We start from the raw sequence: 113,775 nt of genomic DNA, 5'->3' as shown, positions 1-113,775 counted from the left end.
TTGCCCCCAAGGAAACTTCTTTACACCTCCCTGAACACTGACCGGACCATCCCTTAAGAGCCCTCTGTTGCCATGAAATCGTGGGGTCATGAATGGTTAACCAGGGAAGTCCCAACACCACAGGATACGCAGGAGAATCAAAAAGATAGAGGCTAATCCTCTCCTCATGACCCCCCTGCGTCCTCATCAGAAGTGGGGTGGTGACCTCCCTGATTATGCCTGACCCTAACGGGCGACTATCTAATGCGTGCACAGGGAAAGGTTTATCAACAGACACAGTAGGAATCCCTAAACTACGAGCATACTGGCGATCAATAAAATTCCCAGCCGCGCCTGAATCTACTAGCGCCTTATGCTGGGAATGGGGGGAAACTTCTGGAAAAACAATATCTATACACAAATTAGCAACATGAGGCTCTGGGTGAGTCGGGTGCCTACTCACCTGAGACGGTCGACCAATGCTCTGCCTGCTGCCTCGACCTCCTGAGGACCCTCCCCAGCACCGACCAGCGGTGTGTCCTCTGCGGCCACAGTTGGTGCAGGGGACGGTCCCTCTCCCAGTCTCCCTAACCGCAGCACCTCCGAGCTCCATGGGGGTAGACTCGGAGGTGCTGGTGGATGGAATGGACATCCCCCAATCAGAACGTCCGCGGGCTGCCAACAGGTTATCCAACCTGATGGACATGTCCACCAGTTGGTCCAGGGTGAGATCGGTGTCCCTGCAGGCCAGCTCCCGACGGACGTCCTCCCTTAAGCTGCAGCGATAATGGTAGATCAGGGCCCTCTCATTCCATCCCGCGCTGGCTGCTAAAGTTCTGAATTCCAGCGCAAACTCCTGCGCGCTCCTCATCTCCTGTCGTAGGTGGAACAGACGTTCACCCGCCGCTCTCCCCTCTGGTGGATGATCGAATACCGGGTGAAATCCTCGTAGCGGACAGTACTTGCGTCTATTCCTCCCCACTCGGCGTTGGCCCATTCCAGCGCCTTCCCCAATAGACAGGAGATGAGGGCGGACACGCTCTCGTATCCCGAGGGCGCCAGGTGAATGGTGGCCAGGTAAAGCTCGACCTGGAGGAGAAATCCCTGGCACCCGGCAGGTGTTCCGTCATATGTCCTCGGGAGCAAGAGCCGAATCCCACTGGACCCAGATGGCGAAGCGGTGACCAGTGTTGTAGGTGGGTGAGTGGTTGGAGATGGTGACGGGATACCACCTCTCTCCCATCGTTCCATTGTCTGGAATACTCGTTCCATGGTGACCCCGAGAGTCTGAATCATTCATTCCTGACGTTGGACTCGTTCCTCCATCGTCTCGGTTACTCCGGCTGCTCCTGCTGACTCCATAGTGGTGCGTGTTTCTGTCACGAATGTCGGTGGAATGCGGTAGGCCAGAGTCAAGCGCAGGACACAGAATGAGATGAAGAACCACTTTACTGAGTAGTAAAGAAATACAAGCAAAACCCTCCAAAACAACAAAGGAGGAGCAAAACCCGCTCACAAAATGACACTCGTACAATCAAATAAACACGCACACCAAACAGTGGACGTGAACAGGTTAAATAGGAAGACAAACTACCATAATGGGGAACAGGTGTGCAACAACAGACAACAATCAAATGAACATAGAAACATCTAACATAGAGCGGCAGCAGCTAGTACTCCGGTGACGACGAACGCCGAAGCCTGCCCGAGCCAGAAGGAAGGGCAGTCTCGGCAGAATCCGTGACAACTGGTCCAAGAGAAGATTTCAGTTTGAGTTTCTATGGTTATCCTCCTTGCTGTTATTTTCTTCACTCCATCTGATCTTGCTGTCCATAATCCTCCTAGAAAATCTGCCACGCTCAACTCTTAAAAGGATATGCGTCTTTACGTGAGGTATCCCAGGAGTAGTCAAACCAGTTAGACTGCTGATAAATCTAAAGAAATACCATTATATGCCTTTGCTGTCTACTATTATGTTGTTTACTTTGCGTCCCAGTCCTACCATTTTCTCTGTGGCGACTATGAGGCAGTGGGCCTCAAAAACACATTGGAGAGGTGGACAAATGTGTGGCAAAAACACTGCTGGAGTTTCCACAGTGAAACATTACGTATATGAGCCAACCAGCGGAGTTTGTGTTTGATATTGTGGAATGAACGCTTTTCTGTGAGTGCGTGGTGAATTTGAGTTGGAAGCAAGAGGGGTGGAGGACTTGGGGGGAGGGAATAGAAAATAAATAATCACTCAAGCAGAGTTTTGAATTTGAGTTGACCGTAGCTTTGCCAATTGTAAATATGCAAAAAAAAACATGGAGCGTTTGTTATGATCTTAGTGATTCTCCCTGCTGCCTCTCTGAGGGGTTTTTCTATAATGGGCTATCGTGTCTGAGCCATGTGGTTCTAACCTGCACCACTGGCCCCGCCCTCTACAGTCATAACACCTGCTAACAAAGTGTCCTGTTCCCCACAGACCCATTAGGAGTGTGTGTGTGTGTGTGTGTAGCCTGGTCTCATAGACGAGACGTAACATAGTAAACGGAAATATGGTACACTCAAATTAGTGTGATAGCCTATGTTGCGTTTGGTGGTGACATAAGACAGAAGGTTACTTAAGGCAAAAACTAAAGGAGGGTGGTTGGTCAGGGTGGATGGGTGGGTATATAACGCAAACGTCTAGCAACCCCAAGGTTGCGTGTTTTGAATTAGCAACTACTTACTACTTGTTAGCTATTTTGCAAATACTTAGTAGAGTATGTTAGCTAACCCTTACCTAAACACTTTAACCTAACTCCTAACCCTAACCTTAACCCTAACACCTAACCCAGCTAACGTTAGCCACCTAGCGAACGTTAGCATTAGCCACCTAGCTAACTTTAGCCACAACAAATTGGAATTTGTAACATATCGTATGTATTGCAAATTCGTAACATATTGTACGAATTACAATTCATAACATATCATACGAATTGTAATTCGTAACATATCATACAAAATAGATAATAGACATCCACAAATGAATACATACCATACAAAACATAACATATCATACTAAATGGAGGGAGACTGTGTGCTTCACATAACTGCCCTACAGACCAACAGACAGACGGGGTGACACACGTGCAATGTCCACCTGGTACAAAACAGGGGTTCTTATGTCTCCAAATCACCAAATCAAACCAAAGGGCATGGCCCATTTCTATACTGCTCCCCCAGGATGAAGACCCCAACCTGGTGGCAGGCCAGGGAGATAGGAAGAGGGAGAGAAGAGAGTGTGGCTAGCCAGGGGGAGAGCAGTGGGGGGAGAGGGAGGCAGGGAGAGACGAGGGAGGTGGGACACAGGTCCCTGCATGTGAGGGGAAAGAAAGAGGATGTGACTAAAGGCTTGCCTCAACGTTCTGATATGAATCACGTTGTAATGAAAGCTTTCTGTTACACAAGAGTGGGATGATGTCCAGTTAAATATTCCCTAATTATCCCCATCCTTCAGCTAAATTTATAATGCCAGAGTGTAGCAGCCAGATAAAGAAAACTATGGGTTAGGGAGGAAGGAAGGACCATCTACCCTCACCACATTCCTAATCTTAACCACCCTCCAGACATCTTGCCATGGTAGAGCAGAGTGCCAGACGGCCCTCAGGTGTACAGGTGAACTGGGTTGCCCTTAGATCTGGGACCAGGCTAAACTGTGTTGGCCTGCTGTGGGGGGAAAGGGGTGAATGGCAGCTGGGATTCCCAGACCTGTTTGGACTAAAGCAAGCAGACAGCGTGGTATGGTGCATTCGCTGAGCCTAAGACCAGAGCTTACATGTACACTTAATATGCAGGTGGATAGGATGCTACCTAACTGGTGATAAATCCAAGAGATATTGGACTTGGTGTCTGGGGAGAGTTTAATCATATGGTGATTTAATGATAGTTATATCAGCTATGAAGTAAACACTGAGTGGCCATCGTTACTTCTACAAAAAGGGGACCAGACAACAGACGCATAAAGATGTCTAATAAAAACCAGTGTTTTGATAAATAACTGCAGACAAACAACTATTACAGACAGACAATAAAACACTGACAGGAAAAAACTAACTGTGTTGATTTCCCCTGATACTGTGTTATATTTACTCTCTGTCCCAAAACACATGGTGTCACACCAGCTACCCCCCAGACCCGTCCCCATCCCCCCCAGACCCATGTCCCCTCCACCCTCTGCTAGTTGACAGTATAAATATCTAACTCGCAGTGTGTTCTAACTCAGAGACCAACAGACACTGACCAGAAACCAGAGAGTGAGAAGATGCAGAACAATAACCCAGACAAAAAGAAATGAAAGCAAAGTGAGAAATAAAGAGACTGAGCAAGGAATCCAACAGCAAGGAATCCACATTCTGAATGGTTCCATCCCAGATCCAATCTGAAACCCAGGTGACCCATCCACCCGTCCTTCAGAAGGTGGCTCCCGGTAGCCTTGTGTCTGTCCTGCCTGGTGCTGTCTACCCATGGCCAGGACAGAGCCTCCCTGCGACGCTCAAATGACAACACCGGGCGCTGCCAGTACACCTTCACAGTGGACAACCCTGCCGAGGCCAGCTGCCCTGGGGCCAGAGGAGGACCTGAGATGGAGGGGGTCGTCTCGTCTCACACTACTGGAGGCCCTGGTCAGCAGGCTGCTGGGAGGCGAGGGAGCCGGGGTAGAGGGGCCACGGCTGGGGGTGACAAGGCCATCCAGGAGGTGTACTCCCAGGCCATGGGAGAGAAGAGCCCGCTGCATGAGGACAAGGAGCAGCTGAACAGGCAGGTGCAGGAACTCCAGAGGAGGGTGGATGAGCTGAGTGTGGAGGCTGAGACACTGAGACAGACACCCTGCCACCAGTCCCAGGCCGCTGGAGCAGGACTGCCACTGCACAAGCTCAACCAGAGCCCAGCCAGTGGTGGGTTGCTACTGTCAACATCACAACTGAACCCCTGAACTGTGTGATGATGCATGATTATATGTGTGACTTAGGAACTGTGGATGGCGAGTGTTTGTTTAATTGATCGGGACGAAATCAAAGTGTTGTAATGTAAACTGGGTGGAGTACAAGTCAGGTTTCTGTTAGCTGTGCTTGGTTGCATTAGCGGAATGGTATTAACGACACAGAAGCTCCTTTTACAGCCCTGTCACTCATGCATGTTACATGTCAGTTTAAGTGTCTGTTATCCTATTGGGGACCGTGCCGTGCTGCAGGTTAAATGACTGTGGCACCTAATAAGAGGCTTTCATGTTATCAGCGTGTCATCTTTGAATGTGTTTAGGTTTATCGATACTGTATGTTTTGAGTTTATGACTTCAGCCACCAGATCAAACATTAAATAAAACTATTTTTTATCTCCCTCCCTCTCCCTGTCTCTCTCTCTATCCCCCTCTGTCAGACCCTGGCTATGCCGCCTATCAGGAGATGAAGGCCGAGGTGACCGAGGTCCATGCATCAGTCTCATTCAAGAAGCTGGGCAGAACCACACAGGTATGACCTTCCTGACTCCCACTCATATCTATCTATCTCCCCCTGGTGGCTTCTTAGAGTCACTATACACCAGAGCATATGAGCGGAGTGGAGCGTGAGCGGACGGATTTTGAACAGAGCGCAGAGCGGCATTTTTAAAAGGACGGAGCGTCGCCCTATGTCCCGCTCCAATTTCGCTCGCTCACACCAAGAGTCTGAAGCATGCTCAAGCCTGACCCAGAATCCATCTGTTTAATTTAATTTGTGTCGTCCAAGAATTTGTATTTTATAGAGCGAGGAGCAGCAGCAGCAACAAGAGAAAAGCGTTGAGGAATTCAAAAGTTTATTCACTGCAGGCAAAGGCCCAACCATAACAAGGGAGAGAAAAAGAGAGCTGGATGTAGCATTTTAAAAAATGATTTTCATGGACTATGAACCGCTGAGTAAAGGAGAACGCGAAGGGATGCAACACTTCGCCAGCGCAGCTCAACCGGGCTACACCCCCCCAAGAAACTATGATAAATCAGTACTTTACTTTGTCAAATTTACATCTGAGATGCCCCATTCACATGCTTCAGCTGGCGATCAAAAACGCCGTTAACGAGCACGACAACATTAATAGGCTGTTAGTGAAAGTCGGGCACCTGGTGAAAAGTGTACGCAAGAGCACAGAGGAAACCGACCAATTAGGTGTCCGCCCCACAAATGCCTGCGCCATTTGATGGAGCAGCCAGCTGCGGATGATTCAGTCGTTCATCCGGTTGTTCCAAAAAGACCCGTTATGGCAAAACAAACTCAAGTCTAATGTTTCTAACATCACCCTGAATCAAGTACCGCAGCTGACGCACCTTGTCCGTGTGCTGACACCACTAGCAGACCTCACAGACAAAATGCAGAAGGAGCTGGGGAACCTGGGGATGATCCTCCCTGCTGTCACATAAATCAAATCCCTGCTCACCGATTACACTCACGCTGCACTTCCAATGGGCATCGCTGCTTTTGCAGAAACATTGGCAAACAACGTGTCAATTCGCTATGGAATATACTATACTGATTAACATCTCATTTTAGCGTCAGTGTTAGATCCCCGTTTCAAGACAGAATGGATAATCCGAGATGAGTCTGTATGCAACAAATTCGGGGAGATAAATTAAGGCTGTGGTTTAAGCTAAAAGTGAAATACATGCAGATTTCGTTCCTTTTTTGGAGTGAGCGGGGGCGATTTGAGTGGAGCGCGATGCAAACTGCGTTGAGCGCTGAGCGATAATGAGCGGACTGGCCTGATGTGGCTTTGAGCGGGGGGAGCGGAGGGGTGAACAACTCCGTGAGCGAGGAGCTGAGATTCTCACCGCTCCACTCCGCTCATATGCTCTGCTATACACCAAACTATATAGATGCATGTCACCTCTCACAATCCAAATTCTTTTCAGAGATTATCATAAAGATATGGATAGCTTTGTGACATTTACTGTATATTTCACATAGCACAATTTCCAATGTGTAGAAGTTTGAATTGAATGTAACTAACCTCTATCTGTTTGTCCAGGCTGTGGTGAGCTGGTGTCTGTAGGAGAGCCTGTCCTGCACCGGAAGGCTGACAGCATCACAGGGAAGTACGGGGTGTGGCTGCAGGACCCTGAGCCCATGGCCCCCCATACGGCAACAAGACGCTGTGGCGCATCGACACGGTGGGCAAGGACGTCCGCCAGCTGTTTGCATACGAGGACATGGAGCAGTTCGCCAAGGGCTTCCCATGAAGGTTCTGGTGCTGCCGGTGCCCATGGAGAGCACAGGGGCCACCCTGTACCGCGACTCCCTCTACTGCGCTACGACCTGGCCTCCGAGAGCCTGGCGGCCCGTCTGGAGCTCCCCCACGCCAGCTTACACGGCCAGCACACCTACTCTTGGGGTGGCTACACAGACATCGACCTGGCGGTGGACGAGCAGGGCCTGTGGGCCATCTATAGCACCAGCTCATGTTTCAGAGGACGCATGAATCGACCTTCGCCTCTCCCGAGCCCGTTGGGGAGTTACAGGGATGAGACAAGATTGCAATTGGGGAGAAAAAGGGGGTAAAATACAACAACAAAAAGGTACTGTATTGTCTATGTTAATTCTCTACTAAAGTTGTATCTTCACTGTTGTGTATTATATGTGCTCCAATTACCATTGTCATTTTATCTCTCAATAACATTTTAATGATAGAGATCCCTAAAAAGTTGATCAGTCTGCATTTGTTTTGTTCAATAAATTACAGTGGGACAATTTGCACAGAATATCATTCATGACCACACATACACAAATTGGAGGATATAACTGCATGTTAAAAACCTCCAAAGAAAAAGTGTCATGTTTTTTTTGTCCCTTGTGTATTTCCATTTGCTGTATTTCCGTTTACTGAATCAATTTAATTAATTCCAAAGCCTTGAGATACACATTAAACTACAGAATTAGCCACAGTACATGAATTGCAGAGCATTTTCAACAGAGACTTTGTAGGTTTGTTTTTAACCTGTCATGTGGTGCCATCTGCTGGCCATCAGTTGACTTGTCTAGTATCAGATCAAGGAGTTGTACAACAACATTACAGCTATGTAACCTGGAATCTGCACTGAGACATATTCAGTGTGTATTCCAGGTTAACAGCTACACTACATGGGCAAAAGTATGTGAACATCTCATTCCAAAATCATTGTCATTAATATGTAGTTGGTCCCCCTTTGATGCTTTAACAGCCTCCAATCTTCTGGGAAGGCTTTCCACTAGATGTTGCAACATTGCTGTGGGGACTTGCTTCCATTCAGCCACAGGAGCATTAGTGAGGTCGGGCACTGATGTTGGGCGATTAGGCCTGGCTCGCAGTCAGCGTTCCAATTCATCCCAAAGGTGTTCGATGGGGTTGAGGTCAGGGCTCTGTGCAGGCCAGTTCTTCCACACCGATCTAGACAAACCATTTCTGTATGGACCTCACTTTGTGCATGGGGGCATTGTCATGCTGAAACAGGAAAGTGCCTTCCCCAAACTGTTGCCACAAAGTTGGAAGCACAGAATCGTCTACAATGTCATTGTATGCTGTAGCGTTAAGATTTCCCTTCTGGAACTAAGGAGCCCGAACCATGAAAAACAGCCCCAGACCATTATTCCTCCTCCACCAAAATGTACAGTTGGCACTATGCAATGGGGCAGGTAGCGTTCTCCTGGCAACCACCAAACCCAGATTCGTCCGTCGGACTGCCAGATGGTGAAGCGTGATTCATCACTCCAGAGAACACGTTTCCACTGCTCTAGAGTCCAATGGCGGAAGCTTTACACCACTCCAACCGACGCTTGGCATTGCGCATGGTGTTCTTTAGGCTTGTGTGCGGCTGCTCGGCCATGGAAACACATTTCATGAAGCTCCCGACGAACAGTTCTTGTGCTGACGTTGCCTCCAGAGGCAGTTTGGAACTCGTAGTGAGTGTTGCAACCGAGGACAGACGATTTTCTTTCATTCTCACAGGCTCACCCACAGGATTTCACTTCCTGTCCAACAATAAGATAAAGAAATAAACTATGTGGTTTGATACTTCCCTAAGTTTTATTCTTTTTTTAGTGTGAAGGTGATAGGTTAGCAACGTCTGTCACGCCTTCCCAGTAGAACATGTGACACACAAAACAATATCATCAATTCTGATCCACCCATCAAAAAAATCTATTTTCAAACTATAATAGCTCTGGGAGCTATGTAAAGTAAAAATAAATATACCCATCCATTGAGTCAGTGCATAAATGCCATAGTGCATATTAGAACTATTAGGCTGGGCCTTTTCATCAACTGTTACTGTATGACACTTGGTAATTGGTAGAATAGAATGAAATACTGTAAATGCATTGCATACCCCTCAAAAAGATAAACAGAGAAACATTTTCCAAATTGTGTTGACAATTACATTTTCATATGCTATTCTAGCTCATTCTAAAACAGAATACAACCATTCTCTTGGCCAGTTGTGCTTTTGCTAAGGCAATACAAATATGCATTTCCCACATAGAGCATAAGAAACCAAACTGATGCCCAGCACTGTCCATTATCTTAATGAACGTAATTGCGCATAGGCTACTCATCTACATAGTGCAAAGTGTGCAGACGGACCACTGAGGGACATTATGCAGGACTAGAGAGGAACCATCTGTCGTGTACTGATATGACGTCACCATGTCAGTAAGAATGCTGGGTTCTTGATGCACCGACAGTCATGGAGTAAACCGGGCTATCCTAAAATAGGACAAAAGTAAGTCAAATCAAATCACATCAAATGTTATTTGTCACATGCGCTGAATACAACCAGTGTAGACTTTACCGTGAAACGCATTTCACAAAAATGCAGAGTAAAAACAAAACGTTTTTTTTTTTAATGGGGGAAAAATGAAATAGTAACAGAATAAAATAATACTAACGAGGCTATATACAAGGAGTACCGGTACCAAGTCAATGTACAGGGGTACAAGGTAGTTGAGGTAATTTAGGTAATATGTACAGTACCGGTCAAAACTTTACACATACTCATTCAAGGGTTTTTCTTTATTTTTACTATTTTCTACATTGTAGAATAATAGTGAAGATATCAAAACTATGAAATAACACACATGTAGTAACCAAAAAAGTGTTAAACAAATGAAAATATATTTTATATTTGAGATTCTTCAAAGTAGCCACCCTTTGCCTTGATGACAGCTTTGCACACTCTTGGCATTCTCTCAACCAGCTTCATAAGGTAGTCACCTGGAATGCTTTTCCAACAAATGATAGTCCCACTAAGCGCCACCCAGATGGGATGGCGTATCGCTGCAGAATGCTGTGGTAGCCCTGCTGGTTAAGTGTGCCTTGAATTCTAAATAAATCACAGACAGTGTCACCAGCAAAGCACCCCCACACCATCACACCTCCTCCTCCATGCTTCATGGTGGGAACCACACATGCAGGGATCATCCGTTCATCTACTCTGCGTCTCACAAAGACACAGCGGTTGGAACCAAAAATCTCAAATTTGGACTCATCAGACCAAAGGACAGATTTCCACCAGTCTAATGTCCATTGCTCATGTTTCTTGGCTCATCTTCTGATTGGTGTCCTTTAGTAGTGGTTTCTTTGCAGCAATTCAACCATGAAGGCCTGATTCACACAGTCTCCTCTGAACAATTGATGTTGAGATGTGTCTGTTACTTGAACTCTGTGAAGCATTTATTTGGGCTGCAATCTGAGGTGCAGTTAATTGCCGATTTCTGAGGCTGGTAACTCGAATGAACTTATCCTCTGCAGCAGCGCTAACTCTGGGTCTTCCTTTCCTGTGGCGGTCCTCATGAGAGCCAGTTTCATCACCAACCCTTACACCCTCTCTGTAGCTGGGGTATCCATGACTACACCCGTCTGCACCACAGAGCTGGGCCGAGCCGCCAAACTCAGCTGTGAATTTAGCAGGAGCAACATAAAGATGATCACCCTGTCCATCGACAATCTGGAGGACCACCGTGGCTGGACCAAGGTTTAGGCTGCTTCCCAAATGGCACCCTATTCTCTTTATAGAGCACTACTTTTGATCAGGGCCCATGGAATAGGGTACCATTTGGGACACACCCATAGTTTTGAGTGCCTATACCAATGACCAGTGCATTTAGTAATAGAGGGCTGTTCTGTGAACCTGTAAGACATCCTGGCCTACAATAATGAGGAAGGAGTCTGGCTGTGCATTCCTCTTCCCCATCATAGCAGACAGTCACAGGAAGCTGGCAGTGGCCCTGGGCATGCTGGACCCTGATGAGAAGGACAAGGACGGCATGCCCCTTACTGTCACTGTGTGAGTGTCAAAACACACACACGCATGCATGCATGCATACACACCTACAGGCACACACACACTCTCTCTCAGACAGCCTTTCTCTCTCTCTTTCTTTCTTCCTGCCAGTCTCTCTCCACTGTTCCTCAGTTTCCGTTATGACTCATTGGCCCACCATGAGATCATCCTGCTCTTTCTTGTGCTCTATTTCCCATAAACGTTACTTATTCATGCTGATGCAAGCAGCCCCTCTTCACTGGCTAATATGAGTTAGCTACCCCTCCCACCCAGGCCCCACCACCCTGTCTCGCAAAAACACACACTACCTCAGCCCCTTGCTGGATACGATGACGTAATCTTCTTATATGTATCAGTGAGGGTGATATCACCACTATAGACAATCAGTTAACATTAGCATTCATCACTGCAACTATTTGTATTGTTCTCCAAATACTTGGAACCCATTGTCAGAGCGATATCAATTGGCATTGAGTCCAACATAAATTGGAATGCCACGTACAGTGCATTTAGAAAGTATTCAGACCCCTTCCCTTTTTCCACATTTTGTTACGTTACAGCCTTTTTATAAAATGTATTAAATATGTTTTTTACTCATCAATCTACACACAATGCCCCATAATGACAAAGAGAAAACAGGTTTTTAGAAATGTTGAAAACAAAAACAGAAAAATCTTATTTACATAAGTATTCAGACCCTTTGCTTTGAGACTCAAAATTGAGCTCAGGTGCATCCTGTTTCCATTGATCATCCTTGAGATGTTTCTACAACTTGATTGGAGTCCACCTGTGGTAAATTCAATTGATAGGACATGATTTGGAAAGGCACACACCTGTCTATGTAAGGTCCCACCAGTTGACAGTGCATGTCAGAGCAAAAACCAAGCCATGAGGTCGAAGGAATTGTCCGTAGAGCTCAGACAGAGGATTGTGTTGAGGCACAGATCTGGGGAAGGGTACCAAAACATTTCTGCAGCATTGAAGGTCCCCAAGAACACAGTGGCCTACATCATTCTTAAATGGAAGAAGTTTGGAACCACCGAGACTCTTCCTAGAGCTGGCCAAACTGAGCAATCGGGGGAGAAGGCCCTTGGTCAGGGAGGTGACCAAGAACCCGATGGTCACTCTGGCAGAGCTTCGGTGTTCCTCTGTGGAGATGGGAGAACCTTCCAGAAGGACAACCATCTCTGCAGCACTTTATGGTAGAGTGGCCAGACGGAAGCCACTCCTCAGTAAAAGGCAAGATTCTCTGGTCTGATGAAACCAAGATTGAACTCTTTGGCCTGAATGCCAAGCGTCACGTCTGGAGGAAACCTGGCAGCATCATGCTGTGGGGATGTTTTTCAGCGGCAGGGACTGGGAGACTAGTCAGGATCGAGGTAAAGATGAACGGAGCAAAGTACAGAGAGATCCTTGATGAAAACATCCTCCAGAGCGCTCAGGACCTCAGACTGGAGCAAAGGTTCATCTTCCAACAGGACAACAACCCTAAGCACACAGCCAAGACAACGCAGGAGCGGCTTCAGGACAAGTCTCTGAATGTCCTTGAGTGGCCCAGCCAGAGCCCGGACCTGAACCCGATCGTACATCTCTGGAGAGACCTTAAAATAACTGTGCAGCGACGCTCCCCATCCAACCTGACAGAGCTTGAGAGGATCTGCATAGAATGGGGGAAACTCCACAAATACAGGTGTGCCAAGGTTGTAGCGTCATACCCAAGAAGACTTGAGGCTGTAATCGCTGCCAAAGGTGCTTCAACAAAGTACTGAGTAAAGGGTCTGAATACTTATGTAAATGTTATATTTCCGTTTTTTATTTTTAATACATTTTCAAAAATGTGTTTTTGCTTTGTCATTATGGAATATTGTGTGTAGATTGATGAGGGGAAAAAACAATTTAATCAATTTTAGAATAAGGCTGAAACGTAACAAAATTTAGAAAAAGTCAAGGGGTCTGAATACTTTCCGAATGCACTGTGTGTGTGAGAGAGATACAGAGATCAAAGAGAGGGTGTGAGTAGTCGTGAGATAGGGATTCACTATAGCAAGTAGCCCTAGGTGTGAAAAAGTGACAGAATATCAAATTCTTATACAATAATAATCATTAAAAATATATATTTCAAGATGGCTTTATTATTGCTTTTCACAGGTCTTTCTTTTCTGTCAGTGCCTCTTCAACTATTATCAGTGTGCTGTCGATGGTACACTAGGCCTTATTATATTTTCAGGCCAGGACTGCAATACTGGAATATTGCATTCATTTCATGCATCTTCCCCACTCAGTCATTTCCCAAATCCCATTTGAGTATAGAGCCTTTTCTCCCCTGACACTTCTATAGGGGTATTGGGTATCTGGGTCTCAGAAAAGGTTGATACAGTACATTATCTGTTATCCAGCTGATTTCCGGAGTCAACTAGTTTGAGTGTCTGAAATCATATCAGTATCAACAGCGTACCTGATATCCCATTCAGTCTAATCAAGCCTCAGTGTTAGTATTACAGTCTGCTATTTCAGGATGCTGGAACCAAGTCTTTCTTTTAAGCACTTCTTACTTCTCAGTCAGTCGTTCATAAGGGCCGTGTACTCCCTCTGGTGGAAATGGAGCGGCATAAACACAGAGTGCTTCTTCCTGTAAAATCGAAGAGAGAGAGAACAGAGTTCCTCCCGTCAGATACTTCAACATTCTAACAGTATTCGAACAACATTACAAGCTGACCTGATAGAGAATACACTTTCATAAACCAGTAGTGATAAATGTTTCCCATATTCAGGTTAATACATCATCGTATCTCAGCACAAGCCTCCAGCCCAGCCTGTAAACGTTTGACCAATGAAACCCAACACTGATGCAGGACAGTATCTCTCCTCACCTCCGGAGCTCGTGGTCCACCTGAACAACTTTCCCCACTTTGATCATTTTCTTCAACGCCTCCTAAAACATGCATTAATAAATCAAACACTGCTCAATAAATCATACACATTCAGTTTTAATCTGGAGAGGTTGAGGTAGGGAACAGCCCATGACCTGGTTTGAAAAGGAAAGGCCCATGGTCTGTGTTGGTTGTGACAAACAGTATGTAGGCAGCCGCAGTAGAATGCTTCTTTCCTGGCCTCATCATTGTCGTTGTACATTAATGCCACGCTTCACTGTCCTGTCATCCCTAGTCTGCCGTCCCTAGCTCAAATCCTCAGACAGCAGCAACTGCATGTGCAGTTATGACTCAAAATGAGGGGGCAGGTGCGACCTAGTTCAAACAATAGCGCATATTCTTATTTTTAGCACATCTGGCTTACGGGGTGGTCCCCTCCCAGGGGTCAGAGGTATGCTGCTGAATGCCCCAAGGTCCTCTCTTTATATAAATATCTATTTCCATGTCATCTCACCAGACTTTATACGAGTCTCCTCCCTGAGACACAGCAAGGGAATCTGAGCATTTCTCACTTTATATTTTCTATCCAGTAGATGGTAATATGGACAGGACAGGGGTGAAGTGCTGCCGGAGCGCGAAGGAGTGGCACTCCCTCACTTTTTTCAATTTGAGAATACACTGCGCTGGAAAATAAATTATATATTTAATTACCACTAAAATACCATGAAAAACGATAGAATGACAAACCAAATAAATATGTATAGCAGCCTAGAGGTAGGTAAATTGTGGTTTATTCCCTGTCTTCTCACTGGCGGTGGGGAGAATGATGAAGAACTATAGGCTACGTGTGTGCACTGTGGAAGCCCGTCGGACACTTGACCACTTTGGGCAATCAGAACTGTTGAAAAAAAAACATATAAATTCACAGTGTGTCTGCCTTGATGTTCATAAAACTCCACCGACCCCTCTCTACTCTTGTGCAGTGGAACCCAGAACGATATGTGACCACTTGGTTACGGCGACACCGTTCTGCCGAGGACACCCAAACCAGAGTGGCCACCGCAAAGACCAAGGAGTCTGACTCTCTCTGGAAGTTGCTGTAGCCTTGCTTGGAAAATGTTGCCTACACTGGTTATAGGTTGAGATGCAGGGCCCGTTCTAGCTTGGTATGTCAGGGTGGGCAATTGGACATGTGGATTGGGCCAAGTTGGAAGTCTTGCCGGACGTGGAGGCTGGAGGCCAGCAGGTCCAGGGGAGCCCCCGGGTCTTTAGCCATGGAGGACAGGTGTCTGTTCAGGTAATTGTAGACATGCTCCCCACTGCAGGGAAATATATAATATATATATATATATATATATTGTATTACACTCCTCTACGTATGTATTTGGACAGTGATACTAACATTTAAAATTTGTCTCTATAGTCACGCATTTTGGATTTCAGATCAAATGTTTCATATGAGGAGACAGTACAGAATGTCCCCTTTTAGTTTAGGGTATTTTCATAGATATCTTAAAGCACTTTATAGATCTAGTCCCCCCATTTGAAGATGTCATAATGATTTGGACAAATTTCAGTTATATGGCTCTATTTGAACAAACGCAATGGTAAATCTAAGCGCTGGGGGTAGCATTATAGGTTCAGGGGTGTGTCAGAAATATTTTTGCTATTTTCACAACCGGAATTATGGGCGCAGTAGCTGGCGGTGGCACAAAAGGGCTGGGTTTTGATGAATAAACAAGTTGTGGGTGTGTCGAGGCTTGGCACCTCACTGGCCAATCAGAACGTGTTCCATGGCTAAATATGTGGTTGCTTCAAGTTGTGTATTTAGGGTATTTTATGTATTGCGTTGTCATCAACCAATTTGAATGTTAATCCGTTATAGCCGAGTTCGTTAAATAGCCTGCCCCATATTTGCTAAATACTGGTATGTTGAACATGTTTGCAGTCCACATTGTTCTATTTGCATTACTTAAATATGGAAATACATTGTTAAATATAGGCTATAACATTCACACTGATATAGGGGCTTACTGTAAATCAGAGTCTGGATATGGACATGCCAAACCTAGTCAATAAGCAAGGTTAGGCTATTGATAAGGTCTTCAAAGACAGTGTATAATTCTAATCAAATTTGAATAAAAACTAAACAACAACTTGTTTTAAATAGGCTGTCTAAATACAGTTACAGGTACCATAATTGCTCCCCGTTGGCATAAAATACAGACAAGGCAAATTAAGATTAAGGAGGGTTTTACACACATCCAAACTTTTCACAGGAGCTGGATAAAGATCCAATATAAAGAGAAAGGGGGGATGTCCACTCACCATTTTACTGCTCGCAAATGTCATGTTTTATAAACATAATGGAACCGTCTTACAGATCATTTTTGCACTTCTCCAGGAATAGCAGATGAAATTGCATTGCATTCGAGCCATGTACGTTCTCACCACAAACCCATGGACGGTGAATCTTCCTAATAAGTTTATTTCTAAATAGGATCAGGTAAGAAGCATGATATTACAAATCACTTCTCTCATTCCTTGGCACTGGCACCGTGTGCACACGTAGGCCTGAATGTCTTTACCCATAACATTTGCATGTCTATTCAAAATACTAGGCTCCTGTCAATTGTATCGTTGCCTATGCGCGAGGCAGATTCTCAAAACAATCGGCAGTTGATATGGCATTATAGGAGGACTGAATAGTTTGGACGGGAGCGTGTCTTTGGTAATCGGACGAGGAGCGCTCTAAGAATATGGGGATGGGTAGCCTACTAGTACAAGCTAAATGAAATATGCAGGTATGTGAATAATGAAAATGCATGAGGACAAAAACCTCCAAAATATTTCTAAGCACTCTCAGTAGACCATTTAAAACCCCTTTATTCATATGCTACTTGGCTAATGGCCAGCATAAAAAGACGCACATATGCGATGCTGCTAAACCAGTATTTATTAAGGGGTGGGTAGGCTATGCTTGGTTTTTAATTAAATTCAACGAAATGGGGGGAAACCAATCTTTTTTGTTTCTAAATATGAGATTCACTGGCACTGTATGTCATGGCTGGATAGGCTGCGCTTCTGCTCCCAAAATCCATGCCATTATATCAACCGTGTTACTGTTAAGACCTGCTTTTTGTGGGTCTTAAAACTTCCCATTAGCACTGCATGAAATTGTCACTTTTGGCAATGTAAAAAACAAAAAGGGACAATCTGCAGATGCTACATCAATTTTTGGACTTATAAATGTATCATATGAACCCATTGATTCTTGAAGAATATAACTCATAAATGCTTCATGAGCTTAGTTCAACTGTCGTACCCCATCAGAACCCAAAATATAATCTTGTTTTACTCCATTGTTTGTAAACAAAGTAAATGTAAACAAACACCATATAGCCTCAAAACATGGTTAAAACTATAATTTTGATATCATGGATGATCAGTCCTTGAATCCGTAGCTCTGTATGTATTTGAGAGTGGTTACATTTCTCCAGCCCCATTCCTCATCGTTTTACCGAAACAGGGGTGGGGAGTGAGCTTTGTTATTGTTTCAACTGCTGATTACTGCTTTAAGGACACACCTAAAATATTTTCACCCCTTCCACCTCAGGGCAAACGAGCTGGTGTTAGACAGGTAAATTGCTTAACCTGGTGTTAGGGCTGGAAAATGCCAGGGCGCAAGTTTTTAGATGACGAAATTGCAAACTAACGTGCGTTTGACACCTCAATGCCAGTCGAAAATAGAGCCCATAGTGTAGTCAAGAGTTTAGTATTTGGTCACATATTCCTTGCACACAGCACACAGTGACTACGTCAAGCTTGTGACTCTGCAAACTTGTTGGATGCATTTACAGCTTGTTTTGGTTGTGTTTCGGATTATGTTTTGTCCAATAGGAAGTGAATGGTGAATAATGTATTGTCATTTTGGAGTCACTTTTATTGTAAGTAAGAATAGATGTTTGTGAACACTTCTACATGAATGTGGATGCTACCATGATTATGGATAATCATGAATGAATCGTGAATGATGAGTAAGAAAGTAAGAGGGACAAAGTCATCCCCCCCAAAAAAACACTAATCTTCCCCATTATTGGTGATGAGAGATTAGCATGCTTTGATGTAGCCTCTGTAACTTTCTCACTCCTCATTATTCATGGTTCATTCATGATTTTTCTTAATCATGGCATTATCAGGATTGACTTAGAAGCATTCAGAAACATCTTATATACTCACTTTGATACTCATTCACCATTCAGTTCCTATTGGGAAAAACATTACCCAAAACAAACTTCACATGCATCCAATGAGTTTGTAGAGTCACAAGCTTGATGTTGTCATTGTGCTAGGAATATGGGACCAAATACTACACTTTTTACTACTACACTATAAGTGAAATTTGTCCAAATACTTATGACATCTTCAAATGGGGGGACTAGATCTATAAAGTGCTTCCATTTCTAAATGGTAAAGTAGATGTGTGAAAATACCCTAAAATAAAAGGTGACATTCTGTCACCTCATATGAAACATTTGATCTCAAATCCAAAATGCTGGAGTATAGAGCCAAATGTAACATTTTAGCATCACTGTCCAAATACATATGTACGGGAGTGTATGTTGTTGATTGTCAATTATTTGTGTAGCATGGTGCTTTTTCATTAGCAATCTATTTGTAAAGTGTATCAAGTAATTCAGCTTCTTAGCTGCTAATGGAACCATGCAATGCCTCTGATCATTAATAAATCAAAATGTATCTCGTAACAGAAGACACATGTGGACAGACATTGTTTTCAAGTAAAAATGTTTACCAGCTAGAAAACCTGGTTTTCCCATTGCCTAAGGTAGAAAACCTGGTTTTCCCATTGCCTAAGGGGTTTGTTGGAACTAGGACAGATGATGACAGGTAGCCCCGTGCTCTTACTAGGTTAGTGGGTTCAGGCGCCTGCAGGCACCAGGCCACAGAGTACATATGACTTAAAGGAAAACTCCACCAAAAAAAAACTATATATTTTTTTTTTTTTTTTTAATTATAACCTCAGGAGTACAAATTTGCTTAACAAGTCATATAATAAGTTGCATGGACTCACTCTGTGTGCAATAATAGCATTTAACATAATTTTTGAATGACTACCACATCTCTGTACCCCACACATACAATTATCTGTAAGGTCCCTCAGTCGAGCAGTGAATTTCAAACACAGATTCAACCACAAAGACCAGGGAGGTTTTCCAATGCCTCACAAAGAAGGGCACCTATTGGTAGATGGGTAAAAATAAAAAACACAGACATTGAATATCCCTTTGAGCATGGTGAAGTTATTAATTACACTTTGGATGGTGTATCAATACACCCAGTCACTACAAAGATACAGGCATCCTTCCTAACTCAGTTGCTGGAGAGGAAGGACGTCAATGGTGACTTTAAAACAGTTAGACTTTATTGGTTGTGATAAGGAGAAAACTGGGGATGGATCAACAACATTGTAGTTACTCCACAATACAAAACTAAATGGAGGGTGGCAGGTAGCCTAGTGGTTAAAAGCGTTGCGCCAGTAATCGAAAGGTCGCTGGTTCGAATCCTTGAGCCGGCTAGGTGAAAATATGTCGTTGTGCTCTTGAGCAAGGCACTTAACCCTAATTGCTCCTGTAAGTAGCTCTGGATAAGCACGTCTGCTAAATGACAAAAATGTAAAAAATGTAAGTGACAGAGTGAAAAGAAAGAAGCCTGTACAGAATAAAAATATTCCAAAACATGCATCCTGTTTGCAGTAAAGCAAAACTGCAAAATATTTGTCAAAGAAGTTAACTTTATGTCCTGAATACAAAATGTTATGTTTGAGGAAAATCCATCACAACACATCACTGAGTACCACTTAATTTCAAGCATGGTGGTGGCTGCATCATGTTATGGGTACGCTATCTCATCAGCAATGACTAGGGAGTTTTTTTTAGGATAAAAAAAAAAACAATATAGCTAAGCACAGGCAAAATCCTAGAGGAAAACCTGGTTGTCTGCTTTCCAACAGACACTGGGAGACAAATTCACCTTTCAGCAGGACAATAATCTAAAACACAAGGCCAAATATACACTGGAGTTGCTTACCAAGATGATATTGATGAAAATAACTGTCTAGCAATGATCAACAACCAACAACCAAGCTTGAAGAATTTTTAAAAGAATAAATGTGCAAATATTGTACGATCCAGGTGTGCAAAGCTCTTAAGAGCCTTACCCAGATAAGACTCACAGCTGGAATTCGCTGCCAAAGGTGATTCTAACATTGACTTAGGGGTGTGAATAAATTAGATATTTCTGTATTTCATTTTCAATACAATTGCAAACATTAATAAAAACATGTTTTCACTTCATCATTATGGGGTATTGTGTGTAGATGGATGAGAAAAATAATCAATTGAATCCATTTTGAATTCAGGCTGTAACACAACAAAATATGGAATAAGTCAAAGGGTATGAATACTTTCTGAAGGCACTGTAACTTTCAAAATACAGAAATACAGCCGGTATGATACATTTTGCATCATATGATTCTGTGTTTTGCATCATATCAGCAGTATTTCTGCATTTTGAAAGTTATATGTCTTGAAAACTTGACTGCTGACATGCAAAACATAAAAAGGGACTATATCAACAATGGACTAATGAAACAAATACCAAAAGATAGTTTTGGGGTGGAATTGTCCTTCAACTCACATATCTGGACAGATTATATGTGGTTCATGTGAAATGTGTATTGTGGCTAGGGCTGTTGCGGTGACCGTATTACCGCCACACCGGCGGTCACGAGTCATGAAGGCAGTCAAATTCCACGTGACCGTTTAGTCACGGTAATTAGGCTTCTCCAAGCTCTGATGCTGCTGATGGTCATTCATAGCCTACCAAACTTGCTAACTGCCTGGTACTCAGCACTATTGTCCCTCTAATCACTCTGACATCAATGCAAATGTCTTTGAAAATCTAATCAAACACTTCATGAGAGCCCATGAGCTCATGTTGCGCAACATTTCAATAGGCTATGCAATTGCGTGAGAAAACAGAGTGATGGCCTCTATTAAAATGAGGAGGATCCCATCAGCTTTCTATAGGCTAGGCCTTCTATATTTAATTCTCAACTTTCATAATATTAAGCACATTGCTTATATTTACAACAGGAGTATAGCCTACCTGGCTGGCATGAAAATAAACCACAGGGAAAAGTGTCCTCCATTCGCTATTTAAGTGCATAGATGACATGTATTTTTTCCCGCTGACCCTGTTTCGATACAGGTGCATGATAATGGACCATTCTAAATCAAAACAAATTTCACACATATATTATTTAGTATATGTAAAGTCAAGATTAAATGAAGAATAGTCTGATGGGTGACAATATTTGCCTAACACTTGTGAATTATATATTATCACTTGTGAATGATGCCCAGCATAAGAAACAATACCTTTTTTTTGCTACTTTTTCTAATCATAGTCGCACTTCTCATGTAGCCTAGCCCATAGGCCTATATGTTTTAATAAGGTTTGTATCACAACTAAAGTGGCCAAATAACTTCTTAAAATTAAGCACATTCATCCGCTTTACAACAGGTGTAGAGCCTAACTGGCATACATAAGCAACACGTGAGTTTCAAGTTTGGGGAAGATAATTTTCACCATAAAAATGCACCTTTATAATAAAAGCATTACATGCATAATTGCATTTGCGGTCACTTTTGATAATGGTGTTTTCCACTAATGGAACATTCGCGCTTATAGCCTACTACCATGTGCGCATTGCTGCGCTTTTAATGTGAAGAAATAGCCTAATAGTTTATCAACATTTTAAGCTAAACGTTCTCATCTGTTGCGTCAGCTACAATGCGTAAAAAAGTTTTTTTGATGCTAGTGGTTGTATTAATTTGGGATCTATCGCATCCCACAACTGTCCCAGACTATGTTTGGAATATTTCTTTCTCACACAGAATAGGTCGACCTTTGTACTATGGGGGATAGTAGATTGACATAGGCTAGTGCTTTTGCTGTTCGTTAGGCCTACTCATCTTGTTGGCTGACGAAAAGTAAATGTGGACAGTTCTTCCAATATCTTCAATATGCACCTCCGAATCGGATAAGGACGCGCGCAGTTGCGTCCCCGATGTGTCTGTCTTCACTTGTAGCCTGTGAGAAAGACCCGATCACATGATGGAGCGCGCAGCACTCAGGGAGAAGGGCACAACGGCCGCAAACGGTATGGATTTTAGGGTGCATTACGGCCACACAAAGGGGATGCCGCCGTGAAATTGATGAGTGACTGATGTGACTGATGTACTGCGCAAAAAACAATGCCGAGTTCATGCCTTTCAAGCAACTTTTTTCAAATCATCATTAGTCGCATCATGCAGCCTTACTTTAAAAATCAAAACATATAGCCCAAAGTTTGTAGAACAACTACATTTACATTAATTACTCTAAATTAAGCATATAGGAATACCTATTTCTTTGTTAACCGCTCAACACAGAATAGCCGCATGTGCGCATTCAAATTGTTTGGAGAAAATATCCTTTCTATTTTATTCAGCTTTGTTCAATTGTATTCTTCATACTATAAAATAATGCCACGGAATTCTAAGCAAATCTTGTCTGCTAAATGAACTAGTATAGCCCACAGCCATTTGGCATAGCCAGATCAGGACATAACATAAGGACAACTAAGAGTATGCTATTCTGTTCTTCTGAAATAAACACACTTTTCTTCATATCATGCTTCTTTAGACCTGACATGGATTTATTAGACTTTTTAAAATGTAGATGTTCCAAAGGTCTGCATCAGCGGCCTGTAGGCTATGTGTGGAAGCCAGGAGATGCTAAATGTGTTTATGTTAATTAACGGTCAATTTCCGTGAGACCGACAGTTATTTGCTTGACAATCACTGGCTGACGAAATTTTGTGACCCCCACATCCCTAATTGTGACTATTCCATGTGAAAGGTATGTTGTTGTTTTGATGGATATGACTTTGCTGTAAATAGCTGACTTTTTCACAGCCTGCTCCTGCAGCTTGGGGTAGGCTGCATGACCTTTCACCACATGGTCAATCTGAGGTAGGAGAAAAAAAATGAAAGTGTATGGTTTTGTGGATCTGGGTTGAGCAACCCTAGTCATCAAGGCTTATTCAGTGTATAATGAATATGTAGCTGATTACTTCAGGTCACAATTAAAGTCACAACTATAGGGATTTATTTCTCTCTAAACAGGAGACTGGCACACCAGGTGTGTGGGTTCTCAGGCCAATCAGTGACATGAATTGATCAATTAACTACCAGGTATAGAGAAAAAAAACAGCAAAACAGCAGCTCTGCAGGACCAAGGGCCTGTAGTTGAATAGGCCTGGTCTAGCAGGACCCAGGGGGAGCTGAACTGACCAGTCTTCCAGTAGCACTCTGTCCACCCTCGTTGAGCCACAGGTCAGGCACCATGGCGGACAGGTAGGGTCCCCACACCCCCGGGACAAACAGGGGCCCCTGACTGATTTGAAACACCCGGGGACAGAAGAACACATAGGGGAAGCACTGAGCTATGTGCTTCAACATAGCTTGTACAGGCCCCCTAAACAACACAGTATTTTGTTGATTTTTAAATCAACTCTTTTGGTTTTGATAATATTGAGTTTTTATTGCATATATCTTGTGTTTTTGAGCCACAGATTTACAGATTGACTGACATGTTAACACTTATTGGCTTGGCTAACTAGCTGGCTAATATTTTTGTTTGAAAAATGCATCTGGACACAGTACTAGCTTTTTTGTTTCACCTGTCTGCCAATTCCTGATCTTCTGAGAACATAATTTGAGGAGTGCTGAGGCAGAGGGCTGGTAGTGAGGACAACTGTCTACTATTCTGAACTTTGTGTGGTGAGCATTCTGGCGCCCAGAGCTGCTGAGGAATCACCCAAGTGGGTGCTACACAGAGTGGACGAGGAGAAGTCCAGTGGCTAGAAGAGTCAGGCTGGTTCCCAGACGTGCCCTCTACAAGATTATTAACAGACTCCATCACCATCATCTACCATCCTGACCAGCTCTCTCCGCTCAAGCCATGTACTGACCCTCTCCATCTTCAGAGGATGCAGCTTTCAAAGACTTGGCCTGTATTTGTTGACCTGTCATGATATATTGCTTCTTTGTTTTTTGCTCTTGAAGTGCTTTGATATTCTATGAAAAGCGCTATAAAAATGTTCTGTAAGTCGCTTTGTATCAAATCTGCTAAGTGCCACATAAGATGAATGGAGGTAAGTACAGAGAGACCCTTGATGAAAACCTGCTCCAGAGCACTCAAGACCTCAGACTGCGGCGAAGGTTCACCTTCCAACAGGACAACGACCCTAAGCACACAGCCAAGACAATGCAGGAATGGCTTCGGGACAAGTCTCTGAAAGTCCTTGAGTGGCCCAGCCAGAGCCCAGACTTGAACCTGATCGAACATCTCTGGAGAGACCTGAAAATAGCTGTGCAGCGACGCTCCCCATCCAACCTGACAGAGCTTGAGAGGATCTGCAGAGAATAATGGGCGATGTCTATTTGCATTTTTACATTTTAGTCATTTAGCAGACACTCTTATCCAGAGCGACTTACAGTTAGTGAGTGCATACATTTTCATACTGGCCCCCCGTGGGAAACGAACCCACAACCCTGGCGTTGCAAGCGCCATGCTCTACCAACTGAGCTACAGGGGACTATATTTTTCAACTGTGCTGTGATGTTCCACAAAAGTTCTGAACCTTTCTATTCTCATAGTTTCTACAGATTGTAAATGAAAGAAACATTTTTGCTAAGAGTATTATTATATTATTGATCGATTGACTATGACCTTTCAGATCACCCAGGCACTTTGTTAGGATTTTTGTGGGATTGGAAAAAAATGCCTGGAACGCCAATTTATGTTATTAACCGGTTCCCATGCTTTTAAAATAACAATTATATTCCGGAACAGTACAGATCAATTTTGTTTCCAGTTCAGGTTCTGTTACTCAAATAATGTAGTTATGTTCCTGTTTTTGGTTCTGTTCCCTGAACCAGTTTCAATCCTTGGTCACAAACCACAGTTGGGTCACCTGCTACTTGTCCTCCCTTCCACTGGCATACTGTTATGTTCAGCTGAAAACTGTTTTCTTTCTCTTCCTGTCGTCTGGAGGTCAAAGCAAGAGTGTTAAAACAGTCTGAGTCTTGACAACCCCTCCCTCCCTATTTTCCAGTCTGTCTCTCTGCCTTTTTCTCTCACTCTCCAGTTAATGTCACCTCTCCATGACACCTACCCATGATACCCCCTCTCTTCCATTTACTGTAACCAACATCCTCACCCATTTATCACTGACCAACACCGGACGTCCATGGACGTTGAAAAGTAGTTACAATTTGGTCCGTTCACCCTGGCCTTGATGTTAAGGTCCACATATGGACCGGACCAAATCTGAACCTACCATAGACGTATGTTTCACAAGTTTGGATAGCACAGTACAGTGAGTAGAGCACAGTAGAGTACAGTCCAATACAATACAGTGGTACAGTAAAGAAAAGTACAGTGTAGTACAGTAGAGTATATTGTACTGTACAGAACTATACTCTACAGTCGTGTACTCTACTGCACTGTACTGAATTCTACTCTGCTCTATTGTACTGCACTGTACACTACTGTGATGTCCAAACTTGTGAAACATATCCATAATTATGCATTTCTGTGTAGTACAGATCAAGGACCCATGATGTAATTTTGTTACCATAATTTCGTTACCGGGTGTAAATCCACTTTACTTACTGTAGTTCAATAACCCCAAAATAAAAAATAATAAAACTCAAGGTGCCATGTCATAGCCGACACCCCATTCTTTCTGCAGACATCTTTGAATCTTAATTCGGAGCAGATATTTAAGATTTGTGGGAAAACTTGGTCGCATAAAAACCTGAGGGAGATTTTACCGTAATTATGTTACCAAAGTTTGCATCTGCACAGTTTTTCCACTAAATTCGTTTTTGTAAATTTTCAGAGGAAATTGTTAAAAGTAGTCATTGTGCATAGAGTTGCATGGTTTGTTAAACTTTGAAATCAATGATTTTTGTTTGGCATATATTTTAAAGTGAAAAAACTGAGTCAAAGTGTAATTGCATTACGGTGGAATTGCCCTACACTGTCTGGTCAAAATACACACACACACTCGCACGCACGCACCCACACCCTCATTTAGACACACATACAGAGTATACCTTCCCCAATAATCAACCAAACCCACTGCCAAAACCCCTCCTACCCCTCTCTCCTCCTGTTCTATAGCTCACCTGGCCAGAGAACCTGTGGCCTTCCAGGACAGGAAGTCAAGAAGGTCCAGAAAGTGAGTGGCATCCCTCCAGCAGGTCTCTCTCAAGTTCTGACCAAAGAATTAAGGGTAGGAGGAAATTACATTAAAACTTCAGGGCAATAAACAAACAGTACTTAGGCCAATAAAACTGTCTGTTGACTTATAATGGGTGACCTCAGACCGCTTTCAGCCAGAGCAGCTTGGGAGGCTGCATCTCTGGTGACATCACCCCTCCAACCCTGCGGCTGGTGCTGGTGATGTGTCCATCCACATCACCACGTTCCTCTCAGCCTCACCTACACACAGGGCAACAGAGAAGAGACATTTTGACCAAGACTTTCAAGTTGAAACAATGCACTCAATAAAACTGCATGAGCATTCAACAGGGTTACATCTACTTTTCACCACTCTCTCACTCACCATCCTGGTTGACGGCTACAGGGTGGAAGTTCTGATCCAGGACCACAATAGAACAGGTGGCATCAAAACCCACCCCTCAGACCTGGCTCATCTGCATTCCCTGGGTCACCCTCTGTCACAGGAATATGGTGTTGGTAACATGTTGTTTATGCTTACGTTTTGTATTGCTGCTGAATATAAGGAGAACATTTAGCAAAACGGCAATAAGTATTCATAAAGGCCTTGGAGTTAAGAGTCATACTAATCTACACCAATAATGACAGAAATTCCTAGAGAATGCATCACTTTGCAGAGCACTTTAGTCATACCTACACAGTCTCAAGTAGGCCTAACACTAGTCTGATTAATCATACCTACCAGCTCTCTAAAAAGTAAGGTAACCAGCTAAAGTACAAACCGCACAGACAACCTGTACAGTATGTTCAAATTTAATTATATTCAACATTCTGGGTTATATGGAACATTTACACGATTTTGCACACAAATGTCTCAGGCTGTATATACCAATTAATTGAGTATTACAATCTGATTAATCAGACTATCCTAACACCTACCCTGACTGTGCTACAGCACTTAGACCAGATGTCAGTGGATGACTGGACATAATGGTCTGAGTGAGGCTCCCAGATGGTGACAGGCTCCTCTGCAGTAGTTTTCATCTGGCCCTCCCTGTTGACCAGAGCAGCTCTCACTCTGGCTGTCCCCACGTCCACCCCCACATAGTACGACTCTCCTGGGCCTGACCCAACCATGAACAACACCTGCAGGAGAGAGAGAAATCATTAACAAGAGATCATTAGCAAGAGATCACTGGTGAAGAAGGTTACTATGGTATGTCTGGATCTGTTTTTTATAGGTTAAAACATACAAACATATGTAGAGACTCATTCGCAATGGAATCATGTTGCTTTCCCGTTGATAGAGTGTAAAAATACAAAAACTATTGCACTGTGGTGAGTGATCAAATTTTCTGTATGGAATTTCAACCATTATTTCAGTCTCCGTTCAGTCTGCAACATTTGACAATGTATTGTGCAAAACGCGACTCGCTAAACATTTAATTTAAACAGGGACAACACAACGGGAGACTTTAACAACTTTTTTGAAACATTACCTTAAGTCGAAGACCACCATTTATGTTGATAACTTCCACGAAAACATATTGATTTCCAACCGAACGCATTAGCGACCAAAAAGGGTAAGCCGTTGTGGTCTCGCATACCAAGGGTTGTGTGTATTCATTCAGCCGATTCTGTTGCGAAACGTTTTTTAAATGGAAGCAAAAGAAACGAAACGGGGAGAGACTTACCTGTATTTGTCCAATAGAAACTCTCGTTTTAGTTACACCCCAGCCCAGAGATGTTTCTCTTTGATTTGGTCAGCTTCGTCAACAGTGAGTCTACTACACTGGAAGCTCATTATCCTACAGACACAAATTTGAAATTACATTAGCCCACTAAATCAGCGTGACAATGTTAGTTTAATTGTCCCCAACGATGAAATCGGGGAGGGGTCTGTGGATATTGTCTCCGGCCGTCGTTCCGTTCGTTTGTACATTCATTCATTCATACGTTAGTCACACGCGATATCTCAGACAGCACTTGTCCGATTTTGACGAAACGTGCGTGAATGATGCGTCTTGCCATAGATATCCGGCTTTTACAAAATTACACTGATTGGCCAGATCGTGGCGATATGACAAGAGATTGAAAATGCAAACTTTGAAAGGTAATGCCCCTCACCCCGTTTGACCTAAAGTCTTGAAATTCAGTACATAGCTCCCTCTTCTCACAAGGAACACATTTGCCTCAGGGACCCATAAGGTCCGCCATGATACATATTTTTGAATTTTGTGGAAAACACATAAAACGCTACTCTTCTGGCACCAAATGACTGATCTGCACAATACTTGATATGTGTCATCTATGCACAAAGGTCTCTCAACACAATATTTTCCAGACTAGTACCTAAAACAACATGGCCACAGTTGACCAATAAACACTCACGTGGGCGTGGTCTGGCACATAAATGCATATGAATCCATCAAGGATATTCATATTGTAACACAATTTGGTACACATGTTGCAAACACTGTCAAGACTCAATGTGTCTTAATCTGTTTGACTAAGAGTGCTGAAATTTGGCATACATGCTCAGGGACAAGAGTCTAGCTAGCCCACATGATATCTCAGACACCACTGGACCGATTTTGACAAAACGTGGGTGAATGAAGCGTCTTGCCATAGAGATCCCTCATTTACAAAAGTACACTGATTGGCCCAAGGGGGACACTGCATAATTCGTGGGGGACAACATGTTTACTGTTGCCTTGTTTTAAAGTGAGGATGTCAGGAAACCTTTCATCTATATGTATAAAAAATGCTCTGCCAAGATTATACCTTCAAATGGTATTGACCTCAATTGAAAAAAAGGCACACACTTCTTAGAAATAGGTGATAACATAGATCAGTCAAGGTCATTAGAGTCTAACACAGATTGTTTTTAAAACATTCAGTCAAAATTGGAAGACAATCCTACTGACCCTGCCAAGACTACAAGGGTGAATACAGTATCTTACTATTGTGTTATTTTCATAGAAAGTATAAACACTTAAAGCCCAGGGGAAACAGGGAAGCAGTTAGCAGGCTGTGTTTGGGCCATACATGAATAGAGGGGAGAGAGAATAGAGGAGGGAGAGGATGGAGGAAAACATAGCAGAAGGACAGGAAAAAACAGATGGTCGTTAACAAACACTGTAGACATGTTTAACATACACATGAGTGAGTGAGTGGGTAATCTAACTTTCCTCTATTTATGATCAACAAATGCAAAGGGCACTCTCCACATTTTGGTCAGAGCAGAGCACAGACAGGAAGAGTGTGTTTTCATGGTCTAAGGGTCCATCAATTTCCAACAAAGGACAGCTTGTGGCAGCTGGGCCTGGGTATAAACTCTTCATTGCGCCTCATGTCCACCAGATGCATCAAACTCTTTGCGTTCCGGGGGAAGTCATTAATTGTCAATGGAGCAGTCCGCAACGCTATGTTGGGGGTGCCGCAATAGGCTGTGGTGCATTCTGTGTACCGCATGCATTCAATATTTTCAACTCGTGTGTTGCTTTACGGTGGTACAAACTGAAGTACAGTCACAGACTCCAACTAGCTAGCGTTTAGCTACTGTAGTTGAAAAGCAAAGCACATGTGCGTCAAGTACGGAAGATGTGGGCTAGACATCCGGCAAAACAAAACGCATATGCATCTGGTGGACATTGGGCAATAGAGACCTCCATGCAGTGGAAGCAGCTGGCTGAGCCAGGGGGAAGAAGGTGGTGTTATCTAGAGATTACCCATCAGGCCATTGGACAGGAAGCAGGGACAGAGGAACAGGAAGTATGGCCAGGTCAGCTGTAGGCTGATGGGAAAATTCCCAGCTACAGTAATAAATACAGGTGTGTGCTGGGGGATATGTGTAAACCTCTTTTATCTTCTGCAAAGAGACCGCTGAGAGACCAGTCTCAAGTCCTACTAGCTCCATACAGAGAATGCAGGTGTGTGTTTGTTTTTCTTTTTTGGCTTGTGTGTGTTTGGTCTGTCCCTGTGACTGTGTGCATGATTGTGGTATTGGAACGTTGTTGTTTAATCTATTTGTTGTTAGTATCATTATTGTGACAGGAGGAACAGACATTCCCAAATATTCCAATCTGGAATTCCAACTGAAGGTGTCAATACCTCCAAATGGTGGTTGTTGCTCTTCTGTCAAGGCAACCTGAAGACAAGCTTGTCATCTCAGGGTTGACCTCAATCGACACTCACCCTGTCTGTGGCCTGTGGCCGAGGCCTGTTCACTTATTTATAGTCACGGTTGAATAGAATGTGTTGAATAATGCAAGGAGAGAGCAGACATAGTTAGAGCTCACGGCAAGGACAGAGCACAGAGACAATACCAGAGCTATCAGTCTGAGAGTTTGCTTGAGACTGAGGAGCAACACTGAGGCCCATTGAACTCTAATGGAACTGGAAGGAGTTTCTCCACAAATTGCACACTACAGTCAGATCATAAGACATATTTCCATCTATTCAGGGAAATAATGAAAAATCTAGTTAGAGAGTTGGCCCCAGTTTACATTCAGTAATGCTAATACCTAGGATATGAATTTGCTTGGTAGTACCTATGTAATTACAGTGTAGAAACACATTGTTGCTACATACAGGTAAATGCCAAAATAATGGAAGCACTTCAGTAAATGAGGGATACAAAGTATATTGAAAACAGGTGTTGCAACCCTCCGATAGAGTTCCAGACACTTGTAGAATCTATGCCAAGGTGCATTGAAGCTGTTCAATTAAGACACTTTATGTTGGTGTTTCCTGTATTTTGGCAGTTGCCTACTTGTTATACCTGTACTTGAAGCACCCCTTAAAATATGAGGCACAATGTTCTATTTGATATTCACTTGAACATTATCATTCCCCTATATAACCAACGCAGAAAGTATCACCTAAAAAGCAAAACAAAAGAATAGAGGGAGACACCCCCTTCCCTCGACCCCCCCCCCCCCCCCCCCCTCGACCCCCCTCTCTCTCTCCTCCCTCTCTCTCTCACACACACCAGAAGTAGAGTCACCTCCAAAATTATAGACACCCTTGATAAAGATGGGCAAAAAAAGACTATCAAATAAATAATTCAAATACTGAGCTATTTCATATGCTCAACAAATTGAGAAAATTATATGATTTTATAATAGCACAATTGCTCATAGAAATAGATATTGTTTAACAAGTAGCCTAATACTTTTTTTCTCTCAAAAAGATAGCTGTCAAAATTATTGCCACCCCGGCTTTCAATACTCCAGCACCCTCCCCTTGCGAGGATAACGACAGAGCCTTTTTCTCAAATGTTTTATGAGATTGGAGAACACATTGGGAGGAATCATAGAACTTTCCTCCATACAGAATCTTTCCAGATCCTTGATATCCTTCGACTGTCCTCTTCAATTCAAACCACATGTTTTCAATGGGGTTCAAGTGCGGAGACTGAGATTGTAAAATATTGATTTTATAGTCAATGAACCATTTCTTTGTGGATTTTGATGTGTGCTTGGGGTTATTGTCTTGCTGAAAGATCCACTTGCGGCCAAGTTTCAGGGTCAGATATACTGCTTGCAGAGGCAACCAGGTTTTTGGCTAAAATGTCCTGGTACATCATGCCGTTGACTTAACGAGGGCCCCAGTATCAGTGGAAGCAAAATAGCCCCATAACATGAAAGATCCACCACCATATTTTACAGTAGGTATGAAGTACTTTTCTGCATATGCCTCCGTTAATTTAAGCCAAACGCATCACTGGTGTGTGTGACCAAAGAGCTCTATTTTCATGTAATCTGACCTAAAATCTAAAATCCCTCACAATGTGTTCTCCAATCTCATGAACATTTTAGAAAAAGGATGTGTCGTTATCCTCGGAAAAGTTCTGGAGTATTGAAAACAGGAGTGACAATAATTGACACCTCTCTTTTTACGATTTTTTAAAATTACTTGTTAAAAAACATATCTTCATCTGAGCAATTGTGTTAGTATAACATAATATAATTTCCCCACTTTTTTTTGCATACAATATAGCTCAGTGTTTGAATTATTTATATGATACCGTTTTTTTTTTGCTCATCTTTATCAAGGGTGCCAATAATTTGTGAGTTGACTGTGGTGCCAAATTGCCACGCTTTCACCTACAAAATCAAAGAGCAAAAGAAAGCAAATATTGTGAAAGCTGTTATTCAAACAGCAATCTGGTCAACCTGATTAAGATTGGGTAACAAAATTGAGCGGGTAACAAGATATTCAAAAACAATACGTTATCCCAGAGGACACCGCTCCTTTTACTGCATTACCTAATCCCATCAACCATTGCGGGAGGCGGGAACATGGCTGGTTGTCAACGCAACGTGTATGTCATTACAAAAAGTAACGCCCATCACATCATCTCAAACCAATAGGAAGCCTTAGAAATTACATCATTGTTATTTTCAGTATAGCAGCAGCATAGAAGTGGATAAAGTTCGTCTCCACGTTGGAAGTGGTAGAAAGTACATTATATCGAGTGAGATACAACATCTGCTTAGAAAAGAAAAGCCTTATTTCAATAGGCAAATCGAATTTTACAAAAATCCTAATTGAAACAAAGACGCATATCGATTGAGGAAGTGAATATTTTTTGTTTGATACTATTCTTATTTTATCAAGCCTCAAGAGAAGTTTCCACATCGGACATCAAAAGTTGTCCTCCGAGTTGAGGTTCGAACATTAGGCTACTTGTCCTGAAACTGTCAAAAGATTGGGGACATCGGATTGCAATTTATCAGTCCAAATTGTTTATTGCAATTTCAACATTTGATGCTTTTATTTTTTTTCTAACAACTATCTTCGAGATAAAGACCCGTCAATTGATGCCCACCAAGATGGAAGCTACATTCTATGACGAATCGGTAAATGGTCAGCAAGGCGCAGTGGGTGGATATCATGGGTTTAACCCGAAAAGTATGAAGCAGAGTATGACACTGAACCTCAACGACCCTAAAATGTTTAAACCTCATCTGCGGGCGAAAGCTTTCGATATACTGACGTCCCCTGATGTGGGATTATTAAAACTGGCCTCTCCGGAATTGGAAAGGCTCATCATCCAGTCCTGCAATGGGTTGACAACTCCGACCCCAACTCAGTTCCTCTGTCCCAAGAACATCACCGACGAGCAAGAGGGTTTTGCTGAGGGTTTCGTGCGGGCGCTCGCGGAGCTTCATTATCAACAGCATATGCCCGATGGCAGCTCTGACTCTCAGACGAATGCTTCCAACGACATGGCATCGGCATCTACTGTGTCGGACAGTCCTATACCCTACAGCTGCACCGTGCGTCCGGAGCCACCGGAATACACAAACTTGGGCCCTTTCAGTCGGGCTGTCAGCTCTGCGTCGGCACCTACCGGCGACAGACACTCCTCCGCCAGTTACACGTCCGTCCCGTCCCAAACCCACATCGAGACCCCGCTGCTAGCCCAGCACCCAAGGCTACAGCCATTCAAGGAGGAGCCCCAGACGGTGCCCGAGATGAGCGGCGATACCCCTCCGATGTCTCCTATCAACATGGAGAGCCAGGAGCGGATAAAGGCCGAGAGAAAGCGCATGAGGAACAGGGTGGCCGCGTCCAAATGCCGGAAAAGGAAGCTGGAGAGGATCTCGAGGCTGGAGGACAGGGTCAAAAACCTGAAGACCCAACACACAGAGTTGGTCTCTTCTGCCAACGTGCTCCGGGACGAACTGGCACTGCTCAAACAGAAGGTCATGGACCATGTTAACAGCGGGTGCCAACTCATATTGACGCAGCAGCTTCAGGCGTTCTGAACGGCCAAAATACATTGCGCTTTGAGTGAGATACTTTTCATTATTGGACCAAACGCAGCTCCTATAGGGGCGTGATACAGTTCTTCGTCTTTGCGCCCTGACAGAATGGCGACAAGAAAAATAAACGTATTCGTGGAATAAATAGTGGTGGCTAAGGACAAAAAAAACAGTGGCAATGCCTGTTGCTCGATGACGAGTTCTGACATTGTCTAGTATGTATATAGACCAAGTCTAGCACTGAGTTTTCTCACCAGCGACAAGTTGTACAATGTAACACTATACGAGACATTGCTTTCTTGACACACCTTGTGCGAGGACTGACCCAGAGGTGTTTGTGTACTAGGACTGACACAAAACTGCCTTACTTTCTTAACATTTACATTAATACAATTTTGTGAAAAGGTTCAAACAAATGTTAGACCTGAATTAATACTTTATCATAATACTATTTTTATGCCTGTCTTTTGAGCACTTCAGAAACTATGTATAAACGACAAATACAATGTGGAATAAAAGTCATGAATTGAGAATAGTCTTTGTTATAATTATTAAGAATGGGGTTTTATTGGGACAGAAAAAAGGTTACTAGTTCATCCTGGGATGAACAGTGAATTAATATAATGTTTGTTTACAGTGAAATGGGGACAGACAGACTGACCATTGAGTCACTCCAGTGAAGTGTAATCGCTTGGTAGGGGACCGTGTTCCTCGACAACGATTGGACATCGTTTCGGAAATGAGCAGCAAGCAAGCCAAATATGGCAAGAGAGCTCTGGGAGCAGCTACGTTTTCTATGACGGGTAGGTCAGGGTGTCCCTAAAATACTGTCTCCTGTTGTAAATGCTGGTTGGTAGTAGTAGTCTTACGACTTGAGTTTTAAGGAGCTGAGGTACTACATAACAAATTAAAATATATTTGATAACGAGTTCACATGACTGAGAAAGAAAAACATTATTCTTCAATAGTGTCTTGTGTAGATAGTGTAATGTGTTCAATAGATGTGTATATGTGTTCACGAGTGTCAACTACTGCTCCCCCTCACACCTACACTGCTGCTTAAATGATTACCACTATGCTGCTATTCATTGATTATTGATTAACATTTCCATTAGTATCTATTCATCCTGCTACTGGTCACTATTACTCCTGTTTACATGTACAGTGCATTTGGAAAGTATTCATACCCCTAGACATTTTCCACATTTTTGTTACGTTACAGCCTTATTCTAAAATGGATTACATTGTTAGTTGTTCCCGATCAATCTACACACAATACCCCATGACCTTAATGACAAAGCACAAACAGGTCTTTAACATTTTTGCTAATTTATAAATACCCCCCCCCCCCCCCAGAAATATCACATTTACATAAGTATTCAGACCCTTTACTCAGCACCTTTTGCAGCGATTACAGCCTCGAGTCTTCTTGGGTATGACGCTACAAGCTTGGCACACATGTATTTGGGGAGTTTCTCCCATTCTTCTCTGCAGATCCTCTCAAGCTCTGTCAGGTTGGATGGGGAGCGTCGCTGCAAAACTATTTTCAGGTCTCTCCAGAGATGTTCGATCAGGTTCAAGTCCGGGCTCTGGCTGGGCCACTCAAGGACATTCAGAGACTTGTCCCGAAGCCACTCCTGCGTTGTCTTGGCTGTGTGCTTAGGGTCGTTGTCCTGTGGAAGGTGAACCTTCGCCCCAGTCTGAGGTCCTGAACGCTCTGGAGCAGGTTTTAATCAAGGATCTCTCTGTACTTAGCTCCGTTCATCTATCCCTCAATCCTGACTAGTCTCCCAGTCCCTGCCGCTGAAAAACATTCATTTCATTTTCATTTTTGTCATTTAGCAGACACTCTTATCCAGAGCGACTTACAGTAGTGAGTACATACATTTTCAGCGACACAGCATGATGCTGCCACCACCATGCTTCACCGTAGGGATGGTGCCAGGTTTCCTCCAGATGTGACGCTTGGCATTCAGGCCAAAGAGTTCAATCTTGGTTTCATCAGACCAGAGAATCTTGTTTCTCATGGTCTGAGTCCTTTAGGTGCCTTTTGTCAAACTCCAAGCAGGCTGTCATGTGCCTTTTACTGAGGACTGGCTTCCGCCTGGCCACTCTACCATAAAGGCCTGATTGATGGAGTGCTGCGGAGATGCTGACATGCACTATCAACTGTGGGACCTTATATAGACAGGTGTGTGCCTTTCCAAATCATGTCTAATCAATTGAATTTACCACAGGGGACTCCAATCAAGTTGTAGAAACATCTCAAGGATGATTCATGGAAACAGGATGCACCTGAGCTCAATTTCGAGTCTCATAGCAAAGGGTCTGAATACTTATGTAAATAAGGTATTTCTGTTTTTAATTTTTAATAGATTAGCAAAATGTTCTAAAAACCTGTTTTCGCTTTGTCACTATGGGGTATTGTGTGTAGATTGATGACGATGTTTCATTTATTTAATCCATTTTAGAATAAGGCTGTAAAGTAACAAAATGTGGAAAAAGTTGAGGGGTCTGAATACTTTCTGAATGCACTGTATATAATACCATTAGTATATTACCATAAGTATTTATATATTCCTGCTACCAGTCATGTTTCAGTCCTGTTTACCTGTATATCTGCCTATCACGCCTACACTGACACTTGCACACACCACACACACACACAGACACACATTCCACCATGCACACACCCACCCACCACTTATGATGCTGCCATACTGTTTACTATTATTATTAGGGGTTCACAGCGAAGCTATGAAACCTATTGTTATTCTTAGATACATTTGTTTCCTCTTGACATGGTCAAATAACTCAAGCATAAATTGGTAATTTATTTATTTGTTTGGTACACAGAAACTAGAGGCCATGAGTAGCTTGGTCAAAAAGAATGGCACAGATTGGCCTATAGGTGGTGCTGTTATAATCAGTCTCACTTAAACCCCCATATCCGCTGCCCCTTTTGACCTAGAGACCTGAAAGGTCTTGTAGGTCTTTCCTCATGCTGGACAAATTTGCCTCAAGGACCCAAAAGGCCCGTCAGGATACATTTTCCTCCATCTTGGACATTTTGGAAAATCTTTGAAAACGTATTCTCATGAACCATACAGTGGGGAAAAAAAGTATTTAGTCAGCCACCAATTGTGCAAGTTCTCCCACTTAAAAAGATGAGAGAGGCCTGTAATTTTCATCATATGTACACGTCAACTATGACAGACAAAAAGAGATTTTTTTTCTCTCCAGAAAATCACATTGTAGGATTTTTTATGAATTTATTTGCAAATGATGGTGGAAAATAAGTATTTGGTCAATAACAAAAGTTTCTCAATATTTTGTTATATACCCTTTGTTGGCAATGACAGGTCAAACGTTTTCTGTAAGTCTTCACAAGGTTTTCACACACTGTTGCTGGTATTTTGGCCCATTCCTCCATGCAGATCTCCTCGAGCAGTGATGTTTTGGGGCTGTCGTTGGGCAACACGGACTTTCAACTGCCTCCAAAGATTTTCTATGGGGTTGAGATCTGGAGACTGGCTAGGCCACTCCAGGACCTTGAAATGCTTCTTACGAAGCCACTCCTTCGTTGCCCGGGCGGTGTGTTTGGGATCATTGTCATGCTGAAAGACCCAGCCACGTTTCATCTTCAATGCCCTTGCTGATGGAAGGAGGTTTTCACTCAAAATCTCACGATACATGGCCCCATTCATTCTTTCCTTTACACGGATCAGTCGTCCTGGTCCCTTTGCAGAAAAACAGCCCCAAAGCATGATGTTTCCACCCCCATGCTTCACAGTAGGTATGGTGTTCTTTGGATGCAACTCAGCATTCTTTGTCCCCCAAACACGACGAGTTGAGTTTTTACCAAAAAGTTCTATTTTGGTTTCATCTGACCATATGACATTCTCCCAATCCTCTTCTGGATCATCCAAATGCACTCTAGCAAACTTCAGACGGGCCTGGACATGTACTGGCTTAAGCAGGGGGACACGTCTGGCCCCAGCTCTCTGCAGGTCATTCACTAGGTCCCCCCGTGTGGTTCTGGGATTTTTTGCTCACCGTTCTTGTGATCATTTTGACCCCACGGGGTGAGATCTTGCGTGGAGCCCCAGATCGAGGGAGATTATCAGTGGTCTTGTATGTCTTCCATTTCCTAATAATTGCTCCCACAGTTGATTTCTTCAAACCAAGCTGCTTACCTATTGCAGATTCAGTCTTCCCAGCCTGGTGCAGGTCTACAATTTTGTTTCTGGTGTCCTTTGACAGCTCTTTGGTCTTGGCCATAGTAGAGTTTGGAGTGTGACTGTTTGAGGTTGTGGACAGGTGTCTTTTATACTGATAACAAGTTCAAACAGGTGCCATTAATAGAGGTAACGAGTGGAGGACAGAGCAGCCTCTTAAAGAAGAAGTTACAGGTCTGTGAGAGCCAGAAATCTTGCTTGTTTGTAGGTGACCAAATACTTATTTTCCACCATAATTTGCAAATAAATTCATTAAAAATCCTACAATGTGATTTTCTGGATTTTTTTCTCCTCAATTTGTCTGTCATAGTTGACGTGTACCTATGATGAAAATTACAGGCCTCTCTCATCTTTTTAAGTGGGAGAACTTGCACAATTGGTGGCTGACTTAATACTTTTTTCCCCAACTCTAAATCCAAATTACACAATCTCTTAATTTAGTTTGAGAAAAGTTAAGGGATTGTTGAAGCGATGGCTGAGTTATTGATAAATCAGGAAATCAGATTTTACGTGTCCATTTAAATCCTTTGTAAATCCACTCCACAATGACCTATCAACTTTGTAGGGTCATCAAATACATTACCATGATGAACCATGTTAAGTTTGGCTTTGATATCTTAAAAAGTTAGGAAACTATTAACAATTCACTTTTTTGACTATGTAACGCTAATACTTAAAATAATCAAAAAAAATCTTCACATGGACTAAAAGTCTGATTCACTCCAAATTTGATATTTTGACTCATCAAAATAGTCCCTAAACAGTTTGAGAAAATAACATGAATGAATTCAAAGATGGCCACACTATACCAGTAGATGCATATTAGCACATATGCTAATATGCTAAAATGTTTTTAAAAATACTCATAATAATCTTCTCATGAACCATGATACCAAATGTGGAATATAGGCCCATGCTATGTCTTAACTTAGTTTGAGAAAAGCAAAGGGATTGGTCAAAAGATGGCAGAGTTATTGACAAATCAAACATCTGATTTTACGTGTCCATTTAAACCCCTAAAGACACACCAAAGTGGCCTATCAACTTGAAACTTGTCATCGCTATCATTGACGTCCTTAAGATGAACCTATAGATGCATGTTAGCACATTTGTTAATACTACTTAAAACATCTTCTCATGAACTTTAAGTCAGATTGACTCCAGATCTGGTATATAGACTCAATTAATTAGCCTCTAATGAATTTGACAATGATTAGTTGCTGCATTCAAAGTCGGCCACGCTACACAACTAGATGGCACCGTATCACACCAGGGCTATAAGAACTGAACCGATGGACATGGGGCCATGAAATTTGGTATGTAAACCTAATGTATATGTCCTTAGAAGCTGTGTGAATATAAAGTCACTGCAACCTTAGATGGATGCACCAGACCAGTTGGTGGCACTATTGATGTAATTGGCACCATAGGATACTAGAGCAATAACTATTGATCAAGTGGACTTTGTCTCATGTAAATTAATGTTAGATTTAATTTATGCAGACGAACAATGTGAAATATCGTGATTAGTATATCTGTATAATCACATATTGTTGCTCTATTATGTGATCTGAACGTAGTGAAAACTGGATATTTTATTTGGGAAAATTAGAAACCAGAAGTCCTGCCACTTGCACAGTCAGCATATTACAGCTGTGAGAGTTTATTTAAGTATTTTGGAATGCTAATGTGGAGTGAACCAACCGAGATTTAAATCATTTACATAAACAGATTGACAACATAAAGTCCCAGAATTCTAAGATGACTGCAATATACCAATACACTAACACTGAAAATATTTCACAAATCTTAACATAAACCATTAGTCAAATTACACCCCAGTATTGGTATAAAAATTTAGAAAAAATGAATTCATAAAACTTGTTTTAACAGAAGTGTAATATTTTTTTTTTTCATTTTGCCATTTTAGACTTTCATTGATATTAAACAAGATTGTTGGGTAAAAACAAAGACAAAATCATATATACATATTTGCATACATACTGTGATGCATGCATTGCTCTGACAAAGTACAGTGAACAACGACCCAAGTGTACTACCCAGGCATAATTCTTCAAGAGCATGTCAATGTCGCAATAATAGGGCCGCAACATGTGTACACAGAGGCGTGGGAAATACAACAAAAGTAACACTATCAAGAGACAAATGAACTGACAAAATAAACTCACCAAAAGGTCAGAAATGCACCCATCCTCCTTAAACGTATTAACATTATTAACGGTGCATTTAAAGGAGGGTCAGAGAGGTTATGGGAGAGATATCGCTGTGTGTGCGCGTGTAGACATGTTAATGCCATAACAAGCTATGTCTGTGACCACACCACACTGGGCCTTCATTCCTTCCTTTTCATTATAGCACAGCTCTGTGAGCCTTCAACACAGATATACTGTGTGCATCTTAGGCTGGGTTTACACTCCACCAAGCGTTCTAAAACGCTATTGACACTAGTGTAAAGTTGTGGTGCGTGGTTAAGCGGTTGCAGAGCCTCTACGGAGTATCCCTAGTGGAGTGTAAATCCAGTCTTCGACATCATCCTCGCTCTCAGCTTCAAGGCAGGGTTTAGGGACCACATAGATGCTTCAACACTGTGGGTGTGTTAAACTCTCCATTTGTCTCCATTGTCTCTGCCCTATCCCACCACAATCTGCCTGTCTGTCCACCTGACCGTCTGTGTGCGTCTCAGCTGACGAGCAGGCCATCCTTCCCTGCGAGGCGTTGGCGGTGCACATGGTCCTGCTCCAGCTCCTCGTGACTGGGGTGCCACAGCCGGGACAGGATACGTTCCATGTTCAGGGCGTACATGGTGTGAGAGGGCATCACACCCCGGTGGATCTACGTCAAGGAAAAACATGAACAATATAGTTGTTTGAGCTAATTTCTCTTTCACATAGAATTACATAAATATCTTCTGTTCAGCTTTACTTTTGATTAGAGAAAAATGTTTGTTGAATGTGGCTGAAAAAGCAAATCAATTAAAATGTCAGAATGTCTTTTGTTATAGGTATATCATTTGATGGTAAGGCAGATTGAGGCTGTGATTCTCTCACCTGTAACGCTTCCAGGAGATCAAACATACTGATAGGAGGGAGGGGCGCAAGGAGACGGTCACCGGAACAGGCCAATAGGAGAGCAGCCTGCTGCTCAGCATCGTCTGGTAATACCTGAGGGGGCGGGCCGGCCAGAAGAGACGCACTGTGAGGTGGGCTGGAGTACGGATGAGGAGAGAGAGAGGGTCACAACAGACATACATACAAGAGCATGACAAGAGCCTAAAAGTAATTTATTAGTAAGGGGAAATTCTGCCTGGCCCTAACACTGCAAAGGACTCTGCCTTTGTAAATAAATAAAATAAATATATATATTTTAGATGGACCTCTATCCAGTCTCCAAGTGATCTTTTTTGCAGTGTGCTGTACGGTCTCCTACTACTGGTGCTTCATGTACCTAAAGTATAGTCTACTGTTAGAACTATCTGACAGAGAGCAACAACCATTTAAGCTAATACTGAAGTCTATAAATTACTCTTTAAGTTGACCCTTGAAGTTAAATTTGAACAGAACGGTTACACTTTATTCTACAGTCCGCTGCTTACCAGATAATGGCTAATTGAAATGGTAATACCCTAATAATTGCATAGTAATTACGTTTTGGTTTCTTTGCAATTCATTGATACAAGTAGTTGATACTTCATTTAACATTTTTCTAGTTGATTTAAGGCAGATGAGCAGCTGAGCGCTGCAGACAGATCGTTGACCTCATTACCACTCTGTGACGATGTGGTAGGCAGCCAGGCTGTTCTTCAAGTAGGGCTGTGGGGTGACGTCACTGCCAAAGGCGTAGGGGAAGTGTCCGTCACGCAGCCGGTAGGCCTTCCTCCTGGACACCACAGCAGTCAGCATGTCCTTCAGGTGGTTCTGTGGTAGTGGAGGGAACGACAGGTGAGTGAAGTGTGTGTGTGTGTGGGGGGGGGGGGCACTAACCTAGTGGATCCTGAGTGGACTAATAAAACTGCCTGTTAGAAGGGGTACAAAGCCTGTCTCAAAGCATAACAAAGTAATCTGTGCTAGACTGAAAACATGAAATCTACAACCCTTCTCATATCTTGTACTAGTATCCCATAAAAACACACACTCGACACATACCTCCACTGCGTGGACCATGGTGCTGACGGTGTCCTCCGTGACGTTGTCCAAGCCCAGCTCAAAAGCGGTGACCATCATGCGGGCCTCCAGCTGGCCCCGGGTGGGCAGCAACAGGGTGTGGGCACTGAGTCTCAGCTCCTCCTCCTCACTCCCCAACTCCCGCAGGCTGAAGGCCTGGACCGCACTCAGAGGGTTCTGGGGCTGGAAACGATGCTGGAGACGCAACGGGTCACACACGCACGCACGCACAGCATTATACTTCAACAACAGGAAAGGTCTGAAGTTTATAAATCATGTATTTTTGCCACCTCCCATTACGCATTATTGAAGGACAACAACTCACATCAAATTTATGTTTGGAGGAGAGCTTATTTTTTCCTTTGGCAGGCTTGCCAGGCTTGGAGGCTGAGCCACCTGCCCACTGCAAAGATCCAGCACCCTCTGGAAAAGGGAATGGGTTGCAGTCAGGTTTGTGGTCAACATACAGATGTGTGAAAACGGTATCAATGAAGATATTGATATATTCGATGGAAAACCTACCTGGTGTGGAGACGATGATCTGACAGCGTGTGAGAATGGCCAGGAGAAAGTCATTGTGGACATGAACTAAGAGGGGTAAAAATAGGGAGAGTTTGATTGAAATTCATTCTTTTTTTGCACTGAACAGACTAGCTCTGGTCCATGCGCCAGGTGTGCAGCTCGTAGTGCAAATCGGACGCATGTGTATGGCTAGTGGCAGTAAACAAAGTGCTCTCATTTCGTATTTTGGAGAAAAGGCAACTTAAGCAGAACTCTAGTAACATCTTTACTTTGGTGAGTAACGAAAGTATATTGAAGCCAGTCACACATTTTTTTTTTATTGTTGATGGGGGGATGAATGGAAAGATGCATGTCGCCAGCATGGACCAGCATGAGCGGTCGTGAATAGTAGATGCGCTTGTTTTGAGAGCAAAGCGAGAGCTATAGTGCATTCGGAAAGTATTCAGACCCCTTGACTTTTTCCACATTGTTACATTACAGCCATATTCTAAAATGGATTAAGTTGTGTTTTCCCCTCAATCTACACACAATACCCCATAATGACAATGCAAAAACAGGTTTTTAGACATTTTTGCAAAAGTATTCAATTAAAAACTGAAATATGACATTTACATAAGTATTCAGACCCTTTACTACTTTGTTGAAGCACCTTTGGCAGCGATTACAGCCTCAAGACTTCTTCGGTATGACGCTACAACCTTGGCACACCTGTATTTGGGGAGTTTCTCCTATTCTTCTCTGCATATCCTCTCAAGCTCTGTCAGGTTGGATGGGGAGCGTCGCTGCACAGCTATTTTCAGGTCTCTCCAGAGATGTTTGATCGGGTTCAAGTCCGGGCTCTGGCTGGGCCACTCAAGGACATTCAGAGACTTGTCCCGAAGCAACTCCTGCGTTGTCTTGGCTGTGTGCTTAGGGTCGTAGTCCTGTTGGAAGGTGAACCTTCGCCCCAGTCTGAGGTCCTGAGCGCTCTGGAGCAGGTTTTCATCAAGGATATCTTTGTACTTTGCTCCGTTCATCTTTCCCTCAATCGTGACTAGTCTCCCAGTCCCTGCTGCTGAAAAACATCCCCACAGTATGATGCTGTCACCTCCATGCTTCACCGTAGCGATGGTGCCAGGCCAAAGAGTTCAATCTTGGTTTCATCAGACCAGGAAATCTTGTTTCTCATGGTCTGAGAGTCCTTTAGGTGCCTTTTGGCAAACTCCAAGCAGGCTGTCATGTGCCTTTTACTGAGGAGTGGCCACTCTACCATAAAGGCCTGATTGGTGGAGATCTGCAGAGATGGTTGTCCTTCTGGAAGGTTATCCCATCTCCACAGAGGAACTCTGGAGCTCTGTCAGAGTGACCATCAGGTTCTTGGTCACCTCCCTGACAAAGGCTCTTCTCCCCCGATTGCTCAGTTTGGCCGGGTCGGCCAGCTCTAGGTACAGTCTTGGTGGTTCCAAACTTCTTCTACTTAAGAATGATGGAGGCCACTGTGTTCTTGGGGACCTTCGATGCGGCAAAACTATTTTGGTATCCTTCCCCAGATCTGTGCCTCGACACAATCCTGACTCGGAGCTCTACGGACAATTCCTTCGACCTCATGGCTTGGTTTTTGCTCTGACATGAACTGTCAACTGTGGGACTTAATATAAAGAGGTGTGTGCCTTTCCAAATCATGTTCAATCAATGTAATTTACCACAGGTGAACTCCAATCAAGTTGTAGAAACATCTCAAGGATGATCAATGGAAATAGGATGCACTGGAGCTCAATTTCGAGTCTTACCTGTGGTAAATAAGGTATCAGTTTTTTTATTTTGAATACATTTGCAAAAAATTCTAAAAACCTCTTTTCGCTTCGTCATTATGGGGTATTGTGTGTAGTTTGATGATGAAAATGTTTTATTTATTCCATTTTAGAATAAGGCTGTAACGTAACAAAATGTGGAAAAAGTCAAAGGGTTTGAATACTTTCCGAATGCACTGTACATGTAGCCACGTGTGCACATTTATTCATATCCTAGTTAGTGAGTTATTAGCCCAGTCATAGATAATTTGTAGTCAGCAACAGGGGAGTGATTGCTTCCTACAAGAGCACAAAAAGGTGTGCATTTCCAGACATTTTTGAAAAGCGAGTCAAGTAAAGAGATTTTTTTTGTCTTAAAAGGGGCAGTGTTGTATTTTGAAACAGGATTGAATAAGCCAAGTAGCCAATAATGGTATGGGAATAATGTAAAGTGGTTTGTTGCATCAAACAACACAATAACATTTTAATTGACATCCTTGTCTGAAGAACAAGTGGATAAACAGGTTAAGGTCAAGCCCTGTATGTATTTTTTCAAAAGTCTCATGGAATGTAGGCATACATTGAACACCACACATTGGCTGCTACCATAGGCTGAATAACAGAACAGCTATTTCCATGTTAAAATGTTATGGGATGCATTCTCCATAGTTTTTTTATGGTAGGCCACTCTAGGAGGCCTACATTATGATCAAATAGCCACAGTAGCCTACTTGACCACTGTTAAAACTAACTTACAGCGGTTACAGCCTCAGTGTTCACAGTAATCACGTGCTAGAAGTTGCACAGAATATTCTTCATTTTGATTTATTTTGTACTTTCTACCCAAATTTTGTGATATCTAATTGGTAGTTAGAGTCTTATGCCATCGCTGCAACTCCCGTGCGGACTCGGGTGAGGCGAAGGTTGAGAGCCATGCGTGCTCCGAAACACGACCCTGCCAAGCCGCACTGCTTCTTGACACACTGCTCGCTTAACCCGGAAGCCAGCCGCACCAATGTGTCAGAGGAAACACGACCGAAGCCAGCATGCATGCGCCCGGCCACCACAAGGAGTCGCTAGAGCGTGATGGAACAAGGACATCCCAGCCGGCAAAACCCGCCCCTAACCCGGACGACGCTGGGCCAATTGTGCGACGCCTCATGGGTCTCCCGGTCGCGGCAGGCTGCAACACAGCCCGGGTGCACAGAATTTTCTAAACGTTCAAGTTTGCGCTCAGCAGACCTGAAATTTTCTCAGTGCCAGAATTTTTTTAGGGCACATTGGTCTCGGTATTCGGTTACAGGTGGATCCGTGAAGACCTCTAGTCCAACCCACAGAAACAGTCACAGAGAACGTTGAATAATTTCTCCACTAACCCTTGTCTTGTGCCAAAAGGCGACGAGCCTCGATGTCAAACTCTTCCTTGCTTATCTTCTGTTTGAACCACAGTTTCAAGTTTGCCCAGTAACTATAAAAGAGATGCAATTGAGGAAATAAACATTCATGGCAACGTTAGCTAAACATTCAGTAACGTTAACGTAAAAGTGCCCGCATACTAGGTTTGCTCCTAGCAGAACTTGGCTAGGCGAAGCGAACGTCTGTGCCTCACATATTCTCTTAAAAGACCTTCACTTGAAAAATGGCGATATTACGGTTTGTCCCTCTTGAGACACCATAGCAACAACCTAGCCAGTATACACTTCCTCAAAAGTCAGAATTAAAATAAGACTAATTAATAAATTGTCATAAATTGACGTTTTTGCAGAAGAGGCCTTAGTCGCGCAATTTTACATCTACCTAAGATGTTTGGTGCAGCATTTCTGAAGTGAAAAATTGAATGACCTCAAAGACTTCATTGAAGAATCCCGTCCATAGTCACCACTCCTACGAAGGGGTGTAGACCGAACCTCGACTTGGGAGAGGCCTGGTGTCCAAATTGATGACGTTTGTCGCGGAGCAAGAGTTGAGTGGAGATGAACGGACTCACTTCTGTCAGTCCAGTTTTGTCAGTCGTCCTGATGAGCCCTTCCCAGCTAGCTAGTTTATGCTTGTGGCTAGAAACTTCAGCGAGATTTTGAAACTTGTCTGCTGAAGTTGGGTCTTGGGACTGTTCAGAATCATTCCGTTTTAAATCGGAGTAATTGTTATTTTTCCTACCCTTTACACTCGTACCTGTATACGTCATATTACCGATTTAGACACTGATAAGCTCCTAAATTGGAACGCAGTGGCAGTGTAACATGCTTTACATGACATCAGAGCTCAGGGTCTCCGCTTCATAGCTCTGTATGGGTTTTGACTGACAGCCGTTCTGAACTTGAGACCCGAGCCCAACAAGAAGTTGCCCCCATCCCTCCTGCTAATTGAGAATTCTGCACATTTTTTGTTTTCTGAGTGAGGGAAATGCTGTAAATTACGAGGACACCTGTGAGTCCAAATGTGCACTTCACATTTCTATATCATAAAAGTCATGTAATATACAGTGTCAACGTTTATGATCACTATGTTTTATGTAATTACAAGATGACATGGCATTATACCCTGGGTTGTCCTGAACAGAATGAGCCTGCTTGTTGTCTTGTAAAGAAAATTAGCTGTGGACCACGTTTCAGAATGCAATTATGACTCCATTCTATGCGCACCAAAATTAAGATCTGCTTCTCTGAATTGCCTCGTGAAAGCTTAACACTGTAAGATCGTATTTTATAATTTAGCTAGTCATGTTCGCAATAAAACAAGCTTTCAAATTATACCCACCTGACCCAGATTGCGATTTATAATGGACCGTTTTTGGATTGCGTAAACAACAACAGCAGACGAACAAAAACGCCACAATATGTCATCATAATATATGCACGAACTGTTCCGGATGGGAAGCATGCGGACGCCTTTAGTCGCACAATTTTACAATTTTCTACTTAAAATGTTTGGTGCAGTATTTCTCAAGTGAAGAAATGTGCATGAAAACAGTCATCTGTCGTGGAATAAAGAACATTTCATTGAAAAATCCCTAATGTTGACCAATCACTGACGAAGGGGCGTAGACTTCGACTACCGAACTTCGGCTTGCCTCAAGAAAAAATATTGTGTACTCGGAACAGCCGAAAAAACCCCTGCTGAACACCCAACCTTTTTTGTTTGTTTATATACTTACTGTATACTCCGAGTCGATATTCACGAAATAATAAGGAATTCCCATCGACCACAAATTGGTGAAAACAAACATTATTTCCCATTGACCTCCAGTGTAAAAGAGCCAACTTTGGCGTCGATTTTTTATTGGTGTTAAAATAGAGAAAGTATGCTATTTGGAGCACCGGGCTGTCGTTTGGTGTTAATACTTTTTCATAACGACAAGACAAGTTTGATGTTGGGCGACAAAGAATGTTCATGATGTAACTATGACAATTGTCTACAGATATGTCGGTTAGGCTGCTTTCATGTTACCTAGAGCGCTGGTAACTGTGCTGCTGGCAACAATTAATTACTTTTGTTGTCGACATTTACTGACACCGGTCATATTCAACGGGTGTTGCGCGTTCGTAAATTCATCCGTTATTCTGCACTCTAGCACACTCAGACAAGAGTGCTCTGAAATCGGAGTAGATAGCCAGAGTGAGTTTACGAACGCACCCATAATACCGACTGGGAAGGATGCTACAGGCTTTAGCTAGCTAGACACTGCATAACCGTTAGCAGAGAGCTAGTTTAGCTATCCATTTATGTGGACGTTTAAACCAACTTGCTAAATAGGAAAGTAAAACAACTTAGTGTAGGACAACATCAAATCAACCACCGGTTGCGTACTTACTGTTTGACATTTTCACCAATTGCTTCAGTTAAATGTTTCTTGGCAATTTCTAGCTCATTAACATGGTCTGCCATAGCGACGTCTACAAGGGTGTGACGTAATCATTCCGCGCCTGCACTGCATCTTCTTCTTCTGTAGTCGGAAGTGTGTGCATCAGCAAAAAGTGTAACAGCGCCACCTATGAACTTGGAATATAAGCAAACACGCGCATACACACACACACACACACACAGTCTTGTACAACTAACCTTGTGGGGACACACAATTCAATCCCATTCAAAATCCTATTTTCCCTTACCCCTAACCCTAACCCTAACCTTAACCCTAGACTTAACCCTAACCTTAACCTTACAATCTAACCCTAACCCTAAATCTAACCCTAGCTCCTAACCCTAAAACTTACCCTAGCTCCTAACCCTAAACCTAATTATAACCCTAGCACTAATTCTAACCTTAACCCTAAACCCCCTAGAAATAACATTTGACCTTGTGGGGACCAAAAAAATGTCCCCAGTTGGTAAAAAAACAAAAAACTTTTGGTCCCCACAAGTATAGTTAAAAACGTACACACACACACACACACACACACACACACACACACACACACACTTACTTGCAATTACCATTTCTTGCCAGCAGAGAGCACACATGCCTCAAGAGACAGTGCTGTGTATTATTAATTACAGTGCATTCGGAAAGTATTCAGACCCCTTGACTTTTTCCACATTTTGTTAAGTTACAGCCTTATTCTAAAATGGATTACATTTACATAGTCTCTGAATGTCCTTGAGTGGCCCAGCCAGAGCCCGGACTTGAACGTGATCGAACATCTCTGGAGAGACCTGAAAATAGCTGTGCAGCGAAGCTCCCCATCCAACCTGACAGAGCTTGAGAGGATCTGCAGAGAGGAATGGGAGAAACTCCCCAAATACAGGTGTGCAAGCTTGTAGCGTCATACCCAAGAAGACTTGAGGCTTTAATCGCTGCCAAAGGTGCTTCAACAAAGTACTGAGTAAAGGGTCTGAATACTTATGTAAATGTGGTGATAAATGAGCAAAAATTTATAGCAACCTGTTTTTGCTTCGTCATTATGGGGTATTGTGTGTAGATTGATGAGGGAAAAAAACTATTTAATCCATTTTAGAATAAGGCTGTAAGGTAACAACATTTGGGAAAAGTCAAGGGGTCTGAATACTTTCCGAATCCACTGTACATACTGTTTTTCTCATTTCATATGTACAATACTGTATTCTAGTCAAGACCATCCTATTCAACTATTGCTGTACATATACTATTCTATCCTACGTATTCTACAGATATACTACATATTCTATCCACATACTGTCCATAATGTCTATACATCCCATGACATATACAGTATATATACAGAACAAAAATATAAACGCAACAATTTCTACAATTTTAATGAGTTGTAGTTCATATAAGAAAATCAGTCAATTGAAATAAATTCATTAGGCCCTAATCTATGGATTTCACATGACTGGGCTGGGGCACAGCCATGGGTGGGGAGGGCATAGGCCCATCCACTTGGGAGCCAGGCCCACCCACTGGGGAGCCAGGCCCAGCCAATCAGAATGAGTTTTTCCCCACAAAAGGGCTTTATTACAGACAGAAATACTCCTCAGTTTCATCAGTTGTCCGGTGGGCTGGTCTCAGACAATTCTGCAGGTGAAGAAGCCGGATGAGGAGGTCCTGGGTTGGCGTGGTTACACGTGATCTGTGGTTATGAGGCCGGTTAGACGTACTGCCAAATTCTCTAAAACGACGTTGGAGGTGGCTTATTGTAGAGAAATTAACATTAAATTCTCTGGCAACAGCTTTGGTGGACATTCCTGCAGTCAGCATGCCAATTGCAGGCTCCTTCAAAACTTGAGACATCTGTGGCATTGTGTTGTGTGACAAAACTGCACATTTTAGAGTGGCCTTTTATTGTCCCCAGCACAAGGTGCACCTGTGTAATGATCATGCTGTTTAATCAACTTCTTGATATGCCACACCTGTCAGGTGGATGCATTTTTTTTGAAAAGGAGAAATACTCACTAACAGGGACGTAAACAAATTTGTGCACAACATTTGAGAGAAATAAGCTTTTTGTGCATATTGAACATTTCTGGGATCTTTTATTTCAGCTCATGAAACATGGGATCAACACTTTACATGTTGTGTTTATATTTTTGTTCAGTATATATTTATACTCTGGACTCCGACATTGCTCGTCCTAATATTTCTATATTTCTTAATTCCATTCTTTTACTTTTAGATTCATGTGTATTTTTGTGTATTGTTAGATATTACTGCACTGTTGGAGCTAGGAACACAAGCATTTCACTACACCTGCAATAACATCTGCTAAATATGTGTATGCGAACAATACAATTTACATTTACATTTACATTTTAGTCATTTAGCAGATGCTCTTATCCACAGCGACTTAGAGTTAGTGAGTGCATACATTTTCATACTGGCCCCCCAATTTGACTGGATTTTATTTTATATAGTCTAGCGACCAGCTATCTAAACTTGTAGTAAGCATGGTCGATTTACTGACCGGGTTGGGGCCCATTGATCATCAGTTATCATATTAAAAATTGCAAACATTTGCCTCCACCCTATGGAAAAAATGTGTAGCATTGCAGGAAATTAGCTGTAAAACTGCAAAAAAAAATTTGGCTTGCAAGCCACTAAGGCCCCTCATGATGAGTTCTGTTTTTTTGTGGGCCCGCACCCCCATCAAAGTTACCCATTCCTGATTTAGCTTTACACGGCTCCCAATGAACATAGCATATAGGCACAGATAGAACAATGAGCCAGATGTTCCACCAGATGTATAAATCTGAAGCATCCGGTTGGCATTTCCACTCACCACCAACTATGGTGATGAGAGGAAGCCCAGTGGCCGGCAGCGGGAGAAGATGGAGTGATAAGGATTTTGGCCGACATTCTGCACATTTTCTCATCGAACATTTGATCTCAATACAGTTTTCTGTTCCCAAAACTATAATCTGTTATGAACAGAGTGGACTAAGTTTTGAAGGAGTGCAAGGGCTAATTGAGTTATTGCACATGCGCACTTCACAGAGTAGGCGTTCCCTAACAGAAATATGCAAATACATGCTAGAACGTGCCGATAGGACCTTGCTAGCTCGTGCTTGGCTTTGCCCACCTCCTTGCTTGTTCTGCCCACTATGATTTGTTCCCATTGGAAACGACAGGCTGTGGTCTATCCTGGGTTATAAAGATCTTTGATATAGGTCTGGACCCAGGTGCAAGTTGTCATTAGGCACAGATCTAGGATCAGCAAAACAGACTTTATTTTAATGTGGGACAATTTCCTCATTCTCTATGAATTGGTTGTTATTGCGTTAAATGTGACATTTTGTGATTCAATATATGCGATACGATACGATATATTGTCAAAAATAATACCCCGATAGGTAACTGTATTACATATTTTCTCCCATCACTATTGTTGTGTTGTCGACTTGCAGCACAAACTCTCCCAGTGTCTGGGACAATTTCCTCATTCTCTATTGATTGGTTGTTATTGGGTTAAATATGACACTTTGTGATTCAATGTATGCCTATCAGATATACCGTTTTTCAATCCAGTGTATAGATGTACAAGTTGCCTTGGGGAGAGACCATCATTTCACCACAAACTTTATGAAAATCTAGAGACGAGACATGATAATACCCATTCTTGCACTCATAGAAGATCACTCATTCTGTCTAAGGCTGTTGCTTGCTGTTTCATGGAAATTAAAATCACTTATAATGATGTAAAACTTTGGCAATCAATACTTTCCTTGTGGATGATCCATACTTGTATAGACTGCAGGAAAAGGATCTATAAAAAAGCTAAATGAAATGTACATTTGGAGCACTGGCCTACAGTGTCCAAATCCAACAAAGCAAAACAATTATTAATAGGGCAAGAAAAACAATTTTGTCTTGTCTTTACTTTTCTATTGAAGACTATGACACTTAATAATAACATAAATGTGTGTGTGTGTGATGTGTAACAGGTTACTTAAAGAGTGTTGAGGGGTACAGAGAACGTATTAATTTAAATGCAAATTAATTCCAGACAACGGATGCTACATGCTTTGTGTGTTTTCATCACTGTCATAAGGGAATTTTTCTCTAGAGTTACATATTTTTACATACAAACGACCACCTTTGAGAGACACTAAAACACCCAAGCACACACACGGCAGTCAAGAAAGTTTAAGAAAGTCCCTATCCCAGTATCTTCCAAGTGACCCTTCTCCCACACTCACAAGTATTTCCTCCCTTGGGTTTTATGTCCCAAACATTTTGCCTAAAGCCCTCTTTGTCTGCTAAGACCACATATTGTGTCCATAATCAAATGAACACAGCTGCCAATAGCTCTGAGATGGCCACAATATACACACCCTGCCTTGTGGGACAAACACACATAAACACACACCCATCCCTCCCAGAAACCTCTTTTATAGCAGCAAAACCACTGGATAATCAAGATCACAAGTTATAATTATTATTATTATTCTTCAAGTTCTTCTAAGAGGACTTCTAGAAATAGAAACAGAGTATGTATGAGAGAGAAATGTTGAAAGTGATTGAGAGTGAGTGTGACTGAAACAAATACCAAGCACTAAGCTGCAACGGCAAGTGTGAGTATGCATGTGTGATCCAGAGCGGGTGTAAGTGTCATCACAACACACCAATTCCAGGCAACAAGGCTTAGTGGATTTTGGTATTTTCTTTTTTCTTTCCTTCCTTCTTTCCTTCCATCTATCCTTCCTTCTTTCCTTCTTTCTTTCCTTCCTTCCTTTACACCTCACAACGCCTCGCCGCTATTTGACCTAGATAGTTTGTCCGCATGTATTGATATGTAGGCTACGTGTGCCATTTTTCTATTGATGTAGTTCTGTCCTTGAGCTGTACTTGTCTATTAATGTTCTGTATTATGTCATGTTTCATGTTTTGTGTGGAACCCAGGAAGAGTAGCTGCTGCTTTCGCAACAGCTAATGGGGATCCTAATAAAATAACAAAATACCTTCCTTCCTTCCATTAGCAGTTGAAACCTTATGTTAGGAGGAGTTTTGTTATTTTTTTAGAAGCACTATGACATCATAGGTAGTAGGCAGGACAACCTCCCACTCTACAGTGAAAAACATACCATCACCCCAGGCTAGCTCAATCTTTCTGGACCAGCCAGAGAGAGAGAGAGAGACCAGTACTAAGGAGAAGGCATGAGAGTGAAGAGCATGCAGCTATACAGGAGCCACAACTGATACTGAGACATCGGCCCCCACAAGCCTCTGACAAGGACCAGCAGACGAAACAAACAACGGTGAGACGCATAGACTGTCTTCACACAGCTACAGGTGCGTACACACTCCGCTTTCCTGTAGCCCATCTTGTCCTGTCTGTCTTTTCTTCAACTAAGTTAAACAGAGTTATCCTCAATGGCAAATTCCAGTTACGGTATTGTTTAGACGAGAGATAACAACAAGTTTGTAGATCGTATCTGTCATCCTCAAGAGTAACATAGTTGCCAAATTGGGTTCTATTATCATTATGTAAGTCATTTATTTTGTAGAAATGTCATTACAAAGGGCTTGTATTCTAATAGAAGCCTTCCAGAACTTAAACCATTAACCACAATGAATAGTTAATCTATTTTAATACACTCCTGCTGTTTATTAACACTTTGTTAGCTGTTAAAGGTTTTATTAACTGTTATCAATGGTTTATTAACTTACAAACGTGAGCCATTAGACAAACACTGGGTAAGGAGAAAAGACTGAGTAACATCCCCCCTGGGTCTGCCAGTGAATGGACAGACACACTTCAGTCACAGCAGAACATCCAGTGACCCACTGGCGCTCAATGGCAGTCACCCCAAAGACTGTCCTCTGCCAGCCTACTGGAGGATAGTCACCGCAAAGTATGACCTGTTTGGTTGCAAACCGCCCCATTAATATAAATGAGCAATCGGTTTGGCTCTGCCTGAGGAGGAAAATGTATTTAGGAGACTTTGTTTTGTTTTTTATAAGTCAATCAAAAATATAATGCTCTGAATGTGGCTGACTTGATGACGAGCATCAGGCCTAGGGTGTTAGCAACAGAGACATACTGTACAGCAGTAATAACGCACTATTAGATTAATAGTCCGGCCACTTCCTGGAACTGTTCAAACAGGTTGACGGGCAGAAAGGTGATGACGTTGTACTTAGACGTCATAATACAGTTACTCTGAGAGAGAGAGAGAGAGGAGAGAGAGAGAGAGAGAGAGAGAGAGAGAGAAGAAAGAGAGAGAGAGAGAGAGAGAGAGAGAGAGAGAGAGAGAGAGAGAGAGAGAGAGAGAGAGAGAGAGAGAGAGAGAGAGAGAGAGTTCTAATATATCCCTTTCTAAATATCTCCTTCTCCAATTTTCCTCAAAACTATTCTCCATCTGTAAGTATGTTTTTGGGTGTTTTTGATTTGATTTGCCTGAAAGCCTGACACAAAGGAAATACATGGATTTCCAGGGTTGGACTGGTAAAGATAAATAACACTCAATCAATAGTACATACATAAATAAATAACATTTGACGTTGCCTTCTATGGAGGACTAAAAGTGCCACAATTAAATAAATAAATACACCATTAAATAATTACTTAAATGTGTCATTAATTAATTAAAATTAGAATTAAATACATAAATGTGTTATTAAATGTGTCATTAATTAATTCAAATACCGATTCATTTTATGTAAAATACATATATAATAATTTCACTATTTACATTTACATTTCATGGTCCTGCGTTGGAGTGCTTCCTGAATTACTTAAAACTGTCAAACTGACCCATCAAAAGTTGGTAGGCGGAACCTAACGCCTGATTGGTTACCCTCTGCATCAAGCCAAGACAAATCAATTCCGGATAATGTCAGCAGGTCCTGCTTCTACATCCTCTGCTAAGTTTAAAATGTCTCTAACCAACTCCCTGGAAAGTTCACGGAGATCGTCCATTGTCTCTATCCAGGTTGGCCTACTCTACTTCAGACCAAAGCAATGGATCAGACTAGATTCGCGTTAGCCCCGCCCACTGACTTTGATGGGTCAGTTTGACAGTTTTAAGTAATTCATGAATCACTGCAATGCAGGATCATGAAATGTAAATGTAAATAGTGAAATAATTATATATGTATTTTACATAAAATGAATCGGTATTTGAATTAATTAATGATACATTTAATTACACATTTATGTATTTAATTCTAATTTTAATTAATTAATGACACATTTAAGTAATTATTTAATGGTGTATTTATTTATTTAATTGTGGCACTTTTAGTCCTCCATAGCCTTCTGCTTGACGTCAGGCAGTAATACAATGTTTCTCTCTTTTAACAGTGATTAAGGGAACAATGTTGCCACCATATTGGTTTTGGTTAAGGTAATACTACTGGACCCCTCCCATTAAGTATGGTTAGGACGGGACCCTTCAATGCGTCTCAGCATTTCAGAGCAGATCGCAGGCAGAAATGATTGCGTGCCCCCACTACTTTTTCCATCCAAGACGTATTGAGTCCTTGCGTCCTCAGTATATTTGAATCCAGGGGATTTGTTTTGATGGGTAGCCTATTGATGTGAAGTAGGTCAAATTTTGCGCCTTTCAAAAGTGTTGTATGGATGAGGGTTCTATTTCAAATACTTGTTTCGACGTCTCACTATGGGATATGCCTGGGCGTGGCCACAAGCTCAAAGTAACCAATCACACAGCGTCTGTTGGAGACAGACAGGTCAAGGGGCGAATGAGGTGAGCGCCTCTCCTCCATAAAGGGAGTCAGTCGCCCGCCAAACGGGTTATTCTAACCTCTCTTCCTTGTAGAAGTGACCGCGTTCAATGAAGCTCTCCTCATCACGACTGGATTTCTGTTTTCCTACTGAACCGTTCTCAGGCAAACCGTGAGGTTAACACTGCCGAATGTAGAACCTCAGCTCCTGTTGATAGTGTTGAGTACAGAACGAACGGTTTTGCTTAGAGCAGAATTCATTTTCTACTCGTCAGTCTCCGTTTAGCTAGCGCCACACAGCTAGCTATCAAGATTTGGTTAGCCATCGACGCAAGGCTTTAGCTAACTTGACTAACTAGCTGCAAGGCTAGCTAACCACAATAACAAAGGACTAGCGTTCGCCACAAGGCTTAAGCTAACCTGGCTATCTTGCTGTAATGCAAGCTAACCACACCAGCTCTACTACCTACAACAACGGTAGTGTTGCTAGCTCCCGTCTCTCATCTAACAACACTACAAAGGGTTTAAAATACATATATGTAAATACATGTCTTACTCATATATGACCATATATGTCACATATATTTCATAAAATATATTAACATTCGATTTTGGCCGTATTGTTTTATATTTGAAAATATTTTTAAGATATATGTAATTATATTTACATGTATTACTTATCCATATGTGGTAGTATGCATGTTATATGTGCTATTCATATATTTATTGAACATATATGTAAATATATGACAGCATGCTGTAGTAGCTAGCAAAATACATTCCAAAATATAAATGTTGCCATTTATTTTAATGAATGCAAGATTGAGCTATTTACCTTACATACAGTAGCTAGGCTACATTCAAGCGCAATGCATAAAACTACAAAGTTCAGCACTATTACAATATAGCATGCTCTATTATACTTAGAAAAGTTTGAATGAATTACTCATAACTGACAACTAAAGCTTTTAATAAAAAAAAAGATATACTCAAATAACTTGGTCCATTGTTGAATTGTGGCATAGGAGTCACTGCAAGGTGGCATCTGAAAAAACAAAATATAACGTACAAATTACTTCTGTGCAATTATCTGTTTTTGAAAATAAGGTTTTTAAACTTATGTCACCTTGTCTATTTTCAGAGAAAGTTGTATTTTTTTTACCCCTTTTTCTCCCCAATTGGTAGTTACAGTCTTGTCCCATCACTGCAACTCCTGTACGGACTCGGGAGAGGTGAAGGTCGAGAGCCATGTGTCCTCCGAAACGTGACCCTGCCAAGCCGCACTGCTTCTTGACACACTGCTAGCTTAATCCGGAAGCCAGCCGCACCAATGTGTCGGAGGAAACACTGAACATCTGGCGACTGTGTCAGCGTGCATGTGCCCGGCCCGCCACAGGAGTCGCTAGAGCGCGATGGGACAAGGACATCTCGGCCGGCCAAACCCTCCCCTAACCTGGACGACATTGGGCCAATTGTGCGCCGCCTCATGGGTCTCCCTGTCATGGCCGGCTGCGACACAGCCCGGGATCGAACCCGGATCTGTAGTGACGCCTCAAGCACTGCGATGCAGTGCCTTAGACCGCTGCGCCACTCAGAAGGCAAATTGTCAGACTAAGTTGACAGTTACCCTGTGGATAATGTAGAGAGTCAGTGAAAACATTCCACATATGAGTAAGAATTGGGTGTTAATGTTCATGAACATCTACAGTTGAAGTTGGAAGTTTACATACACTTAGGTTGGAGTCATTAAAAGTCGTTTTTCAAACACTCCACACATTTCTTTTTAACATACTATAGTTTTGGCAAGTCGGTTAGAACATCTACTTTGTGCATGACACAAGTAATTTTTCCAACAATTGTTTACAGACAGATTATTTCACTTATAATTCACTGTATCACAATTCCAGTGAGTCAGAAGTTTACATACACTAAATTGACTGTGCCTTTAAATAGCTTGGAAAATTCCAGTAGATGATGTCATGGCTTTAGAAGCTTCTGATAGGCTAATTGACATAATTTGACTTATGGGACTCTAGTATGTTGAGTCAGGGTGTGGAGTTCTATGTTGTATTTTCTATGTTCTCGTTCTAGGTGTTGTGTTTCTGTGTTTGGCCGGGTGTGATTCCCAATCAGAGACAGCAGTCGCTCGTTGTCTCTGATTGGGGATCATACTTAGGCAGCCTGTTTGCATCATTAGTTGTGGGATCTTGTTCCATGTAGAGGCTTGTGTTGTGTTTAGCCTGAGGACTTCACGTTACGTTGGTTTGTTTGTGTGTTTATCATTGAAATAAACATGTACGCATTTCACGCTGCGCCTTGGTCTGACCCGTCCTTAAACGAACGTGACAGAAGATCCCACCAAAAATGGACCAAGCAGCGTGCCCAGGAGCAGACATCCTGGACATGGGAGGATATCCTGGACGGTAAGGGATCCTGGACATGGGAGGAGATTCAGGCTGGGATGGATCGCCGTCATTGGGAGGAGACAGTGGAGGCCCGGTTTATAGAGGAGCAACGGCAACGCAGAAGGCGCCGGCCGAGGAGGAAGCCCGAGAGACAGCCCCAATAAAACAATTTGGGGGGGCTAAAAGGGTGGTCGGGGATCGATGGAGAAGAGCCCCGACCACTGCACTCGTGGGGGCTCAGGGAGGAGTCCTCACGGGAGGAGGACTGGGCGCGGAGAGTGAAAGACTGGTACAGTCGGAGATCTCTAACGTCAGTTCCCAGTCCGGTACACCTCGTGCCTGCGTCTCGCACCAAGCTAGTGGTGCGTGTGCCAAGTCCGGCCCGGCCCGTTCCTCGCACCAAGCCAGTGGTGCGTGTTCCCAGTCCGGTACGGCCCGTGCCTGTTCCCCGCACCAAGCCAGTGGTGCGTGTCGCCAGTCCGGCCCAGCCCGTTCCTGCTCCTCGCACCAGACCAGTGGTGCGTGTTCCTAATCCGGTCCGGCCCATTCCTGTTCCTCGCACCAAGCCAGTGGTGCGTGGTCCCAGTCCGGTACGGCCCGTGCCTGCTCCCTGCACCAAACCAGTGGTGCGAGTCGCCAGTCCGGCCCGGCCCGTTCCTGCTCCTCGCACCAGACTAGTGGTGCGTGTTCCCAGTCCGGCCCGGCCCGTTCCTACTCCTCGCACCAGACCAGTGGTGCGTGTTCCCAGTCCGGTACGTCCCGTGCCTGCTCTCCGCACCAAGCCAGTGGTGCGTGTCGCCAGTCCGGCCCGGTCCGTCCTGCTCCTCGCACCAGACTAGTGGTGCGTGTTCCCAGTCCGGCCCGGCCCGTTCCTGCTCCTCGTACCAGACCAGTGGTGCGTGTTCCCAGTCCGGTACGGCCCGTGCCTGCTCCCTGCACCAAGCCAGTGGTGCATGTTGCCAGTCCGGCTCGGCCCATTCCTGCTCCTCGCACCAAGCCAGTGGTGCGTGTTCCCAGTCCGGCCCGGCCCGTTCCTGCTCCTCGCACCAGACCAGTGGTGCGTGTTCCCAGTCCGGTACGGCCCGTGCCTGCTCCCCGCACCAAGCCAGTGGTGCATGTCGCCAGTTCGGTCCGGCCCATGCCTGCTCCTCGCACCAGACCAGTGGTGCGTGTGTCCAGTCCGGCACGTCCTGTGCCCGTTCCACGTCCTGTGCCCGTCAGCTGCTCCACTCCGGAGCCAGAGAAGTCCGCTCCACCGGTGCCTGATCCAGCTCCCGTCAGCGGCTCCCGTCCGGAGCCAGAGCAGTCCGCTCCACCGGTGCCAAGTCCAGCTCCAGTCAGCGGCTCCAGTCCAGACCCAGACGTCAGCCCCTCTCCAGGTTTGGGGTCTCCTACACCAGGGTCCAGACAGGGCTTGGTACATCGTGGGAGGAAGGAGAGGGGAAGCAGCGCGCCGAGGTCCAGACCAGACCAGGGGCGCAACGGGGAGGCTGAGAGAATGTGGTCGTCACGCCCGGAGCCGGATCCACCTCCGAGGCGGAATGCCCACCCGGACCCTTCCCTGTTAAGTCAGGTTGGTGTGGTCGGAGTCCGCACCTTTGGGGGGGGGGGGTACTGTCATCCCCTGACTTATGGGACTCTAGTATGTTGAGTCAGGGTGTGGAGTTCTATGTTGTATTTTCTATGTTCTCGTTCTAGGTGTTGTGTTTCTGTGTTTGGCCGGGTGTGATTCCCAATCAGAGACAGCTGTCGCTCGTTGTCTCTGATTGGGGATCATACTTAGGCAGCCTGTTTGCATTATTAGTTGTGGGATCTTGTTCCGTGTAAAGGCTTGTGTTGTGTTTAGCCTGAGGACTTCACGTTATGTTGGTTTGTTGTTTTGTTCGTGTGTTTATCGTTGAAATAAACATGTACGCATTTCACGCTGTGCCTTGGTCTGACCCGTCCTTAAACGAACGTGACACCATGGGACCACGCAGCCATCATACCGCTCAGGAAAGAGACGCGTTCTGTCTCCTAGAGATGAACGTACTTTGGTGCGAAAAGTGAAAATCAATCCCAGAACAACAGCAAAGGACCTTGTGAAGATGCTGGAGGAAAGAGGTATCTATATCCACAGTAAAACGAGTCCTATATCAACATAACCTGAAAGGCCGCTCAACAAGGAAGAAGCCACTGCTCCAAAACCGCCATAAAAAAGCCAGACTACAGTTTGTAACTGCACATGGGGACAAAGATCGTACTTTTTGGAGAAATGTCCTCTGGTCTGATGAAACAAAAATAGAACTGTTTGGCCATAATGACCATCGTTATGTTTGGAGGAAAAAGGGGGTTGCTTGCAAGCCGAAGAACACCATCCCAACCGTGAAGCACATGGGTGGCAGCATCATGCTGTGGGGGTGCTTTGCTGCAGGAAGGACTGGTGCACTTCACAAAATAGATGGCATCGAGGAAGGAAAATTATGTGGCTATATTGAAGCAACATCTCAAGACATCAGTCAGGAAGTTAAAGCTTGGTCGCAAATGGGTCTTCCAAATGGACAGTGACCCCAAGCATACTTCCAAAGTTGTGCCAAAATGGCTTAAGAACAACAAAGTCAAGGTATTGGAGTGGCCACCACAAAGCCCTGACCTCAATCCTATAGAACATTTGTGGGCAGAACTGAAAAAGCGTGTGCGAGCAAGGAGGCCTACAAACCTGACTCAGTTACACCAGCCCTGTCAGTAGGATTGGGCTAAAATTTACCCAACTTATTGTGGGAAGCTTGTGGAAGGCTACCCGAAACGTTTGACCCAAGATAAACAATTTAAAGGCAATGCTACCAAATACTAATTGAGTGTATGTAAACTTCTGACCCACTGGGAATGTGATGAAAGAAATAAAAGCTGAAATAAATCATTCTCTCTACTATAATTCTGACATTTCACATTCTTAAAATAAAGTGGTGATCCTCACTGACCTATGACAGGGAATTTTTCCTCTGATTAAATGTCAGGAATTGTGAAAAACTGAGTTTAAATGCATTTGGCTAATGTGTATGTAAACTTCCGACTTCAACTGTAATTCTGTTCATGAACATCTCTCTCTCCCTCCCCTCCCGGAGGACCTGAGCCCTAGGACCATGCCTCAGGACTACCTAGCCCGATGACTCCTTGCTGTCCCCAGTCCACCTGCCAAGTGACATTTACTCCTGATGTACTGACCTGTTGCAACCTCTACAACCACTGTGATTATTATTTGACCCTGCTGGTCATCTATGAACGTTTGAACATCTTGGAGAAAAATCTGGCCTTAATGGCCTGGTACTGTTATAATCTCCACCCGGCACAGCCAGAAGGGGACTGGCCACCCCTCAGAGCCTGGTTCCTCTCTACGTTTCTTCCTAGGTTTCTGTATTTCTAGGGAGTTTTTCCTAGCCACCGTGCTTCTACATCTGCATTGCTTGCTGTTTGGGGTTTTAGGCTGGGTTTCTGTATAGCACTTTGTGACATCTGCTGATGTAAAAAGGGCTTTATAAATACATTTGATTGATTGATTGATAATTGATACTTACCTAGTGGTGTAAAGTTCTTAAGAAAAAATATTTTAAAGTAGTTTTTGGGGGTATCTGTACTTTACTATTTATATTTTTGACAACTTTTACTTTAACTACAATATATTTCTAAATAAAAAAATAACTTTTTACTCCCATACATTTTCCCTGACACCCAAAAGTACTCGTTACATTTAGAATGTTCAGGCAGGACAGCAATATGGTCAAATTCACGCACCTATATATGCGTCATCCCTACATCCTCTGATCTGGTAGATTCACTAAACACAAATACTGCGTTTGTAAATTATGTCTGAGTGTTGGAGTGTGCCCCTGTCCGTCCGTAAAAAGAAAATAAAAGATTTTAATGTAAAGCATTGACTTTTACTTTGTACTTTTTCCACCACTGTACTTATGTACATTTAAAACCAGATACTTTTAGACTTTTACTCAAGTAGGATTTTACTGGGTGACTTTCACTTTTACTTGAGTCATTTTCTATTAAGGTACTTTATGTTTACTTTTACTCAAGCATGACAACTGAGTGATTTTTCCACCACTGTACTTACCATGCAGATTTCGTAACCTCCAATGTCCATTTTCAGAATCACAAGTTGACAGTTACCCTGTGGATAATGCAGAGACAGAGTCAAAAACAAATTCATGAACATCAAATTGGTACATGCAAATTCCTTAAAATATATTTACATTAATGTTCTCTGATATGCTCAATTTATATATTTCATGAATTTATTCTGGACATATATGTAAATATATGCCTTCAGAAAGTTATCATATCCATTGAATTATTCCACAATTTGTTGTGTTACAGCCTGAATTCAAAATGGATTCAATAGATTTTTTTCTCTCACCCATTTACACACAATACCCCATAATCACAGTGAAAACATATTTTTCGAAACCTTAGCAAATTTTTGGAAAATGAAATACAGAAATATCTCGTTTACATAAGTATTCACACCCTGAGTCAATACATGTTAGAAATACCTTTGGCAGCGATTACAGCTGTAAGTCTTTCTGGGTGTCTCTAAGAGCTTTGCACACCTGGATTGTACAATATTTGCACAATATTCTATTAACAATTGGTTGACAGACATTTTCAAGTCTTGTCATAGATTTTCAAGACGATTTAAATCAAAACTCTAACTATGCCACTCAGGAACATTCAATGTAATCTTGGTAAGCAACTCCAGTGTATATTGGCCTTGTGTTTTAGGTTATTGTCCTAATGTAAGGTGAATTTGTCTCCCAGTGTCTATTGGAAAGCAGACTGAATCAGGTTTTCCTCTAGGATTTTGCCTGTGCTCAGCTCTAGTCCATTTCTTTTCATCCTAAAAACTCTGTAGTCCTTGCAGATGACAAGCATACCCATAACATGATGCAGCCATCACCATGCTTGAAAATATGAAGAGTGGTTCTCAGAGATGTGTTGTATTAGATTTGCCCCAACATAACGTTTTGTAGTCAGGACATAAAGTGAATTTCTTCGACACATTCTTTGCAGTTTTACTTTAGTGCATTATTGCAAACAGGATGCATGTTTTGGAATATTTGTATTCAGTACAGGCTTCCTTCTTTTCACTCTGTCATTTAGGTTAGTATTGTGAAGTAACTACAATGTTGTTGATCCATCCTCAGTTTTCTCCTCAGTTAAACTCTGTAACTGTTTTAAAGTCACCATACCCTAGTCCTCCAATCAACGTGAAACAGCAGGAACCGGGATTCAGCAGACCAGGCAATGTTTTTCCAATTCTCCAGTGTCCAGTGTTTTCGTTCCTTAGCCCACTGCAACCGCAGTTTCTTGTTTTTTGCTGAAAGAAGTGAAACTCTGTAAGGTCATCAGCTGCCATACCCCATTCGTGCCAAGGTACGACGAGTTGTGCATTATTTTATGCGTGTTTGGGAACCAATGTTGTACTGAACTGTCAGTTGACTAACTGTAGCCCGTCTGTTGCTCCGCATAATTCGTGCCAGCCTCCTTTGTCCTCTTTCATCAATGACCCATTTTCGACCACTGGCCTGCCGTTGGCTGGATGTCCTTTGGGTGGTGGACCATTCTTGATACACACGGGAAACTGTTGAGCGTGAAAAACCCAGCAGCGTTGCAGTTCTTGACACACTCAATCCGGCGCGCCTGGCACCTACTACCATACCCCGTTCAAAGGCACTTAAATCTGTTGTCTTGCCCATTCACCCTCTGAATGGCACACATACACAATCCATGTCTCAATTGTCTCAAAGTTTTAAAATCCTTATTTAACCTGTCTCCCCTTCATCTACACTGACTGAAGTGGATTTAACAGGTGACTTGTCTCTCTGAGTCTTCTAGACTACCCAGAGTGCAGGAGCCCCTTCTACACGCTCACAGTATGAAACAAGTGGCGTGTTTGTGAGAAGTGGTGTGACCAAAAACAGTTCACTGTCTATGTCCATCTAGCCGCTTTCTCTGCCTGTCATATAGGCTTCGACAACAGTGGTAGTGTAACACCCTCTGTTGTGTCGTTTCATGAAGGGAGCGTGTCGCTTACGCCCAGTCTCCAAACCTTTAGCCCCGTCTTTGGACCTGTCTATTGTGCTTGAGGCATTTTCTCAGCAACCCTTTGAGCCTCTGGAAAGCGTGGAATATCTCTCCTTCAAGACGGCTTATGCCTACTCAACACTATCGACAGGAGCTGAGGTTCTTCATTCGGCAGCGTTAACCTTACGGTTTGCCTGAGAACGGTTCAGTACGAAAACAGAAATCAAGTCGTGCTGAGGAGAGCTTTAGTGAATGCAGTCACTTACGCAAGGAAGAGAGGCGAGAATGATCAGTTTGGCGGGCAAGTGGCTACCTGTATGGAGGAGAGGGGCTCACCTCATTCGCCACTCGAACTGTCTGTCTCCAACAGACGCTGCGTGATTGGTAACTTCGAGCTTGTGAGACATCGAAGCGAGTATCTGAAATAGAATCAGGGTTATGTAAGAAACCTTTAGTTATTTAACCTTTTTGGTCCACATCCTCTGCAGACTCCATTCTTTGGCTGAAGTGTAACATGAGTATAATGTTTGTTCTGCTGTTAGCATTCTGACTCCCCTGTGCCAAGCCAAGCAATCTATTGAATATGATAGGAGGGATCTTTCACTTAGCATGCATTTTTTAACATCACACATCCCTGCTCTCCATTTGTTGTGCTGTCAAGACCAATACGATCACAATATGAGCCTCTCCTCCTAAAATAGATTCTCAGAAAACATTACTCACAAGCTAGTCCTACACATCCAGCTCTTTCATTCGATACCAAATTCAGCCAGTGCCATATTTAGGCCAGCCAGGAGAAAAAGGTTGGAAGTAAAATGGTTCAGTCTGAAACAATCCTACTTGATCTTCAGACTTTTATTATGAAAGAGTACAGATTTTTTAACAGTATCCCTCCACTTATAATAATACATAGGTCCTATATAGCCCTTTTCTAAAACCTAAAGACATGATCTGGAAGGTTTGGAGAAGCTTGAGTAAGCAGGGGAGATCTAGGAATATGACAACCAGGGCTAACCAAACACACCCAGAAATATGATATAGCCTGGTTAGGGGCAGTAGCGTGAAGAAACATCCAAGAGAGAATGAACTGAAGCCAGAATTGGAGTTGTGATAACGTATTTCTGCATGTCTGCTCTGCAGCGCACACACCACTGCTAAGAATTCAACCACATGTTGACTCGCTCTCCCCTGCCTATGTTTTAGGTGCACTAGTGACACAGTCAGCCTGGTTATAGAGGAGCAGAAGAAGAAAAGAGGAACCACTAGCCATGGGGCCCAGAATTTGGTGCCTGTTTGTCCTGCTTGGGCTGTCCATCTGGGGCAGCAGTGAGGGCCTCAGATCCCCCATCCTGACCCGGAGACGGAGGTACCTGGAGGACAAAGGAGAACCACCCAAAAAGTGCTCGTATACCTTCCTGGTCCCTGAGCAGAAGATCACAGGGGCCATCTGCACCAGCCAGGGCCTACACATGGACAAGGACCGCGTGACCCGCCTGGACGTGGCAGAGGTGAGGGACCTGCTCTCCAAACAGAGAAGGGAGATGGATACCCTGAAGCTGGTGGTGGACGTGGATGGGAACATGGTGAACGAGATGAAGTTGCTGAGGAAGGAGAGCAGGAACATGAACTCCAGGGTAACCCAGCTCTACATGCAGCTGCTGCACGAGATCATCAGGAAGAGAGACAACTCTCTGGAGCTGGCTCAGCTGGAGGGACGCATTCTGAACGCCACAGCAGAGTCCCTACGTCTGGCCGCCCGCTACCGTGACATAGAGGTCCGATACGCCGCTCTATCCGCCGTGGTCAACAACCAGTCGGTTCTGATTGCTGCCCTAGAGGAGCGCTGTCTGCAGGTGTACGGCCAGCGGCAGGAGCAGTCTCCTCAGGGCCCACCGTTGGTGCAGGTGGTGCCGGAAAACATACCGGTTAGCATCCCGAGATTCACCAACGAGATCCAGAGGGACCACAGACGGGCGTTCCCCAGCGACAGGGGCTCCCGAGCGGGGCCAGCACCCACAGGAAGCACCCTGGATCTCCAGAAGGCTCAGCAGGGCAACTTCAGTACAGAGGGTGAGGCAACTGATTGTTAGATACACTATGCAGTGCATTTTGAAAGTATTCAGACCCCTTCACTTTTTCCACATTTTCTTACGTTACAGCCTTATTCTAAAATTGGTTAAATTAATTTTTTCCCTCATCAATCTACACACAATACCCCATAATGACAAAGTGAAAACAGGTTTATAGAAATATTAGCAAATGTTTTATTAAAAAAAGTGTTTTACACCTTATTTACATAAGTATTCAGACCCTTTGCTATGAGACTCGAAATTGAGCTCAGGTGCATCCTGTTTCCATTGATCATCCTTGAGATGTTTCTACAACTTGATTGGAGTCCACCTGTGGTAAATTCAATTGATTGAACATGATTTGGAAAGGCACACACCTGTCTATATAATTCCCACAGTTGACAGTGCATGTCAGAGCAAAAACCAAGCCATGAGGTCGAAGGAATTGTACGTAGAGCTCCGAGACAGGATTGTGTCGAGGCACAGATCTGGGGAAGGGTACCAAAAAATGTCTGCAGCATTGAAGGTCCCCAAGAACACAGTGGCCTCCATCATTCTTACATGGAAGAAGTTTGGAACCACCAAGACTCTTCCTAGAGCTGGTCGCCCGGCCAAACTGAGTGATCAGGGGAGAAGGGCCTTGGTCAGGGAGGTGTTCAAGAACCTGATGGTCACTCTTACAGAGTTCCAGAGTTCCACTGTGGAGATGGGAGAACCTTCCAAAAGGACAACCATCTCTGCAGCACCACCAATCAGGCCTTTATGGTAGAGTGGCCATACGGAAGCCACTCCTCAGTAAAAGGCACATGACAGCCCACTTGGAGTTTGCCACAAGGCACCTAAAGGACTCTCAGACCATGAGAAACAAGATTCTCCAGTCTAATGAAACCAAGATTGAACTCTTTGGCCTGAATGCCAAGCGTCACGTCTGGAGGAAACCTGGCACCATCCCTACGGTGAATCATGTTGGTGGCAGCATCATGCTGTGGGGATGTGCTCAAGACCTCAGACTGGGGCGAAGGTTCACCTTCCAACAGGGCAACAACCCTAAGCACACAGCCAAGACATCGCAGGAGTGGCTTCGGGACAAGTCTCCGAATGTCCATGAGTGGCCCAGACAGAGCCCGTACTTGAACCCGATCTAACATCTCTGGAGAGACCTGAAAATAGCCTTGCAGCAACCCTCCCAATTCAACCTGACAGAGCTTGAGAGGATCTGCAGAGAAGAATGGGAGAAACTCCCCAAATACAGGTGTGCCAAGCTTGTAGCGTCATACCCAAGAAGACTCGAGGCTGTAATCGCTGCCAAAGGTGCTTCAACAAAGTACTGAGTAAAGGGTCTGAATACTTATGTAAATGTGATATTTCCGTTTTTTATATGTAGTACATTTGCAAAAGTTTCTAAAAACCATTATGGGGTATTGTGTGTAGATTGATGAGGAAATAAATATATTTAATCCATTTTAGAATAAGGCTGTAGATAAGAAAATGTGGAAAAGGTCAAGTGGTCTGAATACTTCCCCAATGCACTGTATATACAAAAGTATGTGGACACCCCTTCAAATTAGTGGATTTGTCTATTTCACCCACACCCATTGCCGACAGGTGTATAAAATCGAGCACACAGCCATGCAATGTCCATAGACAAACATTGGCAGTAGAATGGCCTTACTGAAGAGCTCAGTGACTTTCAACGTGGCACCGTCATAGAATCCCACTTTTCCAACAAGTCATTTAATCAAATTTCTGCCCTACTAGAGCTGCCCCAGTCAACTGTAAATGCTGTTATTGTGAAGTGGAAATGTCTAGGAGCAACAACGGCTCAGCCATGAAGTGGTAGGCCACACAAGCTCACAGAACGGGACTGCTGAGTGCTGAAGCTTGTAGTGCGTAAAAATCGTCTGTCCTCGGTTGCAACACTCACTACCGAGTTCTAAACTACCTCTGGAAGCAACGTCAGCACAATAGCTGTTCGTCGTGAGCTTCATGAAATGGGTTTCCATGGCCAGGCAGCCGCACACAAGCCTAAGATCACCATGCGCAATGCCAAGCGTCGGCCGGAGTGGTGTAATGCTCGCCGCCATTGGACTCTGGAGCAGTGGAAACGCGTTCTCTGGAGTGATGAATCACGCTTCACCATCTGGCAGTCCGACGAATCTGGGTTTGGCGGATGCCAGGAGAACGCAACCTGCCCCAATGCATAGTGCAACTGTAAAGTTTGGTGGAGGAGGAATAATGGTCTGGGGCTGTTTTTCATGGTTCGGGCTAGGCGTCTTAGTTCCGTTGAAAGGAAATGCTACAGCATACAATTACATTCTAGACGATTCTGTGCTTCCAACTTTGTGACAACAGTTTGGGGAAGGCCCTTTCCTGTTTCAGCATGACAATGCCCCCGTGCACAAAGTGAGGTCCATACAGTAATGTTTTGTCGAGATCAGTGTGGAAGAACTTGATTGGCCTACACAGAGCCCTGACCTCAACCCCATCGAACACCTTTGGGATGAATTGGAACGCTGACTGCGAGCCAGGCCTAATCGCCCAACATCAATGCCCGACCTCACTAATGCTCTTGTGGCTGAATGGAAGCAAGTCCCCGCAGCAACATCTAGTGGAAAGCCTTCCCAGAAGAGTGGAGGCTGTTATAGCAGCAAAGGCGGGACCAACTCCATATTAATGCCCATGATTTTGGAATGAGATTTTCGACAAGCAGGTGTCCACATACTTTTGGTCATGTAATGTAGGTTGGTGGGTGAGGTGGTTGGTGAGGGGGTGGGTGGGTTGTATAATTGGTTGGTTGTTTGGTACCAAGGATAAAACATAGACGTGTGTTCATTTTCTTCTTAGTCAGATTTTTTATTATGTAACATTTGCATATTCAGCTAGAACTAGGTTTGGTGCTGCTCACCAGAAAGAACACAGACCTCGATGGAAATAAAAATGTTGTAACATTCTGAAAAGAGAAAAAAGAAAAAGAAAAAGAAAAAGAAACAGATTTTACATCAACCCAAATTCCTGATACATTTAGATTGTCCCGACCCAAGAATAATAAAGCGTGTGGGATTTGAAGGCAACTGTGTATGAAAGTGAACCCTCTCCAGGACTGCTCCCTCTCATGCTAAGCATGGACAGAACCGAGGCTGGAATGACATGGTTTCCCCTGACCACAGTGTCAGCACATCTGGTTTACTTTACCACCACTTGCTGAGACTAATAGCGATCCTCACCTATAAACTAGGCAAAGATTCATCTCACATTAAACAAACGCAATAGTTTAACTGTTCACATCTGCTCTAAGACAAATTTATAACAAATTAATGGTAGATAGAGATAAATCCTAATACTCAATGGGTTCTAAACAAATCACTGGTTTAACTGCCTACATCTGGTCTGTGATTAACAGTCTGTAACTGACAAATTCCTCTGTCTCTACCTCTGTCCTTTCATTTCTTCCCCATCCCTCCATTTCTCTTCATCCCTCCATCTCTCCCTTTATGCCTCCATCTCTCCCTCCATCTATCCCCCCATCCCTCCCTCCATCCTTCCCCAGGTCCTTTCAGGGACTGTCTCCAGGCCCAGGAAGCTGGCCATGGCACCAGTGGTATGTACCTTTTGAAACCTGGCGAGGCGGAGAGGCCCATGCAGGTGTGGTGTGAGCAGGGCCTGGACAACGGAGGCTGGACCGTCATCCAGAGCAGGAGGGACGGCTCTATCAACTTTTTCAGGAACTGGGACGCCTACAAGGTAATGATGAAAAATGCAAAAGACACCGAAAACCATTAAGCCAGAGACAACAATGGTGCCGTTATATGACCTATCCAAAGGAACTCGTCTGGTCTGGTGCCTCAGGATCCTTTCCAAGGCCTGAACCCCTTGTGTTTTCACTTATAATATAATGTATTGTGTGTGTGTGTCAGCGTATTATTGCTGAAGTGATTTCGTTTGAGATTGCCATCATGAAAGATAAGAAGACCCAGCAAGACGGTATATTCCACCGCTCAATCTCTAACGTTTACTTTCCAAACCACCACAGCTCTGCTAGCTACATCCATCCAGCACATCTTACTGCACGTCTTACTGTGAGGAGATTAACTGTATCGGCGTTGGCCTTGCTTCTTGGTTGGTGATTCAGTGTTCCATATACTGTAGCTCTGCTAGGCAAGCTAACGTATGTTTAGCTGGAGATTAATCACTCTCCTCGACATTGATTTACTTCACCACCACACATTCATCTCCCACCACCAATCCACCACAAATACACACACACACGCACACACACACACACACACACACACACACACACACACACACACACGCAAACACACACACACACACACACACACACACACACACACACACACACACACGCAAACACACACACACACACACACACACACACACACACACAGCACCAGTGGACTAACCGGTGCCCCCGCACATTGACTCTGTACTGGTACCCCCTGTATATAGCCTCCCTACTGTTCTTTTATTTTACTGCTGCTCTTTAATTATTAGTTATTTATTATTTTTGACTTATATATATTTTTATACATATTTTTTAAATTTAAACTGCATTGTTGGTTAAGGGCTTGTAAGTAAGCATTTCACTGTAAGGTCTACACCTGTTGTATTCGGCGCATGTGGCAAATACAATTTGATTTGATTTGATTTAGGAGGCCCAGGACAAAACCCCTCCAGATCGTTCATGATCATTCCCGGCTGGACTAGTTAATCCGCAATCAGAAACCAAGCCAGACCACAGCTATTTAGTGTTGGAGTGCTCTGAGGAAAACAGCCAGATACAGATTGGTCATTGTTATTCAACACACATGCAGGGGCCAGCATCATCACCATTAGCAGAGATTCCAACAGTTGTTTGGGATTGAAAGATGAACCTTGGAAGCATTTCTAAGACAGAAGCTTAATTATTATTTTCCAGTATGGATCCCACAATGTCCTCAGTTTCATCTGTAGTCTACTTTAATTACAGCGCAGTAATTCAATCTCTCTGATTTGAATATCAAATTATTGATTGTCTTATATATATTATCATGGCCAAAGAAGATTAAAATTGTTCACTTGGACAGACCAAAAAGTGATTTAGATGCACGTGTCTTCCAAATGTACTTTCTGACAAAAATGTAATTATAGTATTACTTTTTTTAACGTTCCTATTTTTGAACCACTCAAGACTATACAAAACCAACAACTAACTTTTTATTTCTCTTTCTTAGAATGGATTTGGCAACATAGATGGGGAGTACTGGCTGGGGCTGCTGGGGATCTACAACTTAGGGAAGCAGGGAGACTACAGACTTCTAGTGGAGCTGGAGGACTGGGTGGGGAAGAAGGTGTATGCTGAGTACAGCAGCTTCCACCTGGAGCATGAGAACGAGGGCTACCGCCTGAGGCTGGGCACCTACCAGGGAAACGCTGGCGACTCACTCAGCAGCCACAACGGCAAGCAGTTCACCACACTGGACAGAGACAAGGATGCCTTCTCAGGTGGGTCAATCAACCGATTGATCAATCAATCAATGGATACACTGTTGGCTAAATACCTAAGATATACAGTAGGTCCTAAAGAAAGCATATGAGCCAAACTAATGGGCTGTTTACTTCATCTCCATGCAGGTAACTGTGCACACGTCCATAAGGGAGGCTGGTGGTACAACTCCTGTGGCCAGGCCAATCTGAACGGTGTATGGTACACCGGCGGGGTGTACCGCAGCAAGTTCAAGGACGGAATCTTCTGGGCAGACTACGGTGGAGGATTCTACTCTATGAAGGGAGTCCGCATGATGATTAGACCTATAGACTGAGACTACAGAGGGAGAGACATGACCATCCTATCCCTCAAACAACACATGTACAGTACTGCCTATCTCAAACCTACTCACTCACAGACATTGAGTACAAACATTGTCTTACCTCATTGTGGGATGGTAAAGTATTGTGAGGTGGTAAAGTATTTTACATGTGAAGCTAATTTGCAGGCAAACAAAATATGTTTCCTGCAGGTCTCGAGACCCTCAGCTCTTCCTTTAGAGACTACTAATGTCTGGGCCTCACTGGCAGCACCAGACTTAGAGCCAGGAGTTACCATGGAGAACAAAACAACTTACCACATGGTATGGAATTGAATCTGTGTATGTCGCTAGAGGTAAAAGCTTGCCTATTTTAGAGGTGTGTAAATATCTTTAGATGTAATAATAACATCTTATGTAAGCATTCAATCTACTTTGTTTCAACTTCTCCATCTTGTGATGCTTTATGATTTACGTCCCTTAATAAACCAGGCGCCATGGAGAAGCTGTATATTATCCTATAGCAAACATTGGGTTTTCTATTCACTGTCTATATTTGTGGATCATGCATCATGTATTGTGCTTTCACAGCTGACTTATGTACTGTAGCCTGTGTTAACGTTTTTCTCATTTTGCAGTTGATTCAATCTCAATACGAGCCATATTCAAAACAAGCATTACGAAAAAAAAGAAAAGGAATTACGGTTTGTTTTGTGTGGTTTTTGGAGACTTAAAAAATGCAGACGAAGCATAGAGTTAGTGAGAGGTATCGGAACAGACAACGAGAAACACATTGCTGAAAGCCACAGGATAGAGTGAAGGGAAGAAGGGAGAGAGGGGGAGAGGGAAAGAGAAAGGAAAGGGGAAGGAAGAGAGGGGGGGAACTGGGATGGAATATGTCCACATTTCTAAGTTGTCTTTTTTTTCTTCCTTTTAAATACAGAGAAATGCACATTCTTTCCATACAAAAGTGCTTCGGCTGTATGTTGAAAAAATATATATAGAGAAAAAGTCACGACTCCCTGTGGTCTGTAATCATCGGTAGAACAGGCTGGATCTGGAGGGAAACTGACCCCAAAGGAGAGACCAGCGGGTTCCTCTGACTGATGGGTCTGCAGCACACGGCATACTACAAAACACATACCGTATCACACATTAAAGTCAATGGGAAAGGGACATCCATAAACTTAAATAAAACATCCTATTATAATGAGCTTTGCTGCATATTTGACACACATGGACAGAAGATGAAGGGTAATATTTGAGTTTAAGTCATCAGACTTTAATATAAACCAGTCAGAATAAACCAAACAGGCTCTTTGTACTGTTTTATAGACATGTTTACAGACGTCCAAAAAGACAATTAAACATGCTGTTGTGGAAAACTCGATCCAAAGATTAAAGGCAGAGATTAATACAAGGCCCTCCCCCGCACTCCTTTCGGCAAATCTCTCCATTTTGCTCCTCCCTTCCTATAGGCAGAAACTCAAACAGGAAGTACCTGTGCTAAGGACTATTCAATGCTGGTCTGACCAATCAGAATCCACGCTTCAAGATTGTTTTGATCACGCGGACTGGGATATGTTCCAGGTAGCTTGCGAAAATCATTTTTACGGACATATTCAATCTCTCCCTATCCCAGTCTGCTGTCCTCACATGCTTCAAGATGGCCACCATTGTTCCTATACCCAAGAAATGAAAGGTAACTGAACTAAATGACTATCGCCCCGTAGCACTCACCTCTGTCATCATGAAGTGCTTTGAGAGACTAGTCAAGGATCATATCATCTCTGCCTTACCTGTCACCCTAGACCCATTTCAATTTGCTTACTGCCCCAATAGATCCACAGACGATGCAATAACCATCACACTGCACACTGCCCTATCCCATCTGGACAAGAGGAATACCTATGTAAGAATGCTGTTCATTGACTATAGCTATAGCATTCAACACCATAGTACCCTCCAATCTCATCATTAAGCTTGAGGCCCTGGGCCTGAACCCCGCCCTATGCAACTGGGTCCTGGACTTCCTGACGGGCCGCCCCCAGGTGGTGAAGGTAGGAAACCGCATCTCCACTTCGCTGATCCTCAACACTGGGGTCCCACAAGGGTGCGTGCTCAGCCCCCTCCTGTACTCCCTGTTCATCCATGACTGCGTGGCCAAGCACGCCTCCAACTCAATCATCAAGTTTGCAGACGACACAACAGTAGTAGGCTTGATTACCAACAATGACGAGACAGCCTACAGGGAGGAGGTGAGGGCTCTGGGAGTGTGGTGCCAAGAAAATAACCTCTCACTCAACGTCAACAAAACAAAGGAGATGATCGTGCACCCCCCTATCCACATCGACGGGACCGCAGTGGAGAAGGTGGACAGCTTCAAGTTCCTTGGCGTACACTTCACTGACAAACTGAAATGGTCCACCCACGCAGACAGTATGGTGAAGAAGGCCCAACAGAGCCTCTTCAACCTCAGGAGGCTGAAGAAATGTGGCTTGCCACCTAAAACCCTCACAAACTTTACAGATGCACAATTGAGAGCATCCTGTAGGGCTGTATCACTGCCTGGTACGGTAACTGCACCGCCCGCAACTGCAGGGCTCTCCAGAGGGTGGTGCGGTCTGCCGAACGCATTACCGGCGGCAAACTATCGCATCCTATCATCTCTTCCCTCTGCTCAATCCTTCTCCCTCCAATCTCCTGATTCTGCCTCTTCAAACCTCCTCTCCTCCCTTTCTGCATCCTTTGACTCTCTATGTCCCCTATCCTCCCGGCCGGCTCGGTCCTCCCCTCCTGCTCCGTGGCTTGACGACTCATTGCGAGCTCACAGAACAGGGCTCCGGGCAGCCGAGCGGAAATGGAGGAAAACTAGACTCCCTGCGGACCTGGCATCTTTTCACTACCTCCTCTCTACATTTTCTTCATCTGTTTCTGCTGCTAAAGCCACTTTCTACCACTCTAAATTCCAAGCATCTGCCTCTAACCCTAGGAAGCTCTTTGCCACCTTCTCCTCCCTGCTGAATCCTCCTCCCCCTCCCCCCCTCCTCCCTCTCTGTGGATGACTTCATCAACCATTTTGAAAAGAAGGTTGACGACATCCGATCCTCGTTTGTTAAGTCAAATGACACTGCTGGTCCTGCTCACACTGCCCTACCCTATGCTTTGACTTCTTTCTCCCCTCTCTCTCCAGATGAAATCTTGCGACTTGTGACGGCCGGGCGCCCAACAACCTGCCCGCTTGACCCTATCCCCTCCTCTCTTCTCCAGACCATCTCCGGTGACCTTCTCCCTTACCTCAGCTCGCTCATCAACTCATCATTGACCTCTGGCTATGTCCCTTCCGTCTTCAAGAGAGCGAGAGTTGCACCCCTTCTCAAAAAACCAACACTCGATCCCTCCGATGTCAACAACTACAGACCAGTATCCCTTCTTTCTTTTCTCTCCAAAACTCTTGAGCGTGCCGTCTTTAGCCAACTCTCTTGCTATCTCTCTCAGAATGACCTTCTTGATCAAACCAGTCAGGTTTCAAGACTGGTCATTCAACTGAGACTGCTCTTCTCTGTGCCACGGAGGCTCTCCGCACTGCTAAAGCTAACTCTCTCTCCTCTGCTCTTGTCCTTCTAGACCTGTCTGCTGCCTTTGATACTGTGAACCATCAGATCCTCCTCTCCACCCTCTCCGAGTTGGGCATCTATGGCGCGGCTCACTCTTGGATTGCGTCCTACCTGACCGGTCGCTCCTACCAAGTGGCGTGGCGAGAATCTGTCTCCGCACCACGTGCTCTCACCACTGGTGTCCCCCAGGGCTCAGTTCTAGGCCCTCTCCTATTCTCGCTATACACCAAGTCACTTGGCTCTGTCATATCCTCACATGGCCTCTTCTATCATTGCTATGCAGACGACACACAACTAATCTTCTCCTTTCCCCCTTCTGATAACCAGGTGGCGAATCGCATCTCTGCATGTCTGGCAGACATATCAGTGTGGATGACGGATCACCACCTCAAGCTGAACCTCGGCAAGACGGAGCTGCTCTTCCTCCCGGGGGAAGGACTGCCCGTTCCATGATCTCGCCATCACGGTTGACAACTCCGTTGTGTCCTCCTCCCAGAGTGCGAAGAGCCTTGGCGTGACCCTGGACAACACCCTGTCGTTCTCCGCTAACATCAAGGCGGTGACCCGATCCTGTAGGTTCATGCTCTACAACATTCGGAGAGTACGACCCTGCCTTACACAGGAAGCGGCACAGGTCCTAATCCAGGCACTTGTCATCTCCCGTCTGGATTACTGCAACTCGCTGTTGGCTGGGCTCCCTGCCTGTGCCATGAAACCCCTACAACTCATCCAGAAAGCCGCAGCCCGTCTGGTGTTCAACCTTCCCAAGTTCTCTCACATCACCCTGCTCCTCCGCACACTCCACTGGCTTCCAGTTGAAGCTCGCATCTGCTACAAGACCCTGGTGCTTGCCTACGGAGCTGTGAGGGGAACGGCACCTCCGTACCTTCAGGCTCTGATCAGTCCATACACCCAAACGAGGGCATTGCGTTCATCCACCTCTGGCCTGCTGGCCCCCCTACCTCTGCGGAAGCACAGTTCCCGCTCAGCCCAGTCAAAACTGTTCGCTGCTCTGGCACCCCAATGGTGGAAAAACTACCCGCCCTCCAGGACCCCTACAGCACCCGATGTCACAGGAAGGCCAAAAACATAATCAAGGACATCAAACACCCGAGCCACTGCATGTTCACCCCGCTATCATCCAGAAGGCGAGGTCAGTACTGGTGCATCAAAGCAGGAACCGAGAGAATGAAAAACAGCTTCTATCTCAAGGCCATCAGACTGTTAAATAGCCATCACTTGCACATTAGAGGCTGCTGCTGCCTATTGAAATCACTGGCCACTTTAAGAAATGGAACACCAGTCACTTTAATAATGTTTACATATCTTGCATTACTCATCTCATTTCTATATACTGTATTCTATAATATTCTACTGTATCTTATGCCATGCCGCTCTGTCATTGCTTGTCCATAGATGTATATATTCTTAAATTCCATTCCTTACTTATCTGCAGTTGCTACATTACATTGATGTTTTACATTTACCAGATGCTCTTATCCAGAGTGACTTACAGGAACAATTAGAGTTAAGTGCCTTGCTCAAGGGCATATTGACAGATTTGTCAGCTCAGGGATTCAAACCAGCAATTTATGGGTTACTGGCCCAACGCTCTTACTCTTAACCACTAGGCTACCTGCCACCCCTTATAGCCTACATCCATTTTGTAATATTAATGATATACCAATTGATTCTTGAAGAACATCATTTATAAATCCTCATGAGGTTAGTTCAACTGTCACACCCAGTCAGAACCCAAAATATAAGGCAAATGTAAACAAACACGATATAGCTTCAAAACATGGTTAAAACTATACTTTTTATATAATGGATGGCCAGTTCTTGCATCTTTAGCCCTGTCTATGAATTTCCGAATGGTTTCATTTCTCCACCCCAATCCCTCAGCCTCTTACCAAAAAAGAGGTGGGTGCCCACTTTGTTATTGTTTCAACTGCAGATTGGCCCTTTAGAAGCCCATTGGAACAGTTGACTTGGGACACTTTGCTTCTAATGGGCAAAATCCAAACAATATGGCAGCTTAAGACAACAAGGGAGTGGACAACTAAGAGAGGTCATCCAAAGTCATTCTCTTTATGTGAGAAAAGTTCAGAGTTCTATATGTATTAGCAGATTGAGCATTGCCATGATCTACATTCTGAGACCTTCTCTCCCTCAACTGATTTACTTGGGTTACTTGAGTCTGTGTGTGCGCTGTGTGCAATGGTATGGTACAGTGGGGAAGAGAGAAAGAGATTTCCAACGGAGGCCTGAGGTACTGTACATTCTTTACAGATTCTCTAATATTTGCATTGGATGGCACTGGGGCCTCTCCTAAAGGTGTGTGTGTGTATGAATGAGGCTGGTGGAGAGAGATGGACCGACCACATTGAGCTCTTTCTGCAGCTGTTAAAAAGATCAGATTCCACAGCTTTACACTCCTATTAAAATCACTGTACTGTACGCTTTCTTTATGTGTGTGTGTGTGTGTGTGTGCTCTCACATCCACCGTTTGTAAAACACATACAAACGGGATCCACCCTGAGTCTTCCCGTCACTCTGTCTGCACCATAAACCCTCAAACTTTACATAGCCAGTTAGCCACACACCTGCCGCCCTCCGCCAGAGAGCTACTGCTATCAGGAGCCTGAAGGGAAAAGGTGAGATCTTTGGCCCCAGTGAGGAGATCACACTCAGGCACTGGCTACAGCCAGGCTCTGGGGACGGCTGGTGGTCCACCGTGAAACCATCAGCACTTTCAGGGGTGAAAGGAGTCTTTGACCACCATGGCGGTGCTAAGCTCGGAAGACTTTCAGAAAAGACTTTTGGAACCTTCAACCACCAAGTTCCAGGTGACAGTTGGGAATCTCCATAGAGATCCATTTATCCATCCCAGCCCAGTTGTTCTCAAACTTGTCACAGGCAGCACACCCACAACCAGCTAATGATATTGACCTGGGATGCAAAACCATACAGATGGAAAGAAAATATCCCCGTATAAAAGTTTAACCAATTAGCTAATAGAGCTCATTTCTGTCTGGAGTCTGGACTGAGCCAGTTGAATTGAGTAACTCCTCCACTAAGTCATACAGCTTTTAGATTCATAGTCATCCAGTGAGAGCTGGGAAGTTTCATTTAAAGGCAGCTGCCTGGAGGAGTTTGCCTCTCACTCAAATAACTCTAAAACGTGGTATTATATTTCAGTGAGACGTGAAACACAGGAGCCTTTGCCAAGCCTTAACAACGTTTATTTTAGTAGCACACAAGAGCAAATTCGAGCACAGAAAACGTATCCAAGGATAACAAATAAAAGAGAGACTTGAGCCATGAAAAGAGCATTACTTGTCTCTTCAAGCCAAGTTTCGGCTGCCATTTAGAAGGTATTTAGTCTATTAGACGTTTATTAGCTGTCCTTCAAAGCATATCTGTTGTCAGCAAGAGCTTTCCTGTCACATTCGTTCATTGACGGGACAGACCAAGGCGCAGCGTGATATACATACATGTTTATTCAACTAAATAAACACACGACAAAACAATAAATGAAACGTGAAGTCCTAAGGTAGAAATACAACAAACCTCAACCGGAACAAGATCCCACGACACACTAGTGCCAATAGGCTGCCTAAGTATGATCCCCAATCAGAGACAACGAGCGACAGCTGCCTCTGATTTGGAACCACACCGGCCAACATAGATATACACCTACTAGAAAAACAACATAGAACATACACAACAAAGAATATACACACCCTGACTCAACATATAAGAGTCCCCTGAGTCAGGGCGTGACAGTACCCCTCCCCCCCAAAGGTGCGGACTCCGACCGCACAACATAAACATAACAGGGTAGGGGCCGGGTGGGCATTCCGCCTCGGAGGCGGATCCGGCTCGGGGCGTGACGACCTCTCACTCTCCGCCTCCCTGTTGTGCCCCTGGTCTGGTCTGGACCTCGGCGCGCTGCTTCCCCTCTCCTTCCTCCCACGATACGCCAGGCCCTGTCTGGACCCTGGTGTGGGAGACCCCGAACCTGGAGAGGGGCTGACGTCATGGTCTGGACTGGAGCCGCTGACCGGAGCTGGACTTGGCACCGGTGGAGCGGACTGCTCTGGCTCCGGAGTGGGGCCGCTGACCGAAGCTGGATCAGGCACCGGTGGAGCGGACTACTCTGGCTCCGGAGTGGAGCCGCTGACCGGAGCTGGACTGGACCCCGGTGGAGCGGACTGCTCTGGCTCCGGAGTGGAGCAGCTGACCGGAGCTGGATCAGGCACCGGTAGAGCGGACTGTTCTGGCTCCGGAGTGGAACAACTGACGGGCACTAGATCAGGCACTGGTGGAGCGGACTGCTCTGGCTCCGGAGTGGAGCAGCTGACCGGTGCCGGACCAGGCACCGGTGGAACGGGCACGGGCCGTGCCGGACTGTACAAACGCACCACTGGTCTGGTGCGAGGAGCAGGCACGGGCCAGACTGGACTAGGAACACGCACCACTGGCTTGGTGCGAGGGACAGGAACGGGCCGGGCTGGACTGGCGACGCGCACCACTGGCTTGGTGCGAGGAGCAGGAACAGGCCGGGCCGGACTGGCGACGCGCACCACTGGCTTGGTGTGAGGAGCAGGAACAGGCCGGGCCGGACTGTGGAGGCGGACTGGAGGTCTAGAGCGGAGAGCTGGCACAACCCGTCCTGACTAGCTGCCCCCTTTCGCACTGCACGTGCGGGGTGCTGGCACAGGATGCACTGGGATGTGCACGCGCACTGGCGATACAGTTCGTAGAACTGGCGCAGGATATGCGGGACCAAGGTGGCGTCCTGGAGACCAGGAGCGTTGAGCCGGCACACCCCGTCCTGGCTGGATGCCCATCTTCGCACGGCACGTGCGTGGTGCAAGCAAAGGACGTACCGGACTGTGCCGGCGCACTGGCGACACAGTACGTAGCTCTGCATAACACGGTGCTTGCCCAGTCATACGCCTCTTCGCGTGAGTATGGGGAGTTAGCTCTGCTCTAACCCTAGGCTCCGCCAACCACCCCATGTGCCCCCCCCAATTTGTTTTATTGGGGCTGCTTCTCGGCCTTCCTCCTCGACCGGCCTCCTCCGTGTTGCCGTTGCTCCTCTCCTGCCTGGGCATCTAACTTAGCCCATGGTCCTCTCCCCGCAAATATCTCTTCCCATGACCACAAATCGGCCACCTGTGACATGGCCATTCGCTCCGCCTGGGCACGCTGCTTGGTCCTCGTTTGGTGGGATCTTCTGTCTCCTAATCGCCCTTTGCAGGCGTACATGGGCAGCGTTCCATGTTTCCTCCGAGCGCCGAAACCATTCATCCACCGCAGGAACCTCGATCTGGCTCTGATGCCACGGTGCCAGGACCGGCTGGTAACCTAGTACACACTGAAAAGGAGACAGGTCAGTGGAGGAGTGGTGGAGGGAATTTTGTGCCATCTCTGCCCAGGGGATGTAAACTGACCAATCCCCCTGCCGGTCCTGGCAATACAACCTCAGAAACCAACCCACATCCTGGTTTACTCTCTCCACCTGCCCATTACTCTCGGGGTGAAAACCTGAGGTCAGGCTGACCGAGACCCCCAGATGGTCCCTAAACGCCTTCCAGAACCTCGACGTGAACTGGGGACCCCGATCAGACACTATATCCTCAGGCACCCCGTAGTGTCGGAAGCTGGGTCGGCGGTTTGTGGGGTCCTTTAAAGTCCTGAGGAGGTTGAACGAGGTTTGTTGTAGGTTACAGCTCCCCCCTGATTACCGTATTAACCCCTCGTTCCATGTGTCTCTCCTCAGGCCGGTGGTAGCTGGTCCGCTCCAGGAGTCCGAGGTGTGGGAGGTTCCTCCGCCCCCATTGGACATTGAGGGGGCACCGGCGTACTCGGTCCGTTCCATCATGGATTCGAGGCATCGGGTTGGAGGCCTGCAGTATCTCGTGGAGTCGGAGGGGTACGGTCCGGAGGAACGGAGCTGGGTTCCCAGGAGGGACATCCTCGATCCCTCCTTGTTAAGGGAGTTCCATCGTCGTCATCCGACTCGCCCTGCTCCGCGTCCTCCTGGCCGTCCCCGAGGCCGGTGTCGACGCACGGCTGGAGCCGCGCGTCAGGGGGGGGGGGTACTGTCACGGATACGGCCGAGGCTGCCCCTCCTCCTCGCTCGGGCAGGCTTTGGCGGTCGTCGTCACCGGAGTACTAGCTGCCACCGATCGATGTTTCTGTGTCTCACTAGTTCTGTCTTTATTTTTCACACCTGTTACTCATTAGGCTTATTAGTTTCCCTATATTACCTCTGTTTTCCCTCCTGGGTGTGTGCGTGATTGTTCTTTGTTACGTCGTCTGTTGAGCTGTTGTTTTGCTCTTCCCTGCGTGGAGGGTGTGCTATGGTTTAATTTGAGTCTAGTAAAGCCATTTATCTCTCAGTTCTGTGTCCTGCGCCTGATTCCATTTCCCCACTTCACCCAGACGCTGACATTTCCACAGTTCCTATCCTTAAACAGATATATTATGTTTGCTCCCTCAACAGCCAGAGCATGGCATGCAATTGTAGATGATGCTAGATTTTTTTTATTTTTATGTATCTATCTTTTACTAAAGGTTATTCCCCAAACCATGACTTTTATGCAGCCTGGAGAACATCAATAGTTTAAACAGAAGTTTGATCTTGATTCAGTTGGGCAGACAGCTTTGTCACTTGGCAGTGGCCTATGTGTCTGCTTGCCCCTAATGTGACTCCTTACTGTGTGAAATAATAGGAATCACATTTGGGGCAAGATGCCTGTCTGTCTGGCCTCTGGTAATAGAGCCAATACTGCCCTCCTTCTCATTGCTCAGCAGTTTTTATGGCCTATTTAAGTCTAAACAACAGTGAGGGCCTCATGGGTCAGCCCTGGCCTGGAGAGGAAAACTGTTGAGCTAATGTGTTGAATTAGGGTGCTGAAAGAAAAGTGAACAGCAACAAAGGGTTTAAGGAGCTATAGAAACATCCAATAATATGACAATTTTATGAGAAGTAATATAGAAATCTCTACCCAGTGCGCATATTAATCCAATTCCAACGACCTTGGAACCCTTACATCTAAATTACCGGCATATTCTAAACCAAACACAAGTAAAGGCTGAAGTAATGGTAATGAAGAGGGAATCAACAGTAGCCTACCGGTAATATTTCCCTGAGGCCAGTGGCCCCTCCTTGTGGCAAAACTAGTTACTTGCCCTTCTTCAAAAACGTTACATAGGCCTACATCGGATAGGCTACTGAGCAAATGGTACTAAATCCCAATGAATAAATAATTCAGCATTTTATTATCGAATGCAAATAAAACAGCATAATATGTAATGTATAGCACATAAAATTATTAGTGTATCCCACCTGCTTTGACGTGAAGTTACCATTGGATGACGTTTGACTTCTGCTGACCAATTACTAAGCGGTAAGACAGCTCGTAGACAACTCGGATCTACTGCTGCCACTGCATCAACACTCAACGGTAATTTGATTATCAGTAGATACTTCATAACTGGATTCTACTTTTGTCAACAGACGGAAAATGAACAGAATATTCATGTGCATATCCACGACAGAAGACAGTCTTGTAATTAAAAACGGTGAGTGAGTTATTAACCCCACCCAAATCAATGTTGTATTACCATTCTGTACATTAGCAAGCGCCTTGCTTTTGCCCACTTTGTTAAAGACATCTGTAGGATTAGAATGTGATTTAAAAGGAATATAAATGCGCCATGTCTCGTCTGTTGTGGTTAAAATTTGAAACAATGTCACAGATCCTATGTCACTCACTCTGTCACTGTGTGGCTCTGAATGGTGCACACATTGTTTTGCCTTGAGTAAAAGGCTATGCATGGTCAATCTGAAGTCTGAAGTGGTCGTACAGCATTTACTGCAATGCAGCCTCCGCAGACGTCAGGGCTTTCATAGTTATTGCGCTTAGTGGAGCAGAGCCGAGCTATTGTGAAGGAAGTTGTCAAGGAAGTGAGTTAGTGTTTATACAGGATGTACCGCCCCAACCTAACGTCAACCAATCATGTCAATGCGGAACTACGGAGCCCTCCGCATTGTTACAAAATTTGAGAGGTGCGCGGTGATGCATTACAAAGCTCGATTTGGCCTCTGCATGCCTCCAGAGGCTCCGCAGCATATAGCAGCATGTTCGATTATGCATCAAGATTTCAGCATAGTAAATTTGTATGAAGGTCTGGGCTCCTAACCAACTGTGCAATTTGGTGTGTTTTTTCGCATTGTTTGTAACTTATTTTGTACATAATGTTGCTGCTACTGTCGCTTATGACCGAAAAGAGCTGCTGGATATCAGAACAGAGATTACTCACCTCGAACTGGACGAAGATTTTTTCTTTAATGAGTCCGAAGCGAAGGATATACTGCTTCTCCAAGTCCAGGCCCAAATCCACGTCATTCGTGTGAAGAAAAGACGGAAATACAGGGGGCGGAGATCGGGGTGCCTTGTGAGAATTCGTTGGCGAGTGGGTAACCTGCCTCTACCATCCGTTCTATTGGCCAACATGCAATCACTGGAAAATAAACTGGATGATCTCCACTCGAGACTATCCTACCAACGGGACATTAAAAACTGTAATATCTTATGTTTCACAGAGTTCTGGCTGAACGACGACACAGATAATATTCAGTTGGCTGGGTTTTCCGTGCATCAGCAGGACAGAACAGCTACGTCTGGTAAGACAAGGGGTGGGGGTGTGTGTCTATTTGTCAATAACAGCTGGTGTGCGATGTCTAATATTAAGGAGGTCTCGAGGTATTGCTCGCCTGAGGTAGAGTACCTCATGATAAACTGTAGACCACACTATCTACCAAGAGAGCTTTCATAAAAAAAATGCGTAGCCATCTATTTACCACCACAAACCGATGCTGGCACTAAGGCTGCAACGAGCTGTACAAGCCCATAAGCAAACAAGAAAATGCTCCCCTAGAAGCGGCGCTCCTAGTGACTTTAATGCAGGCAAACTTAAATCTGTTTAACCTAATTTCTACCAGCATGTCACATGTGCAACCAGAGGGAAAATAACTCTAGACAACCTTTACTCCACACACAGAGATTACATTTACATTTTATTTACATTTTAGTCATTTAGCAGACGCTCTTATCCAGAGCGACTTACAGGAGCAATTAGGGTTAAGTGCCTTGCTCAAGGGCACATTAACGTCATTTAGCAGACGCTCTTAGCCAGAGCGACTCGCAAATTGGTGCGTTCACCCTATAGCCAGTGGGATAACCACTTTACAATTTTGTGGGGGGGGTTAGAAGGAACACTTTATCCTATCCCAGGTATTCCTTAAAGAGGTGGGGTTTCAAATGTCTCCGGAAGGTGGTGAGTGACTCCGCTGTCCTGGCGTCGTGAGGGAGCTTGTTCCACCATTGGGGTGCCAGAGCAGCGAACAGTTTTGACTGGGCTGAGCGGGAGCTATGCTTCCGCAGAGGAAGGGGAGCCAGCAGGCCAGAGGTGGATGAACGCAATGCCCTCGTTTGGGTGTAGGGACTGATCAGAGCCTGAAGGTACAGAGGTGCCGTTCCCCTCACTGCTCCATAGGCAAGCACCACGGTCTTGTAGCGGATGCGAGCTTCAACTGGAAGCCAGTGGAGTGTGCGGAGGAGGGGGGTGACGTGAGAGAACTTGGGAAGGTTGAACACCAGACGGGCTGCGGCATTCTGGATGAGTTGTAGGGGTTTAATGGCACAGGCAGGGAGGCCAGCCAACAGCGAGTTGCAGTAGTCCAGACGGGAGATGACAAGTGCCTGGATTAGGACCTGTGCCGCTTCCTGTGTAAGGCAGGGTCGTACTCTCCGAATGTTGTAGAGCATGAACCTGCAGGAGCGGGTCACCGCCTTGATGTTGGCGGAGAACGACAGGGTGTTGTCCAGGGTCACGCCTAGGCTCTTCGCACTCTGGGAGGAGGACACAGCGGAGTTGTCAACCGTGATGGCGAGATCATGGAACGGGCAGTCCTTCCCCGGGAGGAAGAGCAGCTCCGTCTTGCCAGGGTTCAGCTTGAGGTGGTGATCCGTCATCCATACTGATATGTCTGCCAGACATGCAGAGATGCGATTCGCACCACCTGGTTATCAGAAGGGGGAAAGGAGAAGATTAGTTGTGTATCGTCAGCGTAGCAATGATAGGAAAGGCCATGTGAGGATATGACAGAGCCAAGTGACTTGGTGTATAGGGAGAAAAGGAGAGGGCCTAGAACTGAGCCCTGGGGGACACCAGTGGTGAGAGCACGTGGTGCGGAGACAGCTTCTCGCCACGCCACTTGGTAGGAGCGACCAGTCAGGTAGGACGCAATCCAGGAGTGAGCCGCGCCGGAGATGCCCAGCTCGGAGAGGGTGGAGAGGAGGATCTGATGGTTCACAGTATCAAAGGCAGCAGACAGGTCTAGAAGGACAAGAGCAGAGGAGAGAGAGTTAGCTTTAGCAGTGCGGAGAGTCTCAGTGACACAGAGAAGAGCAGTCTCAGTTGAATGACCAGTCCTGAAACCTGATTGGTTTGGATCAAGAAGGTCATTCTGAGAGAGATAGCAAGAGAGTTGGCTAAAGACGGCACGCTCAATAGTTTTGGAAAGAAAAGAAAGAAGGGATACTGGTCTGTAGTTGTTGACATCAGTGGGGTCGAGTGTTGGTTTTTTGAGAAGGGGAGCAACTCTCGCTCTCTTGAAGACGGAAGGGACATGGCCAGCGGTCAAGGATGAGTTGATCAGCGAGGTGAGGTAGGGGAGAAGGTCACCGGAGATGGTCTGGAGAAGGGAGGAGGGGATGGGGTCAAGCGGGCAGGTTGTTGGGCGGCCTGCAGTCACAAGTCGCATGATTTTATCTGGAGAGAGAGGGGAGAAAGAAGTCAAAGCATAGGGTAGGGCAGTGTGAGCAGGACCAGCAGTGTCATTAGACTTAACAAACGAGGATCGGATGTCGTCAACCTTCTTTTCAAAGTGGTTGACGAAGTCATCTACAGAGAGAGAGGAGGGGGGGGGGGGGGGGGAGGATTCAGGAGGGAGGAAAATGTGGCAAAGAGCTTCCTAGGGTTAGAGGCAGATGCTTGGAATTTAGAGTGGTAGAAGGTGGCCTTAGCAGCAGAAACAGATGAAGAAAATGTAGAGAGGAGGGAGTGAAAAGATGCCAGGTCGGCAGGGAGTTTAGTTTTCTTCCATTTCCGCTCCGCTGCCCGGAGCTCTGTTCTGTGAGCTCGCAATGAGTCATCAAGCCACGGAGCTGGAGGGGAGGACCGAGCCGGCCGGGAGGATAGGGGACACAGAGAGTCAAAGGATGCAGAAAGGGAGGAAAGGAGGGTTGAGGAGGCAGAATCAGGAGATTGGAGGGAGAAGGATTGAGCAGAGGGAAGAGATGATAGGATGGAAGAGGAGAGAGTAGTGGGAGAGAGAGAGCGAAGGTTGCGGCGGCGCATTACCATCTGTGTAGGGGCAGAGTGAGTAGTGTGGGAGGAGAGCGAGAGAGAAAAGGAAACAAAGTAGTGGTCAGAGACATGGAGGGGAGTTGCAGTGAGATTAGTAGAGGAGCAGCATCTAGTGAAGATGAGGTCAAGCGTATTGCCTGCCTTGTGAGTAGGGGGGGACGGTGAGAGGGTGAGGTCAAAAGAGGAGAGGAGTGGAAAGAAGGAGGCAGAGAGAAATGAGTCAAATGTGGACATAGGGAGGTTGAAATCCCCCAAAACTGAGATGCATACAAAGCTCTCCCTCGCCCTCCATTTGGCAAATCTGATCATAATTCTATACTGCTGAGTCCTGCTTACAAGCAAAAACTAAAGCAGGAACTACTAGTGACTCGCTCAATATGGAAGTGGTCAGATGAAGCGGATGCTACGCTACAGGACTGTTTTGCTAGCACAGACTGGAATATGTTCCGGGATTCATCCAATGGCATTGAGGAGTATACCACCTCAGTCACCGGCTTCATCAATTAGTGCATCGACGACGTCATCCCCACAGTAAGTACATATCCCAACCAAAAGCCATGGATTACATGCAACATCGACACCGAGCTAAAGGCTAGAGCTGGCACTTTCAAGGAGCGGGACACTAATCCGGACGCTTATAAGAAATCATGCTCTCAGACAAACCATCAAACAGGCAAAGTGTCAATACAGGACTAAGATTGAATCCTACTACACCGGCTCTGATGCTTGTCGGATGTGGCAGGGCTAGCAAACTATTACGGACAATAAAGGGAAACCCAGCTGCGAGCTGCCCAGTGACACGAGCCTACCAGACGAGCTAAATCACTTCTATGCTCGCTTCGAGGCAAGCAAATATGAAGCATGCATGAGAGCCCTAGCTGTTCCGGACGACTGTGTGATCACGCTCTCCGTAGCCGATATGAGCAAGACCTTTAAACAGGTCAACATTCACAAGGCCGCAGGGCCAGATGGATTACCAGGACTTGCACTCAGAGCATGCGCGGACCAACTGGCAAGGATCTTCACTGACATTTTCAACCTCTTCCTGACCGAGTCTGTAATACCAACATGTTTCAAACAGACCACCATAGTCCCTGTGCCCAAGAAAGCGAAGGTAACCTGCCTAAATGACTACCGCCCCTTAGCACTCACATCTGTAGCCATGAAGTGCTTTGAAAGGCTGGTCATGGCTCACATCAACACCATCATCCTGGAAACCCTAGACCCACTCCAATTCGCAGACCGCCCCAAAAGATCCACAGATGACGCAATCTCAATCGCACTCCACACTGCCCTTTCCCACCTGGACACAAGGAACACCCATGTGAGAATGCTGTTCATTGACTACAGCTCAGCGTTCAACACCATAGTGCCCACAAAGCTCATCACTAAGCTAAGGACCCTGGGACTAAACACCTCCCTCTGCAACTGGATCCTGGACTTCCTGACGGTCTGCCCCCAGGTGGTAAGGGTAGGCAACAACACATCTGCCACGCTGATCCTCAACACGGGGGCCCCTCAGTGGTGCATGCTTAGTCCCCTCCTGTATTCCCTGTTCACCCATGACTGCGTGGCCAAGCACGACTCCAACACCATCATTACGTTCTTTGACGACACAACAGTGGTAGGCCTGATCACCGACAACGATGAGACAGCCTATAGGGAGGAGGTCAGAGACCTGGTAGTGTAGTGCCAGGACAACATCCTCTCCCTCAACGTGAGCAAGACAAAGAAGATGATCGTGGACTGCAGGAAAAGGAGGGCCTAACATGCCCCTATTCACATCAACGGGGGTGTAGAGGAGTACCCCCGCACATTGACTTGTTATTGTTTTTTTATTGTGTTACTTTTTATTTTATTTAAACTTTTGACCGGTAGTATATATATATATATATATATATATATATATATATACAGTGGGGAGAACAAGTATTTGATACACTGCCGATTTTGCAGGTTTTCCTACTTACAAAGCATGTAGAGGTCTGTAATTTTTATCATAGGTACACTTCAACTGTGAGAGACGGAAAATAAAAATCCAGAAAATCACATTGTATGATTTTTAAGTAATTCATTTGCATGACATAAGTATTTGATACATCAGAGAAGCAGAACTTAATATTTGGTACAGAAACCTTTGTTTGCAATTACAGAGATCATACGTTTCCTGTAGGTCTTGACCAGGTTTGCACACACTTCAGCAGGGATTTTGGCCCACTCCTCCATACAGACCTTCTCCAGATCCTTCAGGTTTCGGGGCTGTCGCTGGGCAATACAGACTTTCAGCTCCCTCCAAAGATTTTCTATTGGGTTCAGGTCTGGAGACTGGCTAGGCCACTCCAGGACCTTGTGATGCTTCTTACGGAGCCACCCCTTAGTTGCCCTGGGTGTGTTTCGGGTCGTTGCCATGCTGGAAGACCCAGACACGACCCATCTTCAATGCTCTTACTGAGGGAAGGAGGTTGTTGGCCAAGATCTCGCGATACATGGCCCCATCCATCCTCCCCTCAATATGGTGCAGTCGTCCTGTCCCCTTTGTAGAAAAGCATCCCCAAAGAATGATGTTTCCACCTCCATGCTTCACGGTTGGGATGGTGTTCTTGGGGTTGTACTCATCCTTCTTCTTCCTCCAAACACGGTGAGTGGAGTTTAGACCAAAAAGCTCTATTTTTGTCTCATCAGACCACATGACCTTCTCCCATTCGTCCTCTGTATCATCCAGATGGTCATTGGCAAACTTCAGACGGGCCTGGACATGCGCTGGCTTGAGCAGGGGGACCTTGCATGTGCTGCAGGATTTTAATCCATGATGGCGTAGTGTGTTACTAATGGTTTTCTTTGAGACTGTGGTCCCAGCTCTCTTCAGGTCATTGACCAGGTCCTGCCGTGTAGTTCTGGGCTGATCCCTCTCCTTCCTCATGATCATTGATGCCCCACAAGGTGAGATCTTGCATGGAGCCCCAGACTGAGGGTGATTGACCTTTATCTTTAACTTCTTCCATTTTCTAATAATTGCGCCAACAGTTGTTGCCTTCTCACCAAGCTGCTTGCCTATTGTCCTGTAGCCCATCCCAGCCTTGTGCAGGTCTACAATTTTATCCCTGATGTCCTTACACAGCTCTCTGGTCTTGGCCATTGTGGAGAGGTTGGAGTCTGTTTGATTGAGTGTGTGGACAGGGGTCTTTTATACAGGTAACGAGTTCAAACAGGTGCAGTTAATACAGGTAATGAGTGGAGAACAGGAGGGCTTCTTAAAGAAAAACTAACAGGTCTGTGAGAGCCGGAATTCTTACTTGTTGGTAGGTGATCAAATACTTATGTCATGCAATAAAATGCTAATTAATTACTTAATTACTGGATTTTTGTTTTAGATTCCGTCTCTCACAGTTGAAGTGTACATATGATAAAAATTACAGACCTCTACATGCTTTGTAAGTAGGAAAACCTGCAAAATCGGCAGTGTATTAAATACTTGTTCTCCCCACTGTACATAATAAACAGCGAGTAGCAGCAGTGTGGGTGGGGGGGGGGGGGGGGGGGGGGGGGGGGGGGGGGGGGGGGGGGGGGGGGGGTCATTTCAAATAGTCTGGGTAGTTAATTGTTCAGCAGTCTTAAGGCTTGGGGGTAGAAGCTGTTAAGGAGCCTTTTGGACCTAGACTTGGAGCTCCGGTACTGCTTGCCGTAAGGTAGCAGACAGAACAGTCTGTGACTTGGGTGACTGCAGTCTTTGACAATTCTTTGGGCCTTCCTCTGACATCGCCTAGTATATAGGTCCAGGATGGCAGGAAGCTTGGCCCCGGTGATGTACTGGGCCGTACGTACTACCCTCTGTAGCGCCTTACGGTCGGATGCAGAGCAGTTGCCATACCAGGTGGTGATGCAACCGGTCAGGATGCTCTCGATGGTGCAGCTGTATAACTTTTTGAGGATCTGGGGACCCATGCCAAATCTGAGTGGGAAAATACATTGTCGTGCCCTCTTCACGACTTTCTTGGTGTGTTTGGACCATGATAGTTTGTTGGTGATGTGGACACCAAGGAACTTGAAACTCTCGACCTGCTCCACTACAGCCCCATCGATGTGAATGGGGGCGTGTTCGGCCCTCCTTTTCCTGTAGTCCACGATCAGCTCCTTTGTCTTGCTCACGTTGATGGAGAGGTTGTTGTCCTGGCACCACACTGCCAGGTCTCATTGTTGTTGGTGATCAGGCCTACCACCGTTGTGTCATCAGCAAACTTAATGATGGTGTTGGAGTCGTGCTTGGCCATGCAGTCTTGGGTGAACAGACTAACCTGTACCCACGCACATTGACCCGGTACCCCCTGTATATAGCCTCATTATTATAATACATTTTTAGTATTTTAAATTTTTTAATTTTTACTTTAGTTTATTTTGTAAATATTTTCTTAACTCTATTTTCTTAAAACTGCATTGTTGGTTAAGGGTTTGTAAGTAAGCATTTCACGGTAAGGTCTACACCTATTGCATTCGGCGCATGTGACAAATAAAACTTGATTTGACATTTCAAAATATATTTCATTTTTGCACAGAAATAAATTTCTGGACATCAGACTCATCAATACCTAGCTGTAGAAATCACACAGGGCACAGACGTCAATTCAATGTCTATTCCACTTGGTTCAACGTAATTTCATCGAAATGACGTGGAAACAACATTGATTCAACCAGTGTGAGCCCAGTGGGATTCTAGAAGTAAGATAACTGCATAGTTGCTGCTGTTAAAAAGAAAAGCAGATGTAGTTTTAGCAATTTTCAAAGAGACTAGGATTATTTTTTATATTTTTTTTACCTTTATTTAACTAGGCAAGTCAGTTAAGAACAAATTCTTATTTACAATGACGGCCTACACCGTGTAATAAGCTTTCCTAATTAAAAAGAAATGCAACAACAAACATTCTACTGTGTGTTTGGAGATTAAATCCAAACACCGTCACCAGAGGGCTCTGAGGTGCTGCGTTGCTGAGTCTATACCAGTCTCCATTCTCCTGTCAGAAGACTTACTTTAAATATGTTATATGGAACTTTGACAAGCTAAGCAGGTCATTTTTTATATCCTATTTCATACTTGCATGATATATAAACTAAATTACTTTCTTACCTCAGTAAGCCACAAAATCCTTACCTACAATGTACTAATGTACCACACACACACTCTTCCTGCAATTAGGAAAGGCATCTAATCTAGATTGTAAATGTATTCTGCTTTACATAACCCAACCTGCAAGAGAGACTACCATTTATTCCAAGGTGGTCTATTAATAATTCCTTGAGTAAAAGTAGGTGAACCTAGATCACATTAATATTGGAAAAGCCTCGCTGGGTTCAGAACTACAAGTTTAAATTCCCTTCTCAGAATATACAGTACCTTGAAATGTGACCTTCTAGAGTGTGACAGTCTTGTGGGGTCAAAGGTCATGTTCCCAGGGAGGGAGAGAGAAAAATAGAAGGGAGGGAAAGAGGTAAAGAGGAGGACAGTAATTGAGGGAATTTAATGATAGACAGATGTGGGAGCAAAAGGACATATTGTCACGACTTCCGCCGAGGCTGCCCCCACTCCTGGTTCGGGCAGGCTTCGGGCGTTCGTCGTCACCGGAGTACTAGCTACTGCCGATCCCATTCTCATCACTCCACTTGTCATGTCTTGTCAATCACACACACCTGGTGCTGATTCCCCTAATTAGTATGTGTATAAGTGTTCCCTCTGTTCCCATTGTCTTTGTGAGTGATTGTTTGTTGTGAGAGCGTGTAGCTCGGTTGAGCTACATTTCACTGTGTTATTGCCAAGGTGGATGTTTTCCTTGTATAGTTTCGTTTGACGCTTGGGGCGTTTGATTTATGCAAACAGATTAAACTCTGGACTTCGGTATTTTACCTCCTGCGCCTGACTCCTTCTTTCACACCTCGTCACACATATGGTGAGAGAGCAAGAGAGAGAGACATAAAAAGGTCCAATAAAAAGAAAGGGAGAGGGAAAGTGACAGGTGAAAAAGCGTTGTCGGTGGCTCCAAGCCAGAAATATCACAAAAAGTGAGAGGAATAAAGAGAGTGAGAGCGATAAAGGAGAGAGACAGATTGGAGATAAAGTGGGACAGACAGAACAGACAAAGTGAGGAAAAATAAAGGCCCTCGACCGACCATGGCACACAGAAATACCACAGAGCAATTTGCAGATTGCTTGTCTGTTCGAGTCTGAAATATCCTTGTGCTGCTCACTCCTCTGTGGGAGCGTGAGCAAGCATTTCGTTATCTCACTCTCCCAGACAACACCATTGGATTAACATAATTGTGGATCAGTCTGGACACTCTATCCAATATTCCATAATACACTACACTGACAGAGAGGGATGGAGAGAGAATGTATGTGCGTGTTTGTGTGCGTGTGTGTGTGTTTACACTATTAGGTCAACGACGCGTGTAAGTTATTTAGGTGTTAATGAAGCTGCCTGTGTCCCTCTACAGAGGACAGTCAGAGGACACACAAGTCAAAGCAGGACGCCTCTCCAGGTTTCCTGTGATGCACAAAAGGAGACCACAGCTCCTCTCGGATCCAATGACCTTTTATTGCTGTGGAAGGGTACAGAGTTGGCAAGCCCCCTGAGGCTGTTATACCACACAGAGGAACCAACCACTGCCCTGCCAAGTAGAGGCAGGGGCTGATGGTCCGCTCTACTACGCCAATCAATCAATCAGTCATAGTGTACATCAGTCATTCATTTAATTTGATTCATCAACCTGTGCTACTCAGATTCCCATAGTTTTGTGCTGTCAGAATAAATAGGTTAGTTAGCAACGACAAAAACAACTTCAGAAAGGTACAAAACAGGTACAGAACACATAATATACCGTCGTATATATGTTTACATATAGTCTTGGTTTACAATTGTAAGCATAAGAGATGTTCACTTAATATAAGTTACAGTAGTTTTCTTATGTCTCGACCCCAGTTTACAGTAAATCTATAGTAAAGTGTGATTTGATTCTATCCAAGGACTTGAATGAAATTATTGTATAGTAAGTACCCAATACTTAGTTGGGTAGTTTGTAGGGGTGTCTGTGTGTGTGTGTGTGTATTAGGTGGGGGGGGGGGGGGTGTATAGGTGACTCTTGGACCTTGCTGGCCCCATATAAGAACACAAACAGATGGGTTCGTGTCATACCGCCTGCCATACCGTCGCAGCCCATGTGACTAGCTAGCTCAGAGAGTCAGCTGTGACTGTGTCTAACTCTAACCCAGGTCAGCCCACTCCTGGTCTGGATCACATGCTGCCCAACTCCTCACCCACCCAATCAGTGAAGCCACAAACAGGACCCATGTTTTATGTAAGAACAATATTCAGTGGTCAACATAAACGTACCTCTAAGCTATCTTGGATGAGTCACAATACCCTGTCCAGTGAATGGTAAAGATAGTATGTAGCTGGATTGGGGTCGGAGTGTGTGTGTGGGTGTTTGCGTGCGTGTTGGAGGGAATGTGGTTGAAAAGGGAGCAGGGTCGTTCAGTGGTTTACTAAGACAGGGACAGACATGTGGTCATTCCTTGACATTCCTGTTGGGTCATCGTGGTGACATGAGTTAGGGTTAGAGCAGGTATCTTGTTGCAGCACCCCGCCCTACCCTTCCCCTCTCCAGAGCACCTCGTGCCTGCGCGTCCTATTGCCTAACCAGAGTCCTTACCAGAACGTGATGTACTCATACTGTAGTGAGTATCTAGGATATACTGACTGGTATGTGGTTAAAGTTCATACACAGACCTTAGACTGAACATGCATAGTGACTGCATATCATATAGTCTTGGTCAAAAGTTTTGAGAATGACACAAGTATTGGTCTTCACAAAGTTCGCTGCTTCAGTGTTATGATATATTTCTGTCAGATGTTACTATGGTATACTGAAGTATAATTACAAGCATTCCATAAGTGTCAAAGGCTTTTATTGACAATTACATTAAGTTTATGCAAAGAGTCAATATTTGCAGTGTTGACCCTTCTTTTTCAAGACCTCTACAATCCGCCCTGGCATGCTGTCAATTAACTTCTGGGCCACATCTTGACTGATGGAAGCCCATTCTTGCATAATCAATGCTTGGAGTTTGTCAGAATTTGTGGGGTTTTGTTTGTCCACCTGTGTCACAAGGCTGATGTGGATGCGGTGTTGGAGTCAGGCGCAGGACACAGAAGCTTAGTTGATCCGACTTTTAATAGTCACCGGAGCAAAATACAAAATACATCAGGCGAATACGCAAAACAGTGCGTAAAGTGCGCACGGCACTAACAATAAGGAAACCCATACACTAAACCAACCCGACAGGAGAACAACGACACACAACTACAAACAAAAACCAGAGGAAACTTATAGGTGACATAATTAAGACGTGATGTGGAACAGGTGCACTAAACAGACAAAACCAAACAAACATAGATAACATCAAACGGTGGAAGCTAGTACTCCGGGGACGACGAACACCGAAGCCTGCCCGAACAAGGAGGAGGAGCAGCCTCGGCGGAATTCGTGACAGTACCCCCCCCCTAGACGTGCGGCTCCAGCCGTGCGCCGACCCCGGCCTTGGGGACGGCCAGGAGGATGTGGAGCAGGGCGCGTAGGATGACTACGATGGAACTCCGTCAGGAGGGATGGATCTAGAATGTCCCTCCTAGGCACCCAGCACCGTTCCTCCGGACCGTACCCCACCCACTCCACGAGATATTGTAGACCCCCCATCCGACGTCTCGAATCCATGATGGACCGGACTGAGTACGCCGGGGCCCCCTCGATGACCAGTGGGGGCGGAGGGGTCTCTCTTATCTCACTCTCCTGGAGTGGACCAGCTACCACCGGCCTGAGGAGAGACACATGGAATGAGGGGTTAATGCGATGGTCATTAGGCAGTTGCAACCTGTAACACACCTCATTCAATCTCCTCAGGACTTTAAATGGCCCTACAAACCGCAGACCAAGCTTCCGGCAGGGCAGGCGAAGGGGCAGGTTTCGAGTCGAGAGCCAGACTCGATCTCCCGGGGCGTAGACTGGGCCCTCACTGCGGTGGTGGTCGGCGCTCGCCTTCTGCCTGCGGATGGCCCGCTGCAGATGGACGTGGGCAGCGTTCCACGTCTCCTCCGAGCGCCGAAACCACTCATCCACCGCAGGAGCCTCGATCTGGCTCTGATGCCATGGTGCCAGAACCGGCTGATAACCTAACACACACTGAAAAGGAGTCAGGTTAGTAGAGGAGTGGCGGAGAGAGTTCTGAGCCATCTCTGCCCAGGGGATATACCCCGACCACTCCTCCGGCCGGCCCTGGCAATAGGATCTCAGAAACCTACCCACATCCTGGTTTACTCTCTCCACCTGCCCATTACTCTCCGGGTGGTAACCCGAGGTAAGGCTAACCGAGACCCCCAAGCATTCCATGAACGCCCTCCAGACTCTAGAGGTGAACTGGGGACCCCGATCAGACACTATATCCTCGGGAACCCCGTAGTGCCGGAAGACGTGAGTGAACAAAGCCTCAGCGGTCTGTAGGGCAGTAGGGAGACCCGGCATTGGGAGGAGACGACAGGCCTTGGAGAACCGATCCACAACGACCAGAATAGTGGTGTTCCCCTGGGAGGGGGGAAGGTCCGTGACAAAGTCCACCGAGAGGTGAGACCACGGCCGTTGTGGAACGGGCAGGGGTTGTAACTTCCCTCTGGGCAGGTGTCTAGGCGCCTTACACTGGGCGCACACTGAGCAGGAGGAGACATAAACCCTCACGTCCTTAGCCAATGTTGGTCACCAGTATTTAACACTAAGGCAGTGCACTGTCTGGCCAATACCTGGATGTCCAGAGGAGGGTGACGTATGAGCCCAATAAATGAGTCGATCACGGACCTCGAGCGGCACGTACGTCCGACCCACTGGACACTCTGGGGGAGTAGGGTTGGTGCGTAACGCCCGCTCAATTTCCGCATCGACCTCCCATACTACCGGTGCCACCAGACAAGACTCCGGCAGTATGGGAGTGGGCTCAATGGACCTCTCCTCTGTGTCATACTGCCGGGACAGGGCGTCTGCCTTACCGTTCTGGGACCCTGGGATGTACGTGATCTTAAAAACAAACCAGGTCAGGAACATGTTCCACCTAGCCTGACGAGGGTTCAATCTCCTAGCTGCCCGGATGTACTCCAGGTTACGATGGTCGGTCAGAATGAGAAAAGGGTGTTGAGCCCCCTCAAGCCAATGCCTCCACACCTTTAGGGCTTGAACCACGGCTAACAGCTCCCTGTCCCCTACGTCATAATTACGCTCCGCCGGGCTGAGCTTCTTAGAGTAAAAAGCGCAGGGACGGAGCTTAGGTGGCGTGCATGAGCGTTGCGACAGTACTGCCCCAATACCGGCCTCTGACGCGTCCACCTCTACCTGGAATGCTAAAGCGGGGTCCGGGTGCGCCAGCACCGGAGTCGAGGTGAACAGGTCCTTCAGTTTACAAAACGCCCTGACCGCCTCAGCCGACCACTGCAAACGCACCGGGCCCCCCTTCAGCAGGGAAGTAATGGGAGCTGCTACCTGTCCAAAACCCCGGATAAACCTCCGGTAGTAATTGGCAAAACCCAAAAACTGCTGCACCTCTTTCACAGTGGTTGGGGTTTGCCAGTTGCGTACGGCGGACACACGGTCAATCTCTATCTTCACCCCTGACGCGGAGAACCGATGACCCAAAAAGGAGATGGACTCCTGGAAAAACAGACGTTTCTCTGCCTTGACATACAAGTCATGCTCCAACAGCCTACCCAACACTCGACGCACTAGGGCTACATGCTCGGCTCGTGTAGCAGAGTACACTAGGATGTCGTCAATGTACACTACCACTCCCTGCCCATGCAGGTCCCGGAAGATCTCGTCCACAAATGATTGGAAGACTGAAGGAGCATTCATTAACCCGTATGGCATGACAAGATACTCATAATGACCTGAGGTAGTACTAAATGCCATCTTCCATTCATCCCCCTCCCTAATGCGCACCAAGTTATAAGCGCTCCTGAGATCCAGTTTTGTGAAGAAACGCGCTCCGCGTAATGATTCAGTCATACTCGCAATCAGAGGTAGAGGGTAACTGTACTTCACCGTAATCTGATTGAGACTACGATAATCAATACACGGGCGCAAACCTCCGTCCTTCTTCTTCACAAAAAAGAAACTCGAGGCTGCAGGGGAAGTGGAAGGCCGTATGTATCCTTGTCTCAGGGACTCAGCTATGTATGTTTCCATAGCCGCCGTCTCCTCTTGAGACAGAGGATACACATGGCTCCGCGGAAGTGCCGCACCTGTCTGGAGGGTTATCGCACAATCTCCCTGTCTATGAGGTGGCAATCGCGTCGCCCTTGTCTTACTGAACACGAGTGCCAAATCCTCATACTCAGGGGGAATGTGCATTGCGGGCCCTTGGTTCGGACTCTCCACCGTGGTCACCCCAACGGAAACACCTAAACATCGCCCAACACACTGGCCAGACCATTCCTTGAGAGCCCTCTGTTGCCACGAAATAGTGGGGTCATGGGTGACTAACCAAGGAAGCCCTAGCACCACGGGATACGCAGGAGAGTCAATGAGGTACAACTGGATAATCTCCTCATGACCCCCCTGCGTCTTCATCTTTAGTGGCGCTGTGACCTCCCTAATCAACCCAGATCCCAACGGGCGGCTATCTAGGGCATGGATAGGAAAGGGTGCATCAACGGGCAGGAGGGGAATCCCTAACTTAGAACAAAATTGCCGGTCAATAAAATTCCCAGCTGCGCCTGAATCGACTAGCGCCTAATGCTGGGAATGAGATGCAACCTGAGGAAATACCACAGGTATACAAAAGTGAACAACAGAGAGCTCTGGGTGAGTGGAGCGCCTACTCACCTGAAATGACTCCCCAGTGCGCGACCTGTTGCCTCGATTCCTCGGAGACCCTCCCCAGCACCTAGCCGCAGTGTGTCCTCCACGGCCACAGCTGGTGCAGGGGACGACCCTCCTCGGGTTCTCTCTCCTACTCTCTCTGGCGCCAGCACCCCCGAGCTCCATTGGGCTCGGCTCGGAGGTGCTGGGGGATGGAATGGACGGCCCCATCTCGGGACGTCCACGGGTGGCCAGCAGGGTATCCAAACGGATGGACATGTCCACTAGCTGGTCGAAGGACAGATTGGAGTCCCTGCAGGCCAGCTCTCGACGAACGTCCTCACGCAGGCTACACCGATAGTGATCGATGAGGGCCCTCTCATTCCACCCCGCAACCGCCGCTAGCGTCCGGAAATCCAGGGCGAACTCCTGTGCGCTCCCCATCCCCTGTCGGAGGTGGAACAGACGCTCCCCCGCCGCTTTACCCTCTGGAGGGTGATCGAAAACTGCCCTGAAGCGGCGGGAGAACTCCGCGTAGCTGATGGTGGCGGCGTCTATTCCCCTCCATTCGGTGTTGGCCCACTCCAACGCCTTGCCGGAGAGACAGGAGATGAAGAACGACACACAACTACAAACAAAAACCAGAGGAAACTTATAGGTGACATAATTAAGACGTGATGTGGAACAGGTGCACTAAACAGACAAAACCAAACAAACATAGATAACATCAAATGGTGGAAGCTAGTACTCCGGGGACAACAAACGCCGAAGCCTGCCCGAACAAGGAGGAGGAGCAGCCTCGGCGGAATTCGTGACAACCTGCCTCTTGAGGATCGACCACAAGTTCTCAATGGGATTAAGGTCTGGGGAGTTTCCTGGCCATGGACCCAAAATGTCGATGTTTTGTTTCCCGAGCCACTTAGTTATCACTTTTGCCTTATGGCAAGCTGGTCCATCATGCTGGAAAAGGCATTGGTCGTCACCAAACTGTTCTTGGATGGTTGGGAGAAGTTGCTCTCGGAGGATGTGTTGGTACCATTCTTTATTCATGGCTGTGTTCTTAGGCAAAATTGTGAGTGAGCCCACTCCCTTGGCTGAGAAGCAACCCCACACATGAATGGTCTCAGGATGCTTTACTGTTGGCATGACACAGGACTGATGGTAGCGCTCACCTTGTCTTCTCCGGACAAGGTGTTTTCCGGATGTCCCAAACAATCGGAAAGGGGATTCATCAGAGAAAATAACTTTACCCCAGTCCTCAGCAGTCCAATCCCTGTACTTTTTGCCAAATATAAGTATGTCCCTGATGTTTTTCCTGGAGAGAAGTGGCTTCTTTGCTGCCCTTCTTGACACCAGGCCATCCTCCAAAAGTCTTCGCCTCACTGTACGTGCAGATGCACTCACACCTGCCTGCTGCCATTCCTGAGCAAGCTCTGCACTGGTGATCCCCCAATCCCGCAGCTGAATCAACTTTAGGAGACGATCCTGGCGCTTGCTGGACTTTCTTGGGCGCCCTGGCGCCTTCTTCACAACAATTTAACCTTTCTCCTTGAAGTTCTTGATGATCAATGGTTGATTTAGCATGACAGAGTGATCTCCTGCCTTGTCCTCGTCAACACTCTCACCTGTGTTAACGAGAGAATCACTGACATGATGGCAGCTGGTCCTTTGTGGCAGGGCTGAAATGCAGTGGACATGTTTTTGGGGGATTAAGTTCATTTTCATGGCAAAAAGGGACTTTGCAATTAATTGCAATTCATCTGATCACTCTTCATGACATTCTGGAGTATATGCAAATTGCCATCATGAAAACTGAGGCAGCAGACTTTGTGAAAATTAGTATTTGTGTCATTCTCAAAACTTTTGACCACGACTGTACTGTACTGTAGGGACCATGTAGATAAGTAATGTAGCCACATACTATGGCTGTTGTATGACATGCAAGTATAATAGGTATAATAGCAACCAGCAACCTGAAAATGTGCATTGAGACATCCACGCATAGCAGGGTATGTACTATATGTACATGAGCAACCTCCAACCTCCTAGACAGACTAACACTATTCTTAAGTCTGTTGGCATACAGCCCCTGTGTGGGTGATTATTAAATGAAGACCAGGAATCACAGGCTAAAATGCCAAAAAGTTGATGGAAATTTATATTTTCGTTAGTTAATCATACTACCGTCATAAAAATGTCATGAATTGTAACTGCTTTTAAATGTACATACATCCATAATTTCAAATCTTACTACATTGTATCACACATCATTTAAAAGCCCATTTACAAACTGGACTATATTTGGACAGTGACACATTTTTTGTTGTTTTGGCTCTGTACTCCAGCACTTTGGATTTGAAAAAAAAAAATGACATGAGGCAAAAGTGCAGGATGTCAGCTTTTGAGTGTCACGATCGTCGGAAGCAACGGACCAAGGCGCAGCGTGATATGCGTACATCTTTTAATGAGTACTTTAAACAACAATTTACAAAACAACAAAACGATACGTGAAGTCCTAAGGTTAACAAACACAAACCTCTCCGGAACAAGATCCCACAAATAACAAGTGCAAAACAGGCTGCCTAAGTATGGTTCCCAATCAGAGACAACAAGCCACAGCTGCCTCTGATTGGGAATCACCCCGGCCAACATAGAAACACATGAACTAGAACATAGAACACTAAACATAGAAACTAACACCCTGGCTCAACAACGTAGTGCCCCTGGTCTGGTCTGGCCACGCTGGCTGGAGCTGGAATGGACATCGGTGGAGCGGATTGCTTAGGCTCCGGTGTGGAGCAGCTGACCGGTACCTGACCAGGCACCGGTGGAACAGGCACGGGCTGTGCCGGACTGACGACGCGCACCACTGGCTTGGTGCAGGGAGCAGGGACGGGCCGGACCGGGCTGACGACACGCACCACTGGCTTGGTGCGGGGAGCAGGAACGGGCCGGACCGGGCTGACGACGCGCACCACTGGCTTGGTGCGGGGAGCAGGAACAGGCCGGACCGGGCTGATGACACGCACCACAGGCTTGGTGCGGGGAGCAGGAACAGGCCGGACCGGGCTGGCGACGCGCACCACTGGCTTGGTGCGGGGAGCAGGAACAGGCCGGACCGGGCTGGCGACGCGCACCACAGGCTTGGTGCGGGGAGCAGGAACAGGCCGGGCCGGGCTGGCGACGCGCACCACAGGCTTGGTGCGAGGGGCAGGGACGGGCCGGACCGGGCTGGCGACGCGCACCACAGGCTTGGTGCGAGGGGCAGGAACAGGCCGGGCCGGGCTGGCGACGCGCACCACAGGCTTGGTGCGGGGAGCAGGAACAGGCAGGGCCGGGCTGGCGACGCGCACCACAGGCTTGGTGCGGGGAGCAGGAACAGGCCGGGCCGGGCTGGCGACGCGCACCACAGGCTTGGTGCGAGGGGCAGGGACGGGCCGGACCGGGCTGGCGACGCGCACCACAGGCTTGGTGCGAGGGGCAGGAACAGGCCGGGCCGGGCTGGCGACGCGCACCACAGGCTTGGTGCGGGGAGCAGGAACAGGCCGGGCCGGGCTGGCGACGCGCACCACAGGCTTGGTGCGGGGAGCAAGAACGGGCCGGACCGGGCTGGCGATGCGCACCACAGGCTTGGTGCGGGGAGCAGGAACAGGCCGGACCGGGCTGTGGAGACGGACTGGAGGTCTGGAGTGAAGAGCTGACACAACCCGTCCTGGCTGAATGCCTATTTTTACACACTCTGTGTGAGGCATCAGCACAGGATGTACAGGGCTGTGCACTCGTACTGGCACTACAGCACGTGGCACTGGCGCAGGATATCCGGGACCGAGGAAGGGTACTGGAGGCCACGAGCATTGAGCCGGCACACTCCGTCCTGGCTGCATGCCCACCTTAGCATGACACGTGCGTGGTGCTAGCACAGGACGTACAGGACTGTGCCGGACCACTCGCGGCACAGTACGCAGCTCCGCATACCTCGGAACCTGGTCAGTCTCACGCTGCCTAGCCTGAGTACGGGGAGTTGCCTCTGCTCTACCTCTAGGCTCCGCCAACCTCCCTTCCAGCCCCCCAAACCTGGTGGCCTCCTCTCCTAATCCACAAACTCGCCCTGTAGCTGCCTCCAGCAGCCCCGTCGTCCATGCCGTGTGCCCCCCCAAAAAATGTATTGGGGTTGCCTCTCGCCTGTCCGACGACGGCCCAGTTGGCGCCGCTTCTCCTCTCCTGCCTGGACATCCTCCCTCATCGCCCTCCGGTAGCGGACGGCCTCCTCCTCGGTGATTTTCCCCAACCGAGGAGGACATCCACTAGCGTTACCTCCGGCGTTTGCTCCTGGACACGCTGCTTGGTCCTTAATTGGTGAGATCTTCTGTCACGATCGTCGTAAGCAACGGACCAAGGTGCAGCGTGATATGCGTACATCTTTTAATGAGTACTTTAAACAACAATTTACAAAACAACAAAACGATACGTGAAGTCCTAAGGTTAACAAACACAAACCTCTCCGGAACAAGATCCCACAAATAACAAGTGCAAAACAGGCTGCCTAAGTATGGTTCCCAATCAGAGACAACAAGCCACAGCTGCCTCTGATTGGGAACCACCACAGCCAACATAGAAACACATGAACTAGAACATGAACATAGAACACTAAACATAGAAACTAACATCCTGGCTCAACATATAAGAGTCCCCAGAGCCAGGGCGTGACATTGAGGGTATTTTAATCCATATCAGGTGAACTGTTTAGAAATTACAGCACTTTTTGTACATAGTCCCCCCCCATTTTAGGGGGCCAAAAGTTTTGGGACAAGTTCAATTATACGTGTATTAAAGTTGTCAAAGATTTAGTATTTGGTCAAATAATCCTAGCACGCAATGATTACATCAAGCATGTGACTACAAACTTGTTGGATGTATTTGCTGTTTGTATACAGTGTGGGAAAAAAGTATTTAGTCAGCCACCAATTGTGCAAGTTCTTCCACTTAAAAAGATGAGAGAGGCCTGTAATTTTCATCATAGGTACACGTCAACTATGACAGACAAAATGAGGAAAAAAAATCCTGAAAATCACATTGTAGGATTTTTAATGAATTTATTTGCAAATTATGGTGGAAAATAAGTATTTGGTCAATAACAAAAGTTTCTCAATACTTTGTTATATACCCTTTGTTGGCAATGGCACAGGTCAAACGTTTTCTGTAAGTCTTCACAAGGTTTTCACACACTGTTGCTGGTATTTTGCCCCATTCCTCCATGCAGATCTCCTCTAGAGCAGTGATGTTTTGGGGCTGTCGCTGGGCAACACGGACTTTCAACTCCCTCCAAAGATTTTCTATGGGCTAGGCCACTCCAGGACCTTGAAATGCTTCTTACGAAGCCACTCCTTCGTTGCCCGGGCGGTGTGTTTGGGATCATTGTCATGCTGAAAGACCCAACCACGTTTCATCTTCAATGCCCTTGCTGATGGAAGGAGGTTTTCACTCAAAATCTCACGATACATGGCCCCATTCATTCTTTCCTTTACACGGATCAGTCGTCCTGGTCCCTTTGCAGAAAAACAGCCCCAAAGCATGATGTTTCCACCCCCATGCTTCACAGTAGGTATGGTGTTCTTTGGATGCAACTCAGCATTCTTTGTCCTCCAAACACGACGAGTTGAGTTTTTACCAAAAAGTTCTATTTTGGTTTCATCTGACCATATGACATTCTCCCAATCCTCTTCTGGATCATCCAAATGCACTCTAGCAAACTTCAGACGGGCCTAGACATGTACTGGCTTAAGCAGGGGGACACGTCTGGCACTGCAGGATTTGAGTCCCTGGCGGCGTAGTGTGTTACTGATGGTAGGCTTTGTTACTTTGGTCCCAGCTCTCTGCAGGTCATTCACTAGGTTCTCCCGTGTGGTTCTGGGATTTTTGCTCACCGTTCTTGTGATCATTTTGACCCCACGGAGTGAGATCTTGCGTGGAGCCCCAGATCGAGGGAGATTATCAGTGGTCTTGTATGTCTTCCATTTCCTAATAATTGCTCCCACAGTTGATTTCTTCAAACCAAGCTGCTTACCTATTGCAGATTCAGTCTTCCCAGCCTGGTGCAGGTCTACAATTTTGTTTCTGGGGTCTTTTGACAGCTCTTTGGTCTTGGCCATAGGGAGTTTGGAGTGTGACTGTTTGAAGTTGTGGACAGGTGTCTTTTATACTGATAACAAGTTCAAACAGGTGCCATTAATACAGGTAACGAGTGGAGGACAGAGGAGCCTCTTAAAGAAGAAGTTACAGGTCTGTGAGAGCCAGAAATCTTGCTTGTTTGTAGGTGACCAAATACTTATTTTCCACCATAATTTGCAAATAAATTCATTAAAAATCCTACAATGTGATTTTCAGGATTTTTTTTCTCAATTTGTCTGTCATAGTTGACGTGTACCTATGATGAAAATTACAGGCCTCTCTCATCTTTCTAAGTGGGAAAACTTGCACAATTGGTGGCTGACTAAATACTTTTTCCCCCCACTGCATAATGGTATTATATTTGTGTCCACATTCAACTGGTAAAAGTTGATTGTGATATGATTAAGGGGAAAGAATACCATATTAGAGTGTGGTGCCTAGTCTTAAATGCATAAAGCAGATCAAGTTTCTGTGTCATCCCCCCTCAAAAGAAACACACAAACACACACACACACACACACAAACAATCAAGCACGCTTGCACACATACAGTACCAGTCAAAAGTTTGGACACACCTACACATTCAAGGGTTTTTCTTTATTTGTACTATTTTCTACATTGTAGAATAATAGTGAAGACATCAAAACTATGAAATAACACATATGAAATCATGTAGTAACCAAAAAAGTGTTAAACAACTCAAACTATATATTTTATATTTGAGATTCTTCAAATAGCCACCCTTTGCCTTTGTGATGAGGTGATTCTGAAGGAGTCAGGCACAGGAGGGTAAATCACAGAATAACAGGATTTATTCTGAATCACAGAGTTACTCAGTAATGCGTAAAAACACTCATAATACAAGGCACACTGGGATACACGGCGCTCCACCGAGCTTCTCTCTCCTCCACAATAAACAATCACACACAAAGACAAGGGGGGAAGAGGGAACACTTATACAGGTACTGATGAGGGGATATGAACCAGGTGTGTGTAATAAACAAGACAAAACTAATGGAATGAGGAGCGGCAGTGGCTAGGAGGCCGTTGACGATGAACACCGAAGCCTGCCCGAACAAGGAGAGGAGGCAGCCTCGGAGGAAGTCGAGACAGCCTTGATGACAGCTTTGCACACTCTTGGCATTCTCTCAACCAGCTTCACCTGGAATGCTTTTACAACAGTCTTGAAGGAGTTCCCACACATGCTGAGCACTTGTTGGCTGCTTTTCCTTCACTCTGCGGACCAACTCATCCCAAGCCATCTCAATTGGGTTGAGGTCGGGGGATTGTGGAGGCCAGGTCATCTGATGCAGCACTCCATCACTCTCATTCTTGGTCAAATAGCCCTTACACAGCCTGGAGGTGTGTTGGGTCATTGTCCTGTTAAAAAACAAATGATAGTCCCACTAAGCCCAAACCAGATGGGATGGCGTATCGCTGCAGAATGCTGTGGTAGCCATGGTGGTTAAGTGTGCCTTGAATTCTAAACAAATCACAGAAAGTGTTACCAGCAAAGCACCCCCACACAATAACACCTCCTCCTCCATGCTTTATGGTGGGAAATACACATGCAGAGATCATCCGTTCACCCACACCACGTCTCACAAAGACACAGCGGTTGGAACCAAAAATCTCCAGACCAAAGGACAAATTTCCACCGGTCTAATGTCCATTGCTCATGTTTCTTGGACCAAGCAAGTCTCTTCTTCTTATTGGTGCGCTTTAGTAGTGGTTTCTTTGCAGCAATTCGACCATGAAGGCCTGATTCACACAGTCTCCTCTGAACAGTTGATGTTGAGTTGTGTCTGTAACTTGAACTCTGTGAAGCATTTATTTGGGCTGTAATTTGTGAGGCTGGTAACTCTAATGAACTTATCCTCTGCAGCAGAGGTAACTCTGGGACTTCCATTCCTGTGGCGGTCCTCATGAGAGCCAGTTTCATCATAGCGCTTGATGGTTTTTGCGACTGCAACTTTCAAAGTTCTTGAAATGTTCCGTATTGACTGACCTTCATGTCTTAAAGTAATGATGGACTGTCGTTTCTCTTTGCTTATTTGAGCTGTTCTTGCCATAATATGGACTTGGTCTTTTACCAAATAGGAATATCTTCTGTATACCCCCCCCCTACCTTGTCACAACACAACTGATTGGCTCAAACACATTAAGAAGGAAATAAATTCCACAAATTAACTTTTAAGAAGGCACACCTGTTAATTGAAATGCATCCCAGGTGACTACCTCATGAAGCTGGTTGAGAGAATGCCAAGAGTGTGCAATGCTGTCATCAAGGCAAAGGGTGGCTATTTGAAGAATCTCAAATATAAAATATATTTGGGTTTGTTTAAAACTATTTGGGTTACTACATGATTCCATCTGTGTTATTTCATAGTTTTGTTGTCTTCACTATTATACTACAATGTAAAAAATAAAGAAAAACCCTTGAATGAATAGGTGTGTCCAAACTTTTGACTGATAGTGTACATTCATGAGTGTCCTATTTGAGGGGTACAGCAGTTCTATGTTCATTTCGCCAACATACACTACATGGCCATAAGTATGTGGACACCTGCTCGTCGAACATCTCATTCCAAAATCATGGGCATTAATATGGAGTTGGTCCCCCCTTTGCTGCTATAACATTCTCCACTCTTCTGGGACGGCTTTCCACTAAATGCTAGAACATTGCTGCGGGGACTTACTTCCATTCAGTCACAAGAGCATTAGTGAGGTCTGGAACTGATGTTGGGCGATTAGGCCTGGCGGCGTTCCAATTCATCCCAAAGGTGTTCGATGGGGTTGAGGTCTGGGCTCTGTGCAGGCCAGTCAACTTCTTCCACACCGATCTTGACAAACCATTTCTCTATGTGCATGGAGGCACATGCTGAATCAGGAAAGGGCCTTCCCCAAACTGTTGCCACAAAGTTGGAAGCACAGAATCGTCTAGAATATCATTGTATGCTGTAGCGTTAACATTTCCCTTCACTGGAACTAAGGGACCTAGCCCGAACCATGAAAAACAGCCACAGACCATTATTCCTCCTCCACCAAACTTTACAGTTGGCACTAGGCACTCGGGCAGGTAGCGTTCTCCTGGCATCCACCAAACTCAGATTTGTCCATCAGACTGCAGATGGTGAAGCGTGATTCATCACTCCAGAGAACGCGTTTCCACCACTCCAGAGTCCAATGGCAGCGAGCTTTACACCACTCCAGCCGACGCTTGGCATTGCTCATGGTGATCTTAAGCTTGTGTGCAGCTGCTCGGTAGTGAGTGTTGGAACCGAGGACAGACGATTTTTACGCGCTACGCACTTCAGCACTTGGCGGTCCCGTTCTGTGAGCTTGTGTGGCCTACCACTTCAAGCTGAGCCGTTGTTGCTCCTAGACGTTTCCAATTCACAATAACAGCACTTACAGTTGACCGGGGCAGCTCTAGCAGGGCAGAAATTTGACAAACTGACTTGTTGGAAAGGTGGCATCCTATGACGGTGCCACGTTGAAGGTCACTGAGCTCTTCAGTATGGGCCATTCTACTGCCAATGTTTGTCTATGGAGATTGCATGGCAGTATACTCGATTTTATATACCTGTCAGCAGCGGGTGTGGCTGATATAGCCTAATCCACTAATTTGAAGGGGTGTCCACATACGTTTGGCCATATAGTGTATCTCCTGGTTCAGACTTGCCTGGTGTTGACTAGAAACAGAGTGTCATAGACAGTGTCACTGTAAAAGTCAGCTAACTGTAATAACATCTCTGCTTTGATCAGGACACCAGCCGAACACCCAACACTACCTCTCCTATTCCTAGAAAACATGCACCCAGTCGGTTAGATGTATCAGAACAGAAGTTATGACATGAATACTGTCTGTACATTAATGTACTGCATTCATCTTGGGGGCACATTGGACCCCAGTCTATCTCTGTAACACCCATGTGCATCACCTCCTAGTGTGTGTGTGTGTGTGTGTGTGTGGTAGGGGTGACAAACTGACTTAGGTGCACCAAGTTTGTCTGATACTGGCTTCTCTGTCAGTCATATAACTTTATTCCCTCTCTCTCTCCCTCTCACACCACCTCTCCAGCTGATCAATCCATTGTGTGTAATGAATATGTCCTCTAACAGCCCCTCAGATCCAGTGTAATCCAGCCACAAGCCTCTCCTTAGGGCAGCTGGTGTTGTTGGGATGAATGGAGAGACTCACCTAAGTTAATAACAGTCAAGAGTCAGGATTACTGTCAGAGTGCAGCCGGAAGACCGACAGGACAGATAGGGAGTGGAGTGAGTGTTGATCCATGTGATCTGAATTTAGCTTTAAAAAGAATCCAGCGCTGACGTGGTGGGATATAGAATGATAGATGGTCAGTAGTATTCTGAGGGGGTTGGATTCGATTAAAGCAACTGTCCCAGAGTAGGCCTAGTACTGTGTTTTGTGTTATTGCTGTAGAATGGTTCTATCCTTCAGTACGTACTGTAAGGCTTTTGGTGCAGTCAGCGCATGCGGAGACAGATAGGGTGGACGGGACTCGTACTAACCAGGGACAGCAGGAACACTGGAAATCAATTATCACATTCTGTGTTTACCTGGCCCCACTGAGAGGCCAGCCAGAAAAGCTCCAACAGCATGCTGGGTTAAAGCCAAGTCCCTCAGCAGACAGGGCTCTACTTAGAGAGGATCTCTTGGCTAATAGTAGAGGGGAGTCAAACTCCCAACACTCACACACACACACTCACACACACACACAGGACCAGAGAGGAACAGGGGCCTCATTTATCAATCGTGAGTAAATGTCTCACTAAATTCTGGGGTACGTGGAGATTCTAGGATTTGCACACACAACAAATTGAGATTTATCAAACTGTCTCATGCAACATATACACATGTTTTCATTGATAAATCAAAGGCATACTATATTTGTACCGTCGTAAACGAGCGTTACAACCCTGCCTTGAAAACGTCCTCCATTCACCTTTTATGATAACAAAAATGCCTTTGCTGTATGATTTGGAGATGTTGGAACTAGGCCATTATAGTTTCTAAAAAAAAGTGCAATGGCAAATTTTATCACATTTCTGTAGAGGTGTGGGCAGAATGTATTCATCTTTTGCTGTGACTTTTTCAAACTAAAATTGCATGCTGCCTATAGCGAGTGTCAAACACTGGCTGCCCATTCTGCAAGATTGAATGTCTATTTGAACAATGTAAAAGTAAATGCTACAGCCCACACTTTTATGCAAAAGACAAATTGTTGTTAACATTTTGTTTATCAATACATTATTCTGTTTCTATCTCCTGCCTTGGCATAGGCTCTGAGATTAAATAGGCTATGATGTCACGCTCCTGATAAATGGTAGGCTAATATTTGTTGTGTAGCGGTAATAAACCCGTCATGTCAGAAAAGGAGCGACGTCCTGCAATATGATTATGATTTAGGCCTATATAATAAAAGTTAAAGAAACATATTAGGCTACATGCTGCTATGCGATCTCCTTACCAACAGCAAATGCTGTTTTATCATTAGGACTAGGTTGTCATGTTTTTCTTAGCCTACCATTATTTTAATTCCCGTGCATAAAACACCTTAATTTCCCCCGAAATAACAATATTTGCTTGCAATAGAATTGATCAACCACTAGAAGTTGTGCGTACGCATGGTCTGAGCTGTGCGTGGAGATATGCACACATTCCCTCCAAGTTCAAAAAGTATAAATACCAACCTTTGCAAGAAAAGTGGCACACACAAGATTTAATATTTTTTGTGCACACGCACTTTTGATAAATGAAGCCCCAGGACCAGAGAGTTGCATCATATCATTATAGTACAGTGTGTAGAAACCATTAGGAACACCTGCTCTTTCCATGACATAGACTGGCCAGGTGAATCCAGGTGAAAGCTATGATCCCTTATTGATGTCACTTGTTAAATCCACTTCAATCAGTGTAGATGAAGGGGAGGAGACAGGTTAAAGAAGGATTTTTAAGACTTGAGACAATTGAGACATGGATTGTGTATGCGTGCCATTCAGAGGGTGATTGGGCAAGACAAAATATTTAAGTGTCTTTGAACGGGGTATGGTAGTAGGTGCCAGGCGTACCGGTTTGTGTCAAGAACTGCAACACTGTTTTGTTTTTTTACGCTCAACAGTTTCCCGTGTCTATCAATAATGGTAGACACGGGAACTGTGGGAAGCCTTGGAGTCAACATGGGCCAGCATCCCTGTGGAACGCTTTCGACACCTTATAGAGTCCTGACGAATTGAGGCTGTTCTGAGGGCAAAAGGGGGTGCACCTCAATATTAGGAAGGTGTTCCTAATGTTTTGAACACTCAGTGTATATGACTATGACCATTAAACTCTCAATCTCAATGACAGTCAGGAACATCTCTGTTGTCTCTCATTTGTCTTTTATAAGGGAGTCAATATAAATCCCAGTGTGCTCTACTTTGGAGTTTCTTCTTAATGTCTGCCATCCTATGACATCCCAGGTTTTGTAGTTCTATGGGTTCCGAGGCACAGTCGGTAGGGAGGGTGGGCAGGCAACGGGGAGGAGTCACACCACCATGTGACTAGTGTTTTTCAAATCTCCATTGCCACGTGGGTTTGCATGGTGAGGACCCCCGCCCCTTGTGCCAGGTCCTGCGTCCTGCTCCACCTCATCCTCGGGGTCCATCTGCTCACTCTTCTTTTTGACGTAGCGTTCGTACAGCACCATGACCACCCCGATGGCCCACGCCGACACCGTGCCCGCCGCGAAGATGACGAAGCCGATGGCGATGAAGAACAGGTAGTCCCATGAACCCAGGCCCTGGTGGCACCGCGACCGCAGCTGCATCCCCAGCTCACCCAGACGCTGCCCCCGCAGGTCAGGAGGACCACCGCACACCGTCTGGCCCTCGTCTGGAAGAGAGAACACAGCACAGGTGGGGGTTAATTACAATACTTACATAAGTCATACTAGAACTTGCATTGGTGACACAGCAGTAAAGGCCTGTCACTAGCTGTAATGAGTAGAGCTCTGAGTTTTTCTTGAGCATGTCACCTGACCAGTAAAAACTCTGGGTCCTAGTTATAGGCTATACTAGTACAGACTGTTTTTCCTGGTCAGGTCACATGGCCAGGAAAGACTCCGGGCCCTAGTAGTCATTGCAATTAGTACTGAGCCCATACAGTATTACCAACATAAGAACAACTTACTGCTACTATTATTATCAATTCCCCAACCAATAACTTGAGCATGACTCTTAGGACTAGGCCTGCTAAGATTACGTTTTTTTTTCCTCTATAAAGCTGATGTGGCAAATATTCTAAATCAGATGCATTAGTCAGCACTCTGCATACACATAATAATAATAATAATAATAATATAATGATGGAAATGATCTTTGAAGTGTTGCCAGTGTTGGGTAGCACGTAGGTTACCCACCCAGGGAAAGTGATATCAATATTATATTTCATCAAATAGAGATCTCTGGCCTGTTGAATAATTCAAACACATTACATTATATCGTTTTACATAACCTTCATGAGAGATGGATGACACACACACACTCCCTACTGAAATGTCTTTCCATTTGCAGCTATAATACAAACTACCATGTAAGAAAACAGTACCTGCTAACTAGTTTTTATTGCTAGATATTGCTGCACTGTTGGACATAGAAACATAAGCATTTCGCTGCCCCTGTGATA

General features: G+C 45.2%; 4 protein-coding genes and 2 pseudogenes across 7 annotated transcripts in view; 3 read left to right on the top strand and 3 right to left on the bottom strand.

Moving 5' to 3' along the window:
• The first annotated feature begins 4,296 nt into the window (after positions 1 to 4,296).
• LOC311146987 (myocilin-like) lies at positions 4,297 to 10,981 on the top strand (annotated as a pseudogene). Its single transcript has 5 exons — positions 4,297 to 4,307; positions 4,423 to 4,901; positions 5,383 to 5,474; positions 7,000 to 7,474; positions 10,798 to 10,981. The product of its transcript is annotated as a myocilin-like (transcript).
• A 2,862-nt stretch (positions 10,982 to 13,843) lies between these two features.
• LOC311146986 (FGGY carbohydrate kinase domain-containing protein-like) lies at positions 13,844 to 28,144 on the bottom strand (annotated as a pseudogene). Its single transcript has 9 exons — positions 28,032 to 28,144; positions 27,472 to 27,678; positions 26,918 to 27,029; positions 26,679 to 26,793; positions 26,478 to 26,566; positions 23,574 to 23,676; positions 23,194 to 23,247; positions 14,155 to 14,216; positions 13,844 to 13,913 (listed from the first exon to the last, which is right to left on the bottom strand). The product of its transcript is annotated as an FGGY carbohydrate kinase domain-containing protein-like (transcript).
• Positions 28,145 to 32,968: 4,824 nt separating this feature from the next.
• On the top strand, positions 32,969 to 34,840 carry LOC311146669 (transcription factor Jun-like). Its single transcript, XM_084183201.1, has one exon. The coding sequence runs from the start codon at positions 33,360 to 33,362 to the stop codon at positions 34,308 to 34,310; it is 951 nt and encodes a 316-aa protein (XP_084039327.1). The 5' UTR covers positions 32,969 to 33,359; the 3' UTR covers positions 34,311 to 34,840.
• Positions 34,841 to 38,611: 3,771 nt separating this feature from the next.
• On the bottom strand, positions 38,612 to 48,968 carry LOC311146667 (transcriptional adapter 1-like). 2 transcript variants are annotated; one of them, XM_084183198.1, is made up of 8 exons: positions 48,829 to 48,916; positions 46,394 to 46,485; positions 43,249 to 43,314; positions 43,052 to 43,149; positions 42,709 to 42,921; positions 42,329 to 42,480; positions 41,614 to 41,770; positions 38,612 to 41,398 (listed from the first exon to the last, which is right to left on the bottom strand). In XM_084183198.1, exons 1-8 carry the CDS (start codon positions 48,900 to 48,902, stop codon positions 41,246 to 41,248), a joined length of 1,005 nt encoding a protein of 334 aa, XP_084039324.1. In that variant the 5' UTR covers positions 48,903 to 48,916; the 3' UTR covers positions 38,612 to 41,245. The 2 variants fall into 2 exon arrangements, with proteins under 2 accessions (XP_084039324.1, XP_084039325.1); XM_084183199.1 differs by lacking the exon at positions 46,394 to 46,485 and having other exon boundaries at positions 48,829 to 48,968.
• Positions 48,969 to 66,364: 17,396 nt separating this feature from the next.
• LOC311146465 (angiopoietin-related protein 1-like) lies at positions 66,365 to 73,651 on the top strand (the record flags this gene model as incomplete). Its single annotated transcript, XM_084182972.1, has 4 exons — positions 66,365 to 67,166; positions 70,713 to 70,906; positions 72,397 to 72,667; positions 72,797 to 73,651. 4 exons carry the CDS (start codon positions 66,365 to 66,367, stop codon positions 72,982 to 72,984), a joined length of 1,455 nt encoding a protein of 484 aa, XP_084039098.1. The 3' UTR covers positions 72,985 to 73,651.
• A 38,985-nt stretch (positions 73,652 to 112,636) lies between these two features.
• LOC311146811 (leucine-rich repeat-containing protein 52-like) overlaps positions 112,637 to 113,775 on the bottom strand; it is a gene marked incomplete at both ends in the record, with an annotated part of 9,142 nt that continues 8,003 nt past the window's right edge. The window contains one exon of the mRNA XM_084183409.1: positions 112,637 to 112,983. Within this exon, the coding sequence (XP_084039535.1) occupies positions 112,637 to 112,983 (347 nt within the window). The remainder of the gene's footprint in view (positions 112,984 to 113,775) is intronic.

Source organism: Coregonus lavaretus (genome assembly GCF_964263955.1).
Source record: "Coregonus lavaretus genome assembly, chromosome: 19".
Classification (NCBI taxonomy): Eukaryota; Metazoa; Chordata; class Actinopteri; order Salmoniformes; family Salmonidae; genus Coregonus; species Coregonus lavaretus.
The sequence above is the reverse complement of the archived record's forward strand: the minus strand, read 5'-3'. Positions and strand labels throughout refer to the sequence as shown.

Excerpts from the sequence above, each read along its gene's own strand:
- LOC311146669 (XM_084183201.1), top strand. The coding sequence starts at position 33,360 with ATGCCCACCAAGATGGAAGCTACATTCTATGACGAATCGGTAAATGGT.
- LOC311146667 (XM_084183198.1), bottom strand. The coding sequence starts at position 48,902 with ATGGCAGACCATGTTAATGAGCTAGAAATTGCCAAGAAACATTTAACT. Across the intron at positions 43,150-43,248 it reads GATCATCGTCTCCACACCAG|AGGGTGCTGGATCTTTGCAG; the intron begins GTAGGTTTTCCA and ends TCCCTTTTCCAG. Across the intron at positions 42,481-42,708 it reads CCATGGTCCACGCAGTGGAG|AACCACCTGAAGGACATGCT; the intron begins GTATGTGTCGAG and ends CCACTACCACAG.